This window comes from Kogia breviceps, chromosome 7 (genome assembly GCF_026419965.1).
Source record: "Kogia breviceps isolate mKogBre1 chromosome 7, mKogBre1 haplotype 1, whole genome shotgun sequence".
Lineage (NCBI taxonomy): Eukaryota > Metazoa > Chordata > Mammalia > Artiodactyla > Physeteridae > Kogia > Kogia breviceps.
The window spans coordinates 15,626,096-15,731,043 of NC_081316.1; the positions used below are offsets into that span (position 1 = coordinate 15,626,096).

Here is a 104,948-nt window from a genome sequence, read left to right on the forward strand (position 1 = left end):
TATAGTAGTTTACAACAAGCTATTCTTTCTCACAATGATCTGCTGTTTGGGTCTGATCTAGCTGGTGCTGTCAGGAGTCCCTTCCTCCCAGGGGAGAGGAAGAGCTTGCACGCACGAGCTGAAAAACACATTGATGTCCATAATATGGGAAGCTCTCTCTTTTTTTTTTTTTTTTTTTTTTGGCGGTACGCGGGCCTCTCACTGTTGTGGCCTCTCCCGTTGCAAAGCGCAGGCTTCGGATGCGCAGGCTCCGCGGCACGTGGGATCTTCCCGGACCGGGGCACGAACCCGCGTCCCCTGCATCGGCAGGCGGACTCTCAACCACTGCGCCACCAGGGAAGCCCGGGAAGCTCTCTTAATTAAGCTCAACAAAGTAGTCCCATATTTTGTATTGCTTTTATTGTTTATTTTTTAAAAATATTTATCTGTCTATTTATTTATTTTGGCTGCACCAGGTCTTAGTTGAGGCACTAGAGATCTTTAGTTGTGGCATGTATGTGGGATCTAGTTCTCTACCAGGGATTGTACCCCGGCCCCCTGCATTACGAGCGCAGAGTCTTACCCACTGGACCACAAGGGAAGTCCCTTATTGTTTATTTTTGAAATTGTATATATTCGTGTGTGTGTATGTGTGAGTGTGATTTGGAACAATTTCAAAATTACAGAAGTGCTACTGCTGGACAAAGAACTTTTTTTCTGAAAGACGTTTACATCTCTTTCAAATATATTCATGTGTATTTCCTCCAAGGATATTCTCCTGCATGACCACACTATAACCACCACAGTCAGAAAGTTAGTGTTGCTATATATATGACTACCATTTCACCCTCAGACCTCACTCAAGTTTCCCTAGTCCCCCCCAACAACGTCCTATAAAGCAAGAGGATCGGGTTCAGAATCGCAAATGGCATTTAGTTGTGGCTTCTCTTTCAGGAGTAGGTCCTTTGCTCTTTGACTTTCGTGGCTCCAGCAATTACACAGGGTTTTATAATTGGAAGAACTAATAAGACTCCACAAAGCACACTTATTTAAGGCTTTCATAAGACCAAGGACAGGGGCTTCCCTGATGGTCCAGTGGTTAAGACTCTGCTCTTCCAATGTAGGGGGCACGGGTTTGATCCCTGGTTGGGGAGCTAGGATCCCACATGCCATGCGGTGCAGCCAGAAAAAAAAAAAAAAAAAAAGACAGAGGATACAGTGCAGCAGGAGGAAGAAAATACAGGCGAACATCAGGAAGGGCCAGGGCACCCAGGTGCACCTTCCAGGGTCCTCGCAGCCCCCAGGGTGTCATTCATTCCTGCATCACAAGCCACTGGATGGATGTGAGCTATCTCGATCTCAGGGAGGCCAAGTACAAGTTTGCTGAGGGGTCTTTTCTATCCCATTGGTCACAGCCCAAATCAGGCTGTGTAACCTGGTAAACCAGATGCAGACCATGAACCTACAATTTTCCATAAACAATGTAGACCAGCTGGTAGAAGCTGCTCCAAGAGCAGGTTCAGACTTGACCAGCACATTATAAATTACTGGCTGGTACATGGGCTTCTTCAGTGACCTGTCCAGGTTCTTCTTGTTGGTTTTTTTTTTTTTTTGGCAATACGCGGGCCTCTCACTTCTGTGGACTCTCCCACTACGGAGCACTGGCTCCGGACGCGCAGGCTCAGCGGCCATGGCTCACGGGCCCAGCCGCTCCGCGGCACGTGGGATCTTCCCGGACCGGGGCACGAGCCCGCATCCCCCGCATCGGCAGGCGGACTCCCAACCACTGCGCCACCAGGGAAGCCCCAGGGTTCTTCTTGACAGTCCTTGTCCAGGCAAACATGAGACGGAAACAACTGGACTTGTTTTAGTTCGTGGAGAAACGGTGACATTGCGGAAGGGAAGGCGAGAGACAGCCTCTCTCACGAGATCGTCAAGTGGAGTTTCAGACTTCTGCACAATAAGAATTCAGGGGACTTCCCTGGTGGCGCAGTGGTTGAGAGTCTGCCTGCCGATGTAGGGGACACAGGTTCGTGCCCCGGTCCGGGAGGATCCCACGTGCCGCAGAGCGGCTGGGCCCATGAGCCATGGCCGCTGAGCCTGCGCTCCGCAACGGGAGAGGCCACAGCAGTGAGAGGCCCGCGTACCAAAAAAAAAAAAAGAAAAAAGAATTCAGAACTCCTCAGCCCATCTCATTTTTCTCAATTTCTAATCTCATCAAATAATTATGAGTGCTGGTCATAGGCTTGGGATGTTAAAGATTAAGATGAAAAGAAAATGCCTGTTTCTAGGGTTCAAGTTACTCATCCCCAAGATCTTTCATTCATCACGAGACCAGAGACGGTTTTCAGAATGGTCTGAATGCGTGGTGTAGCCTGGGGGTCAGCCCCGGTGACCCACTTGGGTTTATGCCCGAGTCTGTTGGAGCAGCATAGCAAAGGAGCACCTGACTAACCCCGTTCAAAAGAAATCCTTTTATGTAAGAATAGAACTTTCACAAAGGAGACAATACCAATGGGAAGTAGACAGAGGAAAAGGATCCACATCAGTCATAATCAGAGAAATGCAGTTAAAACCAGGAGATGTCCTGTTTCAAATATTTAAGGAAACATTTTCAAACATAGTAATGTCAATGCATAGTCAATGCAGGAGATGTATGGGTAGCAAGGAGGAAACTCCTGAAACCTTTCTGGAAGTTTCTTTGGCATTAGGGATCATGAGTTGGAAAAATGTTCACATTCTTCGAAGCAGCAATGACATTTCCCGGACTCTGCCCTAAAAAACTAAGCTGAAATATGGACAAAGTTTATTTACAAGGATATTCATCATCCTGCTTAATGTACCAGAAAAAAATGTGAACTCCCCAAATATCCAACAATTTAAATAAATTCTGATCCACTGTGCCTTAGTTAAAAGCGATGTTGATGAAGAGTTTTTAATGGCAAGGGGAATGTTTACAATATGCTGTTAAACAGTGTATTATAATTACTTATGATATTTTCCTAATTATGTCAAGAAATAGAGACTCGGTAGAGAGAAAACAATATATTAAAATGGTGACAGTGGTTGACTCAGAGTATAGGTGATATTTTATTTTTTTCCTGGCTGCTTTATATTTAAAATTTTTTTCTCCAAATTATCTACATTGAGCAGGTTTTCTCTGGTAATCAAGGGAATGAGGCACACAGTGAAAAAAAATTATAGCAATTCAATTAGGCCGTTTCTCAGACACAGGGCTGACCCTCTTGAGGACTGGAGTGAGGGAAGGATCTGTGTGGTGCTGAAGTCCCCAAAGCCTGTGAGGTGGGAAGACCCAGAAGATAGGCAGCCAAGGCTCCAATCAGCGACCTCGCATGGAGCTCCTCCCACTGGTAGGGGGCACGGAGGGGTGAGGGACGAGGGACAGAGGCGTAGGTTTTCAGCCTTTCAGCAGAGGTCTGGTTCTCCACCAAGGACAAAGACCAGGCTCTTGGTCAGCTGGGGCTACAGTGGCAGGAAGGAATGACCTGTTTTGTAGCCCACAGGCTCTCCTGTGTGCGTGTCTGACCCTACACCAAATTGCCCATCACTGATGCCAAGACAGCATTCTAAAAAGTCCTCACGGCAACAGTCCCTGTTTTCAGCATTGTGCAAAAGAACTGGGACCAGCACACCCCCCTCCATAATCTCATGGTAATGTGTTGGCTGCCCAAAGGAAAGAAATAGGGGCAAAATCGAATTCAAAAATTATTTTGTGGGCTTCCCTGGTGGCGCAGTGGTTGAGAATCCGCCTGCCGATGCAGGGGACGCGGGTTTGTACCCTGGTCCGGGAAGATCCCACGTGCCGCGCAGCGGCTGGGCCCGTGAGCCATGGCCGCTGAGCCTGCGCTCCGCAACGGGAGAGGCCACAACAGTGAGAGGCCCGCGTACCACAAAAAAAAAAAAAAAAAAAAAAAAAAAAAAAAAAAAATTATTTTTTGAATGATTCTTGCTTTACAGATTTGTAGAAAGATAGCTACCAGCTAACATTTTTGAGCTGCTGGATGAGTTTAATACTGAAAAATGCAAAGGTCAAATGAAAGTAAGCTACAGCATGTTCTGACAAAGTATGTAGAACAGAATTTGGACATTAAGAATTGTTCACTCAGGTTGTGTAGTTGTTAAAAACTGAACTCTGAAGAATTATCAAGACTAGAAAAGCAGGGACTTCCCCCGTGGCTCAGTGGTTAAGGCTCCACGCTCCCAATGCAGGGGACCCGGGTTCGATCCCTGGTCAGGGAACTAGATCCCACATGCATGCTGCAACTACGAGTTCACATGCCACAACTAAGGAGCCTGTGTGCTGCAACTAAGGAGTCAGTGAGCCACAATTAAGGAGGCTGCCTGCTGCAACTAAGACCTGGTGCAACCAAATATAAATAAATATTTTTTTAAAAAGACTAGAAAAGCAGTATCTGGGTCTGCTTGAGGAAAACCTACACTATTGTTTAGAAACATTGATATGAAAAAATTTGATCAAAGTAAAAACCCATTAACAATATCCTAAGAAATCTCAACATTGCAGTTCTTAATGACAGAAGATGCAGAACTATTGGATTTAAAAGATAATCTCACCATAGAAAACAATTTAAACTGATAGAATTATCTACATTCTGATTAATGGCAAATTAATGATTATCAATTAATAGATAAGAATATCCGTCAAGGAAAAAAGGTGATAATCTTCTGTTATTTGCTACTAGCTACCTGTACAAATGCAATTTTGCATTGATGGTGACTATCAGAATTTGAAGGATTCTTGTATTCAAAAGAATCATCATGAAAAACAAGAACTGCACACAGCCATCTTGAGCATAAAACCTGATATAAAAAGTTATGTTCTGAAGCAAACTCAACTTTCCTATTAAAATATTTTTAAAAATCTTAGAGACAAGTATAATACAAATTCAAATGTCTTTCCTAATACATTGCATTATTTTTTATTATTTAGAAAAAAAGTAAATACTAAGACAATGTAATGTTTTCTCCGTGCTCCATGGAAATAGCCCAAATCTCCCTCAATCCCTCAACTTCCCCCAGTGGGATGAACAAATATATTTTCTACTAATTCCATAAAAAGAAAAAGTTGGGGATGCACTGGAACAAACACAGAGGTATAGACATAGCCTGTTCCCCCCTCTTCTTTTAAATGATTTTTACCACTGTTTTTTTTTAAATTTTATTTATTATTTATTTTTATTTTTGGCTGCATTGGGTCTTCGTTGCTGTGTGCGGACTTTCTCTGTTTGCGGCGAGCGGGGGCTACTCTTCGTTGCGGTGCACGGGCTTCTCATTGCAGTGGCTTCTCTTGTTGTGGAGCACGGGCTTCAGTAGTTATGGCACGTGGGCTCAGTAGTTGTGTCATGCAAGCTCTAGAGCACATGGCTCAGTAGTTGTGGTGCACGGGCTTGGTTGCTCCGCGGCATGGGGGATCTTCCCAGGCCAGGGCTCGAACCTGTGTCCCCTGCATTGGCAGGTGGATTCTTAAGCACTGTGCCACCAGGGAAGCCCTTACCTTACCACTGTTTTTTGAAGTTACATGACATCATAGGAAGTCTCAAAAACAGAGTGAAATAATCGGCCATGATCTCTACCCCACTCCACCCACCCCCATATTAGTTATCTATTGCTGCATAACAAATCATTCCAAAACTTGGTGACTTTAAAATAATAATAAATATTTATTATTTCCGATGGTTTCTGTGGTCAGGAATTCAAGAAGGACTCAGCTGGGTGGTTCTAACTCAGAAACTTTCATGAGGTTGCAGTCATCTAAAGGCTTGACTGGCATTGAATGATTCACTTCCAAGGTAGTTCACCCACATAGCTGGCAAGTTGGAGCTAGCTTTTGGCAGGAGGCCTCAGTTCCTCTCCACACAGGCCTCTCCACAGGGCTGCTGAAGCGTCCTTACAAAATGGCAACTGGCTTCCTCTAGAAGGAATGATCCAGAGTACAAGGTAGAACCCAGAATGCATTTTATGACCTTAGCCTCAAAAAGCACACACTTCTGCCACATTCTATTAATCACACAGTTAGTCCTGAGTCACGTCAAAGGAATCTACATGTTGTCTTGGATACCAGGAGTTGAAGATCTTTGGGAGACATTTTGGAGGCCGGCTGCCACACTCCCCTCAACACTCTGACTGTGGCTATGTCAGGGTATTTCCTTCCCAGACTTCACCTGACCTTAAAGCCTTCATATAGTGATAATCATATTATTCAGACATTTTTATCTATACCCACCCCCAAATTCACATGTTGTAAAAACTCAAACCTGAGAGGAAAATGTTTGAAATAAAAAGGTGAAAATTTCTTCCCCATACTCTGTCCATTTCCCACTCTCTCTTCACAGTTAGAAGTAAATTCTTTCAGAATGTTTTTTCCTATACGATCTTGGGCATGTCACTTGACTGCTCTGATTCTCAGTTTCCTCATCTGTAAACTGAGGGAAAATAAGGCCTACCCAACAAAGTTACCTTAACGATTAAATGACATTATATATGCAAATCACTGTACCTGATACCTATGAAGTGTTCAGTTTATACCTATCCTGGCTAAAAGTCACATGGCCAGTAAGTGGCAGAGTTGTAATTTGAACCCAGGTCTGTATTTCCATAAAACCATTCTTTTCCCATTATTCCAGGTACCCATATGTCCCAGTGCTATCACTTACTAAGTGTGTAAACTTGAGCAAGGCATTTAACCTCTCTAAGCTTAGCTTACTTCATCTGTAAAATGGGGACAATAACACCGTATGCAGGGAAATCGGTCTAGTGAGAAAATAATTCATCTCTGAGGGTGTACGACAGGGGTGCACAGGTATGACCAAAGCAAGAAGCACTTGTCTACTAAGATTCTTCCAGTCTTAAGCAACAGAAACTGACTCTGGCTAAACTGAGTCCCAGAGGAGGTTTTTCTGGACAGCTGTTGGGTGAATTCACAGACTGGAAGAAAAGGCAAATGGATCCGTGCAGCTCCAGGCCTGCTCAGCAGGAGTGCTCCAGCCTTTTCTCTAGGGACCTGTGGTAGATGGCACAGCTCTGAGCATCTTCTGCCACTGATTCTTCACTTACATTTTCAAAACCCTGGAAGGAATTTGACTTGCTTTGCTTGGTTCCATTGCATTCAAACACATAGATCAGAAAGCCTCAGCCATGGGACTTCCCTGGTGGTCCAGTGGTTAAGACCTCGTGCTCCTGCTGCAGCAGCCGTGGGCTCCATTCCTGATCGGGGAACTAAGATCTTGCGTGCTGCACTGCACGGCGAAAAAAAGGGGGTATGGCACGGTCACAGGAGAACTGCGGGCCTGACAGCCCCATCCCACTCCAGCTTGCCTCTGATCCTGCCTGGCGCATTACAAGGAATCTCCTGCGGGAAATGAATGAGAGACCTGAACCTTTAGAAGCTGGCATCACCTTGGTGGGGAATGGGGGGGGGAGATTCCCAGGAAGGGGAAATGGCATAAGCGAAGCCAGATAAGTAAGAGAGACTGTGAAGCATATTGGGAGATGCAAGATGGAACCCTGTGGCTGGATGACTGCAGAGCGAAGGTAACAAAACACCTCACTTCCAGGTGGGAAACTCATTCCTTAGAGTTCAAAAGAGGCTGACTCCATGGCCAGCCTGACCAATCGGAATATGCCATTTCCTCAGCACCAGGGATTGGTGCAGGGAGGCCATGTGACCCAAGGAGGGCCAATCAGATTCACTCTATGAAATCCCGACTGGAATTCGGAGGAAGAGAATCCTCCGGGTCCTGACCCAAGAGGTCTTCAGGAAGAGACCAATGTCCTGGATGCTCTGGAGGCAAACTGCCTGGTTCAAGTCTTACCAGCTCCCTTACTAACTGTGAGACCTTGGGGGAGCTAATTAGACTCTCTCCTCCCTGAAATGAGATTAATAAGCGTTGCCTACACCCTAATAGGACAGTTAAATGAGAAAATAGACACAGAACAGGTAGAGCAGTGCCAAGTGCACACAGAAAGCTAGTGTGAGAATGAAACCAACAGAGAAAAAAGCAAGCCAAGAGCATAAACTAGTATGAGTCAGGTTTCTGTCATTTCCCATGCGTAGGTCCTGACTAAAACACTGGAGCATCGACTGGGATTTTAAAAAAAGTGGGAAATGAGGGATGAGAGGGCAGATCATATTTGCCGTGCTAAACAACTGGCTTTTTCTCCAGATGGCAGTGGCAAGTCAGAGAAGGATGTGAAGTGAAGAAAAATATGAAGAAATACTCAGAAGGAAATAAACTAGGACTCTCCTGAACAAAAAGACGCCTGCTGACATTTTAAAAGCAGAAGTCGTACGTGTACAAATTAGAAAGTATAAACGGCACAGAAAGGCACAAGATGAAAAAAAAGATTTCCCCTGTCCATCTCTCTCCCCAGAGGTAAGTACCGTTCATAGTTCTTTATGATTTTTCAGTGAAGAGTTTTAAATAAGTGATGAGCGCAGATTTGCATTTTAGGAAAAACCTCTCTGGCAGCAGTAGGGAGGGTCAGATGTGTCAGGGTTAGAAGCAAAGGCAGCAAGAGAAGGGGGTGAATCAATGGCTCACACTCCTTCGTCACTCACCTCTATCCTAGCTAATGCCTTCTCACCCTTCAGGTCCCAGGTAGTAGGTATCACTCCCTCCAGGAAGTATTCCACTCCCCCCACCCCCGGCCAGAAGCCCCCTCCAGATTAGGACACATGCTATTAGCATAGAACCACAGCACATTTCATCATCACATTTGTCCTTCTTATTCAATGTCTTCCTTTTCTGTTAAGATTGTAAACTCTGTGAGGATTGTAAACCATGACTGCCTTGTCCTCCCCAGAGCCAAGGGTGGTACTACACACAGAACAGTCACTCAATAAATTTTTATTGAATGAATGATTCATGATTGTTTTGGGAAACCCTGATAATGCAGGAAAGTCTAGAGAAGAAAATAGAAGTCACCTGTGATCTCAGACACACAGATGGTGACTGTTAACATTTTGTACACATCCTTCCAGGCATCATTTGTACCCCGGTGTCATTAGAAGGGGCCTGACAGCTACGACGAGAGAGCCACGCAAAAGACAGGAAAGATGCTTGGAATCTCACCGGATGTGACTTCCACATGGGTAAGGGTTGTGATTCTGCCAGGTGGGAAGAATGGGAAGGGAGGTCAGAATGAACACAAGCAGTGAATGGATTAGATGGACCAATTAAGTAGTAGACAGTATTGACATGTACAATAGAAACTTAAGTTTTATCATGTCTATAAATTAAGTTTGTTAGAGTTATAGAATTACTTAAGAACTTGGTAAGATCCTACTTGTTAGGCAATTAAGTGCTTACATTTATAAAATACTTAAACTGTAAATTTAATTAACTAAATTAACAATTATATAAGTTATATAAGCCTTGTAAATTGAACCTAAAAGCTAAAGGACATATCAAAAAGAAAAACTTTTGTGCATCAAAGGACACTATCAACAGAGTAAAAAGACAACCTACAGGATGGGAGAAAGTATTTGCAAATCACATATCTGATAAGGGATTAAAGAGAACTCCTAAAACTCAACAACAACAAGAAACAAACAACCCAATTCAAAAACAGGCAAAGTGGGACTTCCCTGGTGGTGTAGTGGTTAAGAATCCGCCTGCCAAAGCAGGGGACACAGGTTCGAGCCCTGGTCCAGGAGGATCCCGCATGCCGCGGAGCAACTAAGCCCGTGCGCCACAACTACTGAGCCTGTGCTCTAGAGCCCAAGCACCACAACTATTGAAGCCCGCGCACCTAGAGCCTGTGCTCTGCAACAAGAGAAGCCACCACAATGAGAACCCCACGCACAGCAAGAAAGAGTAGCCCCCGCTCAGCGCAACTAGAGAAAGCCCACGCATGGCAACAAAGACCCAATGCAGCCAAAAATATAAATAATTTTTTTAAAAAACAGGCTAAGTACTTGAATAGACATTTTTCCAAGGATATACAAATAGCTGATAAGCACATGGAAAGATGTTCAGCATCACTAAATGCTATGGACCGAATGTTTGTGTCCTCAAAGTTCATATGTTGAAACCCTACCCCTCAATGTGATGTTATTTGAAGGTAGCGCCTCTGGGAGGTAATTAGATCAGTTCATGAAGGCAGGGCCCTTATGAAGGGATTAAAGCCCTAATAGAAAGAGGAAGGACCACAAGATTCATCTCTCTCTACCATGCGAGGATACAGTAAGAAGGCCATCACCTGCAAACCAGGAAGAAGACTCTCACCAGACACCAGTTCGGCACCTGATCTTGAACTTCCCAGCCTTCAGAACTGTAAGAAATAAATGTTTGATTTTTAAGCCACCCAATTTATGTTACTCGGTTATAGTAGACCAAACTGACTAAGGCACTAATCGTTAGGGAAATACAAGTCAAACCACAATGAGATACCACTTCACACAAATAACAAGTGTTGTCAAGGATGTGAAGAAATTTGAAACCTGTGCACTGCTGGTGGGAATGTAAAATGGTGCAGCCACTATGGAAAACAGTATGGCAGTTCCTCAAAAAATTAAAAATAGAATTACCATATCAGCCAGCCATTTCACTTCCAGGTATACACCCAAAAGAATTAAAAGCAGGGATAAGAAGATGTATATGTACACCAAGTGTCATAGCAGCATTATTCACAATAGCTAAAGCATGGAAGCAACCCAAGTGTCCATCAATGGATGAAGGGATAAACAAAAGGTGGTACGTACATACAATGGAATATTATTTCGTCTTAAAAAGGAAAGAAATTCTGACACATGCTACAACATGAATGAATCTTTAGGACATTATGCTAAATGAAATAAGCCAGTTGCAAAAGGGCAAATATTGTAGGATTCTACCTATAGGAAGTACATAGACTAGTCAGACTCACAGAGACAGAAAGTAGAATGGTGGTTGCCAGGGGCTGGAGGGAAAGGAGGAATGGGCAGTTATTGCTTAATGGGTACAGAGTTTCAGTTTTGCAAGATGAAAACAGTTCTACGGATGGATGGTTATGATGGTGGTACAACAATTTGAATGTACTTATGCCACTGAATTGTACACTTAAAAATGTTTCAAATGGTCAATTTTATGTTATGTGTATTTTCTCACAATTTTAAAGGTAAATAATTAAAAATAAAACAGGCAAGTTCCCTGGCGGTCCCGTGGTTAGGACTCGGCACTTTCATGGCTGTGGCCTGGGTTCATTTCCTGGCTGGGGAACTAATATCCCACAAGCCGCCAAAAAACGCCCAAAAAACAAACAACAAAACGAAACAAAAAAGCTAAGGGACAAACTAGTTTTTTTATTTTATTTTATTTTTTTTAATTTTTTTATTTTTTATTTTTTATTTTTTTGCGGTAAGCAGGCCTCTCACTATTGTGGTCTCTCCCGTTGCGGAGCACAGGCTCCGGACGCGCAGGCTCAGCGGTCATGGCTCACGGGCCCAGCCGCTCCATGGCATGTGGGATCTTCCCGGACCGGGGCACGAACTCGTGTCCCCTGCATCAGCAGGCGGACTCTCAACCACTGTGCCACCAGGGAAGCCCCCAAACTAGTTTTTTTAATTGGTAGCTTTATGTGGTGGTTTTTAATAACAGCTTTATGGATGTGTAATTCACCTATCATAAAGTTTACTTTTTTAAGGTTCATAATTCTGTGGTTTTTACTGTATTCACAGAGTCGCGCAACCATCACCGCTGTCTAATTTTATGATATGTTCATCACCTCCAAAAAGAGACGCAGTACCCGTTAGGAGTCATTCTCCATTTCTCCCTTCTCCTAATACCTGGCAATCAATTATCTACTTTCTGTCTCTATAGATTTGACTATTTTGAATATTTCATATAGATGGAATCATATAAAATCTGGCCTCTTGTGGCTGATTTCCTTAACTTTGTGTGATGCTTTCAAGGGTTATCCTCGTTGTAGCATGTGTCAGGGTGTCATTCCTTTTTACGCCCAAATAATAGTCCTTTGCGTGGATAAACCGCACTTTGTTTAGCCATTCATCAGTTAACTGTCATTTGAGTTGTCTCCACTTTGAGGCTATTGTGAACAGTGTGGCTCTGAACGTTCGTGTACAAGTATTTGTTCGAATACCTGTTTTCAATTCTTTTGGTTATGTACCCAGGAGAGGAATTCCTGGGTCATCAGGTAAACTCTGAGGAAGTGCACAGTGGCCGCTGCGTTTTCCATTCCCACCAGCAAAGCAATGTATGAGAGTTCCAGTTTCTTCACATCCTTGCCAATACTTGTTATTTTTCATTTGTTAAATTATGGTCATCCTAGTGGGTGTAAAGTGGTATCTCCTTGCCGTGCTCATTTGCATGTCCTTAGTGACTGATCGTTTGAGCATCTGTTGCAAGCCTTTGATTAATTTTGATTAATTTTCAGAGTTCTGGAAAAGTTGATTTTAACATCTTTTGCCAGTGTTCACATAGTTTTAGGCAGGAGAAGATTTTGCAGATCCTTACTCTGCCGTAAGGCCCACTGTCCTTGCTGACTCTTGGTGGATGACATTGATGACATCACCCTCATCACCATCATGCAAGGTTGTGTCTGTATTACAACAGAGTCTAACAGCACAGTGGGAAAGGGACTGAGTAAATTTTAGATCCCATCAGCTCATAGATTCTATAACTTTTACATCTTAGTTAATGTTCCATAGCCTGTCTCCTTGTCAATACAAGCTTCTAGGAGCAGGAACTGTGGGTTGCTTTGCAGCCTTCCCTCTGGTTCCCAGCACTGTGCTTTGCCTGCTTAAAACATTTAATATGGGGCTTCCCTGGTGGCGCAGTGGTTGAGAGTCCGCCTGCCGATGCAGGGGACACGGGTTCGTGCCCCGGTCCGGGAAGATCCCACGTGCCATGGAGCGGCTGGGCCCGTGAGCCATGGCCGCTGAGCCTGCGCGTCCGGAGCCTGTGCTCCGCAACGGGAGAGGCCACAACAGTGAGAGGCCCGCGTACCGCAAAAAAAAAAAAATTTAACATAACCACTTTGGGACATTATTTGGGTCTTTACAAATATTTTAAAGTTGTTTGGGGTTACGATGTTCTGAATCTAGACTGCAGATTTAGTCTGCAGTGTCCAGTGTGGTTGCTATTGGGTCCCTGTGGCTACTGAGATTGAAATTAATTAAAATTAAATAAAATTTAAAACCTAGTTCCTTGGTTTCACTAGCCACATTCCAAGTGCACAGTAGCTACATGTGGCTAGTGGCTACTGTATCAAGCGGCACAGAGCTAGAAATTTCCACCATGACCCTGCTCTAGATACTTCCTCTCCAGCTGTCTCAGAGCACAGGATCATCACTGTTGGCAAGTTGAAGGGGCACTGGGCATAGATTCTCCTTCATTTGCAAGGAGGCAGCTCTTTTAATGAGTCCTGATTACTTTTTTAAAAATTTATTTATTTTATTTTAATTTTTGGCTGTGTTGGGTGTTTGTTGCTGCGCACGGGCTTTCTCTAGTTGTGGCGAGTGGGGGCTACTCTTCATTGCTGTGCACGGGCTTCTCATTGCAGTGGCTTCTCTTGTTGCGGAGCATGGGCTCTAGGCGTGCAGGCTTCAGTAGTTGTGGCTCGTGGGCTCTAGAGCGCAGGCTCAGTAGTTGTGGCGCACGGGCTTAGTTGCTCCAAGGCATGTGGGATTGTCCCAGACCAGGGATCAAACCCGTGTCCCCTGAATTGGCAGGCAGACACTGCACCACCAGGGAAGTCCCCTGATTACTTTCAATGATAAGGTAATGGATAAAGATATTATTTTCCTGGGTGATTTCCAACTACTAGACAAGTTTCCAGAGAGGGTGACTGTGCAAAATATAAAAAAAAAAAAAAAAAACAGCCTTAAATAATGCTACCATTGTTATCTCTTCGGGGCAGCCTTTCATCAGCTTCTGGCACCAGGACCACTTCTCTCTTTATCAAGCACTCACCGAAGGTCAGTTGTCATATAATCCTAGCCACAACCCAGCCTTACCTGGAGAGAGAACCCAGCCAGGTCTCCTGGTTCCCCAGCCAGGGCTGCTCCCAGAACACCCCTCCCCTCTCACAGACCAGCCTCCCATCTCCAAAGGACTTAGTGAGGATTATAAAATAGACCCATCAAGCAGAGATGAAGCAGCTGAGAAGCCCAAGTCAGGAGAAGGGCAGCCAGCCCACGTGGTCCTGGCGCAGTGCTGGCTTCAAGCAAAGGAAGGCTCTGGCATTAGCGAGAATGACTGTGAACACAGCTGACTTCATGGGTGTGTAACCTTGCAGTTGCTCGGGACCCCATGCCCAGAAGGGTCCCACATTTGGGTAAATGCTCTGCTGCCACCATCTTGAAATTCTTAATCATTTCTGAACGAGGAGCCCTGAATTTTCACTTTGCACTGAGCCTTCCAAATTATGTGGCTGGTCCTGACCTTTTCCACGGAAGGCATTAATCTTCGAGCAAGAGACAGGCCAGGCAGGAAGATGGGGGTAGTGAAGAGCTGGGCAGCAGCCGTGGAGAGCCAAGCAGGGGTCAGCAAGCTGCAGAGCTACCTCAGGGGCCCCTGGGGTCCAAGCATTTAAGGGGTAAATGCTTGCTTGTTGAAGAAACATAACCATTCAGAGAAATTCTTTTTCTTTTCTTCTTTTTTTTTTTGGCCACATGCGCAGCTTGTGGGATCTTAGTTCCCCGACCAGGGATCGAACCCACGCCCCCTGCAGTGGAAGCACAGAGTCCTAACCACTGGACCACCAGGGAATTCCTCTTCAGAGAAATTGTAATGACACATAACAAAGGTTTCCATTTTGTATTTACCGTGATGTTGACAGTTTATTCTCTTCCCAAACTTTTGCCTGGTTTCATGTTAACAGGTAAAAGCTAAGAAGTGTTTGAAAGGAAATTCAACCAACAAACTTGTAAAGATAATTTTTCATTCAATATGCCAAACAAGACACTGCTATTTAACAGCAATCCATACTACATGCAATACATTTTTGATGGTTTAAAAAGCAACAAAGTGACTTTAGAACATAAAGGAATACTTAAATATTATACACAGAAGAAGAAATAGCTAAATGTCCTCTTGTATCTGAAAAAGACTCAAAATGTTCTAGATTTTTTTTTCTTTTGGCCCGATTAGGAAAGAAGAAATAACTAATAAACTATGTAAATACATTAGTTAAAAGAAAACAAGATAAAGAAACAGGAAATAAATCAACTATACTTCAATTTAAAAAAAGATAAAACTTTTCTTTTATGCCCACAAAAAAAAAAAGAAAGAAAGAAACGGGAAAGAACAGAATGTCAGAGTCAGCCTGCTAATTTTGATGAGGAAGCTCATTGTAACTACTACCACAAATTGAAAATCTGCTGTTTACTAAAGTAGGAGGATGTATAACAACTGTAGCTTGAATTCCATATAAATGGAGCTAAAAATGCACTACAGCTTGTGGTCACTTGCTAGCTACATGCACGCAGGTATTTCGGTATTTGTTTTGCTTTTCTCATTAATAAAAAATCACCTGGGCTTCCCTGGTGGCGCAGTGGTTGAGAGTCCACCTGCCGATGCAGGGAACGCGGGTTCGTGCCCCGGTCAGGGAGGATCCCACGTGCCGCGGAGCGGCTGGGCCCGTGAGCCATGGCTGCTGAGCCTGCGTGTCTGGAGCCTGTGCTCCGCAACGGGAGAGGCCACAGCAGTGAGAGGCCCGCATACCACACACACACAAAAAATTCAGCTAATTCTAAAAAACAAAACAAGAACACTTGCCTTCTTGATAGCTCCATCTTCCCAGCTTGTCTTCCTGAAAGCTTATACTGTGCCCACAACCAGCCAGAAGAACATGTGTACTCATTAAACTTGCCCACCCCTCCAGCCCAAGAAGCTGAAGTGTTGGGGACAATAGCTGTCCTCTGGCTGGACCTCGGGGTGAAACACCTTAGAAGGGGAACAGCACTCCTCCTCGGTTGCTGTCCCCACCCCCTCGCCAGCCTTGAGGGAGAGGGCCCGGGGAGGAACAGCTCTTCTTTGATAAATGGGGGGCGGGTGCAGAGGACCACAGTGGACAAAAGAGTCACCTCGGGTTTCCCTTCAGTGAGTGCTTCCTAAAGGGAGAAGCACAGTTCATCTTGTACGCTCACATGATCCTTGGAGACACAACTCATCTCCCACAATGTCACCTGTAAAGACAATATAAACAGCCAAACCTGGGGCCCAGCTCAGGCCAACCCTGGTTCTAGTTCACATCACGTCCTAAGGAGGAATGTCTAGACGCTGAGGATCGTGCACGCAAGAGCAGGGCTGGGACAGTGAGAAAGATTGATGGCATTTCCATATTTTCCCTTTTAAACACAACACCCCCCAAATAAACAAGTTGCCTTTTCTTCCTAAATTCTTACAGTACAGAGCGCTTGATTCAATTAAAACATGTGAGGGGACTTCCCTGGTCATCCAGTGGTTAAGACTCTGCGCTCCCAATGCAGGGGGCCCGGGTTTGATCCCTGGTCAGGGAACTAGGTCCCGCATGCTGTAACTAAAGATCCTGCACGCGCAACGAAGATCCCGCATGCCACACTAAAGACCTGGTGCAGCCAAATAAATACATTAATTAATTTTTTAAAAATTAAAAAATAAAACATGTGAGCGGACTGACCACAACTGACCATAAATGCAGGGCCACCTAGTCCTTCCACCACACGAGTGAACTTGAAAAAGGTACTGCCTCCAGGAAGATGCAGCATCCTGGGCACCCAGCTTGGTGGCTGAATGGTGCCCACCCCACCCCCAGGGAGATACAGCTTCACAGTACGATGCACAGCTTGGCCAGTAAAACATAGGCTCAATTTCAACAGCCTGTCCTCACCCGTTTGGCCAGGCCTCCTTGCTCAGTGAACAGCCTGCACAACTGCACTCACAGGTTCTGCTTAATCACTAAACATTAAGCTGTTCTACAATAGGAGGAAAGCAATTTGCCTGGCCCAGTTCCTATAGTGTACAGTTTGCTAATAATTCTTAAAGCCTCACAGCAATAGCTACTTTCTTTTTTTTTTAAAGAGGAGGCTGTTAACTGAAGAGAGTCTCAGGAAATTTTCTGCTTATGTAAAAGAAAGTGAACAAAATGAGACAAAACTCAGAAAGATATTTGGGCATAGGTGCAACAGAAGGATAGATGACTTGGTCCCTAGGGTCAGCTGGAGGTGAGTTCAGATTATGGCTACATGACCTCGATAAGTCATTTAGCCTCAGTTTCGCCATCTGGAAAATGGAGATAATGACGTGCACCTCATTGGGCTATTCTGAAGATTAAAGGAGGTAACATTCATTTATTCATTCATTCAACTGATACTTACTAGCACCTGTTACATGCCAGGCACTGAAACACAACTGTGAATATATAGATAGGGCCCCTACCATCTAGAATGGGGTCAAAAATAGTATAAAGTTTCCATTAAGATGAGTTACGTGAGAGTATGATGAAGGGTAATTCGCCTGGTCAGGTGGGTCGAGGAGAGTTTCTTGTTGGTCTGTGATCTGGAGAAAGAGTGGGAGCTACCAGGCAATGAGAGACCCAAGTAGAAGGAAGGGCATGTGCAAGGGTCCTGTGGCAGGAGGAAGCTTGGCTCATTCATGGAAGCTAGACCACTGGGGCTGGAGCACAGGAATCAAGGGGAAGAGAAATATCAGAGGCGGCTGGAGGGAGGTAGCTGGGGCCAGACTGGGCAGAGGCTTCAGGCCTCAATGAGGATGTGGTTCTTCATCCTATAAGCAATGGGAAATGAAAGATTGGTCTTACGTTAGATGGGGCAAGAGGCGAGAGGTGGCCGGTGTGACAGGATTACATTGCTTTTTGAAAATATTGCTCTGGCTGCAGAGTAGAAAATAGATTGGAAGGGAGCCAGAGTGGTGTGGGGACCAATTGGTAGGTCACTCCAGCCATCCCGGTGAGATAGGATGGTAGCCTGGACTAGCATGGTGGTGATGGAAAGAGGAAGGTGGTTTCATTGGAAAGAGAAGAGTGAAATAAGCATATCTTGGAAATACTGCAGGTTCAGGTTCAGACCACCCCAATAAAGTGAATATTACAATAAAGCGAGTCACATGAATTTTTTGGTTTTCCAGTGCATATAAAAATTTTGTTTATACTGTAGTCTATTAAATGTGCAATAACATATGTCTAAAAAAAGTACATACCTTAATTCTAAAATATTTTATTGCTAAAAAAATGCTATCATCTGAGCCTTCAGCAAGTCGTAGTAGTAACATCAAAGATCACTGATCACAGATCCCCATAAAAAATATGACTGGGGCTTCCCTGGTGGTGCAGCAGTTAGGAATCCACCTGCCAGTGGAGAGGACACAGGTTTGATCCCTGGTCAGGAAGATCCCACATGCCGCGGAGCAACTAAGCCCATGTGCCACAACTACTGAAGCCCGCACGCCTAGAGCCCATGCTCCACAACAAGAGAAGCCACCGCAGTGAGAAGCCCGCACACCACAATGAAGAGTGGCCCCCACTTACTGCAACTAGAAAAAGCTCGCACACAGCAATGAAGACCCAATGCAGTCAAAAATAAATAAATATTTTTTAAATGACAATAATGAAAAAGTTTGAAATAGTGTGAGAATTAAAATGTGACACGGAGACATAAAGTGACCAAATGCCATGAAAAAAATAATGCCCATAGACTTGCTTGTTGAAGGGTTGCCACAAACCTTCAATTTAAGTGGAGTAAAATGAGGTATGCCTATAAACAGAATAGGTGATGTGGCGGGAGGGGATGAGAGCTTTGTCGTGGGGACTCCTAGACTTCTGATGTGTGGGCCTAGGTGGACACTAGTGTCATTTGCTGGGACAGACAATGCTAGAAGAGGACCAGGTTGTACGCGAAACCCTAATTTAGTTTTGGGAATACTGAATTTAAGATGCTTCCTCTCTACAAGAGGCAACAAAAAAGCAGTTGTGCCTGTACCTCTGCCTCAGAGGAAAGGTCTGGGCTAGAGATAAAAATCCATTTTGGGAGTTCCCTGGTGGCCTAGTGGTTAGGATTCCAGGCTTCCACTTCCGTGGCCCAGGTTCAATCCCTGGTTGGGGAACTGAGATGCCAGAGGCTGTATGGCACGGCCAAAAAAAAAAAAAAATCCATGAGTTATCCATGTAGAGGTGGCACCTGGGTTGAGACTGCCTCAACACCACTTGGATCATTTGTAAACTTAAAAGAAATGATATACCTTCTTGTGTATGCTTGTTCTGTAATCAAATCACCAAATAAATACTTTAAGCATTTTATTCCTAAAGATTTTATACAATATAAGAATTCATCCAGCCAAGGATATGAGTTCAAGGGAAGCTCCCACACAGAGAAATCTCAGAAAACCTGTTAGTGATCTGTTGCCATGAAACAAATTCATCTAAAATTCAGCAGCTTAAAGCAACAAACATACTATCTCACAGTTTCTATGGGTCAGGAGCTGGGGGAAGCTGAGCTGGGTGCTTCTGCCTCAGGGTCCCTCATGAGGTTGCAGACAGAATGTTGGCTGGGGTGGCACCATCTGAAAACTGGACGGGGCTGGAGGATCTGCTTCCAAGGTGCTCATTCATGGCTGTGGGCAGGAGGCCTCAGTCTTTACTGTGTACATCTGTCCCTAGGACTGCTTGGGTGTCCTCATGACGTGGCAGCTGGTTCCCCCAGAGCAAGTGAACGGAGAGAGGCTGGCTTTTATGTCCTCGTTCCAGGTGTCACACACGGGCTCTTCCACCACATTCAGTCCACTAAAAACAAGGCATTAAGTCCAGGCCACACACAAGGGGAGGGAGATGAGGCTTCACATTTTAAAGGGAGAAGTATCAACGGATTTGTGGACATATTTTAAACCTCTAAACTGAAATTACACAGTCAAATTCTTTGACAAGAATCAACTCCTTCCTCTAGGTTTCTCCATGGCCTTCCACATTCAGAGGGAGTGGCTGTCATACCCATATCCACTGATTTCCTTGGCTCTTCAGTAACCACCTGTAATTAAGCCCAGGGCTTTCATTTTGTCCTTCTGAGAACACAAAATGTGAGTTGCGAGCTGGGAGCTGACACTGATGAAGCCCTGACTGTCTACACTGGTGCTTCACAGCTCCTTCATCCTTCAGATCCTGGTCCTCAGCTTTTCATGAAACAACAAACATGCATCACATGTTTGTGGTGATGGAAACAACATACAACATGTATCACATCCTCAGAGATAACCAGGATCTGGAGAAGTGGTCCCCACTAAACTCATTTTTGAGAGACTAGTTTATAAATACTTAGAATAACTCATAAACCAGAACACCTCTGTGCTTGTGGCCTCCCAGGAATCTTTTAGGCCTTGTGAATGCAGGTCCATCTAGGGCCATATGGAGCCACTCTAGTCATCTCCAAGAGGACCTGGTCAGCCACCAGGGATTAATTGCATCCAAACACCCAGACTGCTGGGCTCTTCCTTCAGGAAACAGGACAAAGGAGCAGAGATGGATGCCCGTGGAGAAGCAACGATGTCCACGCCCAGCTTCTTCCAGCCACACCAAGGACCTCAAGACACAAGACACAAGCCTTGCCTGGTTCTGAACCGATCTGGACCAAGGCAAGCATGGGAATCCTGGTATCCAAGGTGCCAGCTTGGGCAGCTTCTGGGCACCAGAGCTGCATGAGTTAGAGTGCACAGAAAGCCACAATAATAGTGGCCTTAAAATTGTATTATTATTATGGTCACTATTTTGGCTACGCCGGGAAGCTTGTGGGATCTAGTTCCCCAACCAGGGATTGAACCCAGGCCCTTGGCATCGAAAGCACTGAGTCCTAACCACTGCACCACCAGGGAATTCCCTAAAAAATTAATTTCTTCTGTAATAAGCCAGGCATAAGCCTCAGGGCTGGGAAGAATATGTCTCTACAGCATCAGACACCCAAGATTATTCTCTTTGTAGCTCTGTTGTCCCTTGAGCATTTCCTTTGTTCTCAGAGTCCCCATTCCAGATGGCTACCACCATGTCCCCATTTCAGCCACAGGGAAGGGAAAGAAGGGGAAGTGCGGGCATGCCCTTTCTTCCTCTTAAGGGCATAGCCCAGAGGATGCCCACTCACATGCTATTGGACAGAGCCTGGTCACATGGCCACACCTGGCTGCAAGGGAGGCTGGGAGATGCAGTCCCGATTCTGGGGAGCAATGGGCCCAGCTAAAAAGCAGGAGTGTCTTGGCATAAGAAGAAAAATATGGATATGGGGCAGCTAGCTGTTCCCACCGTCAGAGTTCTGTCTAATCCCTGCCATGTGCATAAGTAGGATAGTTTACATTTATCAAGGGCATTCCAGGCACCAAGCATTGTGCACGTGTTTCACTTACATTATCACACAATTTTCACAAGGCTTACACTTACTGAGATTCAGGAATATCGGCAAATTTTTCCAGTCCACCCAATAGTGCAAGGCAAAGCCTGCATTTGGACCACCCAGCTAATATTCCACATCTGAACCACGATCTGGAACAAGCACCAGTAGAAATATAACGCAAGTTACATGTGTAATTTAAAATTTTCTAGTGGCCACATTAAAAAAAGTAAAAAGAAATTAATTTATAGGGACTTCCCTGGTGGTCCAATGCTTAAGAATCTGCCTTCCAATGCAGGGGACACGGATTGGATGCCTGGTCAGGGAACTAAGATCCCACATGCCACGGGCAACTAAGCCCACGTACTCTAGAGCCCACACAGCACAACTAGACAGCCCGCGTGCCACAATTACTGAACCCGCGTGCTCTGGAGCCTGCGCGCCATAACTAGAGAGAAGCCCACATGCCGCAGCTAAGACCCAATGCAGCCAAACAAATATTTTTTTAAAAATCTATTGTGACTTGTCAGAAAAATGAATAAATAGGCACATTATTTTTAAGAAATTAATTTATAATATACATTATAGTAAAATATAACATTTTAACCCAATATTTTGGGTTAAATATGTAATCAATATAGAGCATTATTAATGAGATACTTTACATTCTTTCGTTGGTCTCTAGCCAACACTCCAATGCCCAGATGCTTCCTTCACATGTGTCAACTCATTTCATTTTCACAGCCATCCTGGAGTCCACCTGGTTTTATACGCATTTGACAAACTGGGAAACTGAAGTGCAGATGAACTGAAGTTCATCTGTCCAAGGTCACAAAGGGCTCAAAGCCAACTTGAGTGGACAGAGTGGAAATATGTACCCAGTCTAGGCTGGCATCTCTACTGGCTGCTGGACCCTAAGCAAGGCATTCCAACCTCCACTTCTTTCCTTTGGTCAATAAGCACCTCCTGAGAGCATCTACCTGCCACACGTCAGGCACCAGAATATAAGAACAGACATGTGGGACTTCCCTGGTGGCACAGTGGTTAAGAATCCGCCTGCCAGTGCAGGGGACACGGGTTTGAGCCCTGGTCCAGGAAGATCCCACATGGAGCAACTAAGCCCGTGCACCACAACTAATGAGCCTGTGCTCTATAGCCCATGAGCCACACCTACTGAGCCCATGTACCACAACTACTGAGCCTGCGCTCTAGAGCCCGCGAGCCACAACTACTGAAGCCCGCGTGACTATAGCCCGTGCTCCACAAGAGAAGACACCACAGTGAGAAGCCCGCTCATCACAATGAAGAGTAGCCCCCTCTCACTGCAACTAGAGAAAGCCTGCCCACAGCAACGAAGACCCAATGCAGCCAAAAATTAATTAATTTCTTAAAAAAAAATTAAAATACAAGAACAGACATGTGATCTGCCCCAGGGAGCTTACAGTAAAATGAGCTAGAGAGATATGAATCCAAGAAGGACAAATGTGAAAATAAGGCTGTGATAAGGGTCATGAAGGAGAGACTCTGGAGGTCAAGGAAGAGGGCCTGAGAAAGAGGAGCTGGACCACAGCAGGGACTAAAGCTCTGCGGCAGATGGACCAGTGTGGCCTAAGACAGGAGAACAAAGGCTGGACCTTGGGGGTCCAAAGGTAAGAGGAACCCACTGAAAGGGTTCTACGCAGGAGCTGGGGCTGACATGACCATACTTGAATTTCAAACAGATCGCAGTGGCCATAATAAGGAAGCGATCTGGGCAGTAGAGGCTAGTCGCAGTAATGCACACCGGGTTGCTTTAGGAGTAAGGACTACACAGGAGAGGCACCCAGTAGGGTGAGTGCGCATTAGACATGAGCTGCTGGTATGGCCCCGGCCCTCAGCCCTCCCCGGATGTACAGTCTTTGTAACGCCCCTCCCCCTCCCACCATCTCCGCACCACGGTGCCAACGCAGCGCCTCAGACGTGGTAGTAAGTCAATAAACTGTAGTTAATTGGTTCAAGGTTCATAGCTTTGTTTTTTAAAATCTTGCCTCCCCCTCTCCAGAAAGGCTTAGTTTCCCATAGCAACAACATGGGGAATCTGGGAAGGGTTTGAATAACAATCCTGCAAAAGCGCAGTCCCTGGGACTGTACCACACTACCGCCACCTGGTGGTAACATGTCCACACTGCAGAGCAGTGCCCTCCAGGCAATATTAGTGTCAAAAATAAATAAAAGATAACATTAATGAAGTGTACAAATAAAAATGGTTAAGGGCTTTCCTGGTGGCACAGTGGTTGAGAGTCCGCCTGCCGATGCAGGGGACACGGGTTTGTGCCCCGGTCCGGGAAGATCCCACATGCCGCGGAGCGGCTGGGCCCGTGAGCCATGGCCGCTGAGCCTGCGCGTCCGGAGCCTGTGCTCCGCAACGGGAGAGGCCATAACAGTGAGAGGCCTGCGTACCACCAAAAAAAAAAAAAAAAAAAAAATGGTTAAGATGGTAAATTTTCGTTTATGTTTTTACCACAATAAAAATAAAATAATAAAAGTATAAAATAAAATTATTATATAGAGAATGGAATAAATTTTTTTTTAAAAAATTAAGGGCTTCCCTGGTGGCGCAGTGGTTGGGGGTCCCCCTGACGATGCAGGGGATGCGGGTTTGTGCCCCGGTCCGGGAGGATCCCACGTGCCGCGGAGCGGCTGGGCCCGTGAGCCATGGCCGCTGGGCCTGCGAGTCCGGAGCCTGTGTTCCTCAGCGGGAGAGGCCGCAGCGGTGAGAGGCCCGCGGAACGCAAAAAAAATAAAAAAAAAAACCACACACAAAAATTAAAAGTGTAAAATAAGTCCTTTCTCACTTGACTTAGGATATAACATTGCTTAATCTTGGGATTATGTTGTAGTCTCAAAATTTACTTCTCATTATTATAAATTACATTATTACATGACAGTTCAAAGTATTTCTGTCCTATCTCTACACTTCCCTCAAGCCCTTTAAAATTTCTATTTGGCAACCTTTGGGGGGGTGTATATAATTATATACTATTATACATGTATTATTAACTATGCTATATAGTATATAAAATATTATATGCTATATTTATATATACTGCTGCTCTTGGCTCAAAAGCCACACTTTATTAAGTTTGCATTTTTCCAAACATAGATTCTCAGCATCGTGTTCCATATGATTTCCACTTTGCGTCAGCTCTTCCTGGGGTACAGAATACATGTGACCTATCCACCCTGTGTGTGCCAACAGCAGTGTACAAGTGTACAGTACACTTGTACAGCAGTGTACAAGGCCCTGACCTTAAGCCTTTCAATCATTTCTAGCAAATGTGAGGTCCATGAGGTCCGCATTTGCAATCAAAGTCCAGGATCCATGACAGGAGCTGGTTTGAAATCTCACCTCATTGTTCCCTGGGAGTTCCCCACAATAGTTTTGCTACCTCTACTCACAGCTGCAATATAAAAGAACTGGTCCACAGTTGAGTCTGTTCCTTACCAGCAATGCAACCTCCAGCAAATTATCTAAACTCTCCAAGTTTGTAGAATCCCTATCAGTAAAATGGGACTAACAACGTCTTCCTTGCATGTGCTAAAAATGTGCTAAAAATCAAGCGATACGGTATAGTAAAAGCATTATAAGCTGTAAAACACTATGCAAGTATTGTATTCCTATGTTAAGATGGGATTCTCTTTGCTGTTTTGGTTTTGGGGGGTTTGTTTGTTTGGGGCTGCAGTTAAAACATGAACTTGAGTTGGAGACCTGGGCTGGGCTGGATCTGCCTCAACCTTTAAGCTAGAACTCTCTCCAGACGTGTCACTTCCCTCTCTGAGTTTCCTTATTTGCATGTGGGAAACAGAGCTAACAATACCAATAACTCAGGGATTGCGTCATCATTACATGACACAATGAAGGTCAAAGAGCTGTCCCAAAGCAGGTGTGCAGTGCCTGGTAGCCAAGGGCTCTCTTAGAGCACAGGCTGGTCTGGAAGGCCCCCCCAGAGAGTGGCTGTTCCCTGACTGGCCACACGGCCACGTGGGCCAGAAGCTGTGCCTCTCCCCACCATAGATAGCCTGCGGTTTATGCCCACAGACAGACTTTATATTGGGAGAATAGCATGTCACTGCACGAAACATTGTATTTTATTCCCTGACCAAACTGTTCCTTTGAGATGACAAGCCACTCGAAAAAATAACGATAAACTAACACACCACTGTAAAACAGTTCTACTCCAATAAAGATGTTAAAAAAAAATAACGATAAACCCTATCCACCTCAGCCCTTCAGGATATGAAGGGTTTTTTATGGCTTAACAGGAATTATGTTATTTTCTTTAATGTGAGATACTATATAACAAGCACTTATATTGGACTATATTGCTTACAAAACACAGCTACATGAACATTTTTTAAATCAAAGCTTTATTGAGATAATTCACCCTTTCAAAGGATACCATTTGATGTTTTTTAGTATATTCACAATGTTGTATATTCACACTATTGTGCAACCATCACCACTATCAACTACTAGTAGATTTTCATCACCCCAAAAAAGAAATGCTGTACCGATTAGCAATCACTCCCCATTCTCCCCTCCCCAGCCCCTGCAACCACAAATCTACTCTCTGTCTCCACCGATGTGTCTATTCTGAACATTTCACATGAATGGAAATATACAATATGTGGCCTTTTGTTTCTGTCTTCTCTCATGTAACATAATGCTTTCAAGTTTCAGCCATGTTACAGCATATATCAGTAACTTTATTCCCTTTTGTTTACTGAATAATATCCCATTGTATGGATATACCATATTTTATTTGTCCATTCATGTCGATGGACATTGGAGTTGTTTCCACTCTTGGGCTATTATAAATAGTGCTGCTGTGAATATTTTTGTAGAAGCATTTTGTGTATACATATGCCTTCGATTCTCTTGGGTACATACCTAGGAGAGGAACTGCTGGATCATAGGGTAATTCTATATTTAACTACTTGAGGAACCACCAGACTGTTTGCTTCACCATTTTGTATTCCCACCAGCATGTTTGAGGGTTCCAATTTCTTCACAAATTCAACATTAGCTGTTGTTCATCTTTTTCTGTTATAGCCATTCTATTGTGAAGTAATATGATTTGTATTTCTCTAATGACTAATGAAGTTAGGCATATTTTCATGTTTTATTGCCTATCTATATATCTTCTTTAGGAAAAAGTCTATTCAAGTCCTTTGCCCATTTCAAATTGGGCTGTTTGTCTTTTTGTTATTTAGTTATGAGTTCTTTATGTATTCTGGAAAATAGACCCTTATCAGATATATGATTTGCAAATATTTTCCCCTATTCTGTGGATTATTTTTTACTTTCTTGATAGCGTCCTTTGATGCACAAATTTTTTAATTAAAGTGAATATTTTATCATTTTAAAAGTGACATGCTGGGCTTCCCTGGTGGCGCAGTGGTTGAGAGTCAGCCTGCCGATGCGGGGAACACCGGTTTGTGCCCCGGTCCGGGAAGACCCCACGTGCCGCGGAGCGGCTGGGCCCGTGAGCCATGGCCGCTGAGCCTGCGCGTCCGGAGCCTGTGCTCCGCAACGGGAGAGGCCACAGCAGTGAGAGGCCCGCGTACCGCAAAAAAAAAAAAAAAAAAAAAAAGTGACATGCTATTATCTCCATTAGTTAAAAGAGGAACTCATTCTCTTGTGGTGTTGAGCACGATTCAGCAGCCGTTCCTAAAAAACTCTAAGTAAAATAGAACTAGAAGAAAATAACTAAACTCTGATTGTGCGTTCTTAACACAAACCAGTAGCCACCATCAAGCCAATGAGGTCATCCTGAAAACACTGCCATCAGATACAGGAAGAAGACAAGGATGTCCATAGTGATTCAATAATATTTTCAAGGTTTGGATTAGTGTAAAAGGTAAAGCAATTAAGTTAACGAAAGAAATATTAGAAGAATAGTTGCATAAGCTTAGGTTGGAAAGGTCTTATTAAGCAAAGTAGGAAACCTAAAAGTCATAAGGGAAAAGATAGACATAAAAGTTGTAAAACTTTGGATGAAGAAACACGGTTAAAAGACAGATTGGGGAAGAAAACACAGGCAAGATGCTCTTTGACATAGGTCTTAGCAATATTTTTTTTGGATATGTCTCCTCAGGCAAGGGAAACAAAAGCAAAAATAAACAAATGGAACGGACATCAAACTAAAAAGTTTTTGAATGGTGAAGGGAACTATCAACAAAACAAAAAGGCTGCCTACTGAATGGGAGAAGAAATTTGCAAAAGATATATCTGATGAGATGTTAATATACAAACTATACAAAGAACTCATATAACTCGACATCAAAAAACAACCCAATTTTAAAAGTAGGAAGAAAACCCGAATAGACATTTTTCCAAAGACATACAGATGGCCAACAGACACATGAAAAAATGTTCAACATCACTAATCATCAGAGAAATGCAAATCAAAACCACAATATCACCTCACACCTGTCAGAATGGCTATTATCAAAAAGACAACAGGGACTTCCCTGGTGGTGCAGTGGTTAAGAATCCACCTGCCAATGCAGGGGACACGGGTTTGATCCCTGGTCTAAGAAGATCCCACGTGCTGCGGAGCAACTAAGCCCGTGCACCACAACTACTGAACCTGCGCTCTAGAGCCCACGAGCCACAACTACTGAAGCCCGTGCACCTAGAGCCCGTGCTCTGCGACAAGAAGCCACTGCAATGAGAAGCCCGCGCACTGCAACGAAGAGTAGCCGCACTCTCCGCAACTAGAGAAAAGCCCGTGCGCAGCAATGAAGACCCAACGCAGCCAAAAATAAATAAATTTTAAAAATAAATTTTTTAAAAAGACAACAAATAAGCATTCGCGAGGATGTAGAAAAAGGGAACCCTTGTGTGCTGTTGGTGGGAATGTAAATTGGTGCAGCCACTATGAAGAACAGTATGAAGGTTACTCAAAAAATTTAAAGTAGAACTACCATAACATCCAGCAATTCCGCTCCTGGGTATTTTTCCAAAGAAAAGGAAAACACTAATTCAAAAAGCTCTCTGCACCTTTATGTTCATAACAGCATCGTTTACAACAGCCAAGATATGGAAACATCCTAAGTGTCCATCAATAGATAAATGGATAAAGAAGATGTGATATATAGATAGATAGATATACATACACACACACACACGGAAATATTACTCAGCCATAAAAAAAGAATGAACTCTTGTGACAGCATAGATGGACCTAGAGGATATTATGCTAAGTAAAATAAGTCAGACAGAGAAAGACAAATACGGTATGATTTTGTTTGTATGTGAAATATAAAAAACCAAAACAGGACTTCCCTGGTGGGGCAGTGGTTAACAATCTGCCTGCCAATGCAGGGGACTTGGGTTCAAGTCCTGGTCCGGGAGGATCCCACATGCTGTGGAGCAACAAAGCCCATGGGCCACAACTACTGAGCCTGCACTCTAGAGCCCGCAAGCCACAACTACTGAGGCCTGCGAGCCTAGAGCCTGTGTTCTGCAACAAGAGAAGCCCCCGCTCCCTGCAGCTAGAGGAAGCTCACATGCAACCAAATAAATAAATTAATTAAATTAAAAACCAAAACAAATGAACAAACATAACAAAACAGAAACAGAGTCATAGATACAGAGAACAAATAGGCATTTGCCAGAGGGGCGGGGGGTGGAAGGAGGAGAGAAATAGGTAAGGGAGATAAGGAGGTACAGACCTCCAATACATAATAAATGAGTCACAGGAATGAAATGTACAGTGTGGGAAATATAGTCAATAATTTTGTAATATCTTTGTATGGTGACAGATAGTAACTATACTTATCGTGGGATCATTTAGAAATGTACAGAAATATCGAATCACTCTGTTGTGTAACAGGTACTAGCATAGTGTCATAGGTCAACTATACTTCAAAAACAAACAAAATCATAGAAAAAGAGATCAGATTTGTGGTTACCAGAGGCAGGGGTGGGGTGATACGGAATTGGATGAAGGTGGTCAAAAGGTACAAACTTACGGGCTTCCCTGGTGGCGCAGTGGTTTAGAATCCACCTGCCGATGCGGGGGGTGCGGGTTCGTGCCCCAGTCCGGGAAGATCCCACATGCCGCAGGGCGGCTGGGCCCGTGAGCCATGGCCGCTGAGCCTGCGCGTCCGGAGCCTGTGCTCCGCAACGGGAGAGGCCACAACAGTGAGAGGCCCGCATACTGCAAAAAAAAAAAAAAAAAAAAAAGGTACAAACTTCCAGTTAAGATAAATAAGTACTAGGGATGTGATGAACAACATGATAAATGTAATTAACACCATTGTACATTATATATGAAAGCTGTTACGATAGAAAGTCCTGAGTCCTCATCACACACAAGTTTGGTGGTTTTTTCCTATTTCTTTAATGTATCTCTAGGAGAGATGGACGTTCACTAAACTTCTTGTGGTCATCATTTCATAATATATGTAAGTCAAATCATTATGCTGTACAGTTTAAACTTATACAATGCTGTATGCCAATTTTATCTCAATAAAACTGGAAGAAAATAAAATAAAAATACCTCTGCTTAAAAAAAAAAAAAGACAGGTTGGGAAAAAAATGTGTGCAACACATTTGATGGACAGTGGTTATTGTCTATGGCAGGGGTCTGCAAACATTTTCTGTAAAGAGATAGACAGTAAATATTTGAGGGCCACAAGGTTTCTGTCACCACTGTTCAAGTCTGTCTCTGTAGCACAAATGCAACCATAGACCATGCATATACAAATAAGCATGAATGTGTTCCAAGAAAGCTTTATGGATACTGAAGTTTGCATTTCATATAATTTCCATCATACATCATATCATGGAATATTATTATTCTTTTTTCTCCAGCCATTTAAAAAATGTAAAAACTGGCAATTCCCTGGCAGTCCAGTGGTTAGGACTCCACACTTTTACTGCCATGGGCCCGGGTTCAATGTCTGGTCAGGGAACTAAGATCCCGCGAGACACCCGGCGTGGCCAAATAAATAAATAAATACGTAAAAACTATTCTTAAATTACAGGTCTCATAAAAACAGGTAGCTGGTCAAATTTGGCCTAACGGCCATAGTTTACAACCCCCAATCTTTGATATACAAAAACTCCTGCTACTTGGTAAGAAAGGCAAAGGACAAAGGATGTAAACCTGCAGAAAAGGAAATCCAAATGGTCAGTAAGCATTTGTAACAGGATATGGAGAGATTTTTTTCCTGTTAACAGAGTAAATATATGACAAATAATCCCACATTCTAGAGGGAGGGTCTGGACATGCTCTTGAAAGCTTTCTAGAAGAGGCCAGAACCAGTCCTTTGACTATCAACCCCCATCACCCACCTCCCGATAATAACAGACAGCTAATGATTCAGAAAAGGAAAGAGAAGGGGGTCAGTGTCATACTTAGCCTATTTGACACCCAGAACAGATGATTTTTAACTCTCTCTCCACTTTACGAGACTATTTTGGTAATTATCATGAAATGAAGCTATACCCAATAGCTTACATATTTCAAAATAGATCATGTCATCGTTCCAGTAACTTCCTCTTTTGCTTTTTGTTGTGCTCTATTGGGCCAATGTCTTTTCCTGTTGGAACAGTGCCCTCTTCACATGCTATAAAGGGATTCTGCAGATGTAGTTATGTACCCAAATCAGTTGACCTTAAGAAAGCGACATTATCAATGTGGTCCTAACCTAATAACATGAGCCCATTAAAAGCAGTGTCTCTGGCTGGTGGAAGAAACCTCTAGAAAGGAATGCAACTTAGCCGACACTTTGATTTCAGCCTTACTGGGCACAGACATGCTGTGCCCAGACTTCTGACCTACAGATCTGTGGGCTAATAAGTGAACGTTGTTTTATGCCACTAAATTTGTGATAAATTATTACATAGCAATAGAAAACAAATATATGCTCTACTGCCCATACCCAGGTGGACTGCTCCCACCCTCTGCCCTTGGTACCCACCAGTAAGAAGCCTTAGGGGAATGTAAGGTGGTTTTCCCTCTCCAGCCCTCTCCCAACTGTGGTTAGTATGCAGACTACACCCTGTTTCACACGGCTGGATTGAGGCCAAGACAGGGCTCTGCCTGGCTCTTCCTCCCTCATCTCATGTCCTGAGGCGCCTACTAAAAGTCTTTGGTCTCTTTAGTGCAGTCGTGAGAATCACTGCTCTAGTGATACCCTATACTTTCCTACCTTTGGATGCTCAATTTCCAATTTTTAATTGTACCTTTTTATCGTTAAATTTAAAAACGAAGAGCATCTTTGTTCATAAAACTTTGAATTTTAGCTGGTTTTCTTAGGATAAGAAACGCTGAGTCAAGGCGGATGAACATTTTTAAGGCTCCTGATATACACCGCCAAAGTTTTCTAGAGACTCTACCAATCTACCATCCCATTAGTCAAGTATGATGCCTAAGGCTATTTTATCTAAGCTGAGCCAGTGGAGATTTTGGGTCAAAGAATTGGGAGATATTTCGGGGGAAGACCCTCTTCTCATTTGACCTCTGAACTCTCTCCCCCTTAGGGACCCATCTTCACTCCCAAGCTTCCAGTCGCCTAATGGGAACCTCTACCTGGAAATTCCAAAGGCACCCAAACTTGATGTGTCCAAAACCAAATCACTTCTGTCACCTTTCCACCTCTTTTCCACTGAAATGCTCCAGATCCACAAAACTGACCTATCGCTGTGGCTGGGACCACGGTGGTAACCATGACGATAACCATGGCAACCAGATTCCCTAACGAAGTCACACGGAGTGCAGGAGACACAGAGGGACGACAAGCCCGTCCTCTCCCGCGTTGGGCACAGAATGGGACATTTAAGGGCATATACACGACAGCGCCTGCGCACCAAGGCTCGGGACGAAAGGGTGACGAACATACGTCACGGAGCTTCGCGAAGCCCGGAAAACAAGGCATCGGCGGCTGGTGCAGAACCGCGGTTTCGGTTCTGGGAGTCCGGGTTTTTGTGCGCCCAGGCCTTGCTTTCGCGCCCGGCTGGGGATAACTGCGCAGCCGCCGTAGGGCGGGCCGACCGCCAGGCGCGGGCGCGCAGGTGTTTGTGCGCACGCGCCCTCGGACGCGCGGGCGCGCGTGTAGTCCGGGAACTGGGAACAGGAAGCAGAGGGGAAGGGGTGGGGTTGAACCCGGGTCTCGCGCATGCGGGCGCTATACAAAGCATTTGGCGGGTTTTTCCGGGCTGCTGTGTTCTGATTCTGTCCTTGAGATGCTCAGTGGTGGCTTTTAGGAAGCTGGACGTTCTCCCCAGGAAAACGACTTCTCAAGATTTCTGCTGTCTTCCTTCAGGCGTTTTGGGGCTTCAAAAAAAAGAAAAAGAAAACGTGTTTCTCCGTGACTGACGGCTGGGGCCTTCTGACGGCCTGAGGTCTTGGGCCATTTGGTCACTCTCCGTCTCGGTTCCTCGGAGGGTGAAAGGATCAGAGGGACCTCGTCCTGCTCATCGATCTCCACGCCTGTGGGTTTCTTGGCGTCAGGTCGGAGCTGGGTGGGCCCGGCCCCGGCCCCCCTCCTGGGTCATCATGGCCGTGTCCGCCCAGCTCTTGGTGGAGGAGTTGGAGATCTTCGGCCTAGAATGCGAGGAAGCTCTGGTTGAGAAGTGTGAGTCCCTTGCCCCCTCCCCGGACCCCAGCCCAGGTTCACGCTTCCTCTCGGTTCCGAGGTTCACCTCCCCTAGATGGGGCTTCTTGGTGTTTGTGAGATGAGTTTAAACTGAGTATTGAGATTTGGGATGTGAGGACTGTGAAACGCTCACTGGGTACTGCTTGGATTCCCAAATCAAATATAAGAATATGAAGAGCGATTTTAAATCGGCGCAGTTTCACCGAATTTGGAAACTGCTTAAAGCTCAATAACAAAGCAAGAGATGTTGCGGTTTTGAAAAGTAGCTTTTTATTCCTGGCTCCTCCCTTTCCAGCCTACACCTAAACTTATGCTGAACCATCACTTATCAAAAACTGTTGGTGGTCTGTGCAAATATGAGTTCCTTGAGGTGGGTTTCTAAAATTGAATTTTAGCTTTGGAGCTAAAATTTAAGGAGCTTGTCAGCTGTTTACCCATGGAGAAACAAATAAGGAGAGTTAATTGCCTGAGCTGGTCTGTGAACCAGATCTCCTGTGCCCGAGTCCGCTGCTGCGTTGTATTGGTCCATCGTATTGGTCAGGGTCTGGGGCAGTGTAAGGAGTTGTTGGAAGCAAAGTCTTTGGAGATGTGGACAGTCTCAGTGTTAGAATCAAGGTGATTGTGCACCTGCCTTAATCATTCATCAGCATATTGGACTTCTTTTTTATTTTTTTTTACTTTTAAAATTTATTTTATTTTTTTTCGTGGTACGCGGGCCTCTCACTGTTGTGGCCTCTCCCGTTGCGGAGCACAGGCTCCGGACGCGCAGGCTCAGCGGCCATGGCTCACGGGCCCAGCCGCTCCGCGGCATGTGGGATCTTCCCGGACTGGGGCACGAACCCGTATCCCCTGCATCGGCAGGCGGATTCTCAACCGCTGCGCCACCAGGGAAGCCCTGAACTTCTTTTTTAATATATAAAACCAGGACGCAGACATGGTAATTTATGAGAGACTAGAATACCCCAAGTTTTTATCTCCAGGGCATTCTCTTCCTAACAGGAGACTTGAATGATAAAGCCAATCATAGTCAGAAATTTATTTGGTGAGCCTGAAATCAAAACAAGAGAATTTATAAAGGCTTCCATCTCATGTAGGACTACACTGGCAGTGCTGTTGGAATTCTAGACTTGGAATTCATAATTGCTCACCTCACTGGGACTTTAATATTGCCTGCCAGTCATACCATATTTCCCTGGTCTGTTCACCCTGAGTCTCCTATGATTATTCGTCACCTGCTGTGCCTTTAACAACCTTCTGTCCCCCTCTCACTCTCAGCCGATGAACTTACTTCCTGTTTTGCTGAGAAGAATGGAAGGAATTAGAAAACTTCTTTAAGCTACCCCCATTACTCCTTCCCACTGACCTGTGTCTGTGCCATCGTCCTTGCCTCCTCCTATTACAGTAAATAACTTCTCCATATTCCTAGCAAAAGCCGCATGCTCCACTTGAGTCCTAAATCCCATTCCTTCTCTCCTCCTTCAAGACATCACTCCAATAATTCTCCCCTTACTTATTTCCCATTTTTCTCTGTAAGGTTTTTTTCCTAATAGCCTAGGAATGTGACTCTTACCCCCTCCGTTTAAATACTCCATTGCCCCGCCTTCCCACTCGTTATCTTCTCCCAATTACAACAGCCCTCCTCAGGATCACCTATTCTTCAGATTTTTCCTCTTTAAGCCCATTTCAGTCAGCTTTTTCATCCGCACCACGTCACTGAAATGTCTCCTCTCAAGGTCACCGGCGGCCTTCACCTGGCTAAAGCCAGGCAGGCATTTTCAGTCTTCGTTTGGATGAACAGCAGCATTTGATGCCGTGCATCGGGTCCTCTCCTTTCAAACACGCTTTTTCTCATAGCTGCTTGGATGCTCCTCCCAGGTGTTCTCTACCATGCGTGTCACCTCCTCTCAGCCTTTGCAGATTCACCCGCATCCTGAGCCCCGAGATACACTCGGCTCCTTGGTGATCTCACCTGGTCTCCCGGGTTTACATTCATGTGTTTGCTGATGGTTCCCAAATTATATCTCAGCCCAGACCTTTGCCTGGTCTGCAGGCTGGCCCGCCTCCTAGATGTCTCCAGCCGGATGTCTCATTGGCATCTCAAACTCTATGTGTCTGAAACTAAGCTCCTGCCTCCTCTCCTCAGAGTTCCTCCTGCTGCCTCCCCACCTCAGTTAACTGCCCCCTTCCAGGTGCCCAGGCTAAACGCACAGCATCACCCTTGACGCCTTTCTCGCTTCACACCCCATATCCAGTCAGCAAATCCCACTGGCTTTACCTTCAAAGTGTTTCCCACCTAGAGTCCAACCGCTTCTCCCCTCGTCCACTGCCACCACCTTGACCCAAGCCACCATCGTCTCTCACCTGGACTTTGCCATGTTTCTCTTAATTGGTGCCCCTGATTCTGCCCTTGTCCCTTTCAACCTGCTGAACGCAGCGGCCAGGGTGACCCCGTTGAGGGGAAGTCAGATCGTGTTGCTGCTCTGTTCAAACCCTCTGGTGATTTCTTGGCTTGCTCAGAATAATTACAGTGGCCACCGGTCTGTACCCCCTTCACCTTTTCAACTCATCTTCTGTCGCCTCTTTCCTCAGTGCATCGCAGCCCCAGAGGCCTTACTGATCTTGCTTCTCCCTCAGGATCTTTGCCTGAAAGCTCTTCCCCTCAACACTGCCTGACTCGCTCCTTTACTTCCTTCAAGTCCTTACTCAAATGTCACCTCCTCAATGAAGCCTTCCCTAATCACTGGGTTTAAAATTGCCAGTCCAGGGCTTCCCTGGTAGCGCAGGGGGAAAAAAATTTTAATTGCCAGCCACTCCCCCATCCCTGTCCAAGCTTTATTTTCCTACGAAGCACATCTACTCGTCTAACGTACGTCTCTTGTTTTCTTTTTTGTTAATTAATTTATTTATTTTTGTCTGCATTGGGTCTTTGTTGCTGAACACAGTCTTTCTCTAGTTGCGGTGCACGGGCCTGTCATTGCAGTGGCTTCTCTTGTTGAGGAGCAGGGGATCTAGGCGCACGGGCTTCAGTAGTTGTGCCACGCGGGCTCAGTAGTTGTGCTGCACGGGCTTAGTTGTTCCGCGGCATGTGGGATCTTCCCGGACCAGGGCTCGAACCCATGTCCCCTGCATTGGCAGGCAGGTTCCCAACAACTGAGCCACCAGGGAAGCCCTACTTATTTGTTTTCTGTCTCCCCTCCATAGTGAGCCTGCGTAAGGACAAGGGTGCGTCTCTTTTTATTTACTGCTGTGTCCTTGGGCCTCGAACAGTGCCTGTCCCTAGTAGGTGCTGAATAAATTTTGATTGAATTTAAGCAGAGGATTATTTTCACTTTTCAAGATGAAAGCTACAAGCAATGAACTAAGTTCTTACGTGTCCAATTTCCCCCTGCAGTGATAGAGCTGTGTGTTCTGTATGGACAGAATGAGGAGGGAATGGCCAGCGAGCTTATAGCCTTCTGCACCAGCACACATAAAGACTGCCTCACCTCAGAGACCCTGAACTCTTTTGAGCACGAGGTGAGAACAAACTGTAAAACAAAAAAGAACAAACTGTAGGCAAACTGATAACGTAACTCTCAGTGTCTACTCAGTCGGGAGACAGTGCGCTGTGTTGAGAAGAGTATGGACTTTGGAGTCGGGCCTGGGTTTCAGTCCCAGTGTGAGCTTGGACCAACTAACCTAATGGCTCCGAGCCTCAGTTTCCTCTCCTCTCAGTGGTTCTCTTGATCTGTACTTTTATGGTTATTGAATGAAATGAGAATGGATGTAAAATCACCTAAAACTGTGTCTTCAGCAGATAATTGGTGTTAATATTAGAACTCTTATGTGTTGTAGGGAAACAGTCACAGGTGAAGTCTTTAATTTTGGTCTATCGTGCATCTTCTGCATTCTTCCTTTGAGGAATTTTATATCTTTGATTATGTTTCAAATGCCCATTATTACCTCATGGCTGTGGGGAACTCCTCCTCTATTACTTGACTGTGGAATAATATATTCATTATGTTTTCTTCCTCAGTTTCTGAGCAAAAGATTGTCCAAAGCCAGGCTCGGTGCCTCCAAGGACAGTGGGCATGCGGGAGCCAGAGACATTGTTTCCATACAAGAGCTGTATCCTTTTCTGCTCAAGGCCTTTGCATCAAACCACATATTGTATTTCATCATTTATCTGTCGTTACTGTTATCGTTACCTGTTGTGTGTATAATTTTAGAAACAAGCAACAAATGTAACTAATACTCAGATTTCTTATTTGATGAACCCTTGCCTTAGATTTTGGGTGGAAGTTTATTGTTTCTCTTAATCGGTGTTCTTAGAATTGAAGTGGAGGAGGAAGAGGAGATCCTCTTGAACTCTTACACCACACCCTCTAAGGTGCGTGTACCGTGTTTGGAAATTGCATTCTACACACAGCATTTTTTTCTTCAGTCTGAAAACATCAGCACAGCATTTGAAGTTCTAAGGGAGAAAATTCACCACTCATACGGTTTCCTGCCCCATTTCCACTTACGCATCTTCCTTTCCGATCACATGCATAGGTGTGTCTGCATAATGGCAGGCCTTGTGGACACATGGTCGTCCTGCTTTCTTCAGTTAGCATATCATAAAACTTTTATAAATGCAGTTTCTCCGTAATTACTCTTTTTTAATGGTTGCCTAGTTTTGTATCAAGTGGACTGTAACCGAATGATCCGACTTGGGTGTTGGACCCCAGTGTGAGAGGTGGAGTAGGGCAGTGGAAAAGCATTGCCCTCCACGCCTGAGTCAGAGACCTCAGTGACCTTGAGTGAGTTGCTTTTATCTCTCTGAGCGGCCTTTTCCTTTCCTTTAAAATCAGGGTCCATTCGTTCATTTACTGAGCAGCTACTACGTGCCAGGCACTGGGTGAACTGGTGAACGAAACAGGTTTGGATGTGCTCTGCCCTCAAGAAGCTGACAGCCAGCGCCGATAATATCTCCTATCTCAGAGGGCTTGAAAAATCAAATGAATGTGAAGCGCCAAACCCAAAGCAACGTACTCAGTAATGTCAATAGTAGTTACTCTTTATAGAAAATACGTTTGTGGAAATCCTTAGCCAGGGAGTAAGCCTTAATCTTTCAAAGTAAATTACATTGTAAGAAAGAAGGTGAAAGTTTAGGTGTGCCTATGCAGAGCAAGAAAGCTAAAATGTTGTGTTTTGAAGGACTGACTCATGGTAATTCAGCTCTCAGTAGACTGATGCATAAGTCAGATGCAAATTTACTTAATTTACTGTTGACGTATACACCCTTCTGATGGCTGAAATACCATATCGAGGACACCCCATTCCTGCTACAAAAGTACCTAGGAGGCTCAATCATGGATTAAAATCTGTGACCGTGGAATCAGAGCTGAGAGAGTTGGGTTGAAATGAGCAAACCATTTGAAATCTGTGTCTGAAGCTCAGAGGAGGGACAGAACGGGGCTGGGCTAGAAACAGGAAAAATGCTTAGAACAGTGCCCATCGCACGGCAACTGTCAGGCATCAGTGTCAGCATGGTGACAGGGTCAGAGCCAAACCTTGGCCTTTCCCACCCAAACAGTGCCAGTGCCAGATCTTAGGGGCAGGAGTGCGCCTGGTACAGAGGTGAATATGTCAGTGGTCGTAGCTTGAAACAATTAAATATTTGGCTTGTGCGATTGACAGCTACACTTCTGCTCCCATGCTCACCATAAATCTTCTGGTTATAATTTGGCTCTCCACGTGTCCTTCCTGACAGGGAGAGATGCGTTCGCCTGAGGATTTGAAGTTCCCATGATGTCGGCATTATGTTTCTAAGAAGTGAATAAGCTGGCATCCTTGGCTATAATCTGGGTTCCTGTGTGGTGTGAGGATATGCTCACTCCAGGATATGAGCCTGTAGTCCCTCGGTATTTCTCATTACAGGTGAATGAACTGGCACGTAGTGTTAGCAGTGAGCCTCCTGAGCTCGGTTAGAGTGAGCGCAGCCCCGAGGAGCGTAGCTGGAGCTGCATTGCTGACACAGTCAGGTTTCACCGCGAGCCTCTGCTCTCTCCCAGAGTCCCATCCTCTGTCCGTGTCCTGGGAGACCTAGAGTTCTGTAGCCCGCTGTATATTAGAAGGGTCTTTGGGGGAAATAGTTTGAGAAAATATATCCAAACCATACAATCTTTACCGTCCTGTGGCCCAAAAATCGTCCCTAGTAAGAGTCTCTCCTAAAAAAAAATAATCCACATTCTAGGAAAAGCTATGTGTGTGAAAATGGGCACCTCAGCATTATTTATAGTCCCAGAAATTACAAAGGCACCCAGCAGTAGAGAAGTAGTTAAGTAAATTATTGTATGTCAGTTCAATCAACACAGCTACTAAAAAGGATGAAGATTGTGACAATGCGGGAAAACGCTCATAATTAATATAGAGCAAAAAATTCAGTGTATTACTTAAATGAAGGTCCATATTCAAAATAAGATTACAACTATTAGGATTTAAAGTCCAGTTTCCATTCCAGCCCATTAATGGTGGTTTTGAATCCTTTCTCTCCCATCTGTTCGTCGGCACCCCTGTAGGCAGCTTTGGTGGCATACCTTAAACCTGCAGCCAGGAGGAGCCCAAGGGTAGGGGAATGTCTGCAGACTAGCTGGCCGCCTGGTTGCCGTCCAGGCGAGGATTTTGTCCTTCCTCAGCCACAGTTGGTCATCCCAGACTCTGGGGAGCAATGGATCTCGGGACTTGCGCGGGTTTCACCCTCTACCCTGGGCATCTCTGGATTCTTGATGAGCAACACCCAGAAAACAGAAGTGACCATCAGTGAGGCATTTGCTAAATCCTCTCCAAATATGAGCTCACTCATGTTATCTGCTTGGAGTCACTCCCTTCTTTAATTTTGAAAATACGTGGTAGACTTTGCCAAAATAAACAGTAACACGGTCCCATCCCTTGTCAGGAAGATGTGTCCACGCAGGTCAGAACCGTATGCGTAGCAAAACTCACAGCTGTTGTAAAGCCAAGAGAGGTGGGGAAGGAAAGTGAACACGTGAATGATTTGAGAGGACAGCTCGCCTGCTTGGCAGTCCTTTTTGGGGAATGTTGGCTCTTTTTTCATAATTGCCTCCAAAATGGAGACATTATACTGATGGATACTGGGTTATAGTCGCTGAGGATTTCTCTCTGAGAAATACTTGGGAAATGGGGCCTGAAGAAGGAAACCAACCCTGTCCTGTCTGTGCCCTTCATTCGGGCACCGTTCTCCCTTTCTTCCTAAGGAGCTGTACACTTAATTAGCAGCGTGGATCTAGAGTGACTGGGCCCTTTTCCTGTTTTGTTTCTAGGGTTCTCAGAAGCGAGCTATCACCACTCCGGAAACCCCCCTCACAAAAAGGAGCGTGTCTACTCGAAGCCCCCATCAGCTGCTGTCACCATCAAGTTTCTCTCCAAGGTACGGCTCGTAATTAATGCAGCTGCCAAACAGCAGGCCTGCCCGTCCCTTTCTCTGGTTATCCGGTGGCGGCTGACTCTACAGCGTGACTTAATGAACATGAGTGGACGGTTGCCTCTGCAGTGAGCTGGCTGGAAAGCCTACTGCTCTCTGCCCTCCCCGCTCTCTTGTCCTGTGTGGGAAATTACTGTTTCTTACAGTCATTAAGGAAACTCGCTTGCCACCCACTCTTCTGGGGCTCATTTCCTAGATCAGGAACTGATATCTTCTGCTGAAAGCAACCTGTCTACTCAGAAGTTGGGGGGCCTTCGAGTCTTGCCGGTGGAGGCAGATAGGTTTCCACCTGCTTCTGCTTCTGTTAGTTCGTGTGTTGTTGGGTTTCTTTTTTTTTTTTTTTTTCATCTGAAGTATTTATTTTTAAAAAAGAAAAGCACGTATCTTTGTTCATAATGTTGCGTAACCTGTTTTTTGTCCCTCACTCGGGTTACAACTAGTTTCTGAGAGTTTTCTTGTCACTGTGAATCTACACCGACTTAATTGGGATTTTATCCCTGCTGCCACCTCTGCACATAAATCCACAAAGATCACATGTGACTTTTGGAAATCCATAAATGACATGTCTTATGTGAGAGAATTCCATAGACGAGAGCTCTGCTGAGAAGAAGAAAGCGTTCTAGGCACTGCCACATCAGGATGAGGCAAAGGAACAGTAATGTCAACCAGTTAGGGAGACAGTTGGCTGCTAGGAGTCACTTCTTGTAGACTGAGCAGAGCTTAAGACTCTCTAGCCCTGTCACATCAGAAAGGAGACGATAGGGAATTCCCTGGCGGTCCAGTGGTTAGGACTCGGTGCTTTCACTGCCATGGTCCTGGGTTCAATCCCTGGTCGGGGAACTAAGATCCCACAAGCCACACGTCATGGCCAAAAAATATTAAACAAAACAAAAAAAGAAAGGAGGTCATAGCCGTCATTCAAGGTGAACGGTGGTTGGATTCTGAGGGACGATTTGACTTTAGTGTGGTCCACCCCTGCTTTCGGGAGTTCTCAAACTGGCTTCCGAAGTGAGCTTTCCAGACTTAGAAGGGCATCTTTGGGTGCACAGAGATGGTTGGTGTGCAGAGATGGTTCTCATAGGTGCTAGCACCATGACAGCAGCTCTGTCCTCTCAACAAGCAAGCCTTTGCAACTCATCGATCTGTCTACAGCTGACCCTCTGTGAGCGACTGCCTGCATTAAAGGGCCGGCTGTAACGCCCACCCCACGGAGCTTCACGGGGAGGAGCTCGAAGCAGTCGGCGACGTGCTGCCTAGTCTTTTTTTTTTTTTTTTTTTTTTTTTTGCGGCACGTGGGCCTCTCACCGCTGTGGCCTCTCCCGTTGCGGAGCACGGGCTCCGGATGCACAGGCTCAGTGGCCGTGGCTCACGGGCCCAGCCGCTCCGCGGCATCCTCCCGGACCGGGGCACGAACCCGTGTCCCCTGCATCAGCAGGCGGACTCTCAACCACTGCGCCACCAGGGAAGCCCTGCCTAGTCATTTTTTAATGCACGTCAATGAAGCTGACATTAGAAACTGGCTTTGTAATTTATGAAAGTAACTTCTAAATTATTCAGGTAGAGGCAGCATTGGAGATAGAGGTAATTAATCAAGCTCGCTTTCTGTAGCCTCCCTGGAAAGGAGGAACTGGTGGCACCCATTGCAGCGGTGCCCCCATAGAACTTGTTCCTGCAGAGTTTTGGGACATTAAATGAAGCCAGTTTTAATTGGACCTCTCTGTATGCTGTGTTCATGACCGAAGGGTTAGAAGACCTCGCTGTCCTCTAAGCAGATCAGCAATACCCGTGTGTCCTTGGAGGTGGAATTTATCAGTCAGTGAGTGGAAATACGAGAACTTGTCCGTTGAGACTCAGAGAATGGGAGTGTTTGTTCACCAGCTGACAGAACTCATTATGCGTCCACCTCCAGAGACACTGGGGAAAGCCGATTGATTTCATTTAACTTCATTTCATTGCTGTTTCTACCTTGAACTATATGGTGAGGTCTTATGTGTGCGCACAGCAACTTTGGGCTTATCCACAGTTCCAGGCTCTGATGATGTTCTAACAAATGCTAAAAATTCATAAGAAGAAAATATATAGTGCTCGGAACTTGCTTTTCAATCAGTTCAGAGTTTGGGTTTTGTTTTACTTTGTTTAGTTTTAAGCCAGGACAAGACCTTTTAAAATGTGTCCTTGCATCTAAACTTCTCTGAACCCGTTTGGTATTCCTCAACCCCGTCATTCCTGAAATCCTTAAAGGTCCAGAATGTCCAACCCCATTAAGCTGATTAGATTTATAAAATGTGAGTCCAGCCTGACGTTCCTCCAAATCTCCATTTGCAAAAGGTAACCTCATCCCATTCCTCTGTCCTTTTAGATATGAACACACTAACCTTGATGTCTTTTGCTTCCAATTAGCGCTACTCCCTCTCAGAAATACAGCTCGAGAAGTAACCGAGGAGAAGTGGTTACCTCCTTTGGCTCAGCACAGGTGATATCTTGGTCTGGGAGAGAAGGAGCCAGTAACATCAGCCTGAAGGTCTTGGGGTATCCAGAGCCACTCACCGGGAGCTACAAATCCATGTTTCAGAAGCTCCCAGACATTCGAGAAGGTAATTGGTTTTCTCTTTGAAATTCAGGATATAAAACCACCCGGAAGGGTGTCGAGTCAGTAACAAAGCTTCAGCTAGGCTGGTAGAACAAGTTTCAAGGTTGCCTTTGATAGATGTCCTCCGGGTGCCCCTGTTAGTAAAAGGATATGAGATGATAACTCTCAATAATTCTCCCAAATCACATCACTTTGCTAAAGAAAAAGCACTAACCATTTCCCAGTCACAACCAATTAAAGTGTTTTCCCAGTCACAAGCCAATGAAAGTGTTAAAGGAAGCAAAGACACCTATGGCTTCTTCCCTGTGAAGAATGGAAGGCTCTCCAGGCTGGGCTGGGCTTCCCCTAAACCTCCCTGACGACCTGAGTGAGAGGAAGGCTAGGGTGGGAGCCGGACTGACTCTGGGATTGCGCTGAGTGACCCCCTGTGGCCAAATGGAAGGCCGGGTTCAGCAGCCCAATATCGGGAAATTGGCTCGGCCTCCAGAAAGTTACAAACTGGCCAGTGTCCTCGGCACCCTTCCTGCTTCTGTAAAGTGACTGACTTTCATGTTTTACAAGGTGCTATGTTTTCTCTTCTCGGCAAGTAAAATGTCTTAAACACATTTCTGCCCTCTGGGATTTCAGTTCTGACCTGTAAGATAGAAGAACTTGGCAGTGAACTCAAGGAGCATTACAAGATTGAGGCTTTTACTCCTGTTCTAGTCACAGCACAAGTAAGAGTTGTTCTAATAATCTTTCCTGAATGATACTGTTTTTTTAAGTCAGTGATGAAAAGGCAGCCTCTTGCTTCCTTTTCACTAATCGTCTACCTTCTACTTCGAACATCTATCTGGGATGAATTTGGTAAAATGGGTTATAAGTGCTCTCTTGGTTTTGTGACCAGAGAAAGTCATTTCCTTTGCTCTCGGATTAGAGTCTTGCATGTAAACAAAGATTGAGGGCCTCAAGCATTCAAGTATCAGGATATGAGGACAACAGCAAGGTGAGGATCTCCAGAAACGGTGACTCACAGTCTCTCCCCTTCTCTGGTCTCTGTCATCAGGGACCAAGTGTTGCCAATCGTGTCTTTATGTCATAGTTTAATCTGGCACGTGCACCAGTGCTTTCTCTCTAGAACATATTTTAAGGGGAGACGTGTTCTCAAAGATTCTTTATGGTACCTCTGTCATGTGTTTGCATTCAGAGAAGAATGGCCAGTTGGGAAAGATAGGCAAAACCATGTCATATAAGGAAGTTTTGGGGGAATTTGGGAGGAAGTAGTGGAGGGGAGGCCGGGATATACGATCTCGTGGGGAAAGATTAGACTTCCTTAGTTTGCCCCCGGGAGTGGGAACAAGATAGAGGAAGCCACAGAGAGAGAAATTTCAGCTCAGTTTAATGAAGGACTTCCTGTTAAGAGGCACTCTGGTGTGTGGTTCAGGATATGGCCCTGGAGCCAAATTTCTGGGCTTCAAACCCAGGCTTCTCCCACTGTTTGACCTTGACTAAATTATCTAACCTTTCTGTTACTGGTTTTTCTCGTCTGTAATATGGACATAGTAATAGCACCCACCTCGTGGTTGTTGTGAGGATTAAATGAGTTAATACACGTAAGCCTTTATAACGGTGGCTGGTGTTTAGTGAGCTCAGTAAATGAGAGCTATTGCTAACGGTTATCCAGGGACGCGGCGCATGGGCTGCTGGGGGGGCGAGGGGGCAAGCTCCCCTTAACTAGAGATGCTCTGGCTCAGGCAGCCACTTAGAGGGGCTCAGGCATTAGGTGGTGGGCAGACTAGATGCCCTTTAAGGGTCCTTCCACCCCAAGGAGCCAGTGATGATGTTTGTGGTCGCCTCAGGCTCAAAATGATGCCCCGACCAAAAAAAAAAATGCGTGTTGTTGTTTGAAAAGGTCTGTTTTGCTCTTCATCACATTGACCAGATTTTGAGCTCCTGTCGCAAAGACTGTCATTCTTATGTGTACCTTTGGCAGGAGCCCGTCACCCTGCTGGGCCAGATTGGCTGTGACAGCAACGGGAAGCTGAACCACAAGTCGGTGATTCTTGAGGGAGATCGGGAACATTCCTCAGGCGCTCAGATTCCAGTGGATCTGTCTGAGCTGAAAGAGTATTCTCTGTTTCCCGGACAGGTGAGGCCAGGGGCGTCTCCCAGCGGGCACGGGCGTGCTTGTTCGCTCCGTAGTGTGCGTAGAGGGCTGTGGCACCAAGAGTGGGCGTGGCGTCACTGTCCAGCTGCCCCTCGCCTTTGACCTCTGATGCCGTGAGGTGTAGCTGGGGCTCAGGCCCAAGAGGGGACACCAGTGTAGGGATTTCAGACTGCCCCCATGTGCTCGGACCTTGGCTCTGGGACCTGCTGCCAGGTTCAAACCCCAGCTCCACCCCACAATGCGGGTGATTACAGAGATGTCACTAACCTCTCAAAACCAGAGTGTCCTCGCCTGTGAAATGGGGATGATAATTCCTACCTCACAGGAGAGAGGTAAAATGAGGTCACCCGTGTAAAGTACAATTTTTATTACGCCAACATAACCCCCTTGATTTGTTTTCTAGAAAAATACCCCCAAGTTTACAATTACAGCATGAGAGTAGCCGGACAATACTTTTTTCTTCTGGCTGTGTTGGGTCTTCGTTGGTGCATGCGGGCTTTCTCTAGTTGCAGCGAGCGGGGGCTACTCTTCGTTGTGCGTGGGCTTCTCACTGCAGTGGCTTCTCTTGCTGCAGAGCACGGGCTCTAGGCGCGCAGGCTTCAATAGTTGTGGCTCGCGGGCTCTAGAGCACAGGTTCAGTAGTTGTGGTGCACGGGCTTAGTTGCTCCGTGGCTTGTGGGATCCTCCCGGGCCAGGGCTCGAACCCGTGCCCCCTGCATTGGCAGGCGGATTCTTAACCACTGCGCCACCAGGGAAGTCCTGGACAATACTTTTAACTCTATCAGAGCCTTATTCCAGACCCCCCGCTCATCTCCCCTGTGACGCAAGCCTGTCTGCTGCCTGTCTTTCAGGTTGTGGTTATGGAAGGAATCAACACCACTGGTAGAAAACTTGTTGCCACCAGACTCTACGAGGTACCGGCGTCCCCCCACATGCCCCCCCGGTTTGCTGCAGGCACAGTATGTGTGATTCTGTCTGTCCTAGAGCCCGTCCTTTGTAAGGGCCCATTTATTTGCTTCTCAATTCTCTGTCTATAGAGTGGGATTTACCTCTAGGTCAGGGCCTCGCAAACTGTTCCCGTAAAGAGCCAGGCAGTAAATATTTCAGGCTCTTGCAGGCCGTATGGTCTCTGTCACAATGTCAGCTCTGCCATCGTAGCACAAAAGCAGCCACAGGCAACCCATAAACCAACGAGTGTGCTGTGTGCTAGTAAAAGTTTACTTACAAAAACAGGCGGTAGCCAGATTTGGCCCATAGCTTAGCAGTCCCTGCTCTAGCAGTAATCCTCCACAGACTTCCAGAGGATGCAAGAAGTAGCAGGACCCTACTCTCCCATCCTCGCCTAGCAGGACCCTGATCCTACAGGCACCTGTTTTGCTCCTGCTTTTTGCTGGGTGTTTTATGAGTTTAGCCGTGACCTTGTGCTACCCAGGTTTCTTTGCCACTCAGTAAAGAAAAATGGCAGGACCGTCAACTCTGGGGGCTTTTAGCTCCAAGGGGCAAGACACCCGCAAACACACCGCCATTCAGTGCTCACCCCATTCCTGACCAAAGACGGTGCCGGGGGCAAGACCTCACCATAGCTTCTCTCCTGTTTGAAGGGCGTGCCACTTCCGTTCCACCAGCCCACTGAAGAGGATGGAGGTAAACTTTGCTTCCAACATTATTTTGCTAACAATGCGGGTGGAGGGTGGTGGACAAGGGTGCGGGAGCGCAGTTCCTCCGGCCCCAGGGAAGCTGCACAAGCTGTCCACGAGCACCGCGCCGGAGCTCCAAGGGCGACTGGGAATTGGTGGGTTCACTGGCCCTTTGTGGAAGGCCAGGGGTCTGAGCCTACGGGGTTTTGTCAGCGTTATCGCGGGTGCTCTGACTCCACGAGGCCTGTCGTTTAAAGACTAATGTTTAACAGGTATTTGAAGGTTGCTTTGAAATGGGAAAAGAGCAGCTGTTTATTTATTTATTTAAATTTAAAAAATTTTTTTTCACAGCAGCAATTTTTAAAAGAATTTCTATAAATGCCATGTGATATCCTGAACTAGATCCTGGAAGAGAAAGGGGACATTAGTGGGAAAACTACTGACATTTAAATAAAGTCAGGAGTTAACAGTAATATACCAGCATTAATTCCTTAGTTTCAACAAATGTACCATAGTTATATAAGGTGTTAGCATTAACATTAGCGGATGCTGGGTGAAAGGTACATATGGAACTCTGGACTATGTTTGGAACTTTTCTACAATTCTAAAGTTATCCCAAAATAAAAAGGGTATTTAAAAATTAGACAGATTTCTCAGAAAGCCTAGAGCTATTTGGTCACTAACCTAGATGGGAAAAGACGAACATTTTAATAAACTTTGCTTCAGAACAATTCCAAGCATTTTTGTAAGCAAAGCAGAAGACTGCTGAGGATTAGCAGGGAGACGGCTGACAGCAGCACATTGTCAACACCCCCTCCACGTTAATATCGTCTGAGGTCACTCTTCGAGGAGGCCTGGAATCAGGAACGAAGTCTAGGAGTTTATGACATTGCACATTCTCCCAGAAAATAAGTGTTTATGGAAGCAAGAGTGCTGGTACTGGATCAACTTCAGGTAATGAAGAAAACAGGGCTGAGATGCCCGGAGCCTGAGCTGTGCCAGGGAAGCCTTTGGAAGCATTTGAGTAGGTTGTTAACAGACAGTTTGTGAGCAGCGTCTGGGCTCACAGCACCCTGGGTGTGGACACACAGAATAGGACATGAGCCGGGCCCACCTGGCACTCACCGTTTACCTGGGATTGAGGCCTCCTGTAGGCTCCTTGGAACCATTAGCTTTGTCCCCCGCCCCAGCACGGCACTGCTGGGTGTTGCGAGTGTTACTCTTCCCCTTGAATTGTCTGTCTCCGTTGAGTTATTGCCACTCTGGTAGGTGAACAATGGCCCTCATTCCTGGAATATATTCCTGAACATATTACTTTATATGGCAAAAGGGACTTTGCAGGTGTGACTGAGTTAAGGCTCTCGAGATGGGGATTCTCTAGGTGAGCTCAGTGTAATCACAGGGGTCCTGATAAGGGAGGGCAGGAGGGTGAGAGTCACAGAGATTAGAAATGTTAGGCCGCTGGCTTCGAAGGTGGGGGAGGGGCCATGAGCCCAGGACTGCAGGCAGCCTCTGGAAGCTGGAAAGGGCAAGAAAACAGATTCCCCTCAGAGCCTCCAGAAGGAATGCAGCCCTGCCCACCCCTTGATTTTAGGACTTCTGACCTCTAGGACTGTAAGATGATAAATGTGTATTGTTTTAAGCCACGAAGCTTGTGGTAGTTTGTTACAGCAGCCATAGGAAACTAATAAAACTGCCTGTTAAGAGGTCAGGGGGGCTTCCCTGGTGGCGCAGTGTTTAAGAATCCACCTGCCTATGAAGGGGACACGGGTTCAAGCCCTGGTCCGGGAAGATCCCACATGCCACGGAGCAACTAAGCCCGTGCGCCACAACTACTGAAGCCTGTGCACCTAGAGCCTGTGTTCTGCAACAAGAGAAGCCACCGCAAGGAGAAGCCCACGCACCGCAACGAAGAGTAGCCCCCACTCACTACAAGGAGAGAAGTCCCGCACGCATGGCAACAAAGACCCAAAGCAGCCAAAAGTAAAGTAAATTAATTTAAAAAAAAAAAAAAGAGAGAGAGAGGTCAGGGATCTTTGGGTTTTGTTGTTGTAAGCTACAGAACCAGGTTCAGACTAACTTAAGAAAGAGAGAATTTGTTAGGGAAAATCCAGGTAGCTCACAGACTGGACAGGTGGCTGTAACAGGCTTACAACCCAGATTAGGGCTTAGTAACTCTAAGTGTCCAGGTAGCAGGGAGTCCCCCACTGTCTCGTCCAGGCACCTCTGCTGGGATGGGTCAGCGCCAATCTTTTTCTGTCCTTGGGAAGTTCACCTTGAGATTCCAGAATCCAGAGGAGAGTGTGAATGGCTTAAGCCGGATCCCGTACCTGCTCCTTGGCTAGGGGAGGGCAGTGCCCCTAATTTACAGCCCCCCCCGGTGGAGGGGGACGCTTATGGAGGACGAGGCTGATTCTCCAAAAGGAAAGCAGACGCTGTGAGGAAAAGGGTGCCCCAAAACAATGGCCCTGCACCCCATCACACAAGAGTCTCCCGTCCCAAGCCTTGCACCCCAGCCTGTCTTTCTGGACTCCTTGAGGTACCGGATTCTCTAGCTGCACTCACCACCAGATGGTCCCTCACACTGAGCACTCAAATCTCAGGGCCGTCCGGGACCCTGCCTTGCCCTGGCTTCTGGCACGCTCTACTTACAAGTGTAAGCAAAGTCACAAAAAGGCAGATACCATAAGACTCCCCTCAGACGAGGTTCCTAGAGTCAGAATCACAGAGACAGACAGTGGGAGGCTGGGGGAGGGGGAGCAGGAGTCAGTGTTTAGCGGGACCAGAGTTTCGGTTTTACGAGATAGAAAGTTGTGGAGAGGGATGGTGGTGATAATTACACACCATTATCAATCTACTTAATACCACTGAAATGTTTACTTAAGATCAGAGGGAATTCCCTGGAAGTCCAGTGGTTAGGCCTCCGCTCTTTCACTGTCAAGGGCATGGGTTCGATCCCTGGCTAGGGAACTAAGATCCCGCAAGCCTCTCAGCGCGGCCAAAAAAAAAAAAAGGTTAACATGGTAAGTTTTGCGTTACGTGTATTTTACCACCCCCCCACCCCCCCCCCAAAAGTAAATGTTGGGAGGAAATCCACGTAAGCAAATGCCACTTTGATCAAGTCTCTCCAGACTCCCACTTCCCTACCGTGTGACTCATGCGCTGCTGGTAAATGTCTGTCGAGTTCTAGCTGTTTGAATACTTACCTGTCTCTGCCAGCAATGGAGGGTTCTTTGAGGGCAGGATGAGGTCTTGCTCCTCCTGGATTCCTGGAGTTGCACACGTAAGGAGACTCTCAGTGAATTGAGGCCCGTGGCATCTTTCCCTAATTGTCCTTTCTCCCACCATGCCAGCATCCTCTCATCAGCATCTTAACAATCTTTTCTTTCTTAGATTCTGAGCAAATCATGGTCCTGGTGGCCTGTGGGCCATACACCACATCTGACAGCATCACGTTTGACCCCCTGCTCGACCTGATCACCATCATCAACCGCGACCGGCCCGACGTCTGCATCCTGGTAGGAGGCCCTCCTGGGACAGCTTCACCCGGGGAGGCGCCAATGGGAAAACTGGGGGCTCAGTCTTAGAAAAAGGTCTGATGAGGTTCTAAATTTTTAGGAGTGTGGGACTCTCCTCCTTTTTAAAAATATTTTTTAGTGCTCAGCCTACATCTTTGGCGAGGTGAGGTGTGCGTGGAATTAATCCAAAAGCCCAGGGTGTTTTGCCACCCTGCATTGACTTTACAGTAGTCTCGCCTCTGTCCCATTACTCCAGTTTGTGAACTCTCCTCTTCTGAAAACTCAAAACACAACTGCATGGACGTAGATTTCCCTTGCTGGGTTGAGAAAGAAAAAAGCCCAGTATTGTATGAGGCAAAACAGCTAGCTAGCATCCAGGAGTCAGGTCCTTCTGCCTGTGGTATTAGCTGGGCGCCCTTGCCCCCTCTGCCCCCCGTCCCAGGCTGTACAGGTGGCCTTGGAGGGACAGTGGACCCTGGACAGAGAACTGCTAGGAGAGGACATGTGAAGGCACTCACAGACACGTGCGGTTCTGATTTGTTCTTTTGGTACCTTTGTTTCTCCCCCTCGGGCTCGTTTGCAGTTTGGACCTTTCCTGGATGCTAAGCATGAACAGGTAGAGGTAAGTGACTGGGGTTGCGAGGGGAGATGCCGGATACTCACATTCAGTCAGGCCCCCACTGTTACTTTCGTCTCTTGGAGTTTATCCTGCATCTGTGACAACCTAAATGAATCCCTGTGGCCGATCAGGAAAACATCATCACAGGGCATTTTTAATAAAGGTACTGAATTTGAGGGCTTCATTTCACCAGAATACAGAGCTGTTTGGAAGCTAGGGGAGGGGGATCCAGATATCCGAGTCCCGGTCCTCCTCGTGTGCGACCGACCCTTGGTGCTGAGGCAGGTGCCCGCAGGTCCCGGAGGTGCCCCTGTGAAAGTACCTTCCTGACTGCTACCCTCAGCTCCATGACCCACATCATCTTTCCATCCTTTGAACTTAAAACACAAATGACCCTTCTGAGGACATTTCTTCCCTTTGTCTCAGGACGTTTTTCCTGCCACAGAGAAGATTTCAAAACGCTCTTCTTTCTAGTCCTCCCCTCGGCTCGCTTTCAGGAGGACTGGTGCTTCCCCCACCTCCTTTCCTGCCCCCAGCTAGACTCAGCTCCTGGAGGACAGAGACCGTTGGGTGTATCTTTGTATCTCCTTCAGCTCCTCACTCAGGGGCTGGCCCCCAGGGCCATCTAACAAGCGCTCAACAAGTGAATAAATGCCAAGCGTCTCCCCTGTAAACCTGCCTCCTCTTTTCTTGCAGAGCTGTCTACTGACAAGCCCATTTGAAGAAGTTTTCAAGCAATGTCTGCGAACGATTATTGAAGGGACGCGAAGGTCAGAGATCAAAATACTGGGCAGACCCTTAACGCTTCCTAAGTTTCTCCAGGGCTTCTCATTAAGAAACTGAAACTGTTCAAAAGTAGTGGTAGTTCCCATCTGTAAATCCTTTTGAACTACAAAGATCAGACAGAACCCTTGAACTTCAAGTGCACAGATGCTGAGTGAAGAGGCATCTTTGTAAAACACAAAGATAAACACACTTGAAAAGGCTACACGGACTTTCGCTCTTCCCGTGCTCTTTCTTTACTTCCTTCCTCCTCTCACTCCCTTCTGTATAAACTCATTTTCCACGGGAATCTTCCCAGGGTGGTGCTGAGGAGTGTGTGATGACTTCCACCGCAAAATCCCTGGTGTGAGTGAGAGTTTGGGGTGAGCCCACGTCCTTCCCGGAGTCAGTGCTTCCCTCGTGTCCGGCTTGTATGAGGCATCCATGAGCCATCCGTCGAAGAAACTCACGAGGGTGGGGGTCTTGAATGCTTGCCCCAGACCCTAGGGACAGGACTGGGAAAGGTCATAGGGTGAGGAGAGATGGGCAGTTCTAAACTGAGAGAAAAGCCTCTATTCCAGGAAGAGTCTAAGCTAGAAGTAGAAAGTTTTTCAGGAAGCTGACACCTCCACTTCCTGTCCCTTCCCTCCAACGCCAGGGTTTGAGAGAAATTGCCCTTGGTGGTGGATCTCTGGGGATCTGCCTCCCTGTAGCTGAGCTCATCAAAAACAAACATTCCCGAGGCTAAGCTTTTAAAAATAAGTCTGTAAGGAAGGTGGTTTTTAAAACAAGATGTATAATCTTCCACCCCTTGGCCCTGAGAACTGATCTCAGGCTTGATTAGCTCTAACTCCCCCTTGTACCAGCAGCATGGGCCAGTGTCGTAGGCCTCTGGGACAGGGGAAAAACACCCCCAGCTGCCCCAGAGTCAGGGGGCTTGAATCGTGCAGGTGACAGCCTGCAGCTGGGTCTGCCCCTCCCTCCCTCCACGTGCGATAACATGGGTGCCTTCCCTCTGCCTCCTAGGTTGGTCGTGGCCCTGAATGAGCTTGTCAGACCTGGAGGCTCCTAGCGCTCCTCAGGGGATAAATCCCCGCCCTGAAACCCGAGCAGGGCTGGTATCCCTGTTTTATCAGCCCTCAGGTCCCCTCCGGGCTAGGCAGGGACTGCGGGGCAGTGCGCCGCCAGTTGGGTGCGGCTGGGGGCTTTCGGGTTGAGATGGGGTTCTGTTTTTGGTTCCTCACCCCATATGGTATTGACAGCAGTGCTACAAACAAAGAACAAACCAGGCATTGTTACCCTGGGGGTGAGCTCCCAGCACCACCAGGCACTTTCATCTGAGGCCAGTGTGTGCCTCGGGGGAGAGGAGCTGCCCCACCCTTCCCAAAACAGTATAAAAATGGCCTTCCTTTGGGGGGAATTTATTTTTATTCTGAGAGGTCAGAAATGCAGAGCATTAAGCTGATTTATCAGTGAAAACCAGAGCCAGTGAGGAAGCACCTCCCCTCGCCAGAGCCCAGCAGAGCCCGAGCCCGGGGAGCTTGAGGGAGGGAGAGGCTGCAAGGCCCCTCCCCACCGTGTTGCACGAAGTTGTGCAATGCTCAGCATAGTTGGAATTTTCTCTCGGATCCCTCCCCCTACAGCCAGCCTGTAACCCTGAGCCAGAGGCCCGTTTCCTCCTTAACTGTTGCTCTGCCAGAGCCTGCACAGAAGCAGAGCAAGTCCGTCTCTTAACGGCGCCCTTCGTGTCCGTTACGGACTGAGCCCCGGGGATCTGAAACACAGACTGTCCCCTTCGGGTCACCCCCGGCCTGTCTGCCAGACTTCAGCACCCAAATCAGTAGACTTGGCTACTTACAGGGACTTCACTTTCAATGTCAAAGGGACTATAACTAATTCGCAAAGTGCCTTTGGTCTCAAGATTCTGAATTTCCGCTGCAGAAGTCTCAGTCCACGCTTTGAGCGGGTGTGACAAGTGTAACAGCCATCGCCAACACCTTTACCCCATGTGAGAAGAAGCCACCTCCCTGTACCTGCACAGGTGCTTATACCTGCCTCTGGGAAGCCACTGCATCTTGAGAGAGGGTGCTAGAAGTGAGAGCCATTGGTGGATGTTAAACTCGCCCCAAAGTAACACTTTCCGTTGTTTGGTTTACAAGAGTCCCCACTCCAACAAGGACAGGTTTTTTTTCCCCCTTTCTTCTGCGTGGATGGAAAGGTTAAAGAGTTGGTTGGCCCCTAGAGTTACAGGGTTTTTCTTCACTTACATCTTGTAACCCTAGAGATTCTCCTGCCTCCATCTAAGGAAACGTCTGTCATCTCTGCTTTTACTGTTGCTCTTAGATATTTCTTTCATCTTTGTAAGACAGGCTGCTGAAAAAGAAAAACCAAGGGCGTTGATTCCCTGTGCGGGAGGGGAGGGCGGGGCGGGCTCTTGGCGAAGCAGAACCTGCGTGCCTTCCCCTCCCAGATCTGCTCAGCCTGCCGGGCCCCTCCCGAGGGAAGAGGCCCCCAGCCAGGGAGGCTACTTGAGGCCTGAAAGCCATGTCTGTTCACACAGTGTGAAGAGCCAGAACTTTGGCTTCAGATCTGGCTCTGAGGATTTTCAGTCAAATCCTTGTCTTTCCTGATTTCCTAGATCTCCGTTTCTTTTCCCCTTTTTCTACGAAACGCTAGTCCTCTTCCTCTCTCGAGTAGAACGTCATACGGAGCCAGGAGAAAGCGTGTCCTGGAGAGAGCCAGGAGCCCCATCGAGGTGGTTGTGTGTAAATTAGGACAGATCGTCTCTCGTTCCTGGTGTCCCATGGGGAACGGCACCCCCCTTCATAGAAGAGCTCCGTTCGGAGCTTCTTCCCTGGAAGTAGGCTCTTGTATCCAGCTCTGACCCTTTAAGTCTGTCACCAGCTATGCTAACTCAACTGCACTCATTTTCCTTCCTGTTCTGTTGCTTTTTTTGGCAAAGTAGCTCCGGCTCACACCTCATCTTCGTCCCATCACTGAGAGACGTGCACCACGAGCCCGTGTACCCACAGCCGCCCTTCAGCTGCTCCGACCTGCTTCGGGAGGACAAAAAGGTACCAGCGTCCCCTCCTCGACCAGCAGGCAGCCAGAGTCGAACGTGCCAAAGGCGACCCAGCTTGTCCCAGAAGCAGAGGGCGGGGGCACCTTTTTGAGGCACACGTAGTGCCTGCGTCTTTATAACAGGCAGACGTGTGATTTACTGTCCCTTGCGTTGGTCCCCCTTTCACTGGTCCCCCCAGCCCTTGCAGACCCCCCATTTTCATGGGGAAGAAGTTTCTAGCTTTGGTGTGCAAACGTCTGTCCCACCCTTCTCATTTTAGCGAGTGCAGTTTGTGTCCGAGCCCTGCACGCTCTCCATAAATGGAATGATCTTTGGCTTGACATCCACCGATCTGCTGCTCCACATGGGGGCTGAGGAGATCAGTAGGTGAGGAGGGTTTTTCAGTCCCGCAGGCAGTTCGTCTGGATCCTGGTCCTGTCCTTGGCCAAGGGGTTGCTTGGCAGGCTCAAGAGGGCAGCCCCTAGAGCAGCACTTCCTGCCAAACCCTTTGGCCACTGAGTTTCTCTGCACCCAACGGGAGTGGTGGGGTGCATGTGTTTCTGTTACCACTTGTTTCTATGGTGTTTGAGACCCTGAAGGACCACATCCGTTCTGTCTTTGCACTTAATTTCTCGTCATAGAAGTTCATCTGCTTTTCTTTGTCTGCCACATTTGTGACCTAAACAAGATGTCCCTGCTTGTAGGGGGTGACTGTGGGTTTACACTGCAGGGCGTCCCCCCTTCCAGAACAGTGTGTAGCTCTGCAGAGGATCAGACACAGCCAGGTCTGTTGAGCTGAGGTTCGGCAGTTCACCTCTCGCATCGCCCGTGATGGGAAGGGGTGTGGAGCAATTTGTGTCTTAGGTGAGAATGGGTGTGTGTTTGTTGGCTCCGGCTGGAGGTGCAGGGGTCACCCCAGCTACAGCTGGCCTCGTGCCGGGACAGCCTGCACGTTCTCTGGCACGATGCGGAGCTGGCAATAGCCTGCCTGGGCCCTGATCGCAAGGGAGTCCTGCCCTTTCCCTTCTCCACCCAGCGGCCTGCTCAGCAGACAGAGCATCTGCGGGCAGGTCTTCAAACTTCCCCAGAGGTACCTTCTCGTCACACGCCTTGACCACGTCGCTTCTCTCTAGTTTAATAAATCCTCCCCGAGGAGAAGCAGGCACTGATAAACAAGGTTCCACTTTCCGTTTCTTGCTTTTCTTCCCCCCCTAGTTCTTCCGGAACCTCGGACAGGTTCAGCCGGGTACTCAAGCACATCCTGACCCAGCGGAGGTGAGCCTGCCCGACGGAGTAGCTCACCGCGAGGGGAGTGCTTAGGGGTCAGGGAGCTCTGACAGATTTGACCTCGAGACCTTCCCCAGGCCACTACCAGGGAACTGCACCCCGGGATGACAAGCCTGCGTCCTGTCCCCTAAACACAGAAAAGGGAGGGATGGTCTGTGAAACCGAGGAAACCAGTGACATAGAGGAAATCCATCTGGGGAGGTGGGGGTCCCTGAATCAGCTGCTGCTGACTGTCTCTCTCCGTCTCTGCAGCTACTACCCGCTCTACCCTCCCCAGGAGGACATGGCCATCGACTATGAGAATTTCTATGCCTATGCACAGCTGCCCGTCACCCCCGATGTCTTCATAGCCCCTTCAGAGCTGAGATACTTTGTGAAGGTAGGTTTGAACTCCACCATTTCCCAGAAACGCCAGAACCAGTCTCTGACTTTCCCTTCTGGACCCCTGACACTCAGTCCTTGTGGGTCTGCTGATGGGGACGGTGGCCTCATTTCGTTGGGGGAGGGGGTAGGACTAGAAAACAAACCCGTTAGTAAATCGCATAAGTAAGCAGCGTCGCCTTGCTGCCCTCCCCGCCGCAGGGCGTGGTACTCAGCCCAGCCTGGGAGCGAGGAAGACAGGTAGGAAGGCCCTCAAACCATGGTTCGCACCTGAGGCCACCTCAGGTGCCCTGGGCTCGCCTGCCCCCTCCTGAATTCTGAGATGACCTCCAAGCAGCTCTCGGTCATTCTCATCTCTGCCGCCTGAGGCCCTGCCCTGGAATCGGGTCCCTCACAGGGAAGCCACCTGATCAAGCCCCTCTTGCCAAACCAGAGCCAATTCAACCTCGAGAGGTAAACTCCCCCCCCCCCCCCCCCCCGCCAGGTATGCGGGCCTCTCATTGCTGTGGCCTCTCCCGTTGCGGAGCACGGGCTCCGTAGCCATGGCTCACGGGCCCAGCTGCTCTGCGGCACGTGGGATCCTCCCGGACCGGGGCACGAACCCGCGTCCCCTGCATCGGCAGGCGGACGCTCAACCACTGCGCCACCAGGGAAGCCCAGTAAACTTTTTTTCATGTTGGGAAACAAATAGATCAAGTTTGTCTCCAAGTTTGGGAGCTGATTGTCACCCTGCCGAGTCACCTTCTTCTTTATTTTGTTTCAGAGACTCAAAAGATTCTGAGTTTTCTAATAATAAATTAACATATTTGACTTAAGATGCGTTTTGTTGGCCTGCATTTCCATTTTATAAAGTCCTCTTTAGGGTCTAATCGTTAGATGAGTCCAGCTTTTTCACATCAGTCCCGATGGTTTTGGCCTCTCCAAACCCACAGCCTTTCTTTCCTTCCCCCAGGACATCCTTGGCTGCATCTGTGTGAACCCCGGGCGCCTCACCAAAGGACAGGTGGGGGGCACCTTCGGCCGACTCTACCTCAGGAGGCAGCCTGCGGGCGCCGAGGGCAGGCGGAGCCCATGTACTGCCGCCCAGGTGGTCAGGATCTGAGGCTCGGTCCTCTGTCATCCCCCGTCGTGCGGGCCTCCCAGACACCGAGAGCCCGGGAGTAGACGTCTGCCAAGATCCCACCCGTGGAAGGAGAGGGGTCAGCCAGCGGGGGAGGACAGGGCTGCGGGCATGGGGCCCAGCGGGAAGACCTACTCCGCGTCGAGCTTCTCTGGAAGAAAGCTATTGATTCTTCATGGACACTAGGAGCCCAGCGAGAACTGGCCGTGGACGCAGTACGCTCAGGAAGGTCAAGGCTTTGCGATTTCCTACTGAGACGGACATAGAAACAACTTTGGGAGATATGAAAGTAAATTCTGTCTTTTGAGTTTAATCTTTCTTCCGCTCCATCTTTTTCCTGGTAGTGAACAAAGAATGTTGCCCTCCTGGACCTCTGTGCAGAGAAGGCAGAGCGTCTGTCACACTGGGTTCCGCCCAGCCCCAGCCCCGATCCTCCTAAGGCTGCTCCCAAGGCCCCCGCGGCCTCTGTGCTGAGGAGGCGCTGGGCTCGGCCACGGAGCGAGCAGCTGGCTGCAGGCCGGGGCCCGCCCGGCGCGGTGGTCCCAGCCTGACCCCTCCGTCGGGAGGGGCGGCCTCCCAGAGCTGGATTCCCTGGCGCTGGCTCAGCCGAGCCACCAGCAGCCTGGGGCTCACCTCTAGCCCAGAACACTGGGAAGGCCGGGCCTTGCAGGGTCCCCGACACGTCCCCGCATCTGTGTGTCCTGCCATCTGGGGAGAGGCTGTCGCTGGCTAAACGTGGAGTGGGTTTCTGCCCCAAGCTGGCGGCCGTCCTGCCTCACACGCCAAAGCCAAGGCTGGAAACCTGCAGCTGTCAGGCCGAGGGAGCAGCCCGCGCCAATGCCTTGAGTCAGAGAAAAACAGGGAACCTAACTGTCCAACCTCTGCCTTCCTCCTCTGATGGTGAAGTGGAATGAACAACAGATCGAACCCGGCTTGGGTAAAACTGGTCTCCCTCTGAAAACAAGCGGTCACTGCTTTGTTTCATTCGTTTTATAAGTGCCTCCTCTGAAGGCAGGAATTAGAGACAAGCCCCAGCTTGGGGAGCTATTTTCCCTCGTCCCCAGGATCCCCCACACGGGAAGCATCCAGCCACGGTCAAAGGGCCACTGTGACTTAGCAGCCTTGGGGGGGCCCCCCTTCCACAACCTGATAAGAGTTGCCGCAGAGACTGTCTTTTGTATTTCTATCAAGCCGCATATCAGCTAAAAACCCACCCCTCCCTGCCTTGGAAAACCCTTGCCTGGGAAGATTACAAGCCTTTGGCCACAATAGACAAGGCTCTGGCCCTTACCGCTTGAGCCCATGTTTGGCTCCTTGGGTGTCACGGCTCTGGCAATTATTTTTATGTTGCTGCTGAGCAGCCTTGTGGGGAGCAGTAATGTCCTGGTGCCCGTTTGCCAAGGACGATCCAGAGGCCCCGGTGGGAAAGAGTGGTTAACAGAGGGGAGAAAAGACCTGTATCCTGGTGGGAGGGAGGCGTGTGCAGGGCGGGCAGGCCGTGGCGTGCAGCTTCCCCGGAAAGAAAGCTGGTGCTCCGTGAATGGGAGCAAGAGCCCGTTGCCTGGATACAAGTCACGTGACTGTTGGCAGTGCTCTGGGAGGACCCGAGCAGGCATTTAAAACAAACAAACAAAGCAGGACGAGAACCCCAGATTGCAGACAGGTGTGGCGACCCGTGCCCCTCTGACACCAGACGCTTCCCTTTTGCTCTTGGCGGGAAGTCGGTGCCCAGCGACTACCAGCTGACTTCTCGTCGGCCCCTCTTCGCCTGGGTCACCAGTTTCCTGAAGCCCCGTCCCCCTTGCTCGTGGGGGGATCTCTTCCCCGCTCCCCTCACTGGGGCTCAGGACTCTGAAATAAGGCTCTGGGAGGGGGCACTGGTGACGGGGGTGGATGAAGTGGAGGAACCTGGCTGGGCCTGGACTCCTGGGACCCACCTGCTTCAGAATCCCCTTTGGTGGCATCTTCCCTCGTCCTGGTCGTGCCCTGAGCCTTCAAGACACAAGCCCAAGGATGAAGTAGATGGTTCTGAAGAAGCAAAGTCCTGCGCTCTTACTACGTTTGCCTCCCAGGCCTCGATGCCCCAGCCCTGCCCAGCCCTGGCCTCCTCGCTGTTTCCTTTCTCTTCACTCAGGGTCACCTAGCCCAGCTCGGCCCAGCCTTGCGGCTTCCCCTAACGCTGGGAGTAGCCATTTGGGCTGATTTTTCACTTCTCTGATACACACTCCCTTTCCCCCGACCCTGGGACTCCTGGCTGAGTCAGCTGAGAGCCAGTTCCGGTTGGACACACGTGGCCTCTCCCTCCAGACGGCCCTCTAGGTAGATGTGAAAGGTCTTGACTGACTGGCGTGGGAGTGAGGTAGGTTTTTTTTTTTTTACATTAAAAAAATATGTTACTGAGGTACAATAATAACACGAATTTCACCTTTTTTTTTTTTTTGCCGGCAAGGTCTGTGGGATCTTATTTCCCTGACCAGGGATTTAACCTGGGCCACAGCGGTGAAAGCGCCAAGTCCTAAGCCCTAACACTGGACCACAAGGGAATTCCCCCCCACACCCCTTTTTTATTTTCTTAAGTTGAAGTTGAGGAGGAGAAAAACACAGCTTGGGTAGGAAGGAAAGGGAATTACCATTCCTGAGGACCATTTGTGTGTACTTTGACATAGAGGATGTCACGTCTAACCCTCTGGCAGGCTCCAAGAGGTTCAGGATCACTGGCTGAAGTAAGCAAGGGCTGGGATTTGAAGTCCAATCCCTTGTCTCTCCTCTGTGCCACACTGACCAACTTGGCCACCCAGCAAGGACAGAGGAGTCCCAGGGAGCAACCCAGGTGCCTGGAAGCACGTGGGAGGAGGGGGTGCCTGGGTCTGTTGGGGCAGGTTGGGATGAAGGGGGTACCCAGGTGGGCCCAGCCTCCCGGGACATCAGGGATGACAGATCCGGGCTCTGGTGAGGCGTGAGGCTTGGAGGGGGTGATCCAGGGGTCGCCTGCGTAGAACTCATTACGCTCAAGAGAACCGGGAGCACTGGGGAGTCTGGCCGAGGGGAGGGGAGACCAGAGGGGGAGCTTGCGTGCCTGGCGTCAAAGTCCAGAGGTCTCTGGAGTGGGACTTAATCACCCGCGCTCAGGCATTTGGGCCCCTCTGTCACCCTGGCCTCATCATTCTAGATCTTTCCCTGAGCGGCCAGGCCTATCTGTCTCTGCTCCCTCTGGGTCTGCCCTGGAAATGCCAGGGCCCCATGGGCCTCAGGGCTGGTCTGCTCTAGGACCCACTGGGCCCATGGGCAGCTCCAGACTCCCCACCCAGACCCACCCTCCTTCTCCTGTCAGCAGGGAGCCCGCCTAACAGCTGAGAGCCGTGCAGCTGCCAGGGCCCAGGGCCCCTCGGGGGTCTCGGGGACAGCTGCTGGTCCGTGACCCTGCTGACCCCTGTCCCCGTGCACTGCTCCCTGAGAGCCTGGGCATCTGCCCCGAGCCTGGCGGGGCCCCGCAGAGCCCCATCTCTCCTGCTGGCTCCCGTGGCTCCTAGATCTTCCCAGGGTCTGAGCATTTCGCACTGAGAAAGAGAACTGAAGGCCTGCAGGCAGCCCCTTCCGGCTTCTCTGCTCCAGGAGCTGGAGGAGCCCTGAGCCAGTGTCTGGAAGGCTCAGCCATGCCTGACTCCTGGGGGGCTGCTCCCGAGGCCCACTTTCCCTTGAGATCTGGAGTCCTCTTCAAATGTTCTTCTTCTTAGCTTAACTTCCAAAGTATACAAATAGCTCAAACAACTCAATAACAAAGGAACAAACAACCCAGTCAGGAAATGGGCAGAAGACCTAACTAGACATTTCTCCCAAGAAGTCATACAGGTGGCCAACAGGCTAATTATTAGAGAAATGCAAAAATTACAGTAAGGTATCAACTCACACCGGTCAGAATGGCCATCATTAAAAAGTCTACAAGTAACAAATGCTGGAGAGGGTGTGGAAAAAAGGAAACCCTCGTACACTGTTGGTGGGAATGTAAGTTGGTGCAGCCACTATGGAGGACAGTATGGAGGTTACTAAAAATAGAACTACCATATGACCCAGCAATCCCACTCCCGGGCATATATCCGGACAAAACTATAATTCAAAAAGATACATGCACCCCTATGTTCATAGCGGCACTATTTACAATCGCCAAGACATGGAAACAACCTAAATGTCCATCGACAGATGAATGGATGAAGAAGATGTGATGTATATATATATATGTGATGGACTACTACTCAGCCATAAAAAAGAATGAAATCATGCCATTTGCAGCCACATGGATGGAGATTATCACACTAAGTGAAGTAAGTCAGACAGAGAAAGATAAATACCATATATCACTTATATGTGGAATCTAAAACATGACGCAAATGAACTTATCTACGAAACAGAAACAGACTCACAGACATAGAGAATAGACTTGTGGTTGCCAAGGGGAAGGGGGGTGGGGGAGGGATGGATTGGGAGTTTGAGATTAGCAGATGCAAACCATTTTATATATATATATATATATATATATATATATATATGTATGTATGTATAACTGAATTGCTTTGCTGTATGCCAGAAACTAACACAACATTGTAAATTCACTATACTTCAGTAAAATAAATTAAAAACAAAATAAATGAACAAAGAAACCTCAAATGTTCTGACCTTAGAATATTTCCAATCACAGTGGTTTACCTCTGGGGATGGGGTTGGAGGACCAGGGGTCAGGAGCAGGAGGGTTTGGAGAATGATCTGTCGTGTCCATTCTCACATCCTGTTTGACATCTTTTGCCATGTGCATGGATTATTTTAAAAGAAAGAAAAAATTACGTGTGTGTGTGTGTGTGTGTGTGTGTGTATACACACAACTCTCTTGCCCCTCTGCTCCGCAATGCCTGCTCCCTGAGGGCAGGGACCCTGTCCCATCCCTGTAGAATGCCTGGCGCACAGTAGGCCCACAAGAGGTACCTGCCAAAGGGATGCCTTGTCATGAAACGTCCACCTGGGCCCCAGCCCATCAGTTCCCACGCCTGTTCCCACACCTGCTCCTGTTCGCAGACACTTGCAGTGGTGCTGGCTCTGTGTGGGGATCTCTTCTCAGCGTCGGGAGGCAGACATGTACCACCAAATGGACAGAATTCCTGCTCCACCTAGAGGGGGCGCCAGGGAAGCACCGAGAGCCACTGTGCCGCAAACAGAGGTAGCCCACTCCAGAGTCTTTTTTTTTTTTTTTTTTTGGCTGCATTGGGTTTTTGTTGCTGTGTGCGGGCTTTCTCTAGTTGCGGCAAGCGGGGGTTTCTCTTGTTGCGGAGCACGGGCTCTAGGCGCACGGGCTTCAGTAGTTGCAGCACGTGGGCTCAGTAGTTGCGGCTCTCGCTCTCTAGAGCGCAGGCTCAGTAGTTGTGGCGCCTGGGCTTAGTTGCTCCGCAGCATGTGGGATCTTCCCAGAGCAGGGCTGGAACCCTTGTCCCCTGCACTGGCAGGCAGATTCTTAATCACTGCACCACCAGGGAAGTCTCAACTCCAGGCTCTTTTACTTCCTAAACGCTCATCTCCTATTTGCCCCGTTTGCTACCCACGGCACCCTGCCCTTCATTCATTCATTTGTTCATTCATTCACATTCACTGGCATCCACTCCGGGGAGGCGACAGTGGTTACAGTCCAGTGGGGGATGGACATGAATCAGATGACGATGGCTCAGAGAGGACCGTGGTCCAGAGGTTCTCCGAGGGAACTGGACATCGATTGGGGTCCGGAATGCTTCCTCGAGGGGAGGTACCATGGCTGAGACCTGCAGGAATCGCAGGAGGCGGCCGGTGAAGGGAGGAGCCTTGTAAGGAGCCCGTCCCGGAGGCTGGGTGTGTTCAAGGCCGGAGAAGAGGGAGCCGAGAGGTGGCTTGAGGCAGGAGGCCAGCAGGGTCCCTGACCAGGGTTGGTGGCCTCTGAAGCGTGTGAGCAGGGGCGTGTGGCCGTCAGGTGGTGCTTTGCATCAGTCACGATGTGGGGTGGAGAGTGGTCAGGGCCCCTGCTGGGATCCTCCAACTCCCTTGGTGGCCCCACTGTCCTCCCTTTCCTCCCCGCCCCCTCTCATCACCCAAGTCGCCACGCTGGACCGGCCGGACCCCAGTCCTTCCTCCCTGGCCCCTGTGGCCCATCTGTCACCAAATTACAATCTTTCGACCTCATCACCTCCAGCGCCATCTTTCACACCACAGCTCAGAGCCAAGTTCCGTCTCTTTCCTGATCCATCCGCCCCCAAAGTGGCACCTGCCTCCAGTCAGGCCTCCCTCCACATCCCCTCCTCTGAATCGACCCTCTTAAGCATAATTCTCTAATTGCTTTTCCAGTTCATGGAAAAGGAAGTAGAAATGGCCCTGAAGCCTATGAAAAATGGCCAAACTCACTCATAAGAGGAACACAGATTAAAACCACACTGAGGCTCCTTTGTCTTTAGTTAGAGTTTACCTACCAGAGTGACACAAATCAAAAAGGCTGAGAACCATTTGCCAGTGAGGCTGAGGAGCAATGGGCCCCGTGGTCCCGATGGGGACCTGGACCTGGCACATCACCTGAGAAAGACGAGTGGACAGAGCTGACCAAATGACAACAGCGAGTGTCCCGTGCCCCCCAAGTCCCTATGAACTTATTCCTCAGCTGTGCTCACACGAGTGTGAAACAGCATCTGTGCAAGATGACACACGGCAGCACTGCTTGTCACAGGAAAGAGCTGGGGACAACCTAATCGTCCATCAGCTGAGGCCATGGGGGTGGCTGATGGGCTGAAAGGCCCTTGTCCGGAACCGGGGGAGTGGAGACGGGGCTTGAGGCTGGAGAGGCCATAATTTGCATAAATAATGGTACACCCCGTGTGAAATGCTATGCAGCTGTGAGAAAATGAAACTGACGATACGCTCTATGAACTGACATGAAGTGGTCATAGATATAATGTCAACTGAAGAAAGGAAGGTGCCGGACAATGTGACTAGCAGAGGCTCAAGAAAATGTGGCTTCCCATGGCCCCTGCAGAGTCACCCCCATCGCCCCCGGCAATGGGGCCTGTCCTGCCCCCGCTCCCACCAAGGTCTGCTGTACTTTAGGGCTCTACTTGTCTAAATATTGCCATTTGTGTAAAAAAGATGGGCGGGGCTTTGCTTGCGTGTGCAAAGAGTATCTCTAGAAGTGTTTACAAGAAACGGATAACGCTGGTTGTTTGTGGAGAGGAGAACTGGTGCCTGGGGAACAGGGGTAAGAGGGAGACGTTTTGCCTCTTGTGATTTCTTCTTTTATATTTTTATTTATTTATTTATTTATTTGGCAGCTTCGGGTCTTTAGTTGCAGCATGCGGGATCTTCATCGCTGCATGCAGGATCTTTCGTTGTGGCGCGTGGGCTCTTCAGCCTGCTGTGATTTCTAAATTGTGAACCACACGAAAGCATTACCATGTCAGAAAGATAATTTTTTTTTTTAAATGATAATTGAAATGAAAATAGCTATCGTGAGCTATTGTCTGCTTTTAATTATTCTTTAATGGGCAAGTGACAGAAACCCAATTCCAACAGGACTAAACAAAAATTGTAAGTTGTTGGTTCATATAATGGGGTCTGATTCAGGCATGGCTGGATCCAGAAGCACAAGCAATGTTATTGAGAGTCATTCTCTTGGCTCTGCTTTTCTCTGTGCTGGCTTTATTCTCGGACAAGCTCTTCCGTGAGTTGACAGCCCTGAGTTGACATCTTGGCATCTGTCACCCTAATAGTCACCTCAAGTTCCCAGGCCGAAGCCCACTGCTGACATGCCCATCCCTAAACCATCCCTATGGCTCAGATGGGGTAGGCTGGGGCCTCAGACCCACTTTTAGAGCTTGGAGGCAAGGTCAATCATACTGGAGACTCTGGAAAATTGAGGGGTGGTCAGCAGAATAAGAGGAACGGGAGCTGGGCAAGGAAAACGGTGCTCGTCCACTAGCCTCTTGCTCTTTCCCCCTCTCCTATGCCATGGTCTGCTGGACATATCTTGTTTCCCGCTCACACCACGCATCTACTTGCACTCCTTCTGGCCTTTGCCTTTGCCTCTGCCTGCTCCCCCTGAAATATCCTTTCCTTTCTCTGCCTGGCAAATTCCGACTCATCCATTAATACCCTGCTCAAATATCACCTCCTCTTGAAGCCTTCCTAACTCTTCCGTCTGTTTCCCCACGTCTAACAAAACAAATCCTTCTTACCGCTGTTCTTTTTGGTTCTTCACTCAATCCATAGTCACTCACTGAGCCTCATCTATGCTGCCTGGGATAGAAAGAGGTAAATCAGAACTGGCCTCTGCTTTTAAGGACCTCCATTATGGCACAGAATGTGCAGTTTTAGAATTGGTTATTTGTTTTACTCAGGGTATCTGTTCTCTGAGGGCTGGGCCCAGCCTTGACCATCTGTGTCTTCTCCAGTCAGCACAGCTCTAGGCACAAGGTAGATGCAAATGAGTTTTCAGAATGCATAATGACAAGGTGCCTTGAAGGGGTGGGAAGTGTTGAAAACAATCCCCACTATCTCTGTGTTCCCCAGGCCAAATGACAGCCATGTGGCTTGGATGCTCCCAGAGGACTCTGGGAGGAAGTGCCTCAGTCCCTGCTAGGACAGGGCTGTCACCACTCTGGAAACCCCCATGGCCCTGGGCCTGGGGCCAAAACTCCAGACCCAAAGGAAAGTCCCCCAGTAAGGCCCTGCCACCCAACTCCCAAGGAGGGGTCCAAGGCAGAGACAGAAGCTGGGGGTAGCTTCGAAGGGACGACTCTCATCTCGAATCGAATCCCAGCCTCTGCGGGTCAGAGTTCTATGAAGGCCAGTGAAAAGCGAGGAGGGCAGGGCTGGAGTTGGCAGGAGCCCAGGGGAGGAAGGAAACAAGAAACAATCAAGGAAAAATCCAAACCAGGCCTGGGGTTGGCTCAGGCCACCACGGAGCCCTGCAGGCTGAGCTCAGGCTGTGGCGGAGGAGGCTTCCTAGGGGTGGACGGAGCTCCTGCCCTGCTCCCTGTCTCCCTGTGGCAGGGGATCGGGGTGGCCGGGGCTGCGGCCCTTCCAGAGACCTTGCCTCCTCGCACTGCCCCCTAGACGCCCCCAAGCGTATCACCACCCTTCCCTTGGGACTCCCTGCTCTCAGACCTGTCCCCAGACTCCTGGTCCCCCTCATCCCACCTGCCTCCCCAGGTCCCCGGGTGGGCGGGGCCGAGGAGAGCTGGCTCCGGCCTGGGAGTCCTACCCCTCCCGCTCAGTTCCTCCGTTCTTCCAGGCTAACCTCGCAGAAGGGGGCCTTGGACTCTATCCCCCAGGGCCTTTGGGGGCTGGGGCTGCTGATGTGGGCGATTTTCAGGAAGAAGGGGCTGGGCGGGGAAGGAAGGGCTGAGTCAGTCCCTGTGTGGTGATTACAGGTCCTGTGGGAGGGGGGGCAGCTGTGGGAGCGGGGGGCGGGGGGGTGGGGACTGGGCCTATCTCAGCATCAAGGCGAGGCTCCAGGCTGAGAAGAAGGAATTTGAATACTGCATTCGGGGCTTTTTTTTCTTTTTTTTTTAATTTTTGGGCCATGCCGCACAGCATGTGGGATCTTAGTTCCCCGACTAGGGATCGAACCCACGCCCCCTGCATTGCAGGCACAGAGTCTTAACCGCTGGCCGGCCAGGGAAGCCCCTTGGGGCATTGCTCCACCCAGGCTTCCTTGCCTCTAACCTGTCCTGAATGTCCCTCAGGGCCCTACCCCCTCAGACACCAGGGTGTCCAGGAGTCCTTCCAGCAAGAATAGTCCAGACCCTGGCTGAGGCAGCAGACCCTCAGTCAGGCTGGGCAGGGGGCACTTGGCCTGAGTGTCTACTGGGTCAGAAATGCAGGACACCCTGGCCCTCCCATGGCTCAGGATCCCAGCCTCACCGCCCATACCTGGGCCTTTACACACCGCCTGAGAAGTTGCATAAAAAAGCCAGTTTTAGTCAATGAAATCCTGTTTTACAAATGCTCATTAATTGCAGGGCTGCCATGGCAACACTGGGCGTATCTGCAAAGATCCCGTCCATTCAGCAGAGCTGAGAGCTGCCAGCAGCCGGATCCCCAGGGATTCCTCCGGCCCCAGCCAAGTGACATGGCCCCAGCCAAGTGACATGACCGCATCTGTGAATGGGGAGAATGAACCACTGACCTGAGTGCTTGTAGAGCACAGAACCCAGTGCCCGGCACAAGGCGGGCCTTGGATGTGGGCTTTGTGGGGGCCGGATCTCTGGCTGATGGCAGTATGAACAGCACAGGTAGCTGGCGCTGGGAGGAACCATGTCACATCCAGGTGGGCTTAAAACAGTCCCTGGAGCACAGCTCCTGTGGCTTTGGGTCCTGGTTGGGGGCATGCTAGTCGCTGCACTCGCACACACACACACACACACACACACACACACACACACACACACACACACACACCCCAGAACCGCTCCAAAGTGCTCTGGAGTTCGTTCCTGGCTTTGAGTGACCTTGGATGAGGGTCTTTGCCTCTGCAAGCTTTCATCCCGGTAACTTTGTTTTGCCACCAGCCCTGAATGGAGCTCCTGACCTTCCCCGAGCCCCTTCCTCCAACGGAGGACGGCTCAGCTGATGGGCGGGGCTGCGCCTCAGCCTCACTCTTGCAGGCTCAGCGGAGTCATTAGACCCATTCCAGGTCAGGTGGCAAGGCCAGTCGCCGCCACCCCCCAAAGCTCCTGTTATATTGTTTCCATGAAACTCCTGCCTGCGGGGACTGTGTGTTCCCATCAACAGTACACGGGCAAGTCCCTTATCTTGCTTGGGACTCATGTAACTCCCATTTTACAGGCAAGAAGGCTCAGAAAGGGACTGTCCTTTCTTCGCCTGTGGCCACAGAGCAAGTCAGCAGCACAGCCAGCTCAGAACCTGGGTCTGTGGCTCAGAAGCAGTGCTCAGGGCCTGGCACCTAGCTGTCCCCCTACCTGGCTGTGCGTGGGAAGGAAGGCGGGGTGGGGGGTGACAATGGCTGGGTGAGAAGACTAAGTGGGGACGAGGACCCAGAACCAGCATGTCTTGCCACTTTCAGGCTAAGGAGATCACTGTCGGGGCCCGAGCTTCGGTTTCCATTTCTGTAAAAGGGGGCAGTGGTGCTGGCTCTGCCCACCTTGCTGGGCTCTCAGAGGATTTGAGGAGCTCAGGGGCAAGAGGCACTTGGTAAGGGGCACAGGCAAGGCTGGGTGGCAGGAAGGGAGAGAGGTACAATACTTATCCACACACACGACGATTTGGCCCAGGGCCCCATTCCTCCACTGTCCAGGCCTCAGTTTTCCTCTGAGCCACCAGGCCAGTCCTGGCAGAATCCACCTGACTGATGCCCCCTGGGGAGTTTTTTTGGGGTTTTTGTTTGTTTGTTTGTTTGTTTTTGCTGTACGCAGGCCTCTCACTGTTGTGGCCTCTCCCGTTGCAGAGCACAGGCTCCAGATGCGCAGGATCAGCGGACAAGGCTCACGGGGCCCAGCCGCTCCGCAGCATGTGGGATCTTCCCGGACCAGGGCACAAACCCGTGTCCCCTGCATCAGCAGGCGAACTCCCAACCACTGCGCCATCAGGGAAGCCCCCCCCTGGGGAGTTAAAGGAGGGGCCTGGAAGGCTCAAGGTTAAAACCTGAAACTTCCCTGTATTCGTTTCCTCTTGCTGCTGTAACAAATCACCACAAACTTGGGGGCTTAAAACAACACAAATTTATTACTTACAGTTCTGTTGGTTTGAAGTCCAACATGGGTCTAAAATCAAGCGGTCAGCTGGGCCATGTTCCTTCTGGAGGTTCTGGGGGAGAATCTGTTTCCTTGACTTTTCCAGCTTCTAGGGGCTGCCCACATGCCATTGTTTGTGGCCACTTCCTCCATCTTCAAAAGCAGCAACACAGCATTTCTGTGTCATCACATCTCTTTCTCTGACTCTCCTGTCTCCCTCCTCCACTTTTTTTTTTTTTTTTTTTTGCGATACGCGGGCTTCTCACTGCTGTGGCCTCTCCCGTTGCGGAGCACAGGCTCCGGATGCGCAGGCTCAGCGGCCATGGCTCACGGGCCCAGCCGCTCCGCGGCACGTGGGATCTTCCCGGACCGGGGCACGAACCTGTGTCCCTGGATTCTCAACCACTGTGCCACCAGGGAAGCCCCTCCCTCTTCCACTTTTAAGCACCATCATGATTACATTGGGCCCACCCAGATAATTCAGGATAATCTCTCTATTTTAAAGTCAGTTGATTAGTAACCGTAATTCCATTGGCAACCTTAATTATTCTTTGCTAGGTAACGAAATATATTCACAGGTTCCAGAGACTAGGACATGGACATCTTTAGGAAGGGGCCATTTGCCTACTCCACTCCTCTTCTCCCCATCTGTCCCTCCCTCTGACTTGGCTGATCCCCACCTCCACCCCCAGCATCCTTCCCTCCTTCTGGATGCCTTCCTGACCCCCTCTCCCTAAGAGTCCCTCCCACATTTACAGTATGGAAGCTTTCATCATCCTGGTCACATTGTACGGTCACAGCTGTCACCCTCCAGAAAGCAAGGTCCCCTCACCTCATTACCATCCACCCTTCCTTTGCCCTACTCTTCTTAGCACTTGCTCCCTCAGAAGGGTATCACAGTCTACTTGGGGACTTGGGTTTCCTCCATTTCCCTTCATTGGACAGTAGGTCCCAGTCCGGAGGGGGCTGCATCCCCAGCAACAAGAACAGCGCCTGGCATCTATAGATGCACAATTATCTGCTGAATCGCTGAAAGGAGAAAGGGCAGAGTTCCCTTCAGTCTATCTCCGGCTCCTGTGTACGGCCTGCCCTTCAGTAAATGTTTCTCGTACTGAATGAATGAAAGAATGAATGAACCAACCAACCAGCCAATCAACTAATGGTGGAATGAGTCTAAGTACGGGTCCCACCCCAGCCCTGGAAGCCACTTAGCCTGACAGCAAATACGGGCATGGCCCGGCCACTCGGCGGCATACACCCTCAATGCCCTCTTTTCTAAGGGGCGGCAAACTCCTGAAAGTTCTCGGAAGTCTGTAACATTTTCACATAGGCGCCTCTAAGGCCTCATTCATTTCCTTAGTAGTCACTGAATACAATTGTGTGGGCGCCTCCCCGGCCCCGGCCCTCCTAGAACCGAGAGTTTTGGTTCCGACGGGCACAGCCGGAGTCCGCGGAGTCCAGCCCGGGCTCCCGACGACGCCTGGCCCGCAGCCGCCCGAGCTTGGACTGGACCCCCGGGCCCGCGCGGCTGCTGGACCCCCGCGCTGCGCCTCCAAAGGGGGAGCTCAGGCGGGCCAGGGAGTAGGGCGAGGCTGTGGGCGGGGCCTAGTTGGGGCGGCCCCGGCATTGGCTCCGCGGGTAGGGGGCGGGGCTTTCGGGGCCACTGTCAGCACTGTAAGTTCACAGCCCAGGTCTGTCCCATCGCCGCGCGGTCCAGCTCCTGAGCTCTCGCCGCCCGCCGGTCAGTCGCTTGAACGCGCACAAGGTGAGTTCAGGCCGGGACTCTGCGGCCCGACCGCGGCTGCTAGGGAGGCCCATCCTTGAGGCGCCCCATCCCAGCTCGCGCCCCGGCCCCCGACTCACCTCCACGTAGATCCTTTCCCGGGTGCCTCGGGCTGCACCATGTTTCCCGCCCGCTCCTTGGTCCCGGCGGCCACGCCCGCTTCCCCCTCGGCCTGCGGGGCGCCGCGCATCCTGAACCTGAACTCCCGGTCCAGCCCTCCACACTGCGCCAGATCCCCCGCCCCACCCCCGGGACCCGGGAGTGCCCTCCCGCCGCCATCCCAGCCCGGGCTCAGGGTCGTATTTTTAGTCGATGGTGAGGTGTCCTCCTTCCTATCTTTAGCCGTGGCCGCGAGTGTCCTGAAACGGATCCGGACTGCGCTGGGCTGCACTCGGGCAGAGGGCTGGGAGGGGTCGGCGCCGGAACCCGAGCTGGGGCTGAGGAGCCGGACCCACGGGAGCCAGGGGCGGGGGCTGCACGCCAGAGCTCTGGCCCTGCGCCGAGCGGACACTCGGACATCGCCCAGGCCGGAAAGCACGGGGGAGGCTCCTCCCTGAGTTGGGATACCCCGGCAGGGTCCCGGATCTCTCCCTTTTCCCCCCTTTGTCGGGTTGTGAGACCAAAACCCCCCAAGAGAAGAAGATCCCGCAGACAATCCTCACCCGGTACGTCAACGTGCGGCTCCCTGGGGGACGCCGGCCTGGAGCAGGAGACGCGCTGGAGACCCGGGTGCGCGCCGGGGAACCCTCCGGGACGAGGGGCAGTAAAGGAAGAGCGCGCGCCACCTAGTGGCCGAGGAGCCGAGCGCCGCTCCGCGCAGCGACGCTGGGAGACCCCGCTGCCAGCGAGGGGGACTCTACGCAGGCAGGCTAAGTCCTGGCCGGCAGGCGGAGGCGGACCCCTCCGCTCGGGGGCTGTTCACTTTTGGTCTTGTTTGGAGCACTGTCCCCGGAGAACCAAAAGGCTTGAGGAAGGCCCTACAGCTATTTGCTGAATAAATATCGGGGCTGACAGTGACCTGCTAACCCTGTCTTTGGACATCGGCGCTCTCTCTCTCTTGCAGTATGGCAGTAGGGTCTCCAGTAGCCCCCTGGTAATGGCTTTATTGTCATCCCATTTCATAGACGAGGAAGGTGAGGCCCAGAGTGGAAAGGTGTCTTCCCAAGGTTAGAGTGAGTTCCAGGTAGAGATGGGTTCAAGGTCAGAGGCCTGCTTTTTGAACACTCCTGGTGGATAGTGGCCTAGTATTCCTTGTGACAGGAGGGGTTCTGCGTCCAGGAAGTCATTTTCTCTAAAGGAGGCCCTGGGCTCCTTCCAGAGCCAGCCCACAGAACTGGGATGTCTCCCATCTGCTCCTCCCAAAGCTGCAGGAAGCCCCCCAACCCAGGCCCCCAGAGCCTTGTCCTGATGGAGAGCTCATTCTCATATGTCTGGACACTTGCAAATTGAGAGAAGGGGCCAGCCAAGAGGTAGGACTTACATGGAGGAGGCCTGGGGAGCCGGTGGCCCCAGCCCAGGTGGGAGCCTGTTTCTCTCCTGCTCCCCAAGCAGTTCACAGAGGTTGACACGGCCCACTGCATCGGAGCCACTGGGACCAGCTACACAGTAGTGCCCGCTCTTCCTCTTACTAGCTGGGTGACCTCAGCAAAGTTGCTTAACGTCTCTGAGTTTCAGCTTCTGCCTCTGTAAAGGCCAGTAATGACACCCACCGTGCTGTGCCTGGGACGTTAAAATGGAAACCATGCAAGGGTAGCTGGAGCCTGGGGTCTTGTAGTTGCCAAATCTGAATACTTGGGGCTTGACGGTTGCAATTCCCAGCTCTCCCCTGGTGGTTGAGGCTGGCCCAACCCTTCCCCCCAGCCTCAGTTCTCCCCACATCTGGAATTGGGTGGGTACATCTGGCTCAGAGCAAGAGAGCTGTCAGGGACGCCGGATTTGTTGTGGAAACATTCAGGCTGTCTTGGCACCCCTGAATGATGGGAGGGAACTGACCCAAGTTCTGGGCAGATCCCATCAGTCAGCCCCCCTCTCCGTGGGTGAAAAAGAGGAAAAAGCTACCCCAAGACTTCTCCTGCCAAGGGGACAGATAGGATGTGTGTCAGCATGCCCCCAGGCCTGGCATGGTGCGCACAGATAAATGTTTGTTAGATAAAGGAGTGATGGGAGTCCAAGACTTCAGAGCACTCCCTGCCTCCCTCTCCCTCCCTCCAGCTCCTTCTAAGCTTAGCTGGAATTCTGCCACTGGAGAGTCATTCCTTTGTTTCCTATTAAGCTGCAGGTGCTCTGGGAGGGGCAAGATGTCCGGTCTCTGTGGCTCAGCTCGACTGACCCAGGGTGTCCGGTCCTGGGGTGGGGTTTCCTGAGTAAGGGCCTGGGCTGTGGGGGGTGTGGCTGGGACTCAGCCTCTCCTGCATCCTCTTTCCTCCCTCCTGCCAGTCCCCTCACTCTTCCCTCGCCCTGCCCGGCCCGGCACGAAGAATGGGGCAGAGGACCTGGCAGAGGCCTCCCTGCTGCTGCTCGGTGCTTCCCCAGTGATTTCCCACCTGCTCAGCCCCTGCTGGCCTGGGGAGAGTGGGCTCAGCTAGTTACCCGCTGGGTGACCTTGGACAAGTTTCTTTGCCTTCCATGCTCTGATTCTACACATCAGGCCAATCCCCCACCATGGGAAATAGAGGAAATGCTTGTTCTACTTCCTTTTTCTGTCAAACCTGCACGACACCCCTCCAGAGTGTATTTATTGTTTCCACCTTAAAAATATCTTTGTTTTTTCTGACTACATGAATAATACGTGCTCATAAGTAATAGATGCTTCTTATTAAGAATTTGAGCTTATAAGGGTATGAACAAGAGAGGGAAGTCGCCTGAAATTCTACCACCTTGAGAGAACCACCATCAACATTTTGGTGACCAGCCTTTCGTATTTGGTTTACATATGTTGTTTCTTAGTAATTGGCCCCAGATATTAATTTTTTCTGAGGACAACTTTCCTCCCGTGTCACAAGCCCCACACCCCATCCCTGCCCTCCACCCCAGTCTAGGTAGCCCATATGACAACCTAGTACCAGCCTTCTATATTCTTCTCTGTTCCTATATCGAATATAATCCTATGCAGACCTGTATGTAGGTACACATACATGCATGTTCAGGGAGTGGGGAGGAGAGCTGGTCAATGTTCTCAAAAAATGGAATCTTCTAGACTACATTTTTTCATTTTGCTTCTCTCTCTCTGCAATGCCTTATGGGAATCCCTCCAAAATGTCCGATAGCTCTAATTTTATTTATTTATTTATTTATTTATTTATTTATTTATTTATTTGGTCGCTCCGCGTGGCTTGTGGGATCTTAGTTCCCCAACCAGAGACTGAACCCCGGCCACAGCAGTGAAAGCGCCAAGTCCTAACCACTGAACTGCCAGGGAATTCCCTGATAGCTCTAATTTTAAAAGGGGAATGATAGGAGGGTGGTTGTGAAGATTAAATGAGATGTGTTTGCAAAGACCTCAACGAAATTCCAGGTACAGAGCAGAGCTGCCACCCCCCAAATATTTGTATCCCCCATTCCATCTTCCCCTTAGGCGCTGGGGCAGGGAGGAGGGGCAGAAACTACCTTAAGCTTAGGCCCTGCCCATATGGAGCTCCTAACAGAGGGGAGGAGAAAAGGGAAGCTCTGAGCAGGTGACCTCACTTCCAGGTAGGATGTGATTGGGCCAAATGGGAGGTGTCGGTCGTTATGCGCAGTTGGCTGAACTCCTGCTGTGCCAGGCCTGGGAGGGCGAGACAGAGGTTACAGGATCTCAGCCCTCCGTCAAGTCGGGAGCTGAGACAAATCTGTGAGACCCTCAGACAATTTGGCACTGGTCATGTCTTGGGCACAGTTGAATGCAGACCACAGTGATGAGCAGAGCTGGGGACTCAGGGCAAGAGACCGGAGCCAGGGCTTTGTATGTGACGTCAGTCCTGTCGCTTGGGTTCCCCACTCATGGAGGGAGGGGCTTGGCGCTGCCCGATCCAGGCCTTGAGGTGCAACAAGTCCGTGAGTGAACACAGGCTTCGGCCAGGAGGGCTCCCCACAGGAGTGCAGCCCCACGTGGGCTCCCAGGGCTGATGAAAGAGACCCAGAAACGAGGCGGATGCCTCTGCCTTTGTCCTTCTGTCCCTGACTTGTACCCTTGATGTTTCAGCTCCTCAGCCCTGGACCAGAGAGAAGCTGGCGAAGACAAGCCCAGAGAGCATCACTGCCTACGAGCTCTGCGCCTTCCTGCTTCCAGTTTTCAGACGAGTTTTCAACCCTCCTGGGAGAAAGTGATTTTTGTTATCTAGATCGTCTGACTTCACTGATCGTTTATCTTTCCTTTCCGAATTCCTTGGGCCAACTTTGGTCACGCCACACGCACTTGGCAAGTGTTTGGTGTCTGGAAACCTCCCTCTGGGTGTTCCTTGAGGGTGGTGAGAGGAGGCGGCGGAGGCCGTGGTCCGGCGAGCAGATTGTCCCGGCCTGGGTGGTGAGGTCGCGATGGCCACCAAGGTGCCCATCTATCTGAAGCGCGGCAGCCGCAAAGGCAAGAAGGAGAAGCTGCGGGACCTGCTGTCCTCAGACATGATCAGCCCACCCCTGGGGGACTTCCGCCACACCATTCACATCGGCAGCGGTGGCGGCAGTGACATGTTCGGTGACATCTCCTTCCTGCAAGGCAAGTTCCACCTCCTGCCGGGGACGGCGGTCGAGGAGGCCGAGGAGGATGGTGGCTTTGAGCTGCCCTTCCAGTTCACGCGCACGGCCACCCTGTGCGGGCGGGAGCTCCCCGACGGGCCGTCCCCTCTGCTCAAGAACGCCATCTCCCTCCCGGTCATCGGAGGGCCCCAGGCGCTCACCTTGCCCGCCGCCCAGGCCCCACCCAAACCCCCTCGCCTGCACCTGGACACCCCTCAGCCTTCCCCACAGCCCTCCCCGCAGGAGGCAGGGAGCGTGGGCACCTGGCGGATTCCGGAGGCTGTCTCGGCCCACGGCGGGCTGACCCCCGAGTCTGGGGCTGAGGAGCCCTTCCTGTCCCACGCCAGCTCCCTGCTCTCCCTGCACGTAGACCTGGGGCCTTCCATCCTGGATGACGTTCTCCAGATCATGGACCAGGACCTGGGCCACCTGCAGATCCCCACATAGGACCCAAGAAAGGCCCGGCTGGGGTGAATGCCAGAGGCAGTTGGTGGACACGGCCCTGATCTAGAAGTCGGGGTCCCAAAGGTCCCACCTGCGTGGTTGCTGGCCAGTGATTTCTCACTTTGAGCCTTTGTTTCCCTCCCTCCCACCCTCTCCCCGTGGACAGAGTGGCCTCTTTGCTTTCCCCTAAGCCCCACGAGGATACGTGTAGGCGTCAGCCCAAAGCGCCCTGTGCCTCTTGGGCCACCCGGGCCCCCACTGCCAACTGCTCCTCAGACCCCTTGGACTAAGACGCTGCTGAAATGGACTCTGCTTTTCACCTCCCTCTGCCTCAGCCCCATCAGCGCCCTGCTGGGAGGCGGAGGGTGAGGGAAGACGTGGGGCGCAGCCAGCTGGATCTTTGGCTCCGTGTCCTTAACTGGGAATATGGCATCAGTGACCATGTCCCTCCGCTCCGCCCCTCCCACGTGACCGGGGGATTCTGGTTGCAATAAAACTTGCTGCTGCTGGTACGTGTGCTTGCCGTATGGACCCTGCCCCTAGGCTCCTCTTGAAGTCAGGCCAGGCTCTGGGAGCTGTGGGCTGACCCTGGGGGAGACCCCAGCCCCAGAGGGCCTTGAACAGAGCGGGGCCTGCCTTCTGGAAGATTGTACCTCATTCCTAGCCCATAGTGAGGATGAAGCAGGAACGAACCCAGTGCCAATTGGGGATATTCCGACATGAATTTGGGTGTTTGACAAGAGGCGGCCAAGCACCGGAGTAGGCCAGGAGCTGGCCCTGGGGGCTGGGGTTTGTCAGGGAGGCCCAAGAGCCAAGGAATAAGCACAGGCCTGGTGCAGTGGGACCAACAGCTTCTCGGGCGTCCGAGGACTGAGGGAGCACACAGGAGGGCAGGCTGGGCCTGGGGCTGGGAGGAATCAGTCTTGCTCATCAGCAGAGCCGTCTCATCAGCGCTGCTTATTGAGCACCTGCAGTGCATCAGACATGCTCCAAGTGCTGGGGCACCAGACAGATGCAACCTCTGCTCTCCCGGAGCTCACAGTCTAGTGGGGGAAAGGATATCAAATCTGTAAGCAAGTAAATTTCCAGTAGTGTTGAACACTTTGAAGAAAACACCAAGATGGGTAATGTCTGGGGCAAGGGTGCGGTGGTGTCATGATTCTGAGCCAAACCTGAGGGCTGATGGACTTACACTCATGCATAAGCAAAGGCACTGAGGCACCAGAGTGCATGACAGAGAGGAGCCGACACGTGGCAAAGACAGCATAGGTCTCTGAGTCCAGCCTAGCCTTGTGAGGCTCAGTTTCCCCATCTCTAAACTGCAGTCAGTGACACCTCCCTAACAACCTTGCAGGATTGTTAAGCAAATCAGGGATAACGTTTATTAGCTTGCACATGGAAGGTAGTCAAGCATGGTTATGGTGTGAGACATAAAGGAACCCGGGGCTCGGGAAAGGCAGGACTGTGAAGCTGGAAAACTGGGTCGGAGTCGGCTTAGGACAGTTCTGCTTGCAAGGCTGAAGCTGAGGCCATGGGAGCTGCTGAAGGAGTTTAAGCAGGAGAGACGTGGGGTCAGGCCCAGCTTTCAGAAGGGTCACCAGCCAGGCCGAGTGGGAGACGGACCAAAGATCAAAGAGGAAGAAGCCGTTGCAGGAAGAGGGCTGGCTCCGCGTGGGGACGGTGGGGACCGAGAGGAGGGGAAGGTGCTGGGGTGGGGCTTGGTGTCTGACTGGTACAGACCACGTGGGCAGCTGGAGGCCAGTGCCGGCCCCGGTGATCCCCTCTTCCATTCTCTGCTGGTCCTTTTCCATCCTTTTGACCCTACAAATCTCAGACTCCCACCTCACCCCCAGCCTTTTCTGCCTCTAGGCAGAGATTTCATACCAGAGGCAGAGGCAGAATTAGACCGGGAGGCATTTTTCTTGACTACACTGATTTCTTTTTTTAAGGTGATGCTTTTTTTTATTCTGGTAAAATATATATAACAAGAAATTTACCATTTTAACCTTTTTTAAAATTAATCTATTTATTTATTTATTTATTTTTGGCTGTGTTGGGTTTCTAATGTTGCATGCAGGCTTTCTCTAGTTGCGGCAAGCGGGGGCTACTCTTCATTGCGGTACACAGGCTTCTCATTGCCGTGGCTTCTCTTGTTGCAGACTACAGGCTCTAGAGCACACGCTCAGTAGCTGTGGCGCATGGGCTTAGTTGCTCCGCAGCAGGTGGGATCTTCCGAGATCAGGGCTCGAACCCGTGTCCCCTGCATTGGCAGGCGGGTTCTTAACCACTGCGCCACCAGGCAAGCCCCCATTTCAACCATTTTTAAGCATATGGTTCAGTGGCATTAAGTACATTCACATTATTCTGCAACCATCACCACCATCCATTTCCAGAACTTTTTTCATCTTCCCAAAGTGAAACTCTGTACCCATTAAACACTAACTCCACATTTCCCCACACCCCCTGCCCTGGCCCCTGGCAACCAACCCTTCTACTTTATGTGTCTATGAATTTGACTACTCTAGGGACCTGATACAAGTGGAATCATATAGTATTTACTTTGGGGGTTTGTTTTATTCTTTTGGCCGAGCCTCACGGCTTATGGGATCTTAGCTCCCAGACCAGGAATTGAACCAGGGCAGTGAAAGCACCGAGTCCCGACCACTGGACCACCAGGGAATTCCCTATTTGTCTTTTTGTGACTGCCTTATTTCACTTAGCATGACGTCTTCAAGGTTTATCCGTGCTGTAGCATGTGTTGAAATTTCATTCTTTTTAAAAGCTGAGGACTTCCCTGGTGGCACAGCGGTTAAGAATCCACCTGCCAATGCAGGGTACACGGGTTTGATCCCCGGTCGAAGATCTCACATGCTGTAGAGCAACTAAGCCCGTGTGCCACAACTACTGAGCCTGTGCTTTAGAGCCCGCGTGCCACAACTACTGAAGCCCACGCGCCTAGAGCCCGTGCTCCGCAACAAGAGAAGCCACTGAAATGAGAAGACCACGCACCACAACGAAGAGTAGCCCCCACTCACCACACCTCGAGAAAGCCCACGCGCAGCAACAAAGACCCAACGCAGCCAAAAATAAATAAATAAATAAATATTTTTTAAAAAGCTGAATAATATTCCATTGTCTGTATATTCCACATTTTGTTTATCCATCCATCCATCAATGGACACCTGGGTTGCTTCTGTCTGGCAATTGTGAACAATGCTGCTCTGAACGTGGGTGTACCCATATCTGTTTGAGTCCCTGCTTTCATTTCTTTTGGGTGTGTACACTGAAGTGGGATTGCTGGATCACATGATCACTCTATATTTAATTTCTTAAGGAACTGCCATTTTCCATAGGAGCTGCACCATTTTACATTCCCACCAAACTTTTTGTTTTTAATCTGAAATTTTTGCCATCATTTAGAGAATAGGAGATGTACTATCTGTAGTGGGATTTGAACCCACTGGGAGACCCCAAAGCCTGTACTCAACTGCAACCCTCTCCTCCCACAGGGGTTCAGCTTCAGATCCTGGTAAAGTGTGAGGGCAAAGGGTGGGGAGCTGAAGGCCAGCACCGTCTTACCTGCAGGTTCCCCCTCAGTGCTTGGGTGGCTTGTCCCCATCTGCCCAGAAGGGGAAGACAAGAGAAAGGACACCTTCCTTATCGCTTCACCCAGCTGGAAGAAGGCACCTCAGCTTGGACCTAAGGTGAGGACAGAGTGGCCATGAAAGAGGGACATTCTTGTCCTGGGTCCCCTGGGAGTGCTCCCCACCTGCCCCGCATCAGGCATCAGACCAAGGACCCTGGGAAACCACTCAGGTTTGCCATGTCTGGGTGGAGAAAGGGGACTAGATGGCGAAACTGAAGCATCAGGCTAACTAAACTCGGGATACCTGCTTCACCGAGGTAGCCAGAGGCGGAGTGAAGGACTTTCCCTCTTCAACTTGGATAGTGCTATACATATCCTACAGATACCACCTCCCACAAATAGGAGGACAAATTGTTGTTGGACAGCCAAAAAAATGACAAATATGCCATGGGAATTCCCTGGTGGTCCATTGGTTAGGACTCTGCGCTTTCACTGCTGTGGGCCCAGGTTCAATCCCAGGTCAGAGAACTAAGTTCCCGCAAGCCTCACGGCACAGCCGAAAAAAAAAAAAAAAGACAAATATCCCTACAGTCCACTGTTTTAGATGTCCAACGTCCATGCATGTCCTTATTCTAGAATTTACTCTTCAAAATATCATAGGTATCATTTTATATTATATATACATATATTTAGATGTATTACACCAGGGATGATATATGATAGATATATATATATATATATATATATATCATATATCATATATCATCCCTGGTATAATACATCTATGCCTCTTTCTGTCCAAAATACATTTAATCATTTCCCAATTCCCAAAGCGAGACAACTCACAATCTTTTTTTTTTTTTTCAACTCACAATCTTGTCAATGATCACATCCACTTCCAAGTCCAGGATTTCAAGATGAAGTCCATTCCCCCTGCAACTCCTTTACCAGCCCATCTCAATATTTTGCAAACTATAAACTACTCTGTAAAGTTAATTACCACCAATATACCCCATACACAAGAGTGGAGATAAAGAGGGAAGAATGGGAGAATTAAAATATATTAAAAAAATATACTTGACACAGCAAGAAAAGAAATACATGTAGACTTTTCTACAACAAAGCTTTGTCTGGTATGAATAACCTCCCTTCTTCACTACCCAGTTCTTGATACCTTTGCCTTCAACCTGCATCTTGCCTGTTCAGGGTTCTTTACCAGGTGACATGTCCTAAATCTTCTTTTTTAAAGAATTTGAGCTCTTGGTGGATCTCCCTGTATAGACACTTCCCCGAAACGTTTTATTTTGAAGCATTTCAAACCCACAGAAATATTAGAAAGATAGTACAGTGTACACCCATACACCTTCATCTAGATCTGCCAGTTATTACCATTTTGCCTCATTTGCTTTATCTCTTTAATATAAAAACTTTTTTCCTGACCTTCTGAAAGTAAGTTGCAGACATCATGACACTTCAGTATTTACTTCCATTGTCTTTCTTTAGCTTGCTTGGGCTTTATTTGGCTTCTACAACGTGTGAATTTGTGTATTTCATCATTTTTGGAAAATTATTGATCACTTTCTCTTTAAATATTGCCTCTACCCCCTTTCTTTCTCCTTACCCTCTGGGACTCCAGTTAAATGTATCTTAGATCTCTCTATATATCCTCTATGTTTCTAGTCTAATTCAGTATTTTCTTTGCTTTTGTCTTCCATGCTGTATTAAGGACAAGACAATGTCTTCCTATGTATCCTGTAGTTCACTCATTCTCTCTTCAGCAGTGCCTAATTCACTTTTTCACCAGGTCATTGTGTTCTTAATTTTGGTGTTTGTATTTCTCAGTTGGAGGAGTTCTATGTGGTTCTTTAAAAATTCTGTTGTGACACTTCTTAATAGAAATTTTTTGCCTGCAGATATTTTTACACTTGTCTTTATCTTCTTTAAACACAATAAGCAGTGTTATGTTAGGGTCGGTATCAGATAATTCCAGCATATTAGATCTGTGTGGGTCAATCTGTGCTTTATATTGTTTGCAGTCAGTTTCTTTTTTCTTTCTTAATTTTATTTATTTTTACCTGTGTTGGGTCTTCATTGCTGCGTACGGGCTTTCTCTAGTTGCTGTGAGCAGGGGCTACTCTTTGTTGCGCTGCATTGGCTTCTCATTGTGGTGGCTTCTCTTGTTGCGGAGCCCGGGCTCTAGAGCGCAGGCTCAGTAGCTGTGGCACATGGGCTTAGCTGCTCCGCCACATGTGGGATCTTCCTGAACCGGGGTTCAAACCCGTGTCCCCTGCGTTGGCAGGCAGATTCTTAACCACTGCACTATCAGGGAGGCCCTGCAGTCAGTTCTTGTGAAAGGTTTCTTGTTTCTTTGTGTGCCTGATTATCTTTGACTAAGAGCTGGATATTGTATCTGAAAAAGTATTTTTAGAAATAATTTGAGGCCTTGGATGACAGTACATTCTTTCAGAAAGGATATTGCTAGGTCCCAAATATGCCTCTTTCTGCTACGTGACTAGGGGCATTATAAGGATGGGTCCACTTAATCCAAGTTCAAGGCTTGAGCTTCCCTGGACCACCTGGATAATATGATTCTGGACTACTAGTCCACAGAAGTTAGGATCCCATCTTAAAGTGTGTATGTATTGGTAGTAGGGTATCTGACTTCTACCTTGGGCAGGCTCTGGGTTTTGATTTTGACCTTCCCCACGAAAGACCACCAAACAACAGCTTAGCTTCACAGTTATATCTTCCAGATCAGTAAATGTCCCCAGGACAAAAATTGCCTTGAATTCTGGGCTTACAGCTCTGGGCTTCAACCTCTTAAATGTTAGCTCAGGAATTCTTCACTATTTTACTAGCTTGTCAATGCTTTTAAGTTTTTTTTCACTTCCTCTGTTTTTTTAGTTTGTATTCAGTAGGAAGGTTGGAATTAAATACCAAATCAGGTGGACTTCCCTGGTGGCACAGTGGTTAAGAATCCGCCTGCCAATGCAGGCACACAGGTTTGAGCCCTGGTCTGGGAAGATCCCACATGCCGCGAAGCAACTAAGTCCATGAACCACAGCTACTGAGGCTGTGCTCTACAGCCCCCGAGCCACAGCTACTGAGCCCGTGAGCCACAACTACTGCAGCCCACGCACCTAGAGCCTGTGCACTGCAACAAAGAGTAGTCCCCGTTCTCTGCAACTAGAGAAAGCCCTTGCGCAGCAACGAAGACCCAACGCAGCCAAAAATAAAGAAAATAATTTTTTGAAAAATACCCAATCAGGAGCCTGTCTCCCTGAATGTAATTTTTTTTTTTTTTTGCTGCTCAGCTTGCAGGATCCTAGTTCCCCAACCAGGGATCGAACCCGGGCCCTCAGAGTGAAAGCGCTGAGTCCTAACCACTGGATCGTCAGGGTATTCCCTTCCTTGAACGTAATATTAAGCAGATCCCCTGGGTTTTGTTTATATTTCTCCCTGCCTCCACTGGGTAACAGCAATCCTATTTACCCTAGAGAATTAAAATCAGTCACCCCAGCCAACAATGGTACCCACTTTTTACTTTGCCCAGTGGCAGGTGGAACTCAAAATAGCCCAGTGGCAGTCTCAGATCCTAATTTAGAGAAAACATTTTTGTGCCCCCTGGTGGAAGCATTCCTTCATTGGATCCTAAAGGCTCTAGGTCAGCCAGAGCCCTGAGTGGCAGAAACAGAAAACAAACATTTTGCAAGTCATTAGTTGAGATTGCAAGAGGCTGCACCCCAACTTCCACTCCTTGGTTCCTGTAAGAGTAACACTATATATATATCAGTCAGTGGTTCAGAGCATAGGGAGTATCTGTTGTTCAGTGATTATTTCTTAAAAGAATCCTAAAAGAATCGAAAGCCATTGGTGCTGGGCTCATAAACTGCCTTTCCAATAATAACTAGCCTACTTAACATTTCTAATTTTTTTTGGGGGGTGAAGTAGAAAAGAATAGCTTTATTGCTTTGCCAGGCAGAGGGGGCCACAGCGGGCTCCTGCCCTAGAAAACTGTGTCCCCTCTAATATTTTTTTATTTAAAAATTTTTATTGAGACATACCTACAGAGAAGTGCACAAATCTTGTGTAGGTCAATGAATTTTTACAAAGTGCATAAACCTGTGTAACCCAGATGAAGAAAAGGAACATTACTAGCCACCTAGTGCCCCCCCCTTGTTATTATCTTCCACAGGGAACCACTTTCCTGACTTCTATCCCCATAGGTTAGTGCGTCTGTTTACATAACTTGATATAAATGGAATCATACAATATGTCCTCTTTCAAAATTGGTTTCTTTTATTCAAATATTAAGTTTTTTGAGATTCATTCGTGTTGTTGTGTAGCAATAGTTTGTTCTTTTCAATGTTGTTTAATCAACTGTAGTGCTGCGGGCATTTGGGATGGTCCAGTTTGAGGCTATTACAATTAATGCTGTTGTGAGCATTCTCATACATTACTCAGTCATGGGGTATGTGTGTGCTCAGCTTCAGGGCTTGCACACTGTCTTAGACAGTTCAGGCTGCTGTAACAAAGTACCACAGACAACAGACATTTACTTCTCACAGTTCTGGACGCTGGGAAGTCCAAGATCAAGGTGCCAGCAGATTTGATTCCTGGTGGAAGTCCACTTCCTGGTTTGTAGACGTCTGCCTTCTTGCTGTGTCCTTACATGGCCTTTCCTCATGGAGAGAGATATTTCTGGATTCCTTTTCTAATTAGGGCACTAATACCATCATGAGGGCCCCACCCTCAGACCTCATCTAAATCTAATTACCTCCCAAAGACCCCACCTCCAAATACTATCACACTGGGGGTAGGGCTTTAATATATGCATTTGGGGGTCACAAACATTCAGGCTGTAATGCACACTTTTGACTCCTGCTTTGGAGTCACCTGTGATACCCACAATCATTTGGGGGTACAAGAGTGCACCAGGATTGTTGCTGGGTGTCCTTCCAAGCCACTGATACCTATTCTGCAAATTTGGTGCAGGGTAGGCAATGAAAATACCTCTCAACTCTCATCTGCCAAACATGATTTTAAGGCACAGTGATGGTAAGATGTGTCCTGATTCTGAAGTATTAAAATGGGGGAGGGGTGGGGAATAGGTGCATCTTAGAATTGCTGAAATAAGATATATTACCAGGACCAAAGACCAAGCCCTGGGGGCTCTGACAGTTACAGGTGGAAGAGAGGATGGAGAGTCAGCAAAAGAGGCTGAAGGTGAGCCTCTGTGATAGGATAGGATAGCCTCTTTGTGAAGGTCTGCCAGTGTGATAGGGGGACAGCTAGAAGAGTGCGTGTCTCAGAGACCTGGAGAAGAGTTTGAAAAAGAAGGGAATGGTCAATGGTGTCATGGGGGTTGATAGGCTGATAAGGACAGAGAGGAAATCTCTAAATCTGTTGAAATGGAGGTCGTGGTGTCTTTGTTAGAAGATGTTTCAATGAACCGGGGGAACAAAATCCCCATTAAACTGGGCAGAAAGAGACTTGGAAATAAGTCAACAGAGATATGGAGTATAAACAGAATATGTGTTTTTACAGGGTGAAAAGAAATGGGGTGACAATCAAAAGCAAAATGGGCTTAAGGAAGGGCTCTGGTTTTTTTAAAAGACGATAGTAAGCCGTATTTGTTGACAAATTTGCGTGATTCCATAGTGAAGGAGAAATGAACGGTACAGAAGATAGTTGCAGGAGGGAAGTTCTTCATGGAGGGAACGAACTTGGGAGTAGTAAGCAAGGGAGGAGAGGGGGGCATCAATTAAGTTAGTGGCTTGATATAGTGGCAGGAAGGTGCGGGAACTTCTATCAGACTCCCAATATTCAGGCCAAAGATCTGCCAGGTTCTGGGAGTTAATTTCCCCCTCCCTAAAATGGGCACATGTTTGGCAGCCCAAGTGGACTGTTCACTCCTCTTACCTTCGAGTACCCAGCAACCCCTGACCTGTAAGTGAGGGTAAAGGGTTAACCACGAGGTTAAAGAAAGGTCGGCGAGTTAGCAGGACGATGAACTCTATCTAGGCCACCTCTGGGCCTGCCAGTTCTCACCAACCTCTCACCTTCTCATTTTTGGACAGGCCCAGACCGTCTCTCTCTCTCCTCCCACTCCACCAGGTGGAAGAGGGAGAAGGAGAGCTGGAGTCGGAGTCTCGGGACGCGCGCCCGTCTCCGTCGCGCCTGCGCCTTCGTCCCTCGTCTCCCTGGCCCGGGAGAACGGGCAAGCAGCTCGGTCTCCGTCGCTCGCTCTCGGGCGCGCGCGCCCGGGTGGCGCCTGCGCAGAAGGACGAGGAAACTGGTTCCCCGTGCGGCCCCAGCGCCTGCGCGCTGCGGGCTCCGGGTCTCCAGGCCTGAGGGAGAGGAGCCGGGAAGATGGCGGCTGTGGTGGAAAATGTAGTGAAGCTGTGAGTGGCCGTTTCTATCTCTCCTAGGCCGGGAGGTCTTGTAAGGGGCCTGGGAGCAGGGGGCGGTATGGGAAGGGACGAGGCGGAGAGAGGGTCGTGCCCGGGAAGGCCTTGTTGCGATTCCTAGTGGGGAGGGCAGCAGGAGACTCCGGAGAAGACGTTGCGCTTCTTTGGAAACTTGTGGAGGCCCTGAGGGTGGCCCACGGGAGCCCCTAACGGGCAGCCTCCCTGTGGGGCTATGCGGTCTGGGCGCTGCCTTCATGCTGAGGGTTTCCAGAGTATGGCGCCCTTGTTGCGTACGAGTGACGGTCCCGGGTTCGCTCCTGAGACGCCTCAGTCCGGGGGAGCCGGGCAGAGGGCGGACCCGGGAGTGGCCCGGCCGCCGACCCCTTCTCATCGGCTGCACGCAACTGGCCCTGGAGGAGCAGGCTCGGCAGCCCTGGCGCTGTTAAGCACTCTGGGCTGTTTTATTCTAAACAGCCCCGTGATGTTCCGGGTGGGGGCAGGGGGGGCGGGTGGTCCTTGAGTATCAGGTACCCGAGACTAAAAATATTCTTGGGAAGAATTTGTTGAGGGGCAGATACAGAGGGAAAGAACTTCAGGGAATAGGGCCTTTGCGCCCCGCCCAATCCCAGCCATCCAAAAGCGGGCATTGGACGGACGCGGTCCAGGCCGCCCAGAGGGGCATCTAGGCCGGCCGTCTTCGCTCTGCAATACTCGGGCTAGGCAGATTTCGAGCAAGGTTAAAGTTAATGGTTGTTGGGTAAATGGAGAATGGCCTGTTAGCTGTGAGTTAAAGATGCTTTGGGATTCGATGTAACCCAGCCTCCTCCCTGCAGAAGAATCTGAATGAATTTTGCAATGGGTTCATGGCCCCCGTGGGCGAATACAGCAAGCTCCTTTAATGGGTAAGTTTGGCTGGCTGCAGAGGTAGGAAAATTGAGAGCTGTCTAGGTGTCTAGTTTTTGATTTTGACTGAATGACAAGGTAAAGGTTTGGGAACTCTTCTAAAGGACTCACAGCTTCTCATCTGTCTTTGTGGTGGGCTGAGCCCCACTTTTCCCAAGAGCCCTTTTTAAGCGTACATTTGCTTCTCTTCCTCCTCCTGCCTGGAGCCTTTTCTTTCAAAATGCTTTCCCACTTCCATTAAGCTAAGTGCCTTTTTCTCCTCTTGTGGGTTGTTTTTTTTTTTTTTTTTTTTTTTTTTTAACTTGCTTTCAGCTCCATCCTGCTGCCTCTTTCAGCCACCCCTCCTCCCAACACTATTATCTTTCTCTCTGATCTGCCCACTCCAGTTTCCCCAGCTCTCTCTTCAAACTGACATTTCCCTCAATTTAGGAACGATGCTGTTAATCTGCCATTTATATAGTTATCCTTCCTGACTCAGATGTTCTTTCTTTGTTTCCCTACCTTTCTCTTTGTTGACTCCCCCTGTCCCATTGTAAGGGTAGGTTTTACACAGGTTTCATGCTTCTCGAAAAAGAATCAAAGCTTCTACCTTGGAAACCTTACTGTACTGGGGGAATGTCAGACTAGCCTAGGTTTAAGAGTTGTATGTAATGAGATTCTTTATGTTGGAAGACTTTCATCTGGGAAATAGGGTTAGCAGCCCTTTTGTGTGTGATGTTAGAAATGAAGATTTGGCCATTTAAATAGAGCATGACTAATTATTTCTCTTAAAAGAACTGTAGAGATCGTGAGAGTCACCAGCCACTGGTTCCTGAATGCCAGTAATGAGAAACCAACTTTCTCCTCCTCAGTTCTAGCTGTGGGCCGCAGTTAATACATTTCCCTACAGAACTTGCCCTTTAAGAAGGGACTTGCCGTCTTCCCGTACCGTTCTCATCCTGGAAAGAGGTGCTTTTCTGGCGCTTCTCTTGATGATGGCGTGCCTAGTCTTCTGACAGCTGAGGTTATACATTGAGCTCAGGACTACTAGCTCATCTTTCCTGACTTGCATCTTGTTCTGGGAGAAGAATTTCCCTGTTTATAAATTTTCTGTCCCTCCCAAATGTGGTGTCAGAATTGAAACAATCTTTAAGGGGTCTTACTAGGGCAAAATAATAGTATAAAATAGCTGTGGATGCTGACTGGTTTTGAAATCCTCTGAATTAGGTAACAAGATCTGGAGAATGATGTTACCTTGAAATTTCTTGAAATAGGAGCCTTAGATTCTTAAGAGATCTCTCTCATTCTCTCTTGCTCTATCCTCATCAGATCCTCTCTTCCTCCAACTGGTGTTTCATTCTCAGCTCTCTTACTCACGAGACAGTTTGCCCCACCTTCCGAAATCCCACTTAACTCACAAGAGCTTTGATAGAACATCTCTCATCCGTCCCCCCAGCTGTTTCCAGCTTCCTTGACTTTGCAGCTCTCAGCCTGTCTAGCCCTTCCTTCCATTTGACTTACAGTGTCAGTGTCAATTCCCATCAGTGGAAACAAAGGAGCTGCTGCACTCAGCCTTGTTTATCCAGTTTTCCTCTGTTTAGTGAGGACATGGCTGCCTCCTAAAGGCGAGCAAATATGAGCCTGTTCCCTTCGCTCTACTTTCCAATACAGGATTCATGCCTACCTCGAATTACAGTCATTACAGCGCATTGAATCAAGCCAGGCTGTCTTGTGGTGTCACAAGATGTGTGTGCAGTGTGTGTCTTTTTCAGTTGCTGGGAATGTGCTAAGCTGTGCCTAAGTGGTCTATTGTGGCTGCCCAGTGAAAGCCCCCCTCAGATTCCAGAGAAGGGTTTGTTGCTGGAGCTTGAGTTATGGACATAAACAACAGAGGACCTCGGTTCAGCTTCTCTTGCTCGGGGTCTCCCTCTTGTAGAATATGTCAGCTTATCTAGGTCAGCCTCCCCAATCAATAGCATAGGAATCTGAAGTCCACGTAGGTTGATTAAATGTCCATGTTTATGTGGTGACTTGCAGCCAAGCCAGGTCTTTTTACTCCTTAGTCAAGATGTTTCAGACACCATCGTGGGTACTGAGGATATTGTGGGAAAGAAATCATCTCTGCCCTCATTTTGTTTATTTTGAGATTGATTGGATATATAAATGTGAATATAGTTAAAGTTCCCATACTAAAGTACTTGTTAAACCCTGAAGCATGAGAACAAGATTGGTTCTATATACATGCTTCTTTATTTATTTACTTTTATTTTTGGCTGCATTGGATCTTCGTTGCTGTGCGCGGGCTTTCTCTAGTTGTGGTGAGCCGGGGCTACTCTTTGTTGCAGTGTGCGGGCTTCTCATTGCGGTGGCTTCTCTTTTTTCAGAGCACGGGTTCTAGGTGCACGGGCTTCAGTAGTTGGGGCTTGCGGGCTCTAGAGCGCAGGCTCAGTAGTTGTGACGCACAGGCTTAGTTGCTCTGTGGTATGTGGGATCTTCCCGGACCAGGGATCAAACCCTTGTCCCCTGCATTGACAGGTGGATTCTTTGTGTGTGTGTGTGTGTGTGTGTGTGTGTGTGTGTGTGTGGTACGCGGGTCTCTCACTGTTGTGGCCTCTCCCATTGCGGAGCACAGGCTCTGGGCGCACAGACTTAGCGGCCATGGCTCACGGGCCTAGCCGCTCTGTGGCATGTGGGATCTTCCCGGACCGGGGCACGAACCCGCGCCCCCTGCATCAGCAGGCGGACTCTCAACCACTGCACCACCAGGGAGGCCCGACAGGTGGATTCTTAACCACTTAACCAGGGAAACCCATACATGCTTCTTAGAACCAGATAACTCCTGGCACTGTGCTGTTTTGCAGCTTTTTAAAGCACTTTTAAAAATCAGATTTCAAATTGAATCTTTTGAGTCCAAGAAGTTTCTTTCCTAAAACGTTTGATGGTGTGAGAATGGAGAAGGGCCTGGGATAGGCCTTTGAGCAAACAGGTTTTGTATCAGTGTAATGGTACTCAGTAGAAAGTAGGCTTTGAAAGTGTTCAAGTATTTTCTGATGTTTTCCATTGATTGTAAAATTAGTATATAGAATTAGTTAGTTGGCTAAACACCTAGTTTAAAATTCAGAAGATATAAAATGGCACATAGGAGAAAATCCCCTAGTCACCTGGTTTTTCTCCTTGGAGGCCTACAGTTTCTTTTCCACCAATTGGTTACATAAATGGTGGCATCCTATAACACTCCTCAGCCCTGTACCTTTTTTTTTTTCTAGTTATCTTGGTGTTTAATGTTAGTATACGAAGAGCTTCCTTCTTTCTTTTTTTTTAATGGCTAAGTAGAATTTCATTGTATAGTTTGTATAGATAGAGTTCGTATAGAGTTTGCTAAATATAGTTTCATAAGTCCCCCAGACCTTTTTGAACTCTTTTCTCATTTGTAAAAAGGAGCTAACCTCTGCTTCTCAGAATCCTGAGGGTTAAGAGAAAGAGCATCTTGGCTAGCACAGGGTTATACTCTTGAGAGGCACAGAATGAACATTATTTTCTTCCCCTCTTTGTGGGTTAGACTAAGGTCCGATTAGACACATGATGAAATCCTGTGTTTCTGACGGTAATTTATTTGTAAAGTACCTTTCCTCATAATGGCTTAGTGAAGGGGCTTGGTGTCCCATGAGGCAGAAATGGTAGCAAATAAAAGCAGAGTGACACTCTCCGAGTCCCTTGAGCCTTCTGGAGAAGCAGATGGCAAGTGAAAAGGATAGCTCAGCACCAGCCCAACACATACACACGCACACGTGCGCGCGCGCGCACACACACACACACACACAGACACACGCACGCACACACACACACACACACCTGATCTTTGTCTTTCCTGCAGCCTCGGGGAGCAGTATTACAAAGATGCAATGGAGCAGTGCCACAATTACAACGCCCGCCTCTGTGCTGAGCGCAGCGTGCGCCTGCCTTTCTTGGACTCACAGACCGGAGTAGCACAGAGCAACTGTTATATCTGGATGGAAAAGCGACACCGGGGTCCAGGTGAGGGTCCACTCAGGAGCACAAGGAGGAAGAAGCTTCCTCATCTTAGGTGATGAGCCAGCTGAAAGGGTTTTCCTTACTGCTTCCCACCCATGGATGATTATAGTCTTCCCATGATTAGAAGCCCAGGGAGGAGGAAGCATCTTTGTTTTCTGCAGGGCTGCACTGCTGAAGCTCTTGTTGGGCTTCTGGAGAGCTATGTGTTAGCCAAGGCCTCTGAGCTTACATCTGTTTTTCTTGTCCCCACCCCGTCCCCAGGCCCTCACTGTCCATATTCCTCCCTTGCTCTAGAACTCAGTCAGGGCCTACTCATGCAGAAAGTGTTTGGTATTATTTTCTAGGGTTAGGTCTTGACTTCTCTCTCTTTTTCCCTTCCACAGGATTGGCCTCTGGGCAGCTGTACTCCTACCCTGCCCGGCGCTGGCGGAAAAAGCGGCGAGCCCACCCTCCTGAGGATCCAAGACTTTCTTTCCCAACTATTAAACCAGGTAAAGCACACTCCTCCCTGAGCAGGGGCGTAGCCTGCCAATCACCTGTTATGTACCAGGCCCAATGCTAGATCCTAAAGATACTAAAATGAATGAGATGTGATTCCTTCTGTAAATAACTCAGTTGAATAGAAGAGACAGGTAAACAGATAAGTTATGGTGCCAAGTGAACCACGGTGTCTTGGTTCCTGGGTAGCCAGAGACCAGAAGACAGTGACTGGCTAGTGGCTGGTCTAGCACTGTGTACACCCGGAGAGGTCTGCTTTCAGCCGTTCTGAACCTCTCCTTCTCCTCGCCTTGCCTGCAGACACAGACCAGACCCTGAAGAAGGAGGGGCTGATCTCTCAGGACGGCAGTAGTTTAGAGGCTCTGTTGCGCACCGACCCCATGGAGAAGCGAGGCGCCCCAGATCCCCGAGTTGATGATGACAGCCTGGGCGAGTTTCCTGTGACGAACAGTCGAGCACGGAAGGTACAAGATTAACACTGTGGTTAAGGGAACTTTGATGGAAATCAGTCTCCTCCTTATCAGAGGCCACCCAGTAATCAGAATAGAAGTAGAAGCTGTGGGCCTGGAGACAACCACCTGGAGTTCTGTTCCTGCTCCATTCCTTAATGAGAACTTCATTGTTACCTTCCAGTCTTTCCTGCTCCTTTCCTTCTAACTACAGACTCTCATTCATCTTCTGTTGCCACCAAAGTTTTTTGGTGCCTGGGGTTACATGGGTGATGCAGACCTGGTCTCTGCCAACAAGGAAGATAAAACTGTACATAATAAGAGCTAACAATATGCCAGGCACTGTGCCAAGTGCTTTTCCATCATCTTCTCCAGTCTCTACAACCTTTTGAAATAAGTATCGTTGCTCATTTCACATATAGGGAGGCTGCAGCAGATCAGTGAAAAAAAAAAAAAAACTTCCCACCAGGCCACCCTAGTAAGCAGGAAGACTCTAATTTAAATCTGGGAAGTATGGTGTCAGAAGGGAAACACCACTGACATGCACTTAAGGTGGCAGATCAGAGGCAGGAGAGGCCACAGCTACTTGGGGTATCAGGGAAAGTTTTATGAAAACATGGGGTTTGATTTAGCCACTTGGAGATGATGGGAAAGGCATTCCAGGCTAGGGGAGCAACATGAAAAGAGGCGCAGAGGAAGGAGAGCCCAAAGCACTGAAAGAACAGCAGTGAGGAGTGAGGCTGGAGTGGAGGGGCCAGGGCACAGAGGAGGTTCTGGGCGGCCTTGGCCAGTCCCATCATGGGGGAGCTTTTGGATGTTCCTTATTTCTGCCCATCCTAATCTTCCTGTCCACTCAGCGGATCCTAGAACCAGATGACTTCCTGGATGACCTCGATGATGAGGACTATGAAGAAGACACTCCCAAGCGTCGGGGCAAGGGGAAGTCCAAGGTGAGGGCCAGGTGCTGCCTGCAGCCTGGGGGCTCGGGTAGCCTGCAGAGCCCCACTGTTTTATTGCTTGTTGCCATTTTCCCTCTTGAGTGAGATGAGCAGCCAGCTTCCAGGAGAGTCTAACTCCTCAGACCTAGACACCTTGTTAAGGGCATCTTTTTGCTCTTCTTCACAGGGTAAAGGTGTGGGCAGTGCCCGTAAAAAGCTGGACGCTTCCATCCTGGAGGATCGAGATAAACCCTATGCCTGTGACAGTGAGTGCCTCACAAGTGGGTGGGTAGTCCTTGCCTTGGACCCAGCTCCTCAGGATATGAGAGGAGGGAAGGTGGTGTTCTTGTTCAAAGTGGTAAAACAAGCCTGGACTCTTGTCCTGCCTGCTCACTGGTTCTCTCTGAGATCCCTGAGAGGCCCTGGCCTCCGCTACACGGTGGGTGAGCCCTGCATGCTCTGGGGGAGATTGCTGTTCTCAGGGTGGGGGTACCCATGAGGGGCACACACAGCAGGCAGGGTTGGCCTCAAATAGGTGGCATCCAGGTCTGCTGGCCCCAATCAAGTCAGGGCCCCAAGAGTCCAACACTGACTTTTTCAATGTCTGTGCTCTCTCCCCCTTTTCTCTCTCTTGCCCCACTTCTGTCCCTCCACCCTGGGAGCACCATCACCGCTGGGGTTTCTCTCTCGTTTGCTCCGCTTTCCTGCTGCTGCCGCACCTGTCTCAAGTGTATCAAGGCCTTCTTCTCATGACTTTTCTTTCTGTCTTTCAGATAGTTTCAAACAAAAGCATACCTCGAAAGCGCCCCAGAGAGGTAGCTCTCTCAACTTTTCAGACTTTTGGTTTTCCTGTCCCTTTTTCCCTCCTCCCTTGTTCCTGCCTTTCTCATCTGTGATGCTAGTTTTAAAGTCTCTGGAGTGGCATGGGGTAGGAGCAGTGGGCCTTCTATTGTGCCCCACTCCTCACGGTCCTGGAAGCTGCCTTTACCACTGCTGGTCTCCCACAAAGTTGCTCCTAGGGCTGCTTGGGCCCACTGCATGGGGCGGCTTCAGCAGCGTTCCAAGGGGCCCGTTACAGACATCCCTCTGCTACCCTCCCCTGCAGACACACAGTGGTCAACTAGCGCTCCCTGCCATGCCGCCACCACCCCCCCATCCCTTCCCTGTTCCTTTCCTGCTGTCCCCTGCTCTTCTCGGTATCCCTGCTCAGAACTGTGAGGTGCCTCATGGGGATCTGCTTTCCTTGCTGGTTGGGGGGTGGGGGGGTGGGCAGGGCACTGATGTGGGGGTGTCTTTGAGTTTCTTTGGGAGACAGCTACCCCAGCAGACTCAGTTGGTAGGTTATCCCCAAGAGATCCACCCCCTAACTCCTTTATTTGGGCAGAGATGGGCTGTGTTATATATGGAGTAGCATAAGCCTCCTTCATTTACTGAGAGGTAAAAAAGTTTGGAGTCTCTGCTACCTTTCCTCCTTCCTCCCATATTGCAAGACTATAGAAATTTCCTCTCCCTCCTGACCTGGAGCTCCCCAGACTATTCCCAGGGCAGGCGGTGATGGGGCAAGGGCTCAGCCTCCCAGACAGCCTACGTGGAGGAGTAGAGGTGGCCATGGGCTGGGGTTTAGTAGGGAGAAGAGCCATGGAAGCTGGAGAGCCCCAGGCCTGATGTTCCTGGCCACGGGGAGGTGGCTGTCACTAAAGGCCTGTCCCTGAGCAGAGCCGATGGGGGTGATTACCTCTGCCCACAGCTTAGAGGGGCAGGGATGTGGCACTCTGGGATCCTGACACCTTTCTCTGCAATCTTCTCCACGCTTAGTTTGTGGAAAACGTTACAAGAACCGACCAGGCCTCAGTTACCACTATGCCCACTCCCACTTGGCTGAGGAGGAGGGCGAGGACAAGGAAGACTCGCAGCCACCCACCCCGGTTTCCCAGAGGTCCGAGGAGCAGAAATGTAAGCTGGTGTCAGAGGTGGGGCAAACAGGAGTTGGCCTGGGTATGAAAAGCCCTCCCTGCAGGGATGTCGAAAGACCCAGAGGCCCACATGGCTCGCATGAAATTTCTTCCCTTTCTCCCTGTAGCCAAGAAGGGTCCCGATGGATTGGCCCTGCCCAACAACTACTGTGACTTCTGCCTGGGGGACTCCAAGATCAACAAGAAGACAGGACAGCCCGAGGAGCTTGTGTCGTGTTCTGACTGTGGCCGCTCAGGTACCTGCAACCCAGGGCCAGGGCAGCCCTAGCCGGCACCCAGTCCCCAAGGGGCTCGTGGCTTGCCAGCATCCAGTGGCTGTCACAGTCAACCAAGTCACCTCGCTTCTCCGCGATCTCCGGCTGCCTGTTTCACTCGCTCCCCCCCACAGGGCATCCGTCCTGCCTCCAGTTCACCCCCGTGATGATGGCAGCAGTGAAGACCTACCGCTGGCAGTGCATCGAGTGCAAGTGCTGCAACATCTGTGGCACCTCCGAGAACGATGTGCGTGTGTCGTCCCGTCCCCGTACCCCACCCCCACCGCCCCCAGCACGCTCCTGCTCAGCTTTTACTGTACTTTCCACCTGTGGGAACTTTGATTTGTTTGGCAGGTGTTCATTGAGTACCGACTTTGTGTCAGACACTGTTTTAGGCAATAAGCACGCTAAAGACAAACAAGGTCCCTGCTTTCATGGGGTTTACATTCTTGCGGGAACAAGCAATAAGCAAGGAAATGGGTGATGTTTTTATGATGTTCCATGAAGAAAATGAAACCAGTAATGTGGCAGAGAGTAACTGGATAACTGATTTAGATAGGCCTTTTCTGAGGAGGTGATGTTGGTGTTGAGGTTTGGATGATACAAAGGAGACAGTGCAAGAAGAATTGGAGAGAGTATTCCCAGGAAAGAGTAGCCAGCACAGAGGCCTAAAGGTGGACACACTGGGTGGATTGAGGCCACTGTGGCCGGCTAGAGCCCTCCTGCAGTGGGAGAGCAAGTAAAAGATGAGACTGGAAGGCAGGTGCCATCAGGTCTGATAGTGTAATCAGGAGTGATGTGGTTTGTCTTACATTTTAAAAAGGTAACTTTGGCTGCTCTGTGGAGAACGGATTGGGAGGGAACAATGTGAAGGCCATGAGATCCGTTAGGCGGCTGGTGGCGTCCAGGTGGGATGACAATAGTGACTGTGTCTGGGTGGAAGTGGACCTCAGTGATTTTCCGTCCAGAGGGTCCCATGTCTGTTCTTACTGCCCCTCCTGGAATTAGCAGCCATGTCTGCAGAAGCCCTCCTTCCTACCTGTCCCCAGCGGCCCAACTGAAGCCCATTAGTCATTCACCTCCCCACTTCCTCGTCCATCTTGCCTTCTCTAGGACCAGCTGCTCTTCTGTGATGACTGCGATCGTGGCTACCACATGTATTGTCTCACCCCATCTATGTCTGAGCCTCCTGAAGGTAGGTTTCCCTGATCTCTTACTCAGAACAAGTATTTTATTAATAACTTGGAAAATCACTTGTACAGTAAGTGAGTTCTCATATCAGTGATACATTCTGTCAGATGAGGGAGTAGGCACGTGGCCTTCACTCAGTTCAGAGTGCTTTCCTAGGATGGCAACTTTGAGGCTTTAATGTTTGTACATTTGCACCAGATAACATTTACAAACACAGAAAATCGACAGCCTGAGAGGAAACAGATGCTGAGCAGAGAATAATTACCAGAAGGAGAGATTTGTCTTCCTCCAACAAGTCTAAGAAACTCAATTCGTAGTCTGTCTGACGCGAGACTAGTTTTAGCACTCCATTCTGGACAGATGTGAGCATTTGTTTCTGCCAGTGTGGGGGAGGGAGTTGAACCTGGAGCCTGAGTGGGTCGCTCTGGCCCTCCAGCAGTGCTTAACGATGCTTCAGGTTTATGGAAGGTCTTCGACAAAACCAGTGATGACACCAAAAAGTGGCTGCCTCGCCGCAAGTCCTCTTCCAGCCAGGTGTCTGTGCCGAAGCCCCTCCTTTATAGAAATTCAGAAGCTTACTCAGGAGGACACAAATGCCTGGTAGCTGTTACTGTGACAAAGGATGTGGGCCAGCATTACAGGCGAGAGAAAGTAGCTCACTGTGATGTGGGCTGACTTGTAGTGTAGGTCAGACTGCTGTCACCCCCTAGAGAAGGAGGCCACTAACAAAGTCTGAGGGTCCTTCAGCAGCTGCAGGGGAGCACTCAGCTTTTTCATCTGTCATACTGCGTTTATTAGTTTCATCTGTCATGCCATGTTTGAGGAGAAGTAGTGTGTTTTTTGAGGTTTTTTAACCATAAAATATCAGTTCACAGGCACAATTCTACATTAACTGTAGAAGGACTTTCCTAATGAAGTGCTGTCAGACACTGAGATAGTGGAGAGTTGCAGGCAGCTTGCCGGGGGACCCCGTAGAACCATCAGATGGTCTAGGCTCTAGGTCAGGGGGTTGCAAACTATGACCCTCTGGCCAAACCTAGCTGCAGCTAGTATATATAGCTCACAAGCTAAAAATGACTTTTACATTTTTAAAGAGAGTTTTTTTTTAAAAAATATGGCTGAGACTGTATGTGGCTCACAAATCCTCAAGTAGTTAACGCTCTCTGGCTACTTACAGAAAAATTTATCAACTGCTGCATGTTTACCTTTGGGTCAGAAAGGATCTTACCTTTTTGAGAGTCACATGTCTCTGAAGAGCTGATAAAAGCTGTGGATTCTTTCCCCCAGAATAATGTTCAAATACACATATGTACAATTATGCTTATAACTTCAAGGCATTAAGGGCTAATTTGTTTCTCGAAAAAAAAAAGCGTAGAAGAATCCAACCATAGCAAATATTAATAAACAAGGTATGAGCCTAGTTATTTTTCTCATAAGGGACATTATTTCCTGTTTTTCTATGAAACCAGACTTGGGTCCCAACAAGTTGGGTCATCGTAGTTGGCCCCCTTTCCTCTGATCGGGTCCTCAGCCTCTGCTCAGGCACCTAGTGACGGTGGGGAGCCCTTCCCATCTTTCTGTGGTCTTCACAGAAAGCTATCTTATGTGGAATCAATATTGGTTTCTCTAAAGCCTCTATTCATGATCTTTTTTCTAACCTTTGGGGCCATGAGAATGATAAAGTCTGGTTCTTCTGTAATCACAAGTTTAAAGCTTTTTAAAGCTTTAAAAAAGTTATATCTACCCAGGTCCTCTTTAGTGGTTTTGATTTAATAGGCCAGGAGGGCCTGGGCATCTGTATTCTGAAATAGGCCTCCAGGCGATTATTTCTTGTATCTCCATTGAGAATTATTTTTCGTGATATTTGAAGACCTAGAGTTCCTCCCTGCTCAGGATAACTGTGAAACTTTGCTACTGCAGAACATCTCCCATCCTACCTGTAGCCAGTCCTGCTGCTGGAGGTGAGGTGTGAGGGGTAGAAGAACAGCAGATGAGGATTGTGCAGAGCCCCTCCTCACCCCATTATTCTTCTCTGCAGGAAGCTGGAGCTGCCACTTGTGTCTGGACCTGCTGAAGGAGAAAGCTTCCATCTACCAGAATCAGAACTCCTCTTGATGTGGCCACCCCCGATCCCCCATACATCTAGGGCTGTTTCTCTCCTGTTTTTCATACCCACCTTCCCTTCCTAGTCTCTTTCACAAGTCCAGAGAACCTCGGGGAGGTCGTGCCAACCTGCCTTTGGCAGCAGCAGGCTGAGGTGGCAGCTCTGACCGCCTCTGGCCCCAGGCCCTCAGGGAGAGCGGAGCATCACAGTGCCCCGGGGCATACCTGTGGGCCCAGCTTCTCACTGTTCTCCGTGAAGTGCATTCACTCTGTCTGCCTTGGGCCCTGGCCCTGGTATTCACAGGGTTCAAACCGTGTCCTTCCAGAAAGAGTGGGAGAGCAGCTCACTTCTCTCAGCTCTGCCTCCACTCTGGTCCCCAGGGTTTTCCCTTCCCCTGGAGGTGAGCCAGGCTGGGGCCTCTGCCAGAGCAGCTGGGAGTGAGAACTGAGCAAGCTTGCAAGAAGCTTCCGGTGCCCTCTGTGCTGCTTAGCCTCACAGCCTCCTTCCCCCAGAGTGGCTCTCTGTTCCTGCTACCCAGGATCCTTTGCCTGAGCCAGGATACTCTTGGTCGCCCTCCTGGCTCTGTCCCATTCCCACCACCCCACCCCAGGGGGAGTAGCCGCTTCACCTGATTGTTCCTTGCGCTTGCCTGGCTCACTGTCACAGGCCCTGGCCTCTAGCGACTGAAGCATTCCCCACCCTTGTTATTTCCTGTCTTCTGCCTCCCCTCCTTATTCCCTTTGGTTCTGTGGGGAGAGGGGAAGCATTAGGGGGCCAGGCCAACAGCTTGGGGGCCACAGGGAGATGTTGGATAATGTGCCTGTTTTTTAACTCGATGAAAAAGCCTACCTCCGAAATCCCCTTTTTGTTCTTCCTGGACCTGGGCATTCAGCTCCTGCCCTTAACTGAATTGGGAGCCTCTGCCTCCTGCTCTGTGTATCCTGGCTCCTGGGTGGTGGGGAAGCCACATAGACATCCCTTGCTTCCCTGGCACACTCGCTAGCAGCTGGTAAGGTCTTCACACCCTGATTCTTCCATTTTCTGCCTGGTGACACTGACATTAAGTAGTGGGGCGGGGACAGTCCATGCCAGGACACCCTAGAGTGTCCTTCCCCTTGGCTGTGGGCAGGCCCTAATTCACTGTCACTTTGGAGTTGAGGTGTCTTTTTTTTTTCTTTCTTTCTTTAGTTCCTGTATTCTAAGCATTAGTACAAATAAACATTTTTACACAGAGCCCTCTGCTGGATTGTTTATCTCCAGGCTCCCTTTCCTGGTTAAGGCCACTTCATCCTAAAACTTTCTTCCTTAGGACAGTGGCTTTTAATTGTTTTGAAGCATAGCTTTTACCCCAAATTAAAATTTTTGCTTAAGCTCAATAGATTAAGTTGATATAAAATTGGGTATTTAATTTCTTATGTAAATGAGGTTATAACAGTTTTTTAATAAAGAACAATTAAGTTGTTTTGATTAATACAAAATTTGGGTTAAAAAATAACTTTAAAATCCTGTTTATTTCTGTATTTTTGTTGGTTTGGAGGAAATTCGGCTGGATTTGTATATGCAAGTGGTGACAGGTTTGTAACAGTTGACCTTGTAATTTCAGATACTTAAAAATAGGTCCAGAAGCTTGATTATAATGACAAGAAAATTAATGACATCACAGTGAAACACATGAAACCTTTTTGCACGAGTAATGAACATGAGCAGAGAGATACCTCAGCCTTGCTTGCCTGACATACTTCCATTGTATGCAGTGTGCATGAACTCGGCCCACAGTGCAGCGCTGCAGCCTGCCTTCCTCCAGGCATGTATACATGCACAAAAATGAGTTTCCTTTTCCTGCAGCCGTTTTAAAGATCTGAATCAGTTATGAACCCCCTGAAGTATCTTTAAGGTTTTCTGGGACAGTCTGAAAGCCACTGTCGCCTACTGAAAGGTGTGGCCTGGGCCCTTGTGTTCAGTTAAGCAAGCAGGGTGCTCTGGTTTGGGAACTGTGTTAGGGACAGCACAGCCCCCATCCTCATGCCTTTACATGGAAGTAGGCCTGGAGCAGAGGGAGGAAAGCAATGAAATGATCCTTGGTGGTTCAGTAGTCTAAGGCCAGAACAGATAAAAAATTGTAAGAAATGTGAATGCTGACGAGAACACTAACAGGCCTAAGTGAGAGGAAATTTGGGAAGTTGGCAGGCGGTGGATTGAGGGTGGCCTACAGAAGGATGGAAGAGGAATCAGGATTGGGATGGGAAGGGAAGCCTGTGAGAAAGGGGACTCATCTGCGGCCCCAGCCTTCCAGTCAGAGCTGTGAAGGGAGGGGAAAGCAGGCTAGATCTGAAGGGGGAGCACGAGACCCCACGTTAGAAAGTCGATACTTGATTGCAAAGAACTGAAGGCTACCAAGGAAGGGAATAATATAAAATCTTGAGTTTAGGAACTAGAATCTTGCCAACAGGTACCAAAACTAAATAAAAGTCTTTGGGACTTCCCTAGCTGCCCTGTGGTTAAGACTCCACGCTTCCAACGCCGAGGCACGGGTTCGAAACATGGTTGGGGAAGTAAGATCCCGCATGCTGCGTGGCATGGCCAAAAAAAACTTTTCTCACCCTAAACCAGAACTGGTCCCAAACAAGTAGTTTATTGTAGCCGAGCTGATAGACGTGAGGCCAGTGCTGTCCATGGTAACATCTTTTGTGTAGCTTAAAACCTTCCATTTTTAAAAAAAACCACTCAATGAGGGGTATTAGACCTGTTTGGCAGATGAGGAAGCTGCCTAGGGTCACGGATAGGAAGACCTCCGGCGTTCACGCTGCCCAGAGTCTCGTCAGGCCCCGAGGGTCGGGACTTCTGAGGCTGGCGGCGCCTCCAGGACTCCCGCCACGTCCCAGATCCGCCTCGCAGTCCCTTAGCACTGGAAGCTCCGTCCCCCGGGGGACCCGGCGACCCGCCACTTTCACGATGGCCAATGAGACTTAGCCAGGGGCGGGATGGACGCCACCGAAGGCCAATCTAATTGGGCCGGGGCGGGGCTGAGGCGGTGGGAGCTGAACTGCGGACCGCGGTCTTCCCTGTCGGGAGAGGGCCCGGCGCGGGCGGCGCGGGCGGCGCGCTCGGGGCCCTGCTGTGCACGCGCCCGCCACCCGCACAGCCCCTCTGTCGGCTCCGCGCGTCCCTCCCCTCCTCTCCCGGAGCCGCCGGGATAGCGGCTCGGGAGCCGGGCCGGGGCCGGGGCGGGAGCCGCGGGACGAGCGCCTGAGGTGGGTGCGGAGCGGGAGGCGGGGAGGCGGGGAGGCCTGGAGGCCCGGCGGGCGGATGACTGGGTCCGCCCTGCCGACGGACCCCGGGTCACCGTGGGGAGAGGCCGGCAGGGTTGCGGAGCCCGACTCCCGGCCTGCCTCGGTCCCGGACGCTCGTCCCCGGGCCGTGGTACCCCTCCCAGGCCACGACCCTCCCGGCTGAGGACACACCGCCCCTCTCGCTGCCCGCGGCCTCCCAACCCCTCTGGCCCTTTGTCGCCTGTGCACCTGCCCTTTCGGCCTTGTGCTCCTCCTCCCCCTCCAGGCAGGACCCTGGCCCAGCCTTACCTGCTCGTGACCCAGCACCAAATTAGACTTGCTCCTTCAGCCCCCAATCCGTCCCTCTTTGTCGTCTGTACACCTGTCACCTCAATTCTGTTCATTCACTCCACCACCCTGCCCCGAACATCTTCATCTAAATCCAGCCTAGGCCATCATCTCCCTCCCCCTTCCCCTCTCGGGGATTCCTCCCCGCCAGCTCTGATTATCCCTCCAGCTGCCCCACTCGGCCCCAGGCCCCCTGTCCTCGCCCGTCCACTCTCCTTTGTTGCCTCTGCAGCTGTCCCCTCGGCTCTATTCATCCTTCTCCCCCAAACCCCAGCCCAGACCCCCTTCTCCCTCTGACTGGGGGGCCACTTCCTCTGGGCTCTGTTCTGTCATCTCTCCCCACCAGTGCCCGGCCCGCTGCTCACTCAGCCTGGCCATTTCCCTTCCTTTGAGCCCAGCCCTCTCACCTCCTGCTCAGGGTACCCTCACCCTCTTCCAGCTGGTCCAGTCTGCCCTGGCCTCTCCCGCACGCCAGTCTATCTCCCAGCCTCATATATCTCTTTTCTTACTGACCTCCTCTCCCGACACGAGTGGCCTCCACCGTTGCCCCCGCTCACCGTTTCCTCCCCACACAGGTGCTGTGGCGACGCCATGGAGCTGTGCAGCAAGAAGAAGCTTCACGCCCTGTCCCTGGCCGAGAAGATCCAGGTGCTGGAACTCCTGGATGAGTCCAAGATGTCCCAGTCGGAGGTGGCCCGGCGCTTCCAGGTCTCCCAGCCCCAGATCTCCCGCATCTGCAAGAATAAGGAGAAGCTGCTGGCGGACTGGTGTAGTGGCACGGCCAACCGGTTGCGCAAGCGCAAGCGGGAATCCAAGTACAGCGGGATCGATGAGGCTCTGCTCTGCTGGTACCACATTGCCCAGGCCAAGGCCTGGGACGTGACGGGGCCCATGCTGCTCCACAAAGCCAAGGAGCTGGCCGACATCATGGGCCAGGACTTTGTGCCCAGCATTGGCTGGCTGGTCCGCTGGAAACGCCGAAACAATGTGGGCTTCGGGGCCCGCCATGTAGTGGCGCCTCCGTTCACCCCTGAGCTGCCTCCCCCAGCTCCCACGCCCCAGGCCCAGCTGCCGCTCTCTCTTAAAGATTTCTCCCCAGAGGACATTTTTGGGTGTGCCGAAGTGCCCTTGCTATATCGGGCAGTGCCCGGCAGAGTGGGTGTGTGTGATCGGGTACAGGTGCTGCTCTGTGCCAACAGCAGGGGCACAGAGAAACGGCGGGTGTTGGTCAGTGGGCTCCAGGCTGCCCCAAGATGCTTCTTTGGGGTCAGCAGTGAGGCCCTGCCCGCCTCCTACCACCCCGACCTGGCCATCCCCTGGTCAGAATGGTTGGCACAGTTTGATCGGGACATGGGGCGGCAGGGCCGGCAGGTAGCCTTGCTGCTGGCTGCCCGAGTGATGGAGGAGTTGGCGGGCCTGCCCGGGCTCGGCCACGTGAAGCTCTTGCCTCTGTCCACTGCTAGCACCACGCCTTCCCTGCCCAGCTCCGTGGTCCAGGCCTTTAAGGCCCATTACCGGCGCCGTCTGTTGGGCAAGCTGGCTGCCGTCCAGAGCGAGAGGGCTGGCACATCGCTAGCTGAGGCTGGGGCAGGCATCACAGTGCTGGATGCTCTACACATGGCAGCAGCGGCCTGGGCCAAGGTACCCCTCCAGCTCATTGTGAGCAGCTTTGTTCAGGAAGGGCTGGCTCCAGGCAAAACGGCCCTGGCCCCGCACAAAGCCTCGGACATGCCACCCGTCCCCGGTGGGCTGAGCCTCGAAGAGTTTTCCCGTTTTGTGGACCTGGAGGATGAGGAGCCTGTGTCTGGAGTGTGCAAAGAGGAGGTGGGCACCGAAGACCAGGCGGGGGGCGGAGAGGACGGCTTGGAGCCCCTGCCCACCAAAGCCGACGCCCTCCGGGCTCTGGGCACGTTGAGGAGGTGGATTGAGTGCAAGGGCACCGGCCCTGAGCTGTTTGCAAATTTCTACGCCTGTGAGGAGGAGGTGGAGCGACTCTGCTGCCTGTGAAGGGCCCTTCCAGCCGGAGCCCCTCCTCTCCTGTTTCCCATGGAAACGCCCTCTCCGGAGGCAGATTGGGGGCTGGTCTCTTTCCCGTGGAAATGGAGCTTTTGTGAAAGGCGTTGAAGGGAGACAAGTTGGGAGACTAAGTCTAAGCTCTGAGCGAAAGTTCTCCAAGCCCTGAGAAGAGGGTCTAAAGATGGGCTGTCAGGGGGTGAAGCTAGGCTGCATGGTTTCTGAACCTCTGTGGAGTCAGGGACTTGGGAAGGTGGAATTCGGGCTTCACAGACAGGCCGAGCCCTTGAATTCTGTGTTAAAAACCGTTCTGCTTCTGGAAATAAAGGTTTTTAATCAGAAAAGAGGCCAGGGTGTTATTTTCATGGGAGAAGGGTGAACACTTTCACCTCAGATTTTTTTAAATTGATTGCTGGGGGTTGCTGCGGTGCGGCTGTCCGGGGCTGTCTGCGGATGACCAGTAGTGAACCCCTTCCTCTGGCAGGAGGGACTCGCAGGACGCGGGGACCCCTCATGGGCAAACAGGCAGATCCCAAGTGTTGCCCGGGACATTTCTGCTGCTCTGATTTCTCTCTCAGATTGCCATGGTAGGGGTGGTGTCTGAGAAAGGAGGGACAGGCTAGGGACATTCTAGGGGAACAAAAAGGAGCCAGGGGAATTCCTTGGTGGTCCAGTGGTTAGGACTCTGCACTCTCACTGCTGAGAGGGCGAGGGTTGGGTTCAATCCCTGGTCACGGAACTAAGATCCCGTGAGCCGAGT

General features: G+C 49.3%; 4 protein-coding genes and 1 long non-coding RNA gene across 14 annotated transcripts; 4 read left to right on the forward strand and 1 right to left on the reverse strand.

Moving 5' to 3' along the window:
- The first annotated feature begins 32,211 nt into the window (after nt 1–32,211).
- On the forward strand, nt 32,212–57,870 carry POLA2 (DNA polymerase alpha 2, accessory subunit). Of its 4 annotated transcripts, none has more exons than XM_059069217.2 (18): nt 32,212–32,950; nt 36,363–36,487; nt 36,987–37,078; nt 37,283–37,340; nt 40,276–40,382; nt 42,837–43,030; nt 43,654–43,742; nt 44,999–45,154; nt 46,024–46,086; nt 46,774–46,816; nt 50,203–50,327; nt 50,911–50,949; nt 51,643–51,716; nt 54,674–54,782; nt 55,050–55,156; nt 55,985–56,044; nt 56,309–56,435; nt 57,390–57,870. In XM_059069217.2, the coding sequence occupies exons 1-18, from the start codon at nt 32,872–32,874 to the stop codon at nt 57,537–57,539; spliced, it is 1,797 nt and encodes a 598-aa protein (XP_058925200.1). In that variant the 5' UTR covers nt 32,212–32,871; the 3' UTR covers nt 57,540–57,870. The 4 variants fall into 4 exon arrangements, 2 of the variants coding, with proteins under 2 accessions (XP_058925200.1, XP_066893659.1); XM_067037558.1 differs by having other exon boundaries at nt 32,473–32,950; nt 54,671–54,782; XR_010841283.1 differs by lacking the exon at nt 55,050–55,156 and having other exon boundaries at nt 32,473–32,950; nt 54,671–54,782.
- Nucleotides 57,871–62,272: 4,402 nt separating this feature from the next.
- Nucleotides 62,273–71,839, reverse strand: LOC136794474 (uncharacterized). 4 transcript variants are annotated; one of them, XR_010841287.1, is made up of 3 exons: nt 71,750–71,839; nt 69,305–69,457; nt 62,273–62,348 (listed from the first exon to the last, which is right to left on the reverse strand). It is a non-coding gene; the product is annotated as an uncharacterized lncRNA (long non-coding RNA). The 4 variants fall into 4 exon arrangements; XR_010841285.1 differs by lacking the exon at nt 62,273–62,348 and adding an exon at nt 64,860–64,974; XR_010841288.1 differs by lacking the exon at nt 62,273–62,348 and adding an exon at nt 65,713–65,846.
- Nucleotides 70,967–76,753, forward strand: CDC42EP2 (CDC42 effector protein 2). The gene is made up of 2 exons (XM_059069249.2): nt 70,967–71,069; nt 75,268–76,753. The coding sequence occupies exon 2, from the start codon at nt 75,600–75,602 to the stop codon at nt 76,242–76,244; it is 645 nt and encodes a 214-aa protein (XP_058925232.1). The 5' UTR covers nt 70,967–71,069; nt 75,268–75,599; the 3' UTR covers nt 76,245–76,753.
- Nucleotides 76,754–86,082: 9,329 nt separating this feature from the next.
- DPF2 (double PHD fingers 2) lies at nt 86,083–99,791 on the forward strand. Of its 4 annotated transcripts, XM_059069231.2 has the most exons (13): nt 86,154–86,231; nt 87,071–87,139; nt 90,994–91,154; nt 91,535–91,642; nt 91,950–92,113; nt 92,956–93,048; nt 93,224–93,302; nt 93,810–93,851; nt 94,852–94,989; nt 95,117–95,245; nt 95,398–95,510; nt 96,377–96,458; nt 98,493–99,791. In XM_059069231.2, exons 2-13 carry the CDS (start codon nt 87,081–87,083, stop codon nt 98,567–98,569), a joined length of 1,245 nt encoding a protein of 414 aa, XP_058925214.1. In that variant the 5' UTR covers nt 86,154–86,231; nt 87,071–87,080; the 3' UTR covers nt 98,570–99,791. The 4 variants fall into 4 exon arrangements, with proteins under 4 accessions (XP_058925215.1, XP_058925217.1, XP_058925214.1 ...); XM_059069232.2 differs by lacking the exon at nt 87,071–87,139 and having other exon boundaries at nt 86,083–86,231; XM_059069233.2 differs by lacking the exon at nt 93,810–93,851.
- A 1,847-nt stretch (nt 99,792–101,638) lies between these two features.
- TIGD3 (tigger transposable element derived 3) lies at nt 101,639–104,522 on the forward strand. The gene is made up of 2 exons (XM_059069223.2): nt 101,639–101,809; nt 102,751–104,522. The coding sequence occupies exon 2, from the start codon at nt 102,767–102,769 to the stop codon at nt 104,180–104,182; it is 1,416 nt and encodes a 471-aa protein (XP_058925206.1). The 5' UTR covers nt 101,639–101,809; nt 102,751–102,766; the 3' UTR covers nt 104,183–104,522.
- The last annotated feature ends 426 nt before the right edge of the window (nt 104,523–104,948 follow it).

What these genes read in the sequence shown, in the direction of transcription:
- CDC42EP2 (XM_059069249.2), top strand. Translation starts at nt 75,600, where the DNA reads ATGGCCACCAAGGTGCCCATCTATCTGAAGCGCGGCAGCCGCAAAGGC.
- DPF2 (XM_059069231.2), top strand. Translation starts at nt 87,081, where the DNA reads ATGAATTTTGCAATGGGTTCATGGCCCCCGTGGGCGAATACAGCAAGC. An exon ending in CGAACAGTCGAGCACGGAAG is followed by an intron (nt 92,114 to 92,955) that starts GTACAAGATTAA and finishes CTGTCCACTCAG; the next exon opens with CGGATCCTAGAACCAGATGA. An exon ending in GGGGCAAGGGGAAGTCCAAG is followed by an intron (nt 93,049 to 93,223) that starts GTGAGGGCCAGG and finishes TCTTCTTCACAG; the next exon opens with GGTAAAGGTGTGGGCAGTGC.
- POLA2 (XM_067037558.1), top strand. Translation starts at nt 32,872, where the DNA reads ATGGCCGTGTCCGCCCAGCTCTTGGTGGAGGAGTTGGAGATCTTCGGC. An exon ending in CTGTTCTAGTCACAGCACAA is followed by an intron (nt 43,743 to 44,998) that starts GTAAGAGTTGTT and finishes TACCTTTGGCAG; the next exon opens with GAGCCCGTCACCCTGCTGGG. An exon ending in AGCTGAGATACTTTGTGAAG is followed by an intron (nt 56,436 to 57,389) that starts GTAGGTTTGAAC and finishes TCCTTCCCCCAG; the next exon opens with GACATCCTTGGCTGCATCTG.
- TIGD3 (XM_059069223.2), top strand. Translation starts at nt 102,767, where the DNA reads ATGGAGCTGTGCAGCAAGAAGAAGCTTCACGCCCTGTCCCTGGCCGAG.